The following is a 129,139-nucleotide window of genomic DNA, read 5'->3' on the forward strand; positions in this document are numbered from 1 at the left end:
TTTTGCCCCTTCCTCCCTTTTTCCCCCCTTCCCTCCCCCTTTTCCCCTGGGGCGTGGACGGGGGAGAGGGGGTAAGGAGAGGACAATCTGCCAAAGGGAGAAATGCATTTGTTCGGGGGCTGCATGTGTACTTTTGGGGTATGGGACGGGGGGTGGTGGATCCCATTCTGTGATGCCTTTTCTGTTGTGACGGGCTCCCTCGTGCATGCCTACATTTAGGGCGAGCCGAGGAGACCCCTCAGTGCTGATAGTTATATGCTCTACCTCGGTTTTGATTATACTATTATTTTTTGGTTCTATGATGTTACTGATTGTCTTTTATTTGCACACCGGTATCAGACGTGACATTTACCACTGCCGGGACTGGGGGGACTGGGATCCGGGGGCTCCCTCTCCGACCTGTCTACCCACCAACCCAAGTAGGACGGCGCTTTAAACCCAGTGTACATCTGGTAAGCGCTATAGCATAATTGTGCTGTTTTAGTATACCTTTCCTGTACTGTTGAGTGCAGACAACCCTTAATTTCTCTCTCCCCCTGGGGTTGAGGTGCCCGGCCTCTTTTTCCCCTTACCTTTCCTTTCATTTGCCCTTCCTTTCTCCCCCTTAGTTCCCGCCATCCATTACCTACCCAATACCTCCCCGAGGAGCGATGGCAGACTCAGTCAAGGTCACCTCTCTAAACGTTAAGGGACTGAACTCCCCTGAAAAACGGTGGATCCTCCTGTGAGAACTGAAGACTTCCTGTACTGATGTGGCCTTTATACAAGAAACACATTTTAAAAATACTAGCCTCCCCTTCCCTGAGGTCTACCACTCTACTAACTACTCCTCTAAGACCAAGGTATTCTCCATTCTGATCTCTAGCAGGCTCCCCTGGGTTCTCCAGGATTCTCTGGTGGACCCTGGGGGTCGATATCTTTTTCTTAGGGGCCCCATTGGAGAGCTCCTTTTTACATTTGCCACTGTGTACGCTCCCAATGATCACCAAGACACGTTCCTCAGAACTACCCTGCAAAGATTATGTGACTTTCGGGAGGGCCAGTTGATATTAGGTGGGGACTTTAATGTCCCCTTTCGCCATCGGTTGACACTTCTGCCTCTTGCTCCTCGCTCCTCATTTCCTCTAGAAAGCGGATTACTAAGTGTTTACTGAATGTCCAATTAGTTGATGTCTGGCGTCTGCAACACTCCGGGGAAAGGGACTACTCTTTTTGCTCTTCCCCTTACAAATCATACTTAAGGATAGACTTCTTCTTGATTCCACATGACCAACTGCACTTGGTGAGCTCTTTCTCCATCGGCCATATTACTTGGTCCGACCACGCTCCTGTAGCCCTTACCTACACCCTCTCTAGGAACCCCTCACCTGGGTCTCTATTCTGGCACCTTAATGAGAGCCTCCTCCAGATACCGGAAGTTTTAGCAGATGTGACCAGGGAATTGGACTTTTATTTCCAAGAAAACTAAACGCAGGACTGCGACCCGGGGATAATTTGGGAGGCTCACAAGTCAGTATTCCGCAGGGTACTTATCAGGCACGGGGCGCGCATCAAACGAACACGGAAGGAACAGCTTGCTAATCTGTTTCGTGAACTTGCCTCTGTGGAAGCGAAACATAAACATGCCTCCTCACGGACCTTAGAGATTGAATTGGGGACATTCCGTACCCAGATTACTGACCTACTCCACTATAAAGCGAAAGCGGCACTCCAGTTTTGTCGTAAACTGACGTAGGAGTCAGGGATCAAATGCGGAAAAATCTTAGCCAGGTCGGTAAAGGAGTTGAAATCTGCCTCTTACATACCACAGTTGATAGATGAGAATGGCCAGAGGGCCTCTACCCCAACCCAAATAGCCGAAGTCTTTGAAAAATTTTACTCTGATCTCTACAACCTGCCCGATTCAGGGTCCGGACAGGACAATATAGACAGATATGTAACCGTTTCTGGTCTACCAACCCTCTCATCGGAATCACGGGAGTACTTGGAGGACCCGATTACACTGGAAGAAGTCCAGACGGCCGTGGGACCTCCAAAGGTGGGTAAGCCTCCGGGCCTTGACGGATATATCGCACAATACTATAAGACCTTCCTCCCTATTCTCGGCCCGCGCTTGGTGAATTTATTTAATACTCTGAGCTCGAATGGGGATTTACCCTTAGAGCCCAGATCTCGTTGATACCTAAGGAGGGCAAAGACCCGGGCCTATGTGGGAGCTACAGACCCATTTCCCTCCTAAATTCGGTCCTAAAACTATTCTCTAAAATCCTCGCCACGTGATTGGCACAGCACTTGCAGTCCCTTATACAGATTGACCAGTTAGGTTTTATTCCCACCAGGGAAGATTGGGACAACACCATTAAGGTGCTTACCCTGGTCCATAAAGTAAAGTCATCTGGGACCCCTTGTCTTTTCGTGAGTACTGATGCCGAGAAGGCTTTTGATCCAAATGGATGTTCTCGGTCCTTCGTCATAAAGGTCTGAGTGAACGGATGCTGGCATGGATAAGTAAGATATACTCACGCCCTTCAGCTCAAGTCAAAGCGAATGGGGTGCTCTCATCTCCCCTTGACATCGGGAATGGGACCAGACAGGGTTGCCCCCTGTCGCCCCTATTATTCGCACTGTCATTGGAACCCTTTTTCTCCACAATTTGACAAAACTCAGACATAACGGGACTCCTAATGGGTACTATTGAGTGCAAGATATATCTGCCTACGTGGATGACATGCTGTTCTCGCTGACGAATCCCAGAGTTTCCTTGCCAAATCTCCTTCGGGAATTCCAGATATACGGGATACTTCTTGAAATTAGAGGCCAAGGGGTTTGCAGTCCCCCCGCAAACATTACTAGACTTGCAGTCCAATTTTCATTTTAAATGGACCCATACAGCCCTTAAGTACTTAGGTACTTACATTCCACTGGACATCACGCGTTCGTTTATGTTGAACTTCCCCCCACCCCTTGTCAGTAAGATCCGCAGTTTGCTTCCCGGGTGGCATTCTGGCCTCCATTCCTGGTTCAGGAGATGCAATCTCATTAAAATGAACATACTCCCTAAATTTACCTATTTTTTTCAAGCTCTCCCGATCCAGATTCCAGTCCCATTTTTTAAGCAAGCTCAATCCCTGCTCACTCAATTTAACTGGGCCCACAAAAATCCCAGACTTAAGCGGTCACAGCTGACATTGTCTAAACAACAGGGAGGGTTGGTTCTCCCTGACTTGCGACGCTACTACCTGGCCTCCCATCTGGGGCGTGTATTGGACTGGCATTGAAACAAACTTTCTAAGCTCTGGGTGCAACTAGAACAATCTCACTCCCGAATTCTGCTAAGAAGCGCCATGTGGTGCTATATGGATTTACCCACAGAATTGACGTCACATCCCACTATAGGGGCTTCGTTGAAAGTCAGTCACCTGATCGCTACCCAAAGCACACTCACGTCTTTGACTTTCCCCCTATTCCCTATACGTGGCCATCCGAACTTTGAACTGGGGACCCACTTAGAAATTCCAACCTAGACCATGCGTCTAAATTCGTCATTGATGGGAAATGGCCTTCTTTCTCAACCCTAAGAGATCCGACAGGGCTTTTCCAACTGCCTTTTTGGAGAGCGGCGCAACGACATCATTTTCTCCATTCCATCCCCAATCCTCAAACTTTCGCCCGCCCTCAGACGGAGTTTGAGACTCTATGCAGGAGCGAAGACCCTTTGGCCCACATTCTCTCTCAAACAGATCACCCACACTTAACCTGTCTGTCCAACTGGGAAAAGGACCTTAATTGCTCGTTTTCCCCAGCACAGAGACAACGCATTATCACTTTGGCTCTCAAAACCTCACTGTGCATGAAGATACAGGAGACAAATTTTAAACTTCTCACCGGGTGGTATTTGACACCATCAAAGCTGCATAAATGTTTCCCCTCTTCCTCGAACATATGCTGGAGGTTTGGAGAAGAAGAGGGCACGTTGCTCCACATTTTTGGTCCTGCCCCAGCTTGGTGGACTTCTGGACAGAGATCCGATGCATAACAAAAAAATTCACAGACTTCTCCATCCCGGAAGAGGCTGCATTCTTTCTCTTGCACCATTCACAGATTCCCATTAAGAAGTACAATTTTACGGCATGTGATAAATGCGGCGAAATCCTGAATCCCTCTCTATTGGAAAAAATGTTCCCCCCCTTTCATTACTCACTGGCTTAGGAAAATAGAGGACATTAAAAAAAATGGATGGGGGCGTGGCCAGCGGCAGACATGTAGACAGCGTGTCTTGAGAGCTCCTCCGGCACCAAAGAATCCTGCACAGCATCCGACCGCACCGACACTGTCCCTGTCTCGCAGACACCACCGGAACACCCACCGCCTTCGCCAGGACCCGTTAGAATGGGTCGGAATGGCCCGGCGAGTCATAAATCCGCCGCGGAGCGAGCGGCCTCACAGGCGGGGAACAAGGCCAAAGATGACGCCGGCGCATCCTCCTCTAATGGTAAGCCGCCGAAATGCAAGCCGCAGACGAATCCGGCCCCTCGGCCGGTACACAAACATCCTCTAGCAATGGCATTAAACCTAAGCCCCCGACGACCATTAAGGAACATTTTGCGGACTCCCCGCACAGTCAGCATACCCCTCCGCCGGTGATGCCACAGGCGGAGGAGGACATGGAGCCATGGGAGGAGGATGGGGCCTGGGAGAAGGATAGTGACCCTGGCGATCCCACACCATGGGCGGACCGGGGGATGGAGGCTGAGGGGACGGTGGAGGGAGAGGAAGAGCTTACTTTAAAACATGTGATGGAGGCTATACATCAATGCCAGACTACACTAACCACACAGATCGAAACAGTCAGACTGGATTTATCCATTGTTAAACATGACATGCAGAAGATTTGCTCTAGGATATCTACTGCAGAGCAAAGAATCAGTGATATGGAGGACAGTATACAACCTATGTCTGCTACTATCCGCATGCACCAACAGGAGCTTAAAGAGCATGCCACTAATTTGGGAGACCTTGAAGACCGAATGCGCAGGAACAATCTGCGATTCGTGGGGTTCCCGGAAGGCGCGGAAGGCAGGGACACAGAGCAATTCCTGGAGCAATGGCTGGGTACTTTGCTGGGGCGGGAGGCCCTGTCACCCTTGTTTGCGATTGAACGGGCTCATAGGGTACCTATGCGCCCTATGCCCCCTGGAGCGCCCCCACGTCCCATCCTGGCAAAGTTGCTCCACTTTCGGGACAAAGAATGCATTATGCTTACTGCCTGGAACTTACAAGATATACAATATAACGGAAAGAAGATCTCCATTTTCCCTGATTTTTCTGCAAACACCCAAAAACAAAGAGCAGCTTTCCTCCACGTTAAGAAGCGTCTACGAGAGAAACACCTTCCTTAAAGCATGATGTATCCTGCTAAGCTGAGAGTCGTTAATGAAGGCAGAGTACAATTTTTTCTTTCACCCACAAAAGCTTCAGAATGGTTAGATGGACTGCAATAAACCTATCTTTCTAAGGCATTGCACAGACATCGCGGAGATTGCCCTTACCTATTATTACGGATGGATTTGTTGTTTACGGGCTGGGGCGAACATCGTGTGAGGTATCTCTGTGTTTTCCTACCCAGGAGTTATGTTTAATGCTGAGTTACCCTCACGTTTACCTGGCGGACCTAGATTTGGTGCCCATAACCCAACATAGGATGCGCACTTTTTCATTTTGTTACAACATCAGGTGCCTTTTATTTGCTATGATTTGCCGGGGGATGCCCAAGATTCCCCTTAACTGACCTGACAAGGTTTTACTACTAACTGAACCTGGGAGCTACGTCTGGTCACTCCCTAGACTGAACTGTTTTTCCTTTTTGGTTTTTGGGATGAAGCTCGTTACAGTTGGGGACAATGAGCAGGGAGGGGGGAGGGGGGAACCTGGATGGTTAAGGTTGGGTTGTTTGTTCTGTTTTTCTTGCATAGACAATGCACGCACAAACTGGCAACGAAAATACTGGTGGAATAGACATGATCGATTTTTGAATTCCTTACACAATGTTCATGATATGTTGGTAGAGGGGGGGAGATGGGGGCTAGTTTTTTTCTGGCCTGTCCTCTCTCCCCTTTTCTGTTATATGGGCTCTACATCCCACCGATGAGTTTTAATTGTATTACTTGGAATGTCAGAGGACTAAATTCAAAGATTAAGAGATCACTCGTCTTTGATTACTTAAAGCGTACTAAGGCGCAAATACTTATGCTCCAAGAAACTCACCTGGTGGGATCACGGGTCATGGCCCTAAAAAAGAGATACATTGCACATGCTTTTCATGCAACTTATTCAAATTACTCTAGAGGTGTGTCTATACTTATACTGAGATCTCTACCAGTCCAGATACTGGAAGTCAAGACTGACCCGCAGGGCTGCTATGTTGTGGTAGTTTTACAATACCTAGGAGTGTTGTATACTTTAGTAAATATGTATATGCCGCCGCCGTTTGACTTGCAAAGGCTGAGGGCCTGTATGAAGGTGGTGCTTCCCATGTTACAAAGTCACCTCCTTATAGGAGGAGATTTTAACCAGGTTATGAGCGCAGATCGAGATAGGCTCCGATGCACTAGACCGTCGTCCACAGTGTTGAGTGATTGGGCCGCTTCCTATGACCTTAAGGAGGTATGGCGTTGGAAGCACCCGGAGTTGTGGGAGTTCTCTTGTGCATCGGCATCCTATAGATCTCTTTCTAGACTGGATATGTTTTTCCTCTCTGGGGCTGCGTTTCCCGGAGTAGAGGAGATTTCCTACTTGAGCAGGGTGAATAAGGGTTCCACATTTAAAAGGGTGTAGTCAGTCAGCAATCGTGAACATTGCACTCCCAAATATTTCACCTGACTTGCCCTGACCAAGGGCATTGCCGCCTGATCAGCGGACGGGGCACCCAAGTCTAAAGGGAGGATCTGGGACTTGGACCAGTTAATACGTAGTCCAGAGTATTCCCCAAACTGCTCTATCAATCGCAGGGCTGCTTGCAAAGAGGGACCCGAGTCTTCGAGGTATAATAACATATCGTCAGCGTATAAACTGAGGGTTTCTGTCAAAAGGCCCGAACGCAGGCCCTTAATTTGCGGGTGAGCACGAATGGCAATGGCCAGCGGCTCAACCGCGAGGGCATACAGGAGGGGGGACAACGGGCAACCCTGGCGAGTACCCCTAGACAGAGGGAAAGGATCCGAGATCCTGCCATTAACCTGGATCCGGGCAGTGGGAGCGCTATATAAAAGCTGAATCCACTTAATGAAGTTAGGGCCAAAGCCAAAGTTAGTCAGGCATTCCCATAGGTAACTCCATTCAACGGAGTCAAACGCCTTCGCGGCATCCAGACTCACGACTACCCGGGAGCCGATGTTATCGTGAGTGGCCTGCAGATTCATAAAGAGTCTGCGGAGATTGAAGGCAGTATTTTTGTTAGGCATGAACCCCGTTTGATCTGGATGTATAAGGCTGAGGACAACTTTATTGAGTCGCAGGGCCAGAATTTTAGCCAGGATTTTTACATCCAGCTGTAAGAGGGAAATCGGGCGGTACGACTCTGGGTAGTAGGGGTCCTTACCGGGCTTGGGTATGAGGATAACAAGGGCCTCTCCCATGGAGGCGGGAAGGGACATTGTATCAAACATATGGGTGTATAACGTGTGCAGTTCTGGGATTAGCGTGTCTTGAAAATGAGAATAAAATTCCAGGGGCAGCCCGTCCGAGCCAGGCGCCTTGGAGGATGGGAGGGAGGCAAGTGCCTCGGCAATACAGTCAGGGGAGATGGGGGCTTCCAGGAGGGTTCTCTGCTCTGGGCTGATAGAGGGGAAATCTATGGAGTGAAGGAATTGGGTGAGGTCAGCGTGCGTGTGTCTGGTTGTGGAGGTATATAGAGTGGAGTAGAACATTCTGAACTCACGTAGAATCAGGTCAGGGTCGGAGATCAAGTCGTCGGCGGCACCACGGAGCTGAACCACCACCGGAGGGCTATGGTCAAGCCGGGCCATATAAGCTAGCAGTTTGCCCGCCCGCTCGCCGTGTTCAAACACACGCTGTCTACTAAAGAAAAGGCCCTGCTTCGCTTTCTCATAATGAAGGTGATCAGTCAGTCGGGACTGGAGGCGGAGCTGGGTGGCATGTTCCAGGGAAGGATCCGTCACAAACAGTTGCTCAAGGGATTGTAGGCGCTCCTCAGCCTGTGTCAGTGCCTGTCTAGAATTAGCCTTGTACCTGTTAATACGGGTGATCAGGAGCAGCCTAGCATGAAGCTTAAATGATTCCCATATTGACCCAGGGGACGCAGATCCCGCGTTTGAACGGAGAAAAAAAACTAGTTCCCTCTGTAGGTCCTCCAGATCTGGGATAACCGTAAGCCAGAAGGGGTTCAGTCTCCACACACGGGGGGGGACAGTCGCAGGCAGTCTCAGCGTCAACCAGTATGGGGAGTGGTCCGACAGCACCCTGGCGTCAAAGCCGACCTCCAATAATTCGGGAAGCAGGGAGGGAGAGAGCAGGGCCATGTCTATACGAGACATAGCTCGGCGGGCGGGAGTGAAGCAAGAAAAGGCCTGTGTTGTTGGATGCTTATGTCTCCAGGAGTCTGTCATGGCCAGTTCAGCTGCAAATCTACCGAACCTAGTGGTATGAGGGGGGGAAGACGTGCGGTCAGGTGCGCCAAGTCGGTCGAGACCGGGGTTGATGGTCATGTTGAAATCACCTATCCAGATTACCGGGACTGTAGGGAATTTGGTCATAAAATTAAGACCTTCGTGCAGGGCCTGAAACTGGAAGGGTGGTGGTATGTAAAACGCCATAATAAGCATCGTCAGGCCGCTCACAGTGGCATGTAAAAATAGAAATCTACCGTGAGGGTCTGAGCATAGGTCATGTAACTGGAACTGCACAGTTTTAGCAATTAAAATGGCTACACCTCGGGAATGGGAAGTGTGAGGGGCGCTGTACATCCAGCCGACCCAAGGTTTTCTAAGCGCCCTTTGGGACTGGCCTGTAAGGTGAGTCTCGACGAGGATCGAGATGTCCACTTTCAGGCGTTTGAGGTGAGTAAGGACGGCTAATCTCTTGGGTTTAGCGCCAAGGCCCCTGACATTCCAGGTTACAAATTTAAGCGCAGCCATGGAACATGTCGGCACAGATTAGACTAGTGTAGGCCCCCGGCCCAGGAAGTTCGGGCATGCAGGGCGCCTGGGCAACCTCTAGATCCTCCATGGCTGGCAGCAACAAATACAAGAACACATTTGCAATAAAATTACAGCTGTAAATAACACAATATAAAACACATACAACCAGTAAAACAGTCATAACAATGCCTACTCTGGACCAGCGGGGCAAAACAAAAAAACTGTCACTCGCCGCAGCCGCGGTAGTGACTGCTGGCCAGGGAAACAACACAAACATGGGCGCAATTATAACAAACTGCAGAGCAGACAGTGCAGCGGGTTGCAGTGGGTGTACTTTCCAGAGCAAGAGTCAGCAGGTCGTCTGAGAGACCAAGTAAAAGCATAGCGCGTGGGGCAGACAGGGGGGAAAAAAAAAAAAAAAAAGGGGGGGGGAACCCAGGCATGTGGAAAAATGGGCCAAATAGGGGAGACAAGGAGTTCAAGCAGTACATGGTTACCTCCGTGTGCATCAGTAAAAATAGGGAGGGAAGGGAGAGAGGGGAGAGTGAAAAAATGGAGCGAGACAGGGGCAAGGGTAGCACGTCCCAGAACATGACCCCCCTCACGATCTGCGCCATCACACCGGTGTTCATCTCAGAGAAAACAATGAAGGGTGCACGGGAGTCTGACAAAGGAGGGGAGGCAGAAACTGTAAATCCAGGGCACAGAGAGAGTCCAGCGGCGGTCACCGCAGAGGGCAATCAGCACAGCGTTCTCCCATGCAGGGGGTGATAGCAGCAAAAATGGAGGCAGTCCATAGGGTCAAAGGAGAAAAAAGAGGGGGGGTATAGTAGAGGGAACAGGAGAGGGCAGGGATCACTCACGGTAGCCAAGGTGGATAGGTAGGCACTACTCAGGGGCTGTAGTGGTCAGCTTTCAAGCAGGGCCTTGCACCGCATCCCGTTCCAACCATGACGAGGCCGCAGCAGGATCTTCAAAGAAATAGGTCTTGCCCTCACGGGTCACCCGGAGTCGAGCTGGAAACAACATTGCATATGGCAAATGGCGAACTCGCAGCTGGCGCTTGACCTCCGTAAATTGTGCTAGTTTTCGTTGGACCTCCGCCGAGAAATCTGGGAACACTGCCACCGTAACATTGTCAACCGGGATATTTCCACGTTCGCGGGTGAGGCGAAGCACCGTATCCCGGTCTCTGTAGTTAAGTAGCTTGGCAATGAAAGCCCGCGGGGGTGCGCCGGCTGGAGGCGGGCGGGCCGCCAGACGATGCGCTCGTTCGATCACGAACGTGGAGGAGAAAGATTCCCTGCCGAAGGTTTTAACGAGGAGGTTTTCCAGGTAGGTGGGAGGGTCGGAGCCCTCCGATCGTTCCGGGAGACCCACGAAACGAAGATTGCAGCGTCGAAGTCTATTTTCCATGTCGTCCTGCTTGTGAAGGACGACACTAAGTTGGTGCTGCAAACGTTCGACCGAGTGTTGTAAAGGAGGGATGTCCGTCTCCACGTGTTCCACTCTTCGTTCGGCCTCGGACACCCTGTCCCTCAGCTTCTGCAGGTCATGCCGAATATGGGAGATGTCCATCTTAACCTCCTCTATCTTGGTAGTGAGGGCGGTTTGGCAGGAGGAGACGGCCTCAAGGATCTTAGCGGTGTCGTTTGCAGGAGACTCCTCCGCGGTAGGTGCGGGGCCGGCGCCATCTTGCTCCGTCGCGCCCTGGCCCTCGTGGCGGAACTTAGCCAGCTTGGCGGCCGCCTCGGAGGGTCTTTTAGTCGGCGACATGAGGCACAAAGTGAGCACAAGGTTCCCGGGCGTCTGTACAGTAAATAGCTAAGAAAAATCCCCAAAGGATAAGGTAAAAGGATAAGGTCTCAGACGGAGCTCTCACTCAGCACGTCCTACACCATGAAGCTCCAGGCCACGCCCCAGGAGATTTCCTACTTACCGAGGGCAATATCGGATCACTCACCCCTGCAATTGACTATGAGAACATGCACTGCCTTGGGCGACCGGGTGTGGCGGATGAGCTCATATTGGCTGCAGGAGCCCATGGTGACATATACCTGCAAAGACGCAGTGACACACTTTTGGCAGGAAAACAGGGATGAGGTCCCCGAACTAATAACTTGGGATGCTTTTAAGGCGATTTCTAGAGGGGCCTACATGAAGGGGGTACTGGATCTGAGGAGGGCAAATGGGGAGCGCCTACGAAAGTTGGCCTCTCAGCTAAAGTTGGCGGAGGATTCCTATGTCAGGGATCCCTCTCCCCTCTGTTATCAGAACTTACAGAGCATTAGTAGAGAATATGAACTTGCACTTCTTTCAAAGACCCAAAAAAAAGCCCTATACCAACGTCAGCGGATTTTTGAAATGGGCGATAGGAGCGGGAAACTGCTGGCGTTTTTGGCCGCACCGCTCCCTGACCCCATTTTCATCCCTTGTGTCTATGATACTTTGAATACACTCAAAGATACACAGGATGAGATTATGGAGATTTTCCAAAGCTTCTACACAAACTTATATCGTTCCCAGGCCCACTATACCATTCCTGAACTATATGAATATGTTGATACGATTGACTTCCCAGTGTTGCCCCTAGAACAGAAGATGTCCCTGGAATCGCCCATTTCTGCTGAGGAGATAACGCTCACCATTAAAAACTTTGCTAAACACAAGACCCCGGGTCCAGATGGATTCCCCATTGAATGGTATCTAGAATATCAGGATATCCTAGTGCCCAGACTGTGTAAACTTTTTTCAACCATTTTTGCACAGCGCTGCCTACCCCCATCCATGAAAGAAGCACTTATTGTATTAATTCCCAAACCCAACAAAGACCCGCATTACTGTGAATCATACAGACCAATCTCGTTAATTAATACGGACCTGAAAATTTTATCTAAAATTCTAGCCACTCGATTAAATTCTATAATTAGCACCCTAATTAACCCGGATCAGACCGGCTTTATCTCCGGAAGATCTACCTATAGTAACGTTCGCAGATTATATACCAATCTACAGACCCCCAATCCACTAAAGCCCCGTACACACGAGAGGACTTATGTCCGACAGACTTCCGAAGGAGTTCTGCCGGAGTTCCGACAGAGTTCTGACGGACTTTTCGAATGAGCGGACTTGGCCACACACAATCACACTAAACTCCGACGGATTCGAACGTGATGACGTACGACTGGACTCGAATAAGGAAGTTCATAGCCAGTAGCCAATAGCTGCCCTAGTGTCGGTTTTAGTCCGTCGGAATAGCATACACACGAGCAAATTTTTTGAAGGGACCGGGTCCGGCGGAGTTCCGTCGGAAAAATTTGAAGCATGTTCCATATTCTAAAGTCCGTCAGACTTTGGCGAATCAAAAGTCCGTTGCAGCCCACACACGATCGAATAGTCTGACGGAATCAGTCCGCCGGACTTTGGATGTTGAAAAGTCCGCTCGTGTGTACGCAGCATAACAGTCCCTAGAGCAATTGTGTCTCTGGATGCCCATAAGGCGTTTGATTCAGTGGAATGGCCTTATCTCCTATATGTTACGGAAAAATTTGGCTTCGGACACAATGTTATTACCTGGATTAGAATATTGTATGACCAACCCATAGCACGCCTTCGGCTTAATGGTGTAATTTCTAAACCCTTTAGAATTCATAGAGGCACCCGGCAGGGTTGTCCTCTGTCACCCCTTCTATATGCGTTGGCAGTGCAGCCTCTGGCAAGGTTGTTAAGGGGTTCCGCGGAGCTACAGGGCATGTGGATAGGGCTGTTGGAAGAGCGTATATCACTATATGCCGTGCTGCTTTATTTGTCGAATCCTAAATGTACGATTCCCAGGTTGCTGCAGTTGATCACTGCTTTTGGCGCATATTCAGGGCTGAAGATTAATTGGATCAAATCCATTATATTCCCAATAGACTCAGATTCCCCTGATCAATTACCACAAAACTGTCCTCTGCAGATTGCCACAAAGTTTAAATACTTAGGGGTGGTGGTTCGGCTACCAATCTCAAAGTACATCCCAGATAATCTTCTCCCTTGTATAGCTTCCCTTAAGGTTAAACTTAATAACTGGGTTAACTTACCCCTTACGTTGATGGGGAGGGCCAATTTATTTAAAATGGTGTTTTTTCCCAAACTATTATACATCTTAGCAAACTGCCCGGTATATGTGCCCAAGGCGATTTTTCAAGAGATTGACTCTTTAGTATCCACATTTCTGTGGTCTCCTAAAAACCCACGGATAGCAATGACTACTCTGCAATTACCCATAAATAAGGGGGGGCTGGCACTACCAAACCTGAGACTGTACTACTATGCCTCACAATTGGTATATGTACATTGGTGGCTGTTCCCACAATTGAATAATGCTGCGACTGCGGCAGAGGCAGCATTGCTTTCCTCCTATGAGGCACTATCGAACGTTGTATTTAGGGGGGTAGTTGCTGGGAGGAGTGGTACAGACATGATCAAGGTCTCTCTCAAAATCTTTAAAGTATGTCAGACACTGGTGCCTGAAGCCCACCCTACGATATCACCCAATCAGCCCATATGGAACAACCCTTCATTCCCACACTTTCGAGATTTACCTGCTGCAGGCAGATGGGCTGAAAGAGGCTTAAAATACGTTCACCAACTGTACGAGGAGGGGGGCTTTAAAACATTCCCAACGTTGCGACAGGAGCTGGATATACCTGAGTCCTGGAGATTTAGATATTTACAACTGAAACACGCATCTGATTCTCAGTTTGGACTCAGGGATGTTTTCTTTCAGAATTCTACATTAGAGGGAGCGCTAGCACGACCAGAGTATGTTAAACTTGTTTCCACTTATTACAAGGTACTGAATGAACCTAGAGCTACTAGATTACAAATCCTGAAACAACAATGGACGAGGGATATACCTGAGCTTTCAGAGGGTAACTGGGAGGAACTCCTGGATACGTATTTTAGCACTGCTATCTCCGCCAGAGATAGAATGATACAGATACGTATTTTTCACAGGATATACTACACTCCTCTACGTCTTTTTCGTATGCGGAAAATACCTACCCCAGTGTGTCATAAGTGTGGTAGAGGGGAGGGAAACTTGTTACATATGCTATGGGACTGTGAGAAGATAAGACCATTTTGGTCTCAGATGACCCACTTTGCTGCGGTCACTTTTGACCTGCCCAATATATGTAGTCCTAAATGGTGTCTCCTCTCGGTATTTGAGGAGGTAGATCTTAGTAGTTACCGTAAGCAATTTTTGCGCTTTCTGCTATATTATGCTAGGAAGACTGTACTCTTACAATGGACACAAACCGCAATGATCTCCTTAAACAGATGGAAAGCCTTGATTAATCAGGACATACCGATATACAAAATAACATATGAGGCAAGGGGAAGGGCAGGAAAGTTTCTTAAAATATGGGGAGATTGGGTGGAAAAGGTAGAAACATGTGGAACTGCTGAATTGTGAACCTAACATTATATGAGAATACTACCATGAGACTCTCTTGACCTCAGAGGAATGGGTTTGTGCTTCGAACTTTTTGCCACCTGACTATCTTACATATGCGTGCAACAGTTTGTTTGTATGTTTGTTTATTGTTGTTGGGGTTTAGGGGGGGGGAGAAAAAGTACACACTTACTGAATAAATGAAGCACAGGGAAGCTAAAAACGTAAGACTTGATACTATACATGATGTCCTGTTTGTATTACACCCTGATGTACAATGTCTGTTATATCATACCTGTCTGTACCAATTACTAATAATAAAAAAAAAGAAGTTTAAAAAAAAAATAAATAGGGGGCGTGTCCGGCAGCCGACCTGGAAGGACGCACAGTGTGAGTGCTCTCCTCCAGCCCGCCGCTACAAGGCCTTGAATCGGGGACCCCACCTGCACCTCATGGGGAGATCACGGGCCACTCGTTCCTCCTCACTCCGGGGAACGCCTCAGCCTCCGCCGGGACCCGCCGCGGCCTTCAAAAGCTACTTCCAGCCGCCCGAGGCCTTGCCGGGCGGAGGAAGCAAGATGGCGCCGGACGGCGCGGAGCCTCACAGACGGCCTCCTTCGGCGCCCTCTGACCTCCGGACGGATGTCGCATATCAGCCCCTGCTCCCCCCGGAGATTGCGGGGGAGCGGGATGCCTTCTACCACCCCCCGGACCCTGCTTTGGACTGCCAGGAGGCCCCGGATGGGCCGGCCAGGGATCCTCTCCTTGCGCTAGGCCGCAACGGCAAGATGGCGCGGATCGGGCGCCCAGCGTCCTCTCAGGTATGCCAGCCCTCCCCCCTGCCTGCAACTGCACAGCCCCTGTCCCTGTCTGCCTTCTCCCAGGACCTTTTGCAGGGCAGGCAACCTTCTGGAGAGGCCACCCAGGGTTCCCCATCTCCCTCCCCCCCTCTGTGCTCTGGGGGGAGCAGGCCATGGATCCACCACCTTCCCTGCTGCATACCCAGTGCTCAGAGGCCTTCCCCCGCCTTCTCCGCTCAGCTCCTCTCCCGAGCAAGGCCCTCAGCTCTTCCTTGTCCCCCACATCCTTGGGCGTTATGGAGGACTCTCGGGAGCGCTCGGACTGTCTCCCTAGTGGGGATGCTGGAACGCCCCTGGCGGCTGTGGGGGGGCTCCGGTGGCATGGCCGCAGCCTGCCTCCCCTAAGGCGCAGAGGCCCCCCCGTTCTCGGGACTCTAGTGAAGTCAGGGACCGCTCAGATGCCATCCCCTCCTATGCCCAGGTGGCCCGGGCCCCTGGCCGCCTCCGAGGAACTGCCCAACTGGACCCCTCACCCTGCCCCCCCCCATGCTACCTCCTGGGCTGACCCCAGGGGACCTTTGCCATCGTGGCCCCCCTCCCCTACCCGATGCCATGAGGCCGTTCGCCCTTACTGGCAGATGTACCTGCAATCTATGCAGACGAAAGAGGACTTTAAACAGCTTATCACGGAGGTACAGGCCACTTGCCGCGCTGAGATCCAGTCCCTGCACACTGGCCTCAAACATCTATCTGACCGTGTGGAGATGGTGGAAGAGGAGGTCCAGGAGACCAAGCTGGCGGTCCATCGTGCTCAGGTGGAGACCTCTGACCACCGCCTCTTGCTACGGGATATGCAACGCCACGTGGAAGACCTCGACAATAGAGGTCGCAGAAACAACATCCGCATTCGCGGTCTGCCTGAGTCGGAGGGCGCCGAGGACCTTCAGTCTTCACTGCAAACGCTATTCAACGAGATGTTGGGGGAAGATCCGGACAAGCACATTGAAATGGATAGAGCCCATCGGGCCCTGAGACCCAAAGGCCCGGCCTCCAAACCCAGGGACGTTATTTGCAGAATTCACTCCTTCCCGCTTAAGGAAGACATTATGCGCAAGTCCCGCGCCATCCGAAATCTGGCCTTCGATAACTCACCGATTCAGCTTTACCCGGACCTTTCCTGGATCACGCTTCAGAAACGGAGGCTGTTGCAGCCTCTTCTCCGAGCCCTGCAAGATAAGCACGTTCTCTACAGATGGGGCTTCCCCTTCAGCCTGACCGCGAGACATCAAGGAAAGTCGGCAACTCTCCGCTACCCGGAAGATCTTGTCCCCTTTTGTGACACTCTTGACATTCCTGTCCCTCAGCTGCCTGATTGGGATCTGGTCGCCTCTCCCCCTCCGATGCCGGTGCCCTGGCAGAAAGTCCCTTCAGCCAAATGGCGCAGAGGCCCGGATCCCCACCGCGGGTCACCCAAGCGTGACTGAAGCACTGGCCCTGTCCAACGGACGTCTCCCCTCTACAGTTTTTTCTTTTCCCCTATTTTTGGGGTTTTGTTACTTTTTTTCCCCCCGATTGCCGGAGCTACATATTTTACCAGTTTTTCTTCCTCGGGCTGGCCTAGGTTGAGTCTCGAACCGGATCGACTCCCGGGTTACTGCCCCCCCTGTGGTTTTGCACTTGTTGGTTCCTTTGGTGGAGTGGACTGTTGGTGCCTCCCTAACCCGATTTTTTTTTTTTTCTTTTTGGGTTGGGGAGTCGATAAGGAACCGTACAGATCCGGTGTCCCTATAGGACCTCCGGACCTGTTACTTGATAATGTTTTCTTTTATCTTGTACTGTGTTTTTGTTTCTCTTTTTTCCTCTCTTTCTAGGCTTTTTCCTCTTCTTGCCTCCTCAGAAGTGCCATGCCAGTGGTTCTCCCGGTTGCCGTATCTCCTCCAGTGGTCGCTGCTCCTCCCGAGGCACCTGGGCCTCCAATGGACCGAGCTAAGTATGCCCTATGCTCCACCCCTACTTGACCATGGCTAGGATCCTGTCCCTTAACGTTCATGGCCTAAACTCCAACAAAAAGCGGCACCTGGCACTTAGGGAGTTCCGACAGGCGGGGGCGGATATAGTAATGGTTCAGGAGACACATTTCAACCGGGGAGACTCCTTTGCGTTTGCCTCCAGGCATTTCCCTCAGGTTTATCAGGCCTTCAATCCACGGAAGAGAGCGGGAGTGGCCATTCTTTTCCGGCGGGGAGTCCCCTTTACTTGTACCTCCGTGCACCTAGATCCACGGGGCCACTACATTATACTCCGTGGTCTGTGGCGTACGCAGGCACTGACCTTATGCGTCCTCTATGCCCCCAATGTCCATCAACATAAATTCTTGTCTAAGGTGTTTTCCCGTTTGTTTAAGACGCCCCCCGGGCTCCTGGTGATAGGGGGAGATTTTAACCTTACTCAGTCCACACTCCGAGATCGCCTAGCAGTGGGCCTCCGGATGCCTCAGGCTAGGACCTTGAGAGACTCCAGGCTCTTCCGCCAAATTACCAGAAGGCGGGGTCTTTTTGACGCCTGGCGAGCTCTGCACCCGCAAGACCGCCAGTACACCTTCTTCTCCGCTCCCCACGGCACACACTCGCGCATCGATCACTTTTTTGTTAACAACGCGACACTGCGGGCGGTCCAATCTGCAAATATACTCCCCATCTCCTGGTCAGATCACGCCCCCATAACTCTAACTCTAGCACTGGACTCCCCCCTTTATAAGCCCTGCACCTGGAGGCTGAATAACTATCTCCTGCAGCATGCTCCGGCAAAGGCGGAGCTGGAGTCTTCGCTCCGGCACTATTTTGTTGAGAACGACACTCCAGACGTCTCCCTCACTACCCTCTGGGCCGCCCACAAGGCTGTCATCCGGGGGCGCTGTATAGCTCTGTCTTCAGCCTTAAAGCGGGACGCACGGACCGCCAGGTTACTGGCTGAAAAACGACTTAAGACCCTTGAGGCCCGTCTCTTGGTCTCCCCCTCCGCCCCCACCCTTAAGCAAATCGTCCAGACTAGGCAGACACTTCGGGACCTGGCGTTGGGATCGGTTGAGAAAGCTCTAGTCCGCTTACGACAACTGTACTATGACAAAGGGAACAAAGCACAGTCACTATTGGCCCGGAAACTGGCGGACCGTACGGCGACCTCTGCCCCCGCCCAAATTAAAAATAAGGGGGGGACCTTTTGACCCACCCCCAAGCGATGGTGGATGCGTTCGCGGACTATTATACTGACTTGTACAACAGACCGGACATCCCCCACAATCCCCCAACCTCGGACCAGTCCGCCCGCATTACCCAGTACTTGGACAATATAGTTCTACCCCGACTGCAAGACGCGGACCTCCGAGAACTGAACGCCTCTGTCACTGAAGAGGAGCTCTTGGAGACTGTGAGGACCCTCCCTGCCCACAAGTCCTCGGGACCAGACGGGCTCCCCTACGAATACTACAAGGCGTTTATACCCCTCTTAAGCCCGCACATGACCAAGCTTTTTAACTCCTTTCTCCAACAGACCCCGGTCCCGACCGACATGCTAGGCTCGTTTATTTCCCTTATTCCCAAGCCAGACAAAGACCCGACTGTTTGCGCTAGTTACCGACCTATAACCTAAAAAATTTTACGAAGCTGCTAGCGAATCGCCTTAACACAATCCTCCCTTCCCTAATACACAAGGATCAAGTGGGATTTGTCCCCTTGAGACAGGCAGGGGATAACACTAGAAAGATCATTGATCTTATTGACGTGGCGAATAGGGATAACCTAGGATCTTTGGTTCTCAGTTTAGACGCCGAGAAGGCGTTTGACCGCCTCAGCTGGCCCTTTATGGAGGCCACGTTACACCGCATGGGCTTCCGGGGCCCATATCTGCGAGCGGTGCGGCACCTCTACACCACCCCCTCCTCGCAGGTTAAAACCCCCTTCGCCACGTCCTCAACTTTCTCTATCACTAATGGCACCCGCCAGGGCTGTCCGCTCTCTCCTCTCCTTTTTGCTCTATGTGTGGAGCCTCTGGCGGCTGCCGTTAGAAGCAACCCCGATATTCGGGCGATCCCGGTCAGGGGCAAGGAATTCAAGATTTCGCTCTTCGCAGATGACGTTATCCTCACCTTGGCTCAGCCCGGGATCTCACTCCCCAACCTCCACTCCAAGCTAGACCGATATGGGGAACTTTCCGGCTACAAAATTAACCCGTCCAAATCGGTGGCCCTCCCACTAAACATGGGGGCGACTGAGACGACCCGCCTACGCGCCGCTTTCCCATACAAATGGGAAAGCTCTTCCCTTAAATATTTGGGGGTCCTCCTTACGCCATCATTCCACTCCCTATATCAGGCTAATTTCCCCCCCCTCTTTCGGGCGATTAGGGAATTACTACGTAAATGGAAGGCCCACCACATATCACTCATAGGACGGATCACGTCTATTAAAATGGTGATCCTCCCCAAGCTCCTGTATCTGTTCCAGGCACTGCCAATCCCGGTCCCGTATGCACAGTTACGCGGGCTCCAGAAGGATCTGTTGAAATTCATATGGAACTACAGAAAACACCGGGTCCCGAGCTCTGTCCTGACGGCCTTGCGCTCTGACGGCGGTTTGGCGTTCCCCGACTTAGTCCGCTACTACCAGGCCGGTCAGCTGCGGGCCATAGCCTCCTGGTTTCCGCAGAAGTCTTATAATAGATGGTCAGAGATTGAAAAGATCTGGCTGGCTCCTGTACACCCGAACAGTTTCTTATGGGGAGCGAAGTTCGATATAGATTCGGGTCGACTACTGGGGCTGATGGCCCAGCTTCGTCTCCTCTGGCGGAAGCTCTCCCGCGACCACAGTCTCCACTCTGAGTTCTCCCTACTGACCTCCTTCCTCTACAACCCGACTCTACCGACCAGCTTGACCCACCAGATGTCCTGGCCTTGGGCCTCGCGTGACCTGTTCCACTTGGGGCACCTGGTGGACCCCAGAACACGACGGCTGTTGTCCTTCTCGGAGCTCCAGGCTAAGCATGACCTCCCCCATCAGACGTTCTACAGCTACCTACAAATTAGGCACTTTGCACAATCTAGGGCCCCTCACCTACGGTTCTCCCCGCCCTCTCCCTTTGAACTGATAATCCTGGCAGGATGGAATCGCAGAGGGTTGATTTCAGACATTTATCGCGTCCTCAACGCATACCACTTTCAAACGAAGGGGAAGCACTCCTACATGAAACGCTGGGAGGGGGAATTGGGTGAGGAGCTCCCCCTTGAGACCTGGCAGGGGGTGTGGCGCCAGGCAGCCAAATCTTCTCTGTGTACATTGTACAAAGAGAATTTCTACAAAATTCTTTTCTTCTGGTACCAGACCCCGGATATTCTCCACAGGATATACCCCTCTACCTCGGATCGCTGCTGGCGATGTCTGAGGGAGCGGGGCTCCCTGTTCCATATCTACTGGGCCTGTCCCCTGATTGCCCCATACTGGCTTACGACTCGTAGGCTGCTCCAGCGTCTATTCGACGTTCCTGTGCCCCACTCCCCCAAATTTTTCTTGATGGGCCGGTCCCAACCCGCTCTGACTAGGCCGGGCCGGAAGCTCCTTAGGCACATCCTGACAGCGGCCCGCTGCCTGATAGCCCTTAACTGGAAAAATCCATTGCCCCCGTCTAGGGAGGCCCTTTACTCCAGGATCAAGGATGTTGAGCTCATGGAGAAAATGACTGCCAGGGTGAGGGACAGGCTTGAGGAGCATGACCTGGTCTGGGGGAGATGGCGGCTGCTGGAGGACTGATGGTGAACCGGTGTGGACATGGTGATGTGGACCGTTGGCACTCTATTCCCTTTTCTATGTCTTTCCCTCTTTCTTTCCTTCTCTCTCCTCTTCTCTTTTCCACTCTTCTCGCTCATACTACTGATGGTCCTTGTTTTGTTTTAAGTTTGGCATATAAGCTAGGCAGCAGGCCCTGGGTGGCCTTTTGGTTTCCAGCACGGATAACTGACTTTTGGTGTCTTCCGTCCTGCTGTGCACCCTGGGTCGGTTGGTCTGATCCCGCTGCATTTCCCGGTACTGTATTCTTCTGCACTGTCTATTTACAATGGGCCTCCTGTGTTTTGGAAGCCATGTTACCACTGCTGTATGCCTGTGCTATTACTTTTGTTATGCGACCACGAAAACCAAATAAATTGTTATTTGAAAAAAAATAAAAAAAATAAAAATGGAGGACTCACATCACAAGGTAAACAAGAATTTTTTAAACAAACCTGGGACATCTGGAATACCTTTATATTCTCGCTGGAAGGATGTAGCCTGCTATCGCCTTAGTGCTCTGAGCTTTCTTTGACTGGCCCCTTGGGCAGTGGCTGCCATCGTGTCTCGTCCCCTCTTCTCCTTTCCTGATCTTTCACCCCTTCTCTTTTCTGCCTTCCTCCCCTATCTCTCACCCCCTCCACCCCCTCTCTCTTTTGGAAAAAGTGGAAAATTGGGAATGACGGCCCCACACCCCCCTCTGGATGGATTATGCCGGAGGGACCTGGGGTTTGTGTGACCCTGGATCTTGGTACAGTACTTCATCCGTGCCTCGAATCATTATGATTGATGGAAGGCAGACTCACAGTTGCAAATATACCAGTATCAAGTATTGTTCAGCTGCTTTTTGCTCTGTATTTCTCTGTTGCATTATGTACTCGGGGGACCATCTTCCCCTGTTTGGAGAAAAAATTATATTTGAAAAAAAAAAGAAGCCTACGACACCTGGTATTCCCAGGCGGTCTCCCATCCAGGCATTAACCAGGCCCGAACCTGCTTAGCCTCCAAGATCAGACGAGATGGAACAGATTCAGGGTGATGTGGCCGTAGACAATATCTTCAAGCACTCTCAACTCTCTTGACAAACGCCAAGATGGTCACCTTGGGAACAAGCGAAAAAAAATAGGTCAACGACAACAACATAAAAAGAAGACTGGGGGCGTGGCTTGGCCAGCAGCGAGGATGGCGGCGCACTAGCTGAGCTCCGGGGAGAGAGTCGGCAAAAAGCACAGTCTGTCCCACACCAGCAGCTCGAGATGGGCAAGAAAACACAGCTCACCCCTCACTCGAGTGCCCGGCGGAACCCAAGTGGCGGAGCAGCCAGGAATATCACCGAAATCTTCAAATCTCAATCCATGCTGAGGACCGGCGGCCCAGACAAGATGGCGCGGGCGCATGGCGAGGAGGAAGATTTTAGCGAGGACTCTCAGTCCGCTCCGGAGGACACAGGTAGGAGTCGTTTTCACTCCTCCAAACCCCTCACATACGACCACATGTCGGGCTTTGCTGCAGACATTAAGTCCACATTTTCAGCGGCCATTACGGACTTAAAAACCAACCTGCTGGTTCTCACAGAGAATATCACAGCAGCAGAGGCGGCAGGGAAACGGAGAGACAAAGACATCCGTGCACTGGAATCAGTGGCGGTGGCCCACTCTTCACATTTCATAGAAATGAACCGTCATTTAGAGGACCTGGACAATAGGGGGAGGAGGAATAACATTAGGGTACGGGGGATCCCAGAGTCGGTGGAACCGGATCAAATAGTCCCTGCTCTACGAAGACTTTTTAATAGCCTCTTGGATAGACAGGAAGACACCGCCATAGATTTTGTACGGGCCCACAGAGCACTCAGAGCGAAGGGACCGGACTCTGCCCCCCCCAGGGACATAATCTGCTGTCTTCAGAGCTTCCCCCTTAAGGAGGATATAATGAGAAGAGCCAGGAGGAATGACTGCATTGTCTTTAACGGAGCAGCCATCATGCTTTTCCAAGACCTATCACAAATCACACTGCGCAATAGGAGAGCCCTGCGCCCTCTATTAGATGTCCTCAGGATGAGGGAGATTCGCTATACCTGGCGCTTCCCATTCGCTTTGGTAGTCACACACGGAGGTAAGCAGCTTTCCCTGCGTACCCCGCAAGACCTTCCGGAATTCTGCGAGGCCCTGCACATAGAACCACTGTCACTACCGGACTGGTACCAGGAGTTCTTGCCATCGGTAGGGCCCCAGGAGCCCCCTGGTTCAGCTTGTTCAACGCCGGAAAAACACCTCCCGAAGCGCATGAGGAACAACCCAGGGAATCACTCAGCCATGGGAACCCCTGACTCCCGCCGTGCCCCTTCTAGAGCTAGAGAGGGGGACCAGGGTTAGATTGATTTGTTCTATCCCACAGTGTGCTCTACGTGGGAATTCTTTGGGTCACCCCTGCAAAACGTATGGCTTCGAGGGGTATGTCTTGGGCGGGCTAGAGATTGATGTTATGGAAGACACACATTAGCCCACCCCTGGTAATGAACACCTCGCCTTTCATACTGTGAAATACTAACTCTCTTGTTTTGTGGTTGGGGTGCAACTAGTGGGTAGGTAATGACTCGATAAGACGATATTAGAAATTTCCACTACCCAAGCAGTGTTATTGTGTCCATGTACCTAGAGCGCAACCTTGCAGAGCCAGTTATTTGAAGGATTTGGCATGGCACAGGAGTCTGGGGGAGGATTGCTGCACTTTCTGTCTTAGGCGGGTAAAGCTTGGACACGCTTCACACTCATCAGCCCCCTCGAGGATTGCATGAACTTTGTTTCCCGGCTAACTCTGTGCATCTGGCTTTTTTAGTGTGCATCTCCTTCACTGTTTGCCCCCAGCATACCCACAGACTGGTCTATCCTCGTGCTCAGTGAGCAATTACTTTGTACAGCTTCTATCAGGGCAGTGATGGTCCAACAAGAGGTGGCCGTGACCCTACCCGGTATTGTAATGTAAGTTCATACCCCAGAGGAGACAATGTCAGACGAAGGATGACCCACGGACTCTTGCCTAGATGGCCTTAATGTATTCTCCTTTTATAGGTTAAGAAGAACGAAGATGACAGACTTTTTTTTTTTGCTTTTTCTTTTACAAATAATTGGTTTATTATTGCTGACTCTCTATCCCATTTCAGCGTGCTGTTTAATTGATTGTTCTTAGACACTGTGTTCTTTATTTTCTTCTGTTTTGATTTTTCTGTTTTTTTTTACAGTGTCCTGGTTAGTCGCTTATTCAGGTCAGCACTCCAGAAAAAGCGATACGCTTTCTGGACTGACCCACGACCCTACCAAGCCCTCCAGGATCGGGCGCTTTGCCGGATTCAGCGAGAGGCTAATTTGTAATCCTGTGGGCTGAGTACAGCTCACAGAGGTTAAATATCTGTTCACTTACACTCGGGGACAGCTATCTTCTGTCTGCTGTTCCCTACCTCTTTTTCATTCCTTTCAGCTCTTCATTCATTCCTCCCTCTCCTTCTTTCTCCACTGTTCTTTCCTATCTGTTACTAGATTCTAATACCTCCCACGCGTTGACTTGCTTTATTAAAGGGTACAACAGTTTCGTACTTTGTCCATAACCCGAGGGTTTTTTTTTTCTTTTCTTTTTCTTTTAGTTCTACCTTTATTTTATTGATTTCCTAGATCTCCAGACCACAGAGGGCGAGACCAGTCTGAACACAAGCCTGGGGTTATAGGCCTAAGGAATTTCTTGAATGGCATACTCAACGTTGGGCTCCACGCCCCTGGTGGTCTCCCACAATATACAGGGATTGAACATTCCGGAAAAAAGAACCACGGTCCTCAGAGAACTGCAAAAAGGTAGGCCACAATGCGTTTTCCTTCAGGAGACGCATTTTCTCTCGCGCCAGACGCACAGACTGACTAATAGATTCTTTAAAAGAGCTTTCCATGCTACTAATCCCTTATCCAAGACAAAGGGGGTTTCAATTCTTCTGGGTAAAGATACTCCATTTGAAGTATCCGAGACGGTCTCCGACCCGGGGGGACGTTATATTTTCCTAAAAGGCTCCTACAAGGGCAGGCCTCTTACCCTGGCCAACACTTACTTTCCCAATAGGAACCACTTACAATTTTGCAAAAAACTAATGCAGGAATTACAGGGTTTCGTGTCAGGTTGCATCATTTTGGGCGGGGATTTTAATATCCCCTTAGACCCACTAGCGGATACCTCGACGGGGAAGTCATGTGTCCAGTTTCAGGTACTGAGACAGATCAAGAAGCTTCTGCAATCCTTACAACTCGTAGATTCGTGGCGTTTATTGAATCCAGAGGGTAGAGACTACACACACTTCTCTGCACCTCATAAAAAATATTCCCGCATAGATTACCTGTTTGTGTCCCAACGCGATTTATCAGTCATCAGTGCCGCCAAAATAGGCACACAAGTTATCTCAGACCATGCTCCAATAGCGGTGACCCTGGACCTTAATTTGCATAGACAGAAATCCGACACCTGGAGATTAAATTCATCCCTCCTGACAGACCCCCACACTCTACCTCAAATTGAGGAAGCGATTAAATAATATTTCTTGACCAACGACTTACCCGACACGGACCCACTGGTACTCTGGGAAGCACATAAATGCACTGTTAGGGGGGTACTAATCAAATTAGGTTTGAGACGCAAGCGAGCTCAGGAAGAGGAGACGAGGGGCCTATTGGAAAAAATAAATAGACTTGAAACTTTGCACAAACGCACACTATGCGAACGAACGGCCACAGACTTGTTGGAAACCAGGAAACACCTACATGACTTGCTTCTCATTAAATCCAAACGTATGTTATTTTTAAAAAAAAATATTTATTATGAAGGGGGCAACAAATCTGGCCGACTGCTTGCCACAGCCCTTCGGGAACACCACTCAGGACAGACCATCAATGGGATTCGGAATGCGGACGGTTCCTTAGCGGTCAACAACGAAACTATAGCTGCACACTTTCACGACTACTATATGGGGTTATATAACCTACCCCACAACATAGACCACCCGACCTGGACGGCAACAGATCCCAAATTATCACGGACTTCTTACTAAAAAGTGGACTCCCATCTCTTGGGGACCAAGACCTAGCTCTCCTTGACGAACAGATTTCTGATGAAGAGATTAAAAGGGCTGTTAACGAACTGAAGACTGGGAAGAGCCCTGGGCCAGATGGCTACATGGCCATTTATTATAAAACATTCCTGAATATCCTTTCGGTTCCCCTTAAGAAAGCCTTGAACTCCCTGTCCATACCCAGACAGGTCACCCCCGACTTCCTATCAGCACATATAGCGGTGCTGCCCAAACCCAATAAAGACCCTTCCCTATGCTCGAGCTACAGGCCGATATCGCTACTAAATTTAGATCTAAAAATACTGACAAAAATCCTAGCTTGCAGACTGTGCCCCCTACTATCGGACCTGATTGGTCCGGAGCAGGTAGGCTTCATGCAGGGGAGGGAGGAAAAAGACAACATTATTAAAACGCTTCTGCTGACTCAGGCCGCTCGTGCAGGGCAGCTCGGAGGCCTTCTCCTGTCCACGGATGCGGAGAAGGCCTTCGACCGAGTTGCGTGGGATTACATGCTGGCCTCATGCAGATGGGTAGGAATGGGAGAGCGGATGATGTCGTGGCTCTCGGCGATATACCAAAATCCCTTGGCTAGAGTCAGGGTTAATGGTTCCTTGTCGGATCCGGTGACTATCGCAAATGGGACCAGACAGGGATGCCCCCTGTCCCCACTTTTATTCATACTCTCCCTTGAGCCGTTTATTAGAACGATCAAAGGGGAGGACTCGATCAGAGGGTTCAGGGTTCGAGATAGGGAGTTTAAAGTAGCGGCTTACGCCGATGACCTGATGTTTTACCTAGTGGACCCACACACGCCGATCCCCAATTTACTTAAGGCCTTTACGAACTTTGGTTACATATCAAATTTAAAAATCAACTTCTCCAAATCTGAAGCTTTAAATATAAACTTAAACCCTGAAGACCTAACTAGATTTGAAGGGAACTGCCCGTTCCGCTGGGAGAAGGTAGCGCTTAAATACCTAGGGGTGTGGGTGGCGCCAGACATTGGTAAAGTTTTTGATCTTAACTTTCCCCCGTTGCTAAAAACAATTGAAGAAGACTTGCGTTCATGGGGTGCGCGGTGGTTCTCCTGGTTTGGACGGGCCGCTATTCTGAAGATGTCAATATTACCTAGACTGATTTACCTATTCAGGACGCTACCGGTCCGGATTCCGAGAAGCTTCTTCCATAAATTAAATTCACTGGTGTTGAATTTCTTATGGAACAAAAAGAGGGCGAGGATTAGATTCGCCCTTCTGACGAAACCCAAGGTCAAGGGAGGGCTGGGGCTTCCGGACTTCAAGAAATACCAGTTAGCGGCCCACCTGACCAGGATAGTCGATTGGCAATGCCATAAGAGCGATAAGGACTGGGTGGGATTGGAAGACATGCTGTCTGAGAATAGATTAAGATTCTCTCCATTGATTCCCCTGAACAGACTAAAAGAAGAGATTAGCCTGAACCCCCTGACTGAGACAACACTGGCACTGCTACACGCGACGACAAAATATTTTGCTGTAACAACCCCATATGGCCCCCTGACTCCACTACGAGACAACCCGGACTTTATTCCGGGGACGGGAAACACTTTCTTCTATAACGCGACTTCCGAAGCCCCGAGGCTGGTGAAGGACTGTTTCACCCATGGCAGAATGAAAGACCTGAACACACTTAGGAGAGACTGGGAAGCCCCCAAAATCCCCCTTTGGACGTACTTCGTACTCAGGAGCTTTGTTAATTCCCCGAGACATAAGGAAGCATTTCATAGACCCTTGACGGATTTTGAGTCGGTCTGTGCGTCTGGTGAGTGGCAGATTAAGACTACCTCTGTAGCGTATTCCTGGCTGCAGAATCTAACTAAGCACTCTGAGGACAACTGTAAGATTAAGTGGTCTCTGGAACTCCAAAGAAATATTACGGACTCGCAGTGGGGGGACGCTTGTGCATTGGCCCATAAATGTTCAATTAGCGCTTCCACCCAAGAGTTATGCTACAAACTACTGATAAAATGGTACCACACTCCAGACAAACTTCACAGATGGTTCCCACAGGTGTCGGAGATGTGTTGGAGATGCCAAAGCGATGTGGGGACACTTACACATATCTGGTGGAGCTGCCCCAAGTTAACTCCCTACTGGGATGAGGTGAGATCATTAATCACTCAAATGACACGTACCTCCATTACATTGGACGTGGCTTGTTGTCTCCTGCACATCACCGACATACCTCGGAAGAGGTATAAAAATTCGTTGCTCAAACATCTGCTGAATGCTGCTAAAGCACTGGTGCCGCTGCACTGGCGTTCCCCCAGAGTCCCCACGGTGAAAGAATGGTTGATTAAGGTAGCTGATACCTATGCAATGGAAGAAACGGTGGCTCAGGCCCATGAGGTGGTGGACCAATTTCATGACACCTGGACACCTTGGGTAGTGTTCAGATATTCTAAGAGACATGCCGATATCCTCCAGACCATCTGAGGCATGGTATACTTGCATAGACTACTCACCTCTGTTCTCTGGGTTTTTTTTTTCTTTTTTCTTCTCTTTCTTTTTTCCTCTTTTCCTCTTTTATCTTTCCTCTCTGCTCCCTTCAACTCTGAATGATCTTTCTTTCAGTTATTAATCACAGATTTTATCTGGAGGATTAGTTCATTTTGCTGTATGGTACAGGCGGTTTAGGCACCTGCGAGCTTACTCACATTCTTTCCTCACTGGTTAAGAATACTAGACGAAGGGGGTTTGCCTTAGACGATCGAGTAGCTTTTATTGTACAAGCTATAGCCTCTGGCAAATAGGTGTACCAAGAGGACAAGATTTCGCTGATTCTTAAAGTATTTTTTATGTACCACCAAACGCAATTGTAATGTTATAACTCCTGTTATTGTTTCACCTTTATTTTCAATAAATGCTATTGATGTGAAAAAAAAAAAAAAGAAGACTACGGCATCTGGAAATCCCAGGCGGTCTCCCATCCAAGTACTAAACTGGTCCCAACCCTGCTTAACCTCTCAGATCACATGAGATTGGGCTCTTTCAGGGTGATGTGGCCGTAGGAGATTTCTTCAGGCACTCTCAACCCTCTTGACTAACGCCAAGATGGTCACCTTGGGAAACAAACAAAAAAAACAAGTCAACGCCAACAATATAAAAAGAAGCCTACAGCACCTAGTATTCCCAGGTGGTCTCCCATCCAGGTATTAACAAGGCGCGACCCTTTCTAGCCTCTGAGATCAGAGGAGATTGGGTGCTTTCAGGGTGATGTGCCCAGCGAAAAAAAATAAACGAATCAATGTCAACAACATAAAAAGAAGCCTACAATAACTGGTATTCCCAGGTGGTTTCCCATCCAGGTACTAACCAGGCCTGACTCTTCTTAGCCTCCAAGATCAGACGAGATTGGGTGCTTTCAGAGTGATGTGGCCATAGGCAATCTCTTCAGGCACTCTCAACCCTCTTGACAAACACCAAGATGGTCACCTTGGTAAACAAACAAAATGCTTTCGGACCATCGTGCAACAATTTTGGCCTTTATTACAGGCCGACCCTATTGTAAATCAATACATAACTGACTCACCTGCAATTACTTTTAAGAGATCACAATCTCTAAAAGATTGTTTAGTTAAAAGTCATTTTATTGACAATCCATTATCCACTTCTTTGAAACAATTCGGCACATATTCCTGTGGTCAATGCGACACGTGTCCGTATATTAATAACTCTTGTAAAGTGAAACTACCCAATGGTAGTTGTTTTTTTCCTAAGTTTCATGTTACGTGTTCCACCCCCGGCATCGTATTTCTAGCGCAATGCCGATGCGGAGGCTTCTATGTTGGTAAGACTAAACGACTGTTTTCAATCCGCATTAAGGATTATATTAAACCTATACTAAATAAGTCACAGCCATAAGTAGGCATATTGGGACTTACCATTCCTTTGACCCTGATTGGATTCGTTTTACAGCTTTGGCACATATACCCTTGAATTCACGAGGTGGTTCTGTTGACAAGTTTCTTTTACAAACCGAGGCCAAATGGATTTTCACTTTAAAAGATACCCAGTACCCGGGGTTCAATGAAAATATCAGTTTTAGATCATTTTTATAACAGTGTTCTTTTCCACTTTTTCCCCTAACCCCCATTCTGGGTTTTCCCTGACAACAGGACTTAGATGAAGAAATGTCCTTCTTTTTTTCTCCCCCTCCTCCCCTCCCCCCATTCCCCCTTTTTTTTTTTTTTTTATTATTTCATTATTGGATTTGTTATAACACCATATGAATTGACTTGATCATTGCTGTAATTATAATTGATATTTTTTTCTCCTTTTGTGTCTAATAATAAACTAGTTATCATGGTACCCTGGTTTGTTTGTATCTGTGTTCGCGGATCATGCTGCACAAACATTGGGATCTCTGTTGTTCACTATGACTCTCGTTCACAGGGCGGCGCTCCACAGATCGCTAGCGCCGTGTCCGGGATTAATCGATACCTTTTTTTTTGCATCGCTGGGACAAATCAGTGGGTCCATTAGCCTTTTCCTTTTGGTTGGGGGGCATACGGACACCCAGGGTGCCTCTTGAGTCATTGACTTTGGGGACACCCGTTATGGTGGATCACTGGCTGTTACCCCTATTATGGGGATAGGGCTAGTTTGCATACAGGCTTGTCTACTTCCGTCTCTATAACACCAGAGACCCATTATGGCCATCTCTCTATTGTTAACCCTGTTGGCAACTGCCCAGCTGGAAGCTCCACCTCCAGCTTAGTGGCATGATGGGAAATGTAGTCTGGCAGTCGGCGTAACTGGCTCTGCACATGCGCGGTGTTCTCTCCAGAATGTCCGCATCGAGCCGGTGACGTCAGACGCCGGTGACGCCGGTGACACCGGTGACCCCGGTTGCACATATCTTCATCTAGTGTTGATTCCTGGTTTGCGGTTGCTGGTCGATAGGTGGTAAGCGCCATTTTGTTTAGATCACATATGCCTGGGTTGCTATATATATCTATATTTATCTATGTATCTTTGTAATTACATTGTAGATTTATGTTACTTTGTATATTAATTCTATATTATATTTATCGTTAGTTGCACATTCCCCTGAAGAAGCTTGTTGCGAAACATGTTGGGAACGAGTGCTATCAGTCTTTCAACTTGCATTTCCGGGATCCCTCTAGTCCAGTAAAAATGCGTACATTGTTCTTTGTATTTCTACGTACTATATTTGACACTATAGTGCTTTTTAATGTATATGAATAAATTAATTTTTATTATATTTCGTTCTATTAGTGTTTATAATTGCACCGCTTAAAAATCTCCCTTGTTTCCCCTTCCCATCCCCCTTCCCCGTTTTGTAATTTTCATATTTATTAGGAGATGATGTGCCTATCTCTGCACGGTGTCACTGGATAGGTTGGACCATATTGTTTCTATAACATAAGAAGAAGTCTACAGCACCTAGTATTCCCAGGTGGCCTCCCATCCGGGTATTAACAAGGCCTGACCCTGTTTAGTCTCTGAGATCAGACGAGATCTGGTGCTTTCAGGGTTATGTGGCCATAGGCGAACTCTTCAGGCACTCTCAACCCTCTTGACAAACAACAAGATGGTCACCTTGGTAAACAAACAAAACAAAAACAAGTCAACGCCAACAACATAAAAATAAGCATGCGGCACCTGGTATTCCCAGTCGGTCTTCCATCCAGTTACTAATCAGGCCCGACAATGCTTAGCCTCAGAGATCAGACACGATCGGGCACTTTCAAGGTGATGGGGCTGTAGGCGATCTCTTCAGGCACTCTCAACCCTCTTGACAAACACCAAGATGGTCACCTTGGGAAACAAGCGAAACAAAAACAAGTCAATGCCAACAACATAAAAAGAAGCCTACGGCACCTAGTATTCCCAGGTGGTCTCCAATCCAGGTACTAGCAAGGCCCAACCCTGTTTAGCCTCTGAGATCAGAAGAGATTGTGCGCTTTCAGGGTTATGTGCCCATAGGCAATCTCTTTGGGCACTCTGAACCCTCTTGACAAATCACCTTGAGATACAAGCGAAAAAAAAACAGGTCAATGTCAACAACATAAAAAGAAGAATACGGCACCTGGTATTCCAACGCCATCTCCTATCCAGGTACTATCTAGGCCCAACCCTTCTTAGCCTCAGAGATGAGAAGAGATAGGGCTCTTTCAGGGTGTTGCTGCTGTAAGCGATCTCTTTGGGCACTCTCAACTCTCTTGACAAATGCCAAGATGGTCACCTTGGGAAACAAGTGAAAAAAACAAACGAATCAACGCCAACAACATAAAAAGAAGCCTACAATAACTGGTATTCCCAGGTGGTCTCCCATCCAGGTACTAACCAGGCCTGACTCTTCTTAGCCTCCAAGATCAGATGAGATTGGGTGCTTTCAGAGTGATGTGGCCATAGGCAATCTCTTCAGGCACTCTCAACCCTCTTGACAAACACCAAGATGGTCACCTTGGGAAACAAGCGAAAAAAAAACAGGTCAACGCCAACAACATAAAAAGAAGCCTACGACACCTGGTATTCCCAGGCGGTCTCCCATCCAGGTACTATCTAGGCCCAACCCTTCTTAGCCTCAGAGATGAGAAGAGATAGGGCTCTTTCAGGGTGTTGCTGCTGTAAGCGATCTCTTTGGGCACTCTCAACCCTCTTGACAAATGCCAAGATGGTCACCTTGGGAAACAAGTGAAAAAAAACAAACAAATCAACGCCAACAACATAAAAAGAAGCCTACAATAACTGGTATTCCCAGGTGGTCTCCCATCCAGGTACTAACCAGGCCTGACTCTTCTTAGCCTCCAACATCAAACGAGATCGGGTGCTTTCAGGGTGATGTGCCCGTAGGCAATCTCTTCAGGCACTTTTTCACCCTCTTGACAAACGCCCAGATGGTCACCTTGGGAAACAAAAAAAACAAGTCAACGCCAACAACATAAGAAGAAGTCTACCACACCTAGTATTCCCAGGTGGTCCCCCATCCGGGTATTAACAAGGCCCGACCCTGTTTAGCCTCTGAGATCAGATGAGAACTGGGATCCCAGTTGAAGTCATTGGATGACGTAACGCGTAGGAAACCGGAAGTGACGTTTACATCCGAGCAAGGCGCTCGCCGGTCCATTGTTATAACTGTGTACTGTTCCGTTTTTCTTGTGAGTAGACAAGTTTTATCTTAAATAAAAGTGTTGGTTTGAAATACTACACCATGGTGGACCTTTCTGACTTATCCCTTTGAGCTTGCCTGTCATTTATAACCCACGAGGAAATCGGAGGAGTTTGTGGTATCTCCAGAAGTCCGCTCTGCAGCCATCCCTTTGATCATTCTCTGTAATTTAGTTGCTTTGTTTCTCGCTGCATACCTTGCAGCTGCGAGGTAATTTATATAGCATAAGCATCACTGGCACGGAATATCACCAGAAGAGAGTTGGTTTGGCACATTGCACTTTAATTTTTGGATTGTGATTATTGCATTCAAATTGCACGATTGGACTATGTATGGGACACTTTAGTGTGATTCACTGATGTTATCGTAACTCACTAATTTGCTGCTATTGATTCCCGTTGGAATTAGTCTATTTTTTGCGTGTTTTAATAAATTTTATATACACTGCAATTTTACACTGTTTTTTTTTTTTTTTTTTTTATTTGGTGATATGTGTTTTATTGCATTTAGCAATGTACCCTGAATTTTTGACACCTGAATGATGCACAGAGACACCTTTAAATAGTTAATTTATGTATAAATGCATGTATGCACTTTTCATATAACTTTTAAGCACTTGGCACTGTTTTAGTTTACAAACTCAGTTGCACCGATACTCGTTTTTGCTAGTATTAATGATTTATTTTTATTTTTTCATATTATTTGGTTTTCAAGGTAGCGCAACACAACCCCCCCTGTTTTAAGTATATATAGCATTGAGAGCCAACTCATACAGTGATTGCTGCTCCTGTTGTTATTTTGCCTTCTGACCTTATTTGCCATAGAGCGCGGAAGCCTCTTGATATACAAGGGCACTGGTAAGTCACTTCCTAGGTCTAGGGGGTTATAAAAATGCCTGTAGGTTACCACCCCCCCCCCCTGCAAGACTGGAGCCAGCCTCACAGGATGAGTCAGTGCCCCTGTCAGGTTTTGCAGCCTCTCCTAATATTTCAGCCCCGATATACGTCACTGAGGACTCCCTTAGGGCTACATTGGAGGGTTTTGAAGGGAGAAACATATTGTTTCAGCTTCCCTGAAAGACAGCAGGAAAAGGGGTAGACCCCCTCCCTCTGCTGAGATTCCTCTTTCAGATGACACTTCTGACAATGAGGAGAGATCCCTAGCTTGGGACAGGGATCTTGAGCAGTTGGATGAACCAGAGGAAGAGGAGAGAGTCCCCTCCTCCAAGGCGCTCAGAAAACAGGTGCAGTATTATACTGAATTGGTGCGTACCACATTCAGAATGTCTGCTGCTGAGATCGCTACGTCCTCTGTTTCTTCCCTGGGAGTCAGGAAAATCCCACAGACTGCCTTTTCCTTTCCAATTCATCCCTTAATGGATAAATTGTTGCATGAGGATTGGGAACATCCCGATAAACTGTTTGCTCCTCCTAAAAGGTTTTCTATGCTTTATTCTCTGGAGGAAAGTTTCACCAAGAAATGGGAGGTCCCATCTGTCGATACGGCTGTTTCTTGCGTGAATAGAAACCTGACCTGTCCTTTGGATAATGCTCAGGTATTTAAAGATCCAACTGATAAAAAGCTGGAAACATTATTAAAAGCCTCCTTTTCCATGACTGGCGCTGTAGTGCAACCTACAGTCGCAGCTGTGGGGTTGTGTCAGTTCCTCAAGGAACAGGTTAAGCAGATGCTTGGCCTCCTTCCCAGTGAGGAAGTGGAGAATTATGCAGAAATACCTCAAATTCTGTGTTTCATGATTGATGCGATTTTGGATTCTGTCCAACAAGCATCTCGTTTGTCTCTCCTGTTGGTACACATGTGAAGGGCCCTATGGCTAAAGAATTGGACAGCTGAGCTATCATGCAAGAAGCATTTGATTGGGTTCCCGTTTAAAGGGGAAAGTTTGTTTGGAGAAGAATTAGACAAATTCGTCCAAAAAATTTCATGGGGTAAATCTACTCTCCTTGCAGTCAAAACGTCCATCATTTAGGCGTTCTCTCTCTCCCGGAGCATCAAGCTCTAAGCAGTGGCGACGGTCTTCTCAACCCCCCTCTACAGGAAAGGCTCAAGGCCGGGCCCAGGCGCAGAAGAAATCCGGGGGGGAAAAGCCTGCCAAGCAGAGCCCAAAAGCTTCCTTGAGAAGGGGCGCCCCCGCTCGGCCGAGTGGGAGGAAGGCTCCTGCAGTTTGCGGAAGCCTGGCGGGAAGAGATCCGGGACAAGTGGGTGGTCTCTTCGGTATCTCTGGGCTACAAGCTGGAGTTTCAGGAGATTCCACCTTCTCGCTTTCTAAGGTCAAGGATCCCCAGGGACCCAGTAAAGCAAAGACCGCTATTTCTGGCCTTAGATCACTTACTATCCCAGGGGGTGATAGTAGAAGTGGACCCAAAAGAACAGGGTTCAGGGTTTTACTCGCATCTCTTCACTGTTCCAAAGCCAAATGGAAGTGTCAGACCTATCCAGGATCTGAAGGATCTGAACAGTTTTTTACGCATCCAGTCCTTCCGAATGCAGTCAATTCGCACTGTGGTCTCCTCCCTGCAAGGGGGAGAGTTTATGGCATCAATAGACATCAAGGATGCATATCTCCATGTGCCAATTTTTGTGTGTCATGTGGCTTATCTAGATGATTTGCTTCTCATAGAGAAAACAGTAGCGCTCCTGAACCACGGTGTTACCAGAACGCTAGAACACCTGGAACGTCTAGGTTGGATTATAAAAAGTCATCCCTACAGCCTGCTACCAGGTTGGAATACCTGGGTATGGTTATCGACACCGCTCAGGGCAAGGTGTTTCTACCAAGGCCAAAAGCCTTGGCCATTGGGGATCTGGTGCGCCTAATTCTGGGCAGATGATCTTCCCCCATTCGGTTGTGCATGAGACTGTTAGGGAAAATGGTCGCCTCCTTCGAGGCCGTTCCATTCGCCCAGTTCCACTGAAGGCCTCTGCAAAGATGCATCCTTGCGGCTTGGAACAGGAAGCCCCAGTCGTTGGATCTTCCTATGCGTCTATCCCCAGGGACACGCAAGAGTGTCGTCTGGTGGTTACAAACGAGAATTCGCTGAAAAGCAAAACTTTTCTTCCTCTTCCATGGAAGATTATTACGACAGATGCCAGCCTGACAGGCTGGGGAGCAGTGTTGGAGGAGACGTGCTCGCAGGGGAAATGGTCTGCGATCGAGAATCTATTGCCCATAAATGTCTTGGAGATCCGGGCAGTTTATATGGCTCTCATAAACTGGTCTTTCAGACTACGGGGTCTCCCTGTTCGGGTTCAGTCTGACAATGCCACTGCAGTGGCCTATATCAATCACCAGGGCGGTACCAGGAGTCTGGTTGCTCAAAAAGAGGTGAATCGCATACTTGTCTGGGCAGAAAGGCATGTACCATGCCTTTCTGCAGTCTTCATTCCAGGAGTGGAAAATTGGCAGGCGGATTTTCTGAGCCACCAGCAGTTGTGCCCAGAAGAATGGGATCTGCACCGCGCCGTATTTTGGAACATATGTCGCAGGTGGGGTACTCCAGACGTAGATCTGTTTGCGTCCAGGTTCAACAGAAAACTGGACAAGGTCGTGTCAAGGACAAGAGATACACTCGCTCAGGGGTCGGATGCTCTGACAGTTCCCTGGGGTAAGTACAATTTGATTTATGCCTTCCCCCCGTGTCCGCTTCTGTCGCGGTTCCTGGGAAGAGTCAAGAGGGAGACAAAGTTGGTTCTTTTGGTAGCCCCGGCTTGGCCCAGGCGACCGTGGTACGCAGAGATCATGAAGTTGGCAGTAGGCAGGCCGTGGATCCTCCCTCTCCGGCCAGATCTGCTCTCACATGGTCCAATTTACCATCCTGCTTTACACAGTCTGAATTTGACGGTTTGGCTGCTGAGACCCACATTCTGAGAGACCGTGGGCTTTGGGGGCCAGTCCTTTCTACTCTGGTCAATGCCAGAAAGCCGGCCTCCAGGCTTATTTACTACAAAATCTGGAGGGCATATGTTTCCTGGTGTGAACTCAGGGAATGGCATCCTAGAAAGTATGTCATTAGCAGGATCTTGGCCTTCCTCCAGTCAGGCCTAGAAATGAATTTGGCCGTAAGCACTATCAAGGTGCAGATTTCGGCCTTGTCAGTGTTTTTTCAGAAGCCACTTGCATCGCATTCCCTGGTGCAGGCTTTCATCCAGGGGGCTATGCGGATAAGGCCGCCAGTCAAACCTCCGGTGTGCTCATGGGTTCTGAATTTGGTTTTCTCAGCTTTGCAGGGGCAACCTTTTGAACCTTTGCATCAGGCTTCGTTAGTTCTTTTGACTAAAAAATTGGTTTTCTTGGTAGCCATATCCACGACTAGAAGAGTGTCAGAACTAGCAGCTCTCTCCAGCAAAGAGCCGTATCTAATTATTCATAAGGACCGGGTGGTAATGCGTCCCAACAGGTCCTTTCTGCCTAAGGTGGTTTCAGGATTCCATTTGAATCAAGATGTAATCCTACCATCCTTTTTTCCGGACCCACAGTCCGCAGAATAAGAATCTTTGCACACTTTGCATGTGGTAAGGGCAATCAGTATCTATCATCAGGCAACTGCTCAGATAAGGAAAACTGATTGCTTATTTATTTTGCCGGAAGGCCCTAGGAAGGGCCAGGAGGCATCAAAATCCACTCTCTCAAGGTGGATTAGACAGATTATTTCTCAGGCCTATAGTGTTAAAGGGAAGATCCCTCCTTTTCAAGTGAAAGCGCACTCAACTAGGGCTGTAAGTGCTTCTTGGGCAGTGCATCACCAGGCCTCCCTGGCTCAGATCTGTAAGGCTGCAACTTGGTCATCAGTCCACACATTCACCAGATTCTATCAGGTGGATGTCAGAGGGCAAGAGGATATCACCTTTGGGTGCAGTGTACTGCAGGCTGCAGTTTAGGTCCACCGGTCCTTGGCGGTCTACAGGGGCGGGCTGGGCCGGGGGGCAGGGTGGCAATTTCCCCCTAGGCTGCCCTAACAATATATGCATAATGGCTGGCGGCCACTGCTCACGATTTTTTTTCCTTTTCGGGTCAGGGCAGGGGCTGCAAGCTGAGGCAGAGGGAGGGGCACGGAAACTCAAGAGACACTCACACTCACTTATGTAGTGGAGGCCGCTCTGTTCCTGCACCTCCCGTCGGTCGCACTCACACTAATCCACTGACAGTGGAGTGAGAGACAACCTGACCTGTCAGTTCGTGTGGGGGATTCCCCCCCCTCCTCTCCTCCGAACACTGCAGCCTGTGTGAGCGTCCGCCCACTCTGTTCCCTCCCCTGCTTCCTCATTGGTAGAGGGAGGGAGCCCATCAGAGCCTCCAGCAGCTGCAAAGCATTGTGGGACATGTAGTCCCGGTGGCCTAATAGCAATTCCTGGGCGCAAAAAATTCCCTAGCCTGACCACAGGAAGAGAACAAACGAGAGGCTGCGGGGGAGCAGACTGTCACCCCATGAGGCTGATCCTGAGGACAGAGCAGAGATAATGTAAGTTTTTTGGTGAATGTGTTTTTTTTATTTTTTCTTAAAAAGAAAAGTCTTACACTATGAAGATTTCTCACTTCTTTCCCATTGTTTCAAGCTGGGAGCTGATATTATTAACCCCTTCATGCCTAAACCTTTTTTGACACTATATATATACATTTTTTTTTTTTTTTTTAGCAGAGACCCTAGAGAATAAAATGCCAATTGTTGCAATATTTTACGTCACACTGTATTTATGTAGCTGTTTTTCAAATACAATTTTTTTTGGAAGAAATACACTACCGGCATTTTCATCCCTTCCTGCCCAGGTCAGTTTTCATTGTGCGGTCATGCAACATTGTACCCAAATAAATTTTTTCCCACAAATAGAGCTTTCTTTTGGTGGTATTTGATCACCTCTGCGGTTTTTATTATTTGCACTTTAAACAAAAAAAGAGTGCCAACTTTAACCACTTCAGCCCCGGACCATTTTACTGGCCAAAGACCAGACCACTTTTTGCGATTCGGCACTGCATCGCTTTAAATGACAATTGCGCGGTCGTGCGACGTGGCTCCCAAACTAAATTGACGTTCTCTTTTTCCTACAAATAGAGCTTTCTTTTGGTGGTATTTGATCACCCCTGCGGTTTTTATTTTTTGCGCTATAAACAAAAATAGAGCGACAATTTTGAAAAAAACGCATTATTTTTTACTTTTTGTTATAATAAATATCCCCCAAAAATATATAAAAAAAAATTTTTTTCCCTCAGTTTAGGCCGATACGTAATCTTCTACATATTTTTGGTTAAAAAAATCGCAATAAGCGATTATTGATTGGTTTGCGCAAAAGTTATAGCGTTTACAAAATAGGGGATAGTTTTATGGCATTTTTAGTAATATTTTTTTTTTACTAGTAATGGCAGCGATTAGTGATTTTTATTGTGACTGCGACATTACGGCGGACACATCGGACATTTTTGACACATTTTTGGGACCATTGTCATTTATACAGCAATCACTGCTATATAAATGCAGTGATTCCTGTGTAAATGACACTGGCAGTGGAGGGGTTAACCAGGGGGTGGCAGTGTAGGGGTTAAGTGTTCCTAGGGGTGTGTTACTAACTGTGGGGGGGGGGGGCTGGGCTTTCATTTAGTGAACACTGATCTCTGCTCCAATCACACGGAGCAGAGATCAGCGTAATTTGTTGCTAGGCAGAACGGGGAGATGCTGTTTACAACGGCATCTCTCCGTTCAGCCGCCCCGTGAGACGATCGCAGATATGCCCGTGGCGATTGAGTCCGCGGGACCCATGACCGGACTCACAGGGGTCCCAACCAGATTGGACGTACCTGTACGCCAATATGCCTGCCTGTGCCATTGTGCCGATGTACATCGGCGTGCGCTGGTCGGGAACTGGTTAAAAAAAACACAATATTTTTTACTTTTTGCTATAATATGCCAACTTAAGCCTTAACAGTTTAGGCTGATGTGTAATTTTCTACATATTTTTGGTAAAAAAAATTGCGATAAGCAGTAATAAGTTATTGATTTATGGAATTTTTATTATTTTTTTCTTTTTACTAGTAATGCTGCAATTTTTATTGTGACTGTGACATTGCGGTGGACAGATCGGACACTTTTGACACTATTTTGGGACGAGTGACTTTTATACAGCGATCAGTGCTATAAAAATGCACTGATTACTGTATAAATATCACTGGCAGGGAAGGGGTTAATCAAGGGGTTAAATGTGTTACCTAGGGAGTGATTCTAACTGTGGGGGAGATGGGACTGACTAGGGAGGAGACCAATCCTATATACTAGGAACATACGATCTGTCTCCTCTCCCCTGACAGGATGTGGATCTGTGTATTTACACACACAGATCCACATTCCTGCTCTGTCATGAGCGATTGCGGGTGCCCGGCAGACATCACAGCAACTGGGTACGTGCATCGGCTCCTCGTGACGTGTACCTCAGTGTACCGCCAGGAAGCCAAGGATGTCCTATGATAAAGAGCACACTGGTGACATCTATCATAGAACCTGGTCCAGGAGGCACGACTTCGTATGACAGAAGCCGCACTGGGTAAGCGGGAGATCTCCGCTCTGTGTTATCCAGCAGCTTTTCTCTCTCTAATCCCCATGCACTGAACAGACTGCATTGATGGGCTATGGTGAGGCTGCATTGATGGGCACTGACAAGGCTGAGCTGATGGGCACTGGTGAGGCTGCATTGATGAGCAATGATGAGGCTGCATTGATAGACACTAGTAAGGCTGCATTGATGGGCATTGGTGAGGCTGCATTGATGGGCATTGGTGAGGCTGCATTGATGGGCACTGTTGATGGTGAGCTGATTCGTGGATTAATGGGCCACTTGACTAGACTTGCCCCCCAGGCCTAAGGCTGCCAGCCCTCCCCTGGCGGTCTATATATCTATATAACCCACTATGTAATGAAGCTCCTGTGTCCCGTGATGTACTCTCAAGTAAAGGATTTAACAGGTAAGCTGTATATAAAAATCCTATTTTTAATGTTGTTGGCGTTGACCTGTTTTTTTTTTTTGCTTTTTTCCCAAGATGACCATCTTGGCGTTTGTCAAGAGGGTTGAGAGTGCCCAAAGAAAGTGCCTACGGCCAAATCACCCTGAAAGCGCCCGATCTTGTCTGATCTCGGAGGCTAAGCATTGTCGGGCCTGATTAGTAACTGGATGCGAGAACGACTGGGAATACCAGGTGCCGTAGGCTTCTTTTTATGTTGTTGGCGTTGACATGGTTTTTTTTTCCGCTTGTTTCCCAAGGTGACCATCTTGGCATTTGTCAAGAGGGCTGAGAGAGCCCAAAGAAATCTCCTACGGCCACATCACCCTGAAAGCGCCCGATCTCATCTGATCTCAGAGGCTAAGCAGGGTCCGGCCTGGATAGTACCTAATTACAGGTGCTATAGGAATCTTTTTATATTGTTGGCTTTGACCTGTTTTTTTTTCGCTTGTTTCCCAAGGTGACCATTTTAGCATCTGTCAAGAGTTTTGAGTATGTCCGAAGCGGTCGCCTAAGGCCACATCACCCTGAAAGCGCCCGATCTCAGAGGCTAAGCAGGGTTAGGGCCAGATGGGAGACCGCCAGGGTCTATGTTGTTGGCTTTGACCTGTTTTTTTTTCACTTGTTTCCCAAGATGACCATCATTTGTCAAGAGGGTTGAGAGTGTCTGAATAGAACACCTTTGGCCACATCACCCTGAAAGCGTACAATCTCATCTGATCTCAGAGGCCTAGCAGCGTACGGCCTGGTTAATACCTGTATGGGAGACCATCTGTGTATGTTGTTGGCGTTGACCTGTTTATTTTCGCTTGTTTCCCAAGGTGACCATCTTGGTGTTTAACAAGAGGGTTGAGAGTGCCCAAAGAGATCACCTATGGCCCTATAGAGGGTGTAGGTAAGGGCTACAAGAGCGTGGTCAGACCAAGTAATATGGCCGATGGAGGAAGAGCTCACCAAGTGCAGTTGGTCATGTGGAATCAAGAAGAAGTCTATCCTAAAGTATGATTTGTGAGGGGAAGAGCAAAAAGAGTAGTCCCTTTCCCCGGAGTGTTGCAGACGCCAGACATCAACTAATTGGTCATTCAATAAACACTTAGTAATCTGCTTTCTAGAGGAAATGGGGAGCGAGGAGCAAGAGGCAGAAGTGTCAACCCACCTAATATCAACTGGCCCTCCCGAAAGTCACATAATCTGTGCAGGGTAGTTCTGAGGAACGTGTCTTGGTGATCATTGGGAGCGTACACAGTGGCAAATGTAAAAAGGAGCTCTCCAATGTGGCCCCTAAGAAAAAGATATCGACCCCCAGGGTCCACCAGAGAATCCTGGAGAACCCAGGGGAGCCTGCTAGAGATCAGAATGGAGACTCCCTTGGTCTTAGAGGAGGGGTTAGTAGAATGGTAGACCTTAGGCCGCGTACACACGCGGGGACTGTTCGCTCAACTTTGTCCGTCAAACAGCGGACAGTCCGCTCAAAATTAGCATGGACGGACTTGGCCACACACGACGAACGAACAGTCCGCTGAAACCGTGCGCGATGACGTGAACGGCACGTACGACGGGACTAGAAAACGACGTCCTATACACTGCAATGCAAACTTCTGCGTGTAAATCCTTTCTGAGCATGCGCGGAACTTAGTTTGACGAACAAGCCTACACACGAGGGGACTGGACAGTTTTTCGGAATTTCCGAAAAACTTTGTTCAGCAGACTGTCCGCTGAAACTGTCCACTGAAAGCCCACACACGAGCGGACTGTGCGCCGAAACACTGTTCAGCGGACAAAGTTGAGCGAACAGTCCCCGCGTGTGTACGCGGCCTGAGGGAAGGATCTCGACCATAGAAAGGGGAGGCTAGTATTTTTAAAATGTGTTTCTTGTATAAAGGCCACATCAGTACGGAAAGTCTTCAGTTCTCACAGGAGGATCCGCCGTTTTTCAGGGGAGTTCAGTCCCTTAACGTTTAGAGAGGTGACCTTGACTGAGTCTGCCATCGCTCCTCGGGGAGGGGGAGGTGGACGTCAGAGAAAAGCAAAGAAAGTTGAACCAAGGTAGGTATTGGGTAGGTAATGGATGGTGGGAACTAAGGGGGAGAAAGGAAGGGCAAATGGAAGGAAAGGTAAGGGGAAAAAGAGGCCGGGCACCTCAACCCCAGGGGGAGAGGGAAATTAAGGGTTGTCTGCACTCAACAGTACAGGAAGGGTATACTAAAACAGCACAATTATGCTATAGCGCTTACCAGATGTACACTGGGTTTAAAGCGCCGTCCTACTTGGGTTGGTGGGTAGACAGGTCGGAGAGGGAGCCCCCGGATCCCAGTCCCCCCAGTCCTGGCAGTGGTAAATGTCACGTCTGATACCGGTATGCAAATAAAAGACAATCAGTAACATCATAGAACCAAAAAACAATAGTATAATCAAAACCGAGGTTGAGCAGATAACTATCAGCACTGAGGGGTCTCCTTGGCTCGCCCTAAACGTAGGCATGCACGAGGGAGCCCGTCACAACAGAAAAGGCATCACAGAATGGGATACACCACCCCCGTCCCATACCCCAAAAGTACATGCAGCCCCCGAACAAATGCATTTCTCCCTTTGGCAGATTGTCCTCTCCTTACCCCCTCTCCCCCGTCCATGCCCCGGGGGGAAAAGGGGGAGGCAAGGGGGGAAAACGGGGGGAAGGGGTGAAAGGGGGTGGGAAAGGGGGGAGGGAAGGGGGAAAGGAGGGAGGGGAGGGAATGGAAGGAGGGAAGGGGGGGAAGAGGGGGAGGGGGGGAAGGGGGGAGGGAAGGCGGGGAAGCTAGGGAGAGGGGACAAACATGCGGAAATGTCAAGTCCTTTAGCGCACTCACACCAGCAGCCACCCGGACCCCATAAATTTTAACTCCTCCCCTCCATGGTCACCACATCAAGATGAAAGAGGAGCAGCCCTGGTTAGTGCATGGAAAATCCGGCAGGCAAGGGGCTGGGGCCACCGTCCCTCCATCCAATGGGAGACTTCACCCGAGCAGCAGTCCTGGGGCCGCCAATTAGTGTCTCTCCTGCATCGCCATCGGGGGCTGTGTAGAGCATCCAGAGGGAGGCTGGGACCGCCCAAACAGTAAGGGGTAAATCCTCCAGGGGGGTCCAGAGTCAAACTGGAGGGAAGCAGTGTCTCGTACCAATAGGCTCAATAAATAAGTCATCCAGGGTGTTCCCGAAAGCTGCAGAAGGCAATGTCGGCAAAGAGTAGGTGGGGGCCAGAGGGGGGGAGGGGCGCAAACCGGGGTTGGGGACACATATGCGGGAATGTCAAGCCCTTCCAGTACAGCGCACTAAGTATCACTCAGACCCCCCAAAGTGCAACCCCCCCTCTAAGGTCAAGATTCCAGAAGGGAAGATGAGCCGCCCTGGTCTGTACATGAAAGAACCTGCAGCTAAGGGGTTGGGGCCATCATCCCTTCTTACAATGGGAGATGCCACTGGCATGACAGCCCCATGTCCTGTCAAGTGGTGCCCCTCCGACAATGTCGTCGGGGTATATGTGGAGCATCCAGGGGGAGGAAGGGACCACCCAAACAGTGAGGGGTAAAGCCTCCTCCAGGATGATAGCGCTGTCTTGTACAGTTGGTTAATTAGACAAGTCATCCAGTGTGTTCCTGTGAGCAGCGGAAGGAAAGGTTGGTAAGGATTATGAATGGGTGGGGGCAAGGGAGTCCATAAAACTGCCACCAGATGACCGGGGCAGAGAGGGAAAGGGGATGAAAATCAGATCTAGTAGATGTGGGGGGGGGGGTGAGTAGTGTCCCTTATATTACTCACGTTGGCCATCCCTTAAAGCTGAGCGCTCTGCATACCCAGGAAGTTCTTCTGTATAATCTAGCCTATCTGTATACATTAGCCTGTCTTTTGTACACATTAGCCTCTCTGTACCAACTAGCCGGCCCTCTGTATACTCTAGTCCGTCTGTATACACTAGAGAGGCTTGGTTACACAGACGGCTAAAAAAGGGTTTAAGAGGCTTGTGAATGCAGAAGACGGGCTAGTTTATACAGAGAGGCTAAAGTGTACAAAACACAGGCTAGTGTATACAGATAGGCTAGATTAATACAGAAGAACGTCTTGGGTATGCAGAGATGGAGGCTAAGGTATACAGAGAGAGAGGCTAGAGTACGCATACTTGCTAGTGTATGCAGACGGACTAGTGTATACAGAAGACCTTTCTAGTTTATACAGAGAGGCTAATGTGTACAAAAGACAGGCTAGTGTATACAAATAGGCTAGATGATAGATAAGAACGTGCTGGGTATGCAGAGATGGAACCTAGGGTATACAGAGAGGCTAGTGTATGCAGACTTGCTAGTGTATACAGACGGACTAGTGTATACAGTAGACCAGCTAGTTTATACAGGGAGGCTAATGTCTACAGAAGACCGGCTAGTGTATACAGATAGGATAGATAATAGAGCCTAGTGTATACAGAAGAATGGCTAGTGTATACAGAGAGGCTAATGTGTACAGATAGGCTTGTGTATACAGACGACAGTCTGGGGAATTCAGTGAGGCTATTGTATGCAGAGAGGCTGGGACAACGAAACTATTTGTAAAAAGAAGGCAGGCTAGTGTATATAGATTATGGGCACGGAGAGATTAATGTATACAGAAAAGCTAGCGTGTAAAGAAGACAGGACTTTATTTTTTGCTAATGCAACTACTTCTGAATCATGTAAAGCGCTTTTTTCATTCATGCTTTTTTCATTCTTTGGTGCTGTTAAAAGGTCAGTGGTGTGTTGTCAGTGGTGATATCAATGTGACAGTTAATGTGGAGAACTACAAATATGCAAAATAGAGCAAAAGAGTGCTAAGTTTATTTTGTTAAGTCATTGACTGATAGACGTTAAGTAATTGGCCGTTATTGGTTTGGCAGTACATTGTTTATTTTGTTCTGGTAGCACTGAGAAGACTGATATTAGATGAGTGATCTACACATTACGTTTACTTTTGCAGAGAGATACCGGCTAATATCTTAATATGTGCTGCGTGTAAGGTAGAAATAAGATGATTTTGTGTGAGTTGGTTTACCAGGATTTAGAGATAGTAATGTGTTTATTCTAATAATAAATATAGCAAAATTACTCAGATTAATATTGAGACAGTATATACAGGTCGGGTTTAAGTGGAAGTACACGAAATAACAGCAACGACGTGTTTAGGTTTTTATCAATCAGGTTCATTACGTGTCTTTAATCGTGTAGTGAATATACCCCAAATAGAGCATAAGGATGAGAAAGGATAATAACTGGCATAGGATGACATGGCAAAAAGACAAACTGCATTAGAAATGTGAATGTGAATTAGAGATGAAATGTCAATCCCCATTGGTTACTTGCAGGTAACTATTAATATAGTTAACACGGCTACGTACAGCAAAGTGTGAGCTAAGCAGCAAAATATTACTTAATATTGCAGAGATTAAGTATTGCAGTTAAAAAGAGATCAAAAAGTTATCCCGGTAGCACAGAGTGGACTGATATTAGATGAGTGATCGTTGTAGTACAAATTCAGTTTCCTATAGCAGAGAGATACCAGATAAAGGTGAGAAGAGCAATTAAACTGTTCACATCGGTAGCATTGTATTACTCCTAATATGTGCGGCGTGTAAAGAAGCAATAAGATTGTTTTGTATTATCTTAAAATTTGCAGAATACGTAATAAAGGTGAGTAGGTAACCTGGATTTAGACATAGCAAACTCTATAATCGAATTTAGAAAAATTAGAAAGGATAATATTGAGACAGTATATACAGGTCGAGTTTAAGTGGAAATATACAAAGTATCTAGCTTACCTTTACATTGTTCAATAGAGCGTTGCAAAGTGATACCAAGGTAGAATGTCGGAATAGCAATTAGATGAGATGATTGCTGTAATCATGAAATATCAGCAACGACGTGACTAGGTTTCTATCTTTTTTCAGGATCCTTACGTGTCTTTAAGGATGAGAAAGTGTAATAACTGGCAAAGTATGACATGGCAAAGAGACAAATTGCATTAGAGATGTGAGATAGACTTGAAATGTCAATCCCCATTGGTTACTTACATGTAACCATTAATACAGTTAACGCGGCTACATACAGCAAAGCGTGAGCTAAGCAGCTAAAGGGTATACATTGTTTAAGAGTCAATTGTTGTAGCTTGAAAATTTCAACGTGTAAATCGTTCCATAAATTTTGTTACGCACGAAGACGGCTTACACTGACTGTTTTCCGTTTCTAATGGTTATCGGCATATCAGTAACCCTGAACATTAATAGTGATAGACATTAGGATGTATGCTTGATGTGAATGTAAAATAGTTGCATTATGTGTTATTAAATGTAATCAAGCTTTATTGCTATCCTTTGCTACTGCAACCACTACTACATCAAGTAAACCGTCCCACTGCTTTTCTCACATTTTGCTGCTGTTACAAAAATTTATTGCCAGTGTTATATGTTACAAAAGGTTATCAGTGTGACAGTTAATGTGGAGAAGAAGTAATACACAAAATAGAGTCAGAAAGAGAATCCCATTTCATAGAGGTAACGAGAGATGGATGCATTACTCTTAATGTGCAGTGTGTAAAACGTTTTTAAAAGATGGTTTTGTGTGAATTTTGCGTTAACGTAAAATTAGCTGTAGACATTGTAACTATGGTTAGGTTTACAACGATTTAGAGATAGTAATCTCTATAATAGAATAATAAGTATAGCAAAACAAATTAGGAAAATATTGAGGCAGTATATATAGGTCGAGATAAAGTGAATACACAAAAGGGATCAAGGGATAGTTGCAAAGTAATATCATCATTAAGGCAGAATGTCGGAATAGCAATGAGATTAGATGGTTGCAACATAACACGAAATATGAGCACGGCTAAAATACAGAAAAACAGTACATAATTTAAGAGTACAGTAGAATATAGTATAAATTATTTAAGATTAAATTGATTTAGCTTGAAAAAATCTAAGTTTAAATCGTTGAGTAAATCGTTGAGAAAATCGTAAATTTATCAGATGTGTTATCTCGTCTGATTGATGAGATTATTAATCAATGAGATTATGATTAATTTGACAGTTCCATTACACGGTCCTTTTCCACTAGTATAATCGTAATCTAATAACAGTAAATGTTAAAAGTGTATGATGGTTTACATTAGTATGTGGCATTGATATGGATTTTAAAGCGGTACATTAATTTTCTGAAGCATATGGCAGAAAGACGGCTTACACTGCTTTTCTCAGATTTTGCTGCGGTAAAAAGGAATGTTTTGTCACTGTGTTTTAACTGTGACAGTTAGGGTGGAGAAAAAGAAGTAATACAGAAAAGAGAGTCAAACAGTGAAATAAAAACGTTTATTTGCTTGTGTCATGACAGCTGATACTGGTTGAGCAATAAAACTGTTTTATTAAGATGTAAGACTAGTTTTATTCGCTATATATATGCTTTTCAGAGAGTTGTATAATATAGGCGACCAATAGGACATTTAAATGGCTTAATGTTGCAGGGAGGAAGTATCGCTGTTTCAACGGTAGGAGATTGAAAGCTTAGCTTGAGCATGGCCGAAAATTGTTTCGTTAGTCTAAATTTAAAGGATAAGTCGGTACCATTGAGAAAGCTTATATTAGACTAGTTGATCTTTGCATTACACAATTCTATTATTATTATTACTATTACAATCCTAGTGCAGAGAGATACTCAGTTAAAGTCAGAGATACTTAGTTAATGTCAGAAAAGCCATAAAACTGTTTAGCGAGCGATATTTACATTGTTCTTCGTATGTACAGCTTGTCTGGTAGCAAATGGATGGTTTTGTGAACATTTTGCATTACCGTACAATTAGCGGTAGACCTCATCAAAGTGAATAGATTTAACCGGATTTTGAGATAGTATTTCTAATAATAAATAAAGCAAAATAAGTCAGAATGGTGTGTGGTCAGTGGTTATATCAATGTGACAGTTGATGTGGAGAATTACAAATATGCAAAATAGAGCATTAGAACAATAGTCTCTCTGTATAAACTAACACCTCTGTATACACCAGCCTGTCTTCTGTACCCACTAGACTCTCTGTATACTACCCAGTCTTCTGTATACACTGTCAGCTTTGATTTATACCCAAGCCTGTTTTATGTACACACTAGTTTCTCTATATGCACTGTCCTATCTGTATACACTAACATCTTGGTATATACTAGCCTCTCATGTATACTCAAGCCTATCTGCATACATGAGTCTGTATTCTGTATTCACTAGCCTTTCTTCTGTATGCTGTAGTCTTCTATATATACCAGCTTCTCTGTACACCCTTGCATTTCTGTAATAAAGCATCAAGCATACATCCTAATGTCTATCACTATTAATGTTCAGGGTTACTGTTACATTATGCCGATAACCAGTAGAAACGGAAAACAGTCTCTGCTATAGGAAACTGAATTTGTACTACAATGATCACTCATCTAATATCAGTCCAATCAGTGCTACCGGGATAACTTTTACATTTTAGAGTAATGAAATGATTTCTCAGTCATTTTGAGGCTACTAACGCTTCAAATCTCTTTTCAACTTCAATACTTAATCTCTGCAATATTAAGTAATATTTAGCTGCTTAGCTCACACTTTTCTGTACGTAGCCGTGTTAACTGTATTAATGGTTACCTGTAAGTAACCAATGGGGATTGACATTTCATCTCTAATTCACTTTCACATTTCTAATGCAGTTTGTCTTTTTGCCATGTCATCCTCTGCCAGTTATTATCCTTTCTCATTCTCATGCTATATGTGGGGGATATTCACTACATGATTAAAGACACGTAATGAACCTGATTGATAAAAACCTACACACGTCGTTGCTGTTATTTCGTGTATTTCCACTTAAACCCGACCTGTATATCTGTCTCAATATTAATCTGAGTAATTTTGCTATATTTATTATCAGAATAAACACATTACTATCTCTAAATCCTGGTAAACCAACTCACACAAAACCATCTTATTTCTACCTTACACGCAGCACATATTAAGATATTAGCCGGTATCTCTGCAATAGTATCACTCATCTAATATCTTCTCAGTGCTACCAGAACAACAAAAAACAATGTACTGCCAAACCAATAATGGTCAATTACTTAACGTCTATCAGTCAATGACTTAACAAAATAAACTTAGCACTTTTTTGCTCTATTTTGTATATTTGTAGTTCTCCACATTAACTGTCACATTGATATCACCACTGACAACACACCACTGAACTTTTAACAGCACCAAAGAATGAAAAAAGCACTGTAACGCTTTACATGATTCAGAAGTAGTTGCATTAGCAAAAAATAAAGTCATGTCTTCTTTACACGCTAGCCTTTCTGTATACAATAATCTCTCCGTGCCCATAATCTATATACACTAGCCTGCCTTCTTTTTACAATAGTCTCGGTGTCCCAGCCTCTCTGCATACGCTAGCCTCACTGAATTCCCCAGACTGTCTTCTGTATACACAAGCCTATCTGTACACACTAGCCTCTCTGTATACACTAGGCTCAGGGGAATAACATTAGCCTATCTGTATTACCTTGTTTGACTTTTCTGTTTTCTGTTTCTTTTCTAGGCTGTACTTCGCCGTATACCCGAACCATTCTTATTACCCCAGCCTCATTCCAATTATAATAGCCTCACTGTATACCCCAGGCGGTCTTATGTATACCCTAGCTTGTCTTTTATACACCTAGTCTCTCGGTATACCCAGGTCTCGTGTATACGTCTTTATACACTAGCCTCTCTGTGTACCCTATCCTCTCTGTATAATCTTGCCTCTCATTATACCCCAGCCTGTATTCTGTTTACCCAATTTTGTCGTTTATATAAACTAGCCTGTCTACTGTATAACCTAGCTTCTCTTTATACCCCAGCCTCACTGTCAGCTTGTCTCTGTACACTAGCCTCTCTGTTTTCCCTAGTCTCTCTGTATAAAATAGCCTCTCTGTATACACTAGTCTGTCTGTATACTCTAGCAAGTCTGCATACACTAGCCTCTCTGTGTAAAAAAGCCTCTACCTCTGTTTAACCTTCCTGTCTTGTGTACACATTAGCCTCTCTGTATAAACTAGCCGGTCTTCTGTATACACTATTCCGTCTGTATACACTAGCAAGTCTGTGTAACTCAGCCTCTCTCTCTGTATACCCTAGCCTCCATATCTGCATACCCAGGAAGTTTTTCTGTATAATCTAGCCTATCTGTATAAACTAGCCTGTCTTTTGTACAAATTAGCCTCTCTGTAGCCGTTCCTCTGTATGCACGAGCCTCACTGTCTACTCTTGGTTGTCTTTTGTATACACTAGCATCTCTTTATACATTATCTAGTCTTAACTAGTCCGTCTGTATACACTAGCAAGTCTGCATACACTAGCCTTTGTGTAACCCAGCCTCTCTCTCTGTATACCCTAGCCTCCATCTCTGCATACCCAGGACTTTCTTATCTATAATCTAGCCTATTTGTATAAACTAGCCTGTCTTTTGTACACATTAGCCTCTCTGTATAAACTAGAAAGGTCTTCTGTATACACTAGTCCGTCTGTATACACTAGCAAGTATGCATACTCTAGCCTCTCTCTCTGTATACCTTAGCCTCCATCTCTGCATACCTAGGACGTTGTTCTGTATAATCTAGCCTATCTATATACACTAGCCTGTGTTTTGTACACTTTAGCCTCTCTGTATAAACAAGCCCGTCTTCTGCATTCACGAGCCTCTCTGTATACCCTTTTTTTTGCAAATCTTTTTATTAAGATTTAGGCAGTAAACAACAGCAAGCAAACTAACAAACAAAAAAGAACACATACATTGGTCACGACTACAGTTACAGGCGTGGTGTATACAGAGTTGTAATACAAGACAGTTTGGTACATACAGAATATGACGGAGAGTCTAAGGCACCTCATTGGCCACAGATAGCTGACTCCATGTGCAGCAGGACAACTTGGAGTTAAAACATGCTACTCAGACAAACAACATTTCCACTGGTGCAGTTTCCAGTTTACTAGCAAAAGGTAACTTGTTAAGTAGGCTGCGGGTCAGAGGCTGTGGAGGCGTCGGCCAGCCAGCTGGACCAGACCTTGTCATATTTTTGCGGGCAACCCCTATTAACATAGCAGTCTTTGTAAAGAGGCATGCTGCCGTTGACCAATTTTTTCCACAGGGAGAGAGGAGGAGGAGTTGGCTTACACCAGCTGAGGGCTATGACCTTGCGGGCATAGAACAGGAGAAGCCCAACCAGGGTGCGTCGCGCCACAGTGGGAATAATATGATCTATCAGGCCCAGTATGCAAATTTCTATGGAGGGCTGGAGCGATATGGAGGTGGCCTGTGCAATGACCCTCAGTATCTCCTTCCAATAGTCGACAATAGCCGGGCAGGTCCAAAAAATATCAGTGAAGTCCCCCGGTATTGTCCCACAACGCCAACACCCCGGGGGGGAAGCGGGGTTCATTTTGTGCAATCTATATGGGGTGAAATATGCTCGGTGGACCATCTTAAACTGTATTAGCCGGTCTCTCAGGGAGACCAGGGATCTGAAAGGGAAGTCCCACATGTCATCCCAATCATCATTATCAAAGGTGGGAATGTCGCGCACCCATTTGTCTCTGAGTTTTCCCAAGGTAGGGAGGGAGGTCGTTATCAAATGGGAGTAAAGTTTCGAGGTGGGCTTATTTTCACATCTGGACGTGAGGAGGTCCGGACTGGACAACCTGGGGGGGAGACCCGGAGAACTGGCATCTGAAGGCATGGGAGAGTTGTAGATATCTAAAAAAATAGCTCTGCGGGACGTTGAAGTCAGAAATCAACTTGGGGAATGGGGCCAGCGATTGGTCGGAAATTATTTGGTCCGCTGTTTTAACGTTAAACTTAGTCCAAGCATGGGGTTCAGGTAGTTTGTAAAACTGCTCTAGGGTGGGGTTCAACCACAAGGGGGCAGCTGGAGAAAGTGCATTGGCAGGGTATTTTTCAAGTTTAAGTCCTGCCCCCCATGCACGCAACGTGGTGCGCATGGAGGGGGTCAGCGGGTATGTTGCTTTTGGGCCACGATACAGTAAAAATTTCAGCGCTTCCAGTGACTTCACCACCGCCGCCTCAACCAAGGTGGCAGGGTTCGTCCTATCAGGAGTGAGCCACCAAGCCGCAGTAACCAGCTGGGTGGCTAAAAAATATTTGTACAGGTCAGGGCACGCCAGTCCTCCCTGGGAGGACTGACGCGTAAGCGTTTACCATCCATACCTGGGGGACTGGCCCCCCCAGATAAAGGAGGTAAAAAGGCTATGCAGTCGGGAGAAAAATGATTTAGGGATCCATTGTGGGGATTGGCGAAGTAGGTAGAGAAATTTGGGCAGGATTTTCATTTTTATCAGGTTTATCCGCCCTAGCAATGATAGGGGTAGAGATTCCCATGCCTTCAGTCGCAGCCGTGTCTCCTGAACCACTGGGGATAGATTCAGAGGTAAGAAGTCCGAAGCCTGCCTCGAGACCACCACCCCAAGGTACTTGAAGCTCTCCAAACACTGTAGAGGTATATCGGGGGGGGGGGCGGTGTCACTGGCTGCTGGGTCTATAGGGAACAGAAGTGATTTTGACCAGTTAACCTTAAGGCCCGTGATCGTGGAGAATGAGTTCAGAATTTGTAATGCCCCTCTGAGAGAGGAGTCTGCGTCGTTAAGGAAGAGAAGGAGGTCGCCCGCATACAGGGTGACCCTCTCCTCCAGCCAGCCAACACGCAGGCCCCTAATGTGCAGGGAGGTACGTAAGGCCTCCGCCAGGGGTTCCATTGCGATGGCGAACAGGGCCGGAGAAAGAGGGCAGCCCTGTCTCGTGCCCCTGGACAGAGGGAAGGACCGTGAGAGACCCCCCCCAGCTTAATGGCTGATGTGGGGTGCTGGTAGAGCGTCTGTAACCACGCAATAAATACCAAGGGGAACCCCATTCTACGGAGGACTTCCCACAGAAAAGGCCACTCCACAGTGTCGAAGGCCTTCTCTATGTCCAGGGAGGCCACCACCCGGGAACCCTCATTGAAGTGTTGTGCATGGATGTTGGTAAACAGGCGTCTTAAGTTGATGTCAGTGGCTCTATTAGGTATAAAACCGGTCTGGTCCGTCTCTATCACAGATGGCAGTAGGGGCTGTAGTCTCGTAGTGAGCAATTTGGTAAGGATTTTGAAGTCTGCATTTAGGAGGGCGATAGGCCTATATGAGGCGCAGGATGTGGGGTCCTTCGGGGCTTTATGGATTAGTATTATGTGTGCATGGCTCATGGAGGTGGGAAGGGTGCCCTCTGCCAGACAGTGAGTATAGAGCTGGGCCAGCTGGGGGGCAAGAAGGGCCCCGTGGGTTTTGTAGAACTCCATAGGGAGACCATCTGGACCCGGGGATTTTCCTGCAGGAAAGGAGCAAATTGCCCTCTGTACCTCCTCCGGGGTAATGGGCTTCACCAAATTTTCTCTCTCGGCGTCCGAGAGCCAGCCGAGTGCCAGGGGGTCCAGCCAAGGCGCAAGGTCCTGTGGCATGAGATCCGAGGGAAGCACAGAGGTATAAAGGGAACCATAGTATTGCCGAAATGCGTCCAATATGTCTGGGAGAGAGGAGACCGATTCACCCGAAGGGGACACCACACCCTAGTATCACCATCATGGGCAGGTCGTGTTGAGCTAACATTGCCAGGAGGCGACCGTTCCGGTCCCCCTGCTCGAAAAATCTTTGCTTATTGCGGTAAAGATCCAGTCTGGTAAGCTCTGTGAGGTGGAGGTGTAATTCTCGTTTCGCCGCATTAAGGGCTTCAAAACTAGAGTCGGTGGGGTCAGCTGTGTAGGCCTCAGTCTGGGTATCTACCTTGCTCTGTAGCTCAGTCGTGGTGGCAGCTTGCTCTCTACGGATCCCAGCTATGGAGGAAATATAATGACCTCTACTGAAGGCCTTGAATGCGTCCCAAGTAACCCCTGGGGAGGAGGACCCTGCATTAATTTGCCAGTATTCGGCAAGGCGGGCGGGATAGTGTTGGTCAAATCGGCGTGGGAGAGCCAGTGGGTTCCCAGGCGCCAAAGGGCTGAGGTTCGGGAAGTGGGGGAGCGGACATTAAGGAGGAGGGGGCAGTGGTCCGACAGCCCGCTGGGCAAATACGTGGCGTCTAGCACGTATGATAGCATGGCTGGATTGGCAAAAGCTAAGTCGATGCGTGAGGACGTTTTATAGGTGGTGGAAAAGCAGGAGTAGGCCCTAGTCGAGGGGTGTTTCCACCTCCAGACCTCCGTCACTCCCATGGCCTGTGCCCAATTGGGTAGGTCTGAGGATCATTGTTTGGGGGGGACCGGCCTGTATAAGTCTGGGGCTAGAATAGCGTTAAAATCGCCCATAAGTAGCAGCCTAGCGGGGCAGTATGGAGTAACCTTTTCCAGGATAGTGTATAAGGTGGATGCTGAAAAGGGAGGAGGCAGGTATACATTTACCACAATATATCTCGTACCCCAAACTGTGAAAACTACTATCACGTATTTGCCCTGAGAGTCGGTGTGAATCTGCTCCACTGCACAGGGAAAGGATTTGCTGATCAGCACCGAGACCCCCCTGGCATAGGTAGAATAGGAGGCATGAAAGGCTCTCTGGATCCACGGCTTCTTTAGTGCCAACAGTTTGCTGCCCATGAGGTGTGTCTCCTGGAGCAGTATCATATGGGGGGAGTGCAATTTAAGATATTTAAACAGAACTGCTCTTTTAAATTTAAAATTGAGCTCCCGGACATTCCAGGATAGGATATTAAAAGAGGACATGTCACGTGTGGCCATCAGATGGTTCCGTTAATATTGCAAGGAGACGCCCATGGGTGTTAATATCATGTACCAAGAGCCGCCTAGACCCAGAGAGCCCATTGTAGAAAGAGTCATGACCAAACATTAACCATACAAACAAAAAAGTAAATACATAGACAAAAAACAAAAGTACCCTTGGTGACCGCCAGGGGTCAACCCTGCCCATATCTGGTGGCATCCCTGGAAACTGGGGAGCGATCAGATCGGGCCTATACCCAAAAAATAACAATTTAACCCCTTAAACTGTGCACGGCAACAGTGCAATGCCGCGTGTAAGAACGTGTAAAAGTCCTCCAGGGGGAAGTCCGCTGCAGGTTAGCAGCAACACTCCGTGCTAACCCGAGTACCTCGAGTGCGACTTAGAGAACAAAAAAAAAGGGAGAAGAAGGGGAACAGAAAACAAAATACAAAACCCCCCCAAAACAAGGGGGAAATATAGCTTCCACGGTGTATTCCAGCCGGGATGGAGAGGTATATCCCAGGCACAGCTACAATCGTCACCGAGACAAGCCAGAAGGGGGGGGAGCAACAACTTATCTTGTAAAGTTCCGTGTGGATAGCTCACTCAACATAGGAGTTCGCAGACATGTAAGGATGATGGGCCGATACTTGGGCCTGAAATAACATAAGAGTTCAGTGTGTCCATTCATGTTCATTGCCTTCCCCCAGTGAGCCCCAGACAACCCCCGGGCCCCCACGATGGAGTAATACACGCCACCTCAGCACAGCCCAGTAAGCCAGGCATCCGCCTCGGCCGGCGTGTCGAAAAATTTGACAGTGCCCTCGTGCTGGACCCGCAGGCGACTAGGATAGAGCATTCCATATTTAATGTTGCGGTCTCGTAGTCTGCGCCGAACATCAGTGAAGGTCTGTCGTCTTCTCTGTAGATCCGGGGAGAAATCGGGGAACAGCATGATGCGTGCATTACCATATTGCAGATTCGGGTGCTTCCTGGCCTCAGCGAGTATGCGATCTCGATCACGGTAGTTGAGGAAACGCACCAGGAAGGCACGTGGGGGTGCACCCGAGATAGGTCGACCCATCGGAACCCGATGAGCACGTTCTGCCACATACGTAGGGGGGATATCGGTCAGACCAAGTAGATCTTTGAAGAAGGTTTCTGCAAAGTCTGCCGGGTGGTCTCCCTCCGATCCTTCAGGAAGGCCCAGGACCCGAACATTGTTACGACGCATTCGGTTTTCGGCATCATCTGACTTCGCCACTAAAGCTTTAATCGTGTTGTGTAGGTCGGTGAGTTGGTCGGCATGTTGTCCCGTTCGATCCTCCACCTCCGAGATCCGGTGTTCAGATTCCGAGAGACGCCCCCGTATTTTATCCAGATCGTTGCGGATAAGGTTGCACTCCTCTGCCAGGTGATCGATCCGTACCAATAGAGATGTCCTGCTGCTTTCGATTGCTGCTAAGATCATGTTGGTGTCACCTGTGGGAGGCTGGGGTGAGGAGGGCGTGGGAATGTCAGCCGGGGGACCGTCCTCCATGTCAACCAACAAGGCCTGCAGTTTCTGGAGTAAGGCGGGGTCCCCGCGGGGGGATGGGGCTGCAGCCGGTGTCCTGGGCTGTTGCACAGTCTTTGGAGGCTTCTTTGAAGGCATCATAGGGCTCTCGACCGGCAGCAGATCTCTGTAGCCGGAGCAAAGCAAGAGACGGGGACTGTGGAGACAGGAGGGCCAGCAGTTGGTATTATGGCGTAGTAATATGGCTGCTACGTGCAAGGCTGGCAGTGCGGACAATGTCCTGGTGAATCCAAAAAAAAGGGGGGCGGAGCCTCAGTTGTAGATGTTGCGGGCGGCAGTCCAGCCGGGGGGGCAGCTCTGGTGGCAGTGAGCTACAAGGGGAGGAGTCAGGGGGATCAGGATTGTGCACAGTACGGCTGGGTGGAGCAAGATGGACACTGCACGTGGCACCGGAGTCAGGGAGGAAGGCCACAAAAGGTCTGGAAGTGGAGGCTGATGCCCAGCACTGCGGGCAGGCCAGGGTGTCCTTAGAAGGAGTCCGGAGCAAGTGCAGAGGAGGCAGGAGATCCCCCGGGTGTAGCAAGATGGCCGCCAAGTGTCCGGCTGGAGCCACAGAGCGCTGTGCAGGAGGGCCAAAGCACGGGCTGCAGAGGGGTTATGGCACTGAGGGAGGCTAAGAAGCTGAGAACAGGCCCAGGGTGTCCAGGAGGCTAGGGGTGGATTCCAGGCCGCAGCCGGTTGTACCAAGATGGCCGCCGGACCGGGTGCAGGGCCCAAGACTAGGCCCAGCAAAACAGCGGTTGGAGCAGGAGGATGGAGGGTTGGCAGGGTGGCAGCGATCGTGTCCCAGCAACCGACGCCGGCCGCTGTCCGGCGGCCGGTGGTGTAGGAAAATCCGGTAGGCTGGAGGCTCTACTAGGCCGCACTAGGCCACACCAGGCCGCGGCCTTGACGGGCGGCACTGGGGGTCCCGCAGGCCACGAGGCCCCACCGGAGGTGCAGGGAAGCTGGCTGGAGGACAAGGGGGGGTCCCTTACCGCACCGCTGGTCCAGGAAAGGAGCTGCTTGCAGAGCACAGGCCTGGAAGATGGCGGCTGCCACTAGCACGCAGGCTCCCAGCCGATTGCGGGTCAGAATCCGCCCAATGGAGCCACGGACTGCAACAGGCCACGGAGCAGAGCAAGGAGGTAGGGCCTCCGGCCGTTTTAGGGCTTTGAAAAAGAAGGATTGAGAAGGATTGAGTTCAGGATGTCAGGAGTTCTCCACTTAGACGTCCGTCGCCTTTCACATCCGGACACGCCCCCCTCTGTATACCCTTGGATGTCTTTTGTATACACTAGCTTCTCTTTATACATTAGCTCTCTGTATACCCAAGCCTCTCTATATACACTAGTCCGTCTGTATACACTAGCAAGTCTGCATAAACCACCCTCTCTGTGTAACCCAGCCTCGCTCTCTGTATACCCTAGCCTCCATCTCTGCATACCCAGGGCGTTCTTCTCTATAATCTAGCCTATTTGTATACACTAGCCTTTCTTTTGCACACATTAGCCTCTCTATATAAACTAGCCAGTCTTCTGTATACACTAGTTCGTCTGTATACACTAGCATACTCTAGCCTCTCTCTCTCTGTATACCCTAGCCTCCATCTCTGCATACCCAGGACGTTCTTCTGTATAATCTAGTCTATCTGTATACACTAGCTTGTCTATATATACTAGCCGGTCCTCTGTATACACTAGTACGTCTGTATACACTAGCAAGTCTGTGTAACCAAGCCTGTCTAGTGTATACATACGGACTAGTGTATACAGAGGACCTGCTAGTTGATACAGAGAGGCTAATGTGTACAAAAGACAGGCTAATGTATACAGATAGGCTAGATTATACAGAAGAACGTCCTGGGTATGCAGAGCGCTCAGATTCAAGGAATGGCCGACGTGAGTAATATGAGGGACACTCCTCACCCCCCCACCTACCACCTTTCATCCCCTTTCCCTCTCTGCCCCGGTCATCTGGTGGCAGTTTTATGCACTCCCTGGCCCCCACCCATTCATAATCCTTACCGACCTTTCCTTCCGCTGCTCACAGGAACATACTGGATGACTTGTCTAATTAACTAACTGTACAAGACAGCGCTATCCTCCTGGAGGAGGCTTTACCCCTCACTGTTTGGGTGGTCCCTGCCTCCCCCTGGATGCTCCACATATACCCCGACGACATTGTCGGAGGGGCACCACTTGACAGGACATGGGGCTGTCATGCCAGTGGCATCTCCCATTGGAGGAAGGGATGATGGCCCCAACCCCTTGGCAGCAGGTTCTTTCATGTACAGACCAGTTCCGCTCATCTTCCCTTCTGGAATCTTGACCTTAGAGGGGGGAGTTGCACTTTGGGGGGTCTGAGTGATACCTAGTGCGCTGTACTGGAAGGGCTTGACATTCCCGCATATGTGTCCCCTCCCCCTGGTTGCGCCCCTCTCCCCCCCCCTCTGGCCCCCACCTACTCTTTGCCGACATTGCCTTCTGCAGCTTTTGGGGACACCCTGGATGACTTATTTATTGAGCCTATTGGTACGAGACACTGCTTCCCTCCAGTTTGACTCTGGACCCCCCTGGAGGATTTACCCCTTACTGTTTGGGCGGTCCCAGCCTCCCTCTGGATGCTCTACACAGCCCCCAATGGGGATGCAGGAGAGACACTAATTGGCGGGCCCCAGGACTGCTGCTCGGGTGAAGTCTCCCATTGGATGGAGGGATGGTGGCCCCAGCCCCTTGCCTGACGGATTTTCCATGCACCGACCAGGGCTGCTCCTCTTTCATCTTGATGTGGTGACCATGGAGGGGAGGAATTGAAATTTATGGGGTCCGGGTGGCTGCTGGTGTGAGTGCGCTAAAGGACTTGACATTTCCGTATGTTTGTCCCCTCTCCCTAGATGCCCCTCCTTCCCTCCCCCCTTCCCCCCCTTCCCTCCTTCCCTTCCCTCCCTCCTTTCCCCCTTCCCTCCCCCATTTCCCTCCCCCTTTTGCCCCTTCCTCCCTTTTTCCCCCCTTCCCTCCCCCTTATCCCCTGGGGTGTGGACGGGGGAGAGGGGGTAAGGAGAGGACAATCTGCCAAAGGGAGAAATGCATTTGTTCGGGGGCTGCATGTGTACTTTTGGGGTATCAGACGGGGGGTGGTGGATCCCATTCTGTGATGCCTTTTCTGTTGTGACGGGCTCCCTCATGCATGCCTACGTTTAGGGCGAGCCGAGGAGACCCCTCAGTGCTGATAGTTATATGCTCTACCTCGGTTTTGATTATACTATTGTTTTTTGGTTCTATGATGTTACTGATTGTCTTTTATTTGCATACCGGTATCAGACGTGACATTTACCACTGCCAGGACTGGGGGGACTGGGATCCGGGGGCTCCCTCTCTGACCTGTCTACCCACCAACCCAAGTAGGACGGCGCTTTAAACCCAGTGTACATCTGGTAAGCGCTATAGCATAATTGTGCTGTTTTAGTATACCCTTCCTGTACTGTTGAGTGCAGACAACCCTTAATTTCTCTCTCCCCCTGGGGTTGAGGTGCCCGGCCTCTTTTTCCCCTTACCTTTCCTTTCATTTGGCCTTCCTTTCTCCTCCTTAGTTCCCGCCATCCATTTCCTATCCAATACCTACCTTGGTTCAACTTTCTTTGCTTTTCTCTGACGTCCACCTCCCCCTCCCTGAGGAGCGATGGCAGACTCAGTCAAGGTCACCTCTCTAAACGTTAAGGGACTGAATTCCCCTGAAAAACGGCTGATCCTCCTGTGAGAACTGAAGACTTCCCGTACTGATGTGGCCTTTATGCAAGAAACACATTTTAATAATACTAGCCTCCCCTTTCTATGGTCGAGATCCTTCCCTAAGGTCTACCATTCTACTAACCCCTCCTCTAAGACCATGGGAGTCTCCATTCTGATCTCTAGCAGGCTCCCCTGGGTTCTCCAGGATTCTCTGGGGGACCCTGGGGGTCGATATCTTTTTCTTAGGGGCCACATTGGAGAGCTCCTTTTTACATTTGCCACTGTGTACGCTCCCAATGATCACCGAGACACGTTCCTCAGAACTACCCTGCACAGATTATGTGACTTTCGGGAGGGCCAGTTTATATTAGGTGGGTTGACACTTCTGCCTCTTGCTCCTCGCTCCTCATTTCCTCTAGAAAGCGGATTACTAAGTGTTTACTGAATGACCAATTAGTTGATGTCTGGCGTCTGCAACACTCTGGGGAAAGGGACTACTCTTTTTGCTCTTCCCCTCACAAATCATACTTTAGGATAGACTTCTTCTTGATTCCACATGACCAACTGCACTTGGTGAGCTCTTTCTCCATCGGCCATATTACTTGGTCTGACCACGCTCCTGTAGCCCTTACCTACACCCTCTCTAGGAACCCCTCACCTTGGTCTCTCTTCTGGCACCTTAATGAAAGCCTCCTCCAGATACCGGAAGTTTTAGCAGATGTGACCAGGGAATTGGACTTTTATTTCCAAGAAAACTAAACGCAGGACTGCGACTCGGGGATAATTTGGGAGGCTCATAAGTCAGTATTCTGCAGGGTACTTATCAGGCATGGGGCGCGCATCAAACGAACACGGAAGGAACAGCTTGCTAATCTGTTTCGTGAACTTGCCTCTGTGGAAGCGAAACATAAACATGCCCCCTCATGGACCTTAGAGATTGAATTGGGGACACTCCATACCTAGATTACTGACCTACTCCATTATAAAGCGAAAGCGGCACTCCAGTTTTGTCGTAAACTGACGTAGGAGTCAGGGGACAAATGCGGAAAAATCTTAGCCAGGTCGGTAAAGGAGTTGAAATCTGCCTCTTACATACCACAGTTGAGAGATGAGAATGGCCAGAGGGCCTCTACCCCAACCCAAATAGCCGAAGTCTTTGAAAAATTTTACTCTGATCTCTACAACCTGCCCGATTCAGGGTCTGGACAGGACAATATAGACAGATATGTAACCGTTTCTGGTCTACCAACCCTCTCATCGGAATCACGGGAGTACTTGGAGGACCCGATTACACTGGAAGAACTCCAGACGGCCGTGGGACCTCCGAAGGTGGGTAAGCCTCCGGGCCCTGACGGATATACCGCACAATACTATAAGACCTTCCTCCCTATTCTCGGCCCGCGCTTGGTGAATTTATTTAATACTCTGAGCTCGAATGGGGATTTTCCTGAGGATACCCTTAGAGCCCACATCTCGTTGATACCTAAGGTGGGCAAAGACCCGGGCCTATGTGGGAGCTACAGACCCATTTCCCTCCTAAATTCGGTCCTAAAACTATTCTCTAAAATCCTCGCCACGTGATTGGCACAGCACTTGCAGTCCCTTATACAGATTGACCAGTTAGGTTTTATTCCCACCAGGGAAGATAGGGACAACACCATTAGGGTGCTTACCCTGGTCCATAAAGTAAAGTCATCTGGGACCCCTTGTCTTTTCGTGAGTACTGATGCCGAGAAGGCTTTTGATCGGGTCAAATGGACATTCATGTTCTCGGTCCTTCGCCATATAGGTCTGAGTGAACGGATGCTGGCATGGATAAGTAAGATATACTCACGCCCTTCAGCTCAAGTCAAAGCGAATGGGGTGCTCTCATCTCCCCTTGACATCGGGAATGGGACCAGACAGGTTTGCCCCCTGTCACCCCTATTATTCGCATTGTCATTGGAACCCTTTCTCTCCACAATTCGACAAAACTCAGACATAACGGGTACTTTTGAGTGCAAGGTATCTGCCTACGCGTATGACATGCTGTTCTCGCTGACGAATCCCAGAGTTTCCTTGCCAAATCTCCTTCGGGAATTCCAGATATACGGGATACTTCTTGAAATCAGAGGCCATGGGGGTTGCAGTCCCCCCGCAAACGTTACTAGACTTGCAGTCCAATTTTCATTTTAAATGGACCCATATTAGGTACTTACATTCCACCGGACATCGCGCGTACGTTTATGTTGAACTTCCTCCCACCCCTTGTCAGTAAGATCTGCAGTTTGCTTCACGGGTGGCATTCTGGCCTCCATTCCTGGTTCAGGAGATGCAATCTCATTAAAATGAACATACGCCCTAAATTTACCTATCTTTTCCAAGCTCTCCCGATCCAGATTCCAGTCCCATTTTTTAAGCAAGCTCAATCCCTGCTCACTCAATTTAACTGGGCCCAGAAAAATCCCAGACTTAAGCGGTCACAGCTGACATTGTCTAAACAACAGGGAGGGTTGGTTCTCCCTGACTTGCGACGCTACTACCTGGCCTCCCATCTGGGGCGTGTATTGGACTGGCATCGAAACAAACTTTCTAAGCTCTGGGTGCAACTAGAACAATCTCACTCCCGAATTCCGCTAAGAAGCGCCATGTGGTGCTATAAGGATTTACCCACAGAATTGACGTCACATCCCACTATAGGGGCTTCGTTGAAAGTCAGTCACCTGATCGCTACCCAAAACACACTCACGTCTTTGACTTCCCCCTTATTCCCTATATGTGGCCATCCGAACTTTGAACCGGGGACCCACTTAGAAATTCCAACCTAGACCATGCGTCTAAATTCGCCATTGATGGAAAATGGCCTTCTTTTTCAACCCTAAGAGATCCGACAGGGCTTTTCCAACAGCCTTTTTGGAGAGCGCGCAATGACATAATTTTCTCCATTCCATTCCCAATCCTCAAACTTTCGCCCGCCCTCAGATGGAGTTTGAGACTCTATGCAGGAGCGAAGGCCCTTTGGCCCACATTCTCTCTCAAACAGATCACCCACACTTAACCTGTCTGTCCAACTGGGAAAAAGACCTTAATTGCTCGTTTTCCCCAGCACAGAGACAACGCATTATCACTTTGGCTCTCAAAACCTCGCTGTGCACGAAGATACAGGAGACGAATTTTAAACTTCTCACCAGGTGGTATTTGACACCATCAAAGCTGCATAAATGTTTCCCCTCTTCCTCGAACATATGCTGGAGGTGTGGAGAAGAAGAGGGCACGTCGCTCCACATTTTTTGGTCCTGCCCCAGCTTGGTGGACTTCTGGACAGAGATCCGATGCATAACACAAAAATTCACAGACTTCTCCATCCCGGAAGAGGCTGCATTCTTTCTCTTGCACCATTCACAGATTCCCATTAAGAAGTACAAAAAATCAATTTTACAGCATGTGATAAATGTGGCAAAATCCTGCATCCCTCTCTATTGGAAAAAATGTTCCCCCCCCTTTCATTACATTTCAAACAAACCTGGGACATCTGGAATACCTTTATATTCTCGCTGGAAGGATGTCGCCTGCTATCGCCTTAGTGCTCTGAGCTTTCCTTGACTGGCCCCTTGGGCAGTGGCTGCCATCGTGTCTCGTCCCATTTTCTTCTTTCCTGATCTTTCACCCCTTCTCTTTTATGCCTTCCTCCCCTATCTCTCACCCCCTCTTTTGGAAAAAGTGGAAAATTGGCAATGACGGCCCCACACCCCCCTCTGGATGGATTATGCCGGAGGGACCTGGGGTTTGTGTGACCCTGGATCTTGGTACAGTACTTTATCCGTGCCTCGAATCATTATGATTGATGGAAGGCAGACTCACAGTTGCAAATATACCAGTATCAAGTATTGTTCAGCTGCTTTTTGCTTTGTATTTTTCTGTTGCATTATGTACTCGGGGGACCGCCTTCCCCTGTTTGGAGAAAAAATTATATTTGAAAAAATAAAAAGAAGCCTACGACACCTGGTATTCCCAGGTGGTCTCCCATCCAGGCATTAACCAGGCCCGACCCTGCTTAGCCTCCAAGATCAGATGAGAGGGAACAGATTCAGGGTGATGTGGCCGTAGCCAATATCTTCAGGCACTCTCAACTCTCTTGACAAACGCCAAGATGGTCACCTTGGGAACAAGCGGGAAAAAATAGGTCAACGGCAACAACATAAAAAGAAGACTACGGCATCTGGAAATCCCAGGCGGTCTCCCATCCAGGTACTAAACTGGTCCCAACCCTGCTTAGCCTCTGAGATCAGATGATATTGGGCTCTTTCAGGGTGATGTGGCCATAGGAGATTTCTTCAGGCACTCTCAACCCTCTTGACTAACGCCAAGATGGTCACCTTGGGAAACAAACAAAAAAAAACAAGTCAACGCCAACAACATAAGAAGAAGTCTACAGCACCTAGTATTCCCAGGTGGCCTCCCATCCGGGTATTAACAAGGCCCGACCCTGTTTAGTCTCTGAGATCAGACGAGATCTGGTGCTTTCAGGGTTATGTGGCCATAGGCGAGCTCTTCAGGCACTCTCAACCCTCTTGCCAAACACCAAGATGGTCGCCTTGGTAAACAAACAAAACAAAAACAAGTCAACGCCAACAACATAAAAAGAAGCCTACTGCACCTAGTATTCCCAGGTGGTCTCCAATCCAGGTACTAGCAAGGCCCGACCCTGTTTAGCCTCTGAGATCAGAGGAGATCGGGCGCTTTCAGGGTTTTGTGCCCATAGGCAATCTCTTTGGGCACTCTCAACCCTCTTGACAAATACCAAGATAGTCACCTTGAGATACAAGCGAAAAAAAACAGGTAAATGTCAACAACATAAAGAGAAGAATACGGCACCTGGTATTCCAACGCCATCTCCTATCCAGGTACTAACTAGGCCCAACCCTTCTTAGCCTCCGAGATGAGAAGAGATAGGGCTCTTTCAGAGTGTTGCTGCTGTAAGCGATCTCTTTGGGCACTCTCAAGCCTCTTGACAAATGCCAAGATGGTCACCTTGGGAAACAAGCGAAAAAAACTAATCAACGCCAACAACATAAAAAGAAGCCTACAATAACTGGTATTCCCAGGTGGTCTCCCATCCAGGTACTAACCAGGCCTGACTCTTCTTAGCCTCCAAGATCAGACGAGATTGGGTGCTTTCAGAGTGATGTGGCCATAGGCAATCTCTTCAGGCACTCACAACCCTCTTGACAAACACCAAGATGGTCACCTTGGGAAACAAGCGAAATAAAAACAGGTCAACGCCAACAGCATAAAAAGAAGCCTACGACACCTGGAATTCCCAGGCGGTCTCCCATCCAGGTACTAACAAGGCCTGACTTTTCTTAGCCTCCAACATCAAACGAGATCGGGTGCTTTCAGGGTGATGTGCCCGTAGGCAATCTCTTCTGGCACTTTTAACCCTCTTGACAAACGCCAAGATGGTCACCTTGGGAAACTAACAAAAAAAACAAGTCAACGCCAACAACATAAGAAGAAGTCTACAGCACCTAGTCTTCCCAGGTGGTCTGCCATCCGGGTATTAACAAGGCCCAGACCCTGTTTAGCCTCTGAGATCAGACGAGATCTGGTGCTTTCAGGGTTATGTGGCCATAGGCGAGCTCTTCAGGCACTCTCAACCCTCTTGACAAACACCAAGATGGTCAACTTGGTAAACAAACAAAACAAAAACAAGTCAACGCCAACAACATAGAAAGAAGCCTACGGCACCTAGTATTCCCAGGTGGTCTCCAATCCAGGTACTAGCAAGGCCCAACCCTGTTTAGCCTCTGAGATCAGAGGAGATCGGGCGCTTTCAGGGTTATGTGCCCATAGGCAATCTCTTTGTGCACTCTCAACCCTCTTGACAAATGCCATGATAGTCACCTTGAGATACAAGCGGAAAAAAACAGGTCAATGTCAACAACATAAAAAGAAGAATACGGCACCTGGTATTCCAACGCCATCTACTATCCAAGTACTAACTAGGCCCAACCCTTCTTAACCTCCGAGATGAGAAGAGATAGGGCTCTTTCAGGGTGTTGCTGCTGTAAGCGATCTCTTTGGGCACTCTCAACCCTCTTGACAAATGCCAAGATGGTCTCCTTAGGAAACAAGCGAAAACAAACAAACGAATCAACGTCAACAACATAAAAAGAAGCCTACAATAACTGGTATTCCCAGGTGGTCTCCCATCCAGGTACTAACCAGGCCTGACTCTTCTTAGCCTCCAAGATCAGACGAGATTGGGTGCTTTCAGAGTGATGTGGCCATAGGCAATCTTTTCAGGCACTCTCAACCCTCTTGACAAACACCAAGATGGTCACCTTGGGAAACAAGCGAAATAAAAACAGGTCAACGCCAACAACATTAAAAGAAGCTTACGACACCTGGTATTCCCAGGCGGTCTCCCATCCAGGTACTAACAAGGCCCGACTCTTCTTAGCCTCCAACATCAAACGAGATCGGGTGCTTTTAGGGTGATGTGCCCGTAGGCAATGTCTTCAGGCACTTTCAACCCTCTTGACAAACGCCAAGATGGTCACCTTGGGAAACAAGCAAAAAAAAAATAAGTCAATGCCAACAACTTAAAAAAAAAGCCTATGGCATTGAGAAATCCCAGGCGGTCTCCCACCCAGGTACTAACCAGGTCCCAACCCTGCTTAGCCTCTGAGATCAAATGAGATTGGGCTCTTTCAGGGTGATGCGGCCATAGTAGATTTTTTTCAGGCACGCTCAACCCTCTTGACAAACGCCAAGATGGTCACCTTGGGAAACAAACAAAAAAAACAAGTCAACGCCAACAACATAAAAAGAAGCCTACAACACCTAATATTCCCAGGCAGTCTCCCATCCAGGTATTAACAAGGCGCGAACCTTTCTAGCCTCTGAGATCAGAGGAGATTGGGCACTTTCAGGGTGATGTGCTCATAGGCAATCTCTTTGGGCACTCTCATCCCTCTTGAAAAATGCCAAGATAGTCACCCTGGAAAACAAGCGAAAAAAAACAGGTCAACGCCAACAACATAAAAAGAAGAATACGGCACCTGGTATTCCAAGCCCGTCTCCCATTCAAGTACTAACTAGGCCCAACCCTTCTTAGCCTCCGAGATCAGAAGAGATAGGATGCTTGCAGGGTGATGTGGCTGTAAGCGATCTCTTTAGGCACTCTCAACCCTCTTGACAAATGCCAAGATGATCACTTTGGGAAACAAGCGAAAAAAAACAGGTCAACACCAGCAACATAAAAAGAAGCCTGCGGCATCTGGAAAACCCATGCGGTCTCCCATCCAGGTACAAACCAGGCCCAACCCTGCTTAGCCTCTGAGACCAGACGAGATTGGGCGCTTTCAGGGTGTTGTGCCCATAAGCAATTTCTTTGTGCGCTCTCAACCCTCTTGACAAATGCCAAGATGGTCACCTTGGGAAACAAGGGAAAAAAAATAGGTCAACGCCGACAACATAATGAGAAGCCTACGGCACCTGGTATTCCCAGGCTATCTCCCATCCAGGTACTAACCAGGCCCATCGCTGCTTAGCCTCTGAGATCAGATGAGATTGGGCTCTTTCAGGGTGATTTGGCCGTAGGCACTCTCTTTGGGCACTCTGAAGCCTCTTGACAAAGGCCAAGATGGTCACCTTGGGAAACAAGCTAAAAAAAGCAGGTCAAAGCCAACAATATAAAAAAAAGCCTACGGCATCCGGTATTCCCAGGCGATCTCCCAATCAAGACACTAACCAGGCCAGATCCTTCTATGGCACCTGGTCTTCCCAGGCAGTCTCCCATCCAGGTGCTAACCAGGCCTGACGCTGTTTAGCCTCTGAAATCAGACGAGATCGGGTGCTTTCAGGGTTATGTGGCCGTAAGTGTTCTCTTCAAGAAATGCCCAACCCTCTTGACAAACGCCAATATGGTCGCCTTGAGAAACAAGCGAAAAAAAACAGGTCAAAGCCAACAACATAAAAAGAAGCTAGGTACTAACCAGGCCCGACACTGTTTAGCCTCCCAGATCAGATGAGATTGGGCACTTTCAGGGTGATGGGGCCGTAGGTGATCTCTTCGGGCACTCTCAACCCTCTTCACAAACGCCAAGATGGTCACCTTGGGAAACAAGTGAAAAAAAAAAACAGGTCAAGGCCAACAACATAAAAAGAAGCCTACGGCACCTGTTATTCCCAGACGTTCTCCCATCCTGGTACTAACCAGGCCCGACACTGCTTAGCCTCTGAGATCAGATGAGATCGGGTGCTTTCAGGGTGATGAGGCCATAGGTGATCTCTTTGGGATCTCTCAACCCTCTTGTTAAACACCAAGATGGTCACCTTGGGAAACAAGCGAAAATAAACAGGTCAATGCCAACAACATAAAAAGAAGCCTACGGGACCTGGTATTCACAGATGGTCTCCCATACAGGTATTAACCAGGCAGTACACTGCTAGGCCTCCGAGATCAGATGAGAGCTTTCAGGGTGATGTGGCCATAGGTGTTCTATTCAGACACTCTCAACCCTCTTGACAAATGCCAAGATGGTCATCTTGGGAAACAAGTGAAAAAAAAACAGGTCAACGCCAACAACATAGACCCTGGCGGTCTCACATCTGACCCTGACCCTGCTTAGCCTCTGAGATCGGGCGCTTTCAGGGTGATGTGGCCTTAGGCTAACGCTTCGGGACATACTCAAAACTCTTGACAGATGCTAAAATGGTCCCCTTGGGAAACAAGCGGAAAAAAAACATGTCAAAGCCAACAATATAAAAAGATTCCTATGGCACCTGTAATTATATACTATTTAGGCCGGACCCTGCTTAGCCTCTGAGATCAGTGATGTGGCCGTAGGAGATTTCTTTGGGCTCTCTCAGCCCTCTTGACAAATGCCAAGATGGTCACCTTGGGAAACAAGTGGGAAAAAAAAAAACATGTCAACGCCAACAACATAAAAAGAAGCCTACGGCACCTGGTATTCCCAGTCGATCTCCCATCCAGTTACTAATCAGGCCCGACAATGCTTAGCCTCCGAGATCAGACAAGATCAGGCACTTTACTTGTGATTTGGCCGTAGGCACTTTCTTTGGGCACTCTCAACCCTCTTGACAAACGCCAAGATGGTCATCTTGGGAAACAAGCGAAAAAAAACAGGTCAACGCCAACAACATAAAAAATAAGATTTTTATGTACAGCTTACCTGGAAAATCCTTTTCTTGAGAGTACATCACGGGACACAGGAGCTTTATTATATAGTGGGTTATATAGGCACCTCTGGTGATTGGACACTGGTTAACCCCCAATTAAGGAGAATTCCTCCCCTATATAACCCCTCCCATATGGGAGGCACCTCAGTTTTGTAGCAAAGCAATAGGAAACCACGTAAAACCCAAGAGGGGCGGGAGCTCTGTGTCCCGTGATGTACTCTCAAGAAAAGGATTTTACAGGTAAGCTGTATATAAAAATCCTATTTTCTTGATCATACATCACGGGACACAGGAGCTTCATTACATAGTGGGATGTCCCAAAGCAATGCTCAGATTGAGGGGAGGGAGACACAGATCATAATATATAGACCGCCAAGGACCGGAGGACCTAAACTGCAGCCTGCAGTACACTGCACCCAAAGGCGATATCCTCTTGCCCTCTGACATCCACCTGATAGAATCTGGTGAATGTGTGGACTGATGACCAAGTTGCAGCCTTTCAGATCTGAGCCAGGGAGGCCTGGTGATGCACTGCCCAATAAGCACATACAGCCCTAGTTGAGTGCGCTTTCACTTGAAAAGGAGGGATCTTCCTTTTAACACTATAGGCCTGAGAAATAATCTGTCTAATCCACCTTGAGATAGTGGAATTTGATGCTGCCTGGCCCTTCCTAGAGCCTTCCGGCAAAATAAATAAGCAATCAGTTTTCCTTATCTGAGCAGTTGCCTGATGATAGATACTGATTGCCCTTACCACATGCAAAGTGTGCAAAGATTCTTCTTCTGCGGACTGTTGGTCCTGAAAAAGTAATGGTAGGATTACATCTTGATTCAAATGGAATCCTGAAACCACCTTAGGCAGAAAGGACCTGTTGGGAGGCATTACCACCCGGTCCTTATGAATAATTAGATACGGCTCTTTGCTGGAGAGAGCTGCTAGTTCTGACACTCTTCTAGCCGTGGATATGGCTACCAAGAAAACCAATTTTTTAGTCAAAAGAACTAACGAAGGCTGATGCAAAGGTTCAAAAGGTTGCCCCTGCAAAGCTGAGAGAACCAAATTCAGATCCCATGGGCATACCGGAGGTTTGGCCGGCGGCCTTATCCGCATAGCCCCCTGGATGAAAGCCCGCACCAGGGAATGCGATGCCAGTGGCTTCTGAAAAAACACTGAGAACGCCGAAATCTGCACCTTGATAGTGCTTACGGCCAAATTAATTTCTAGGCCTGACTGGAGGAAGGCCAAGATCCTGCTAATGACATACTTTCTAGGATGCCATTCCCTGAGTTCACACCAGAAAACATATGCCCTCCAGATTTTGTAGTAAATAAGCCTGGAGGCCGGCTTTCTGGCATTGACCAGAGTAGAAAGGACTGGCCCCGAAAGCCCACGGTCTCTCAGAATGTGGGTCTCAGCAGCTAAACCATCAAATTCAGACTGTGTAAAGCAGGATGGTAAATTGGACCCTGTGAGAGCAGATCTGGCCGGAGAGGGAGGATCCACGGCCTGCCTACTGCCAACTTCATGATCTCTGCATACCACGGTCACCTGGGCCAAGCCGGGCTACCAAAAGAACCGACTTTGTCTCCCTCTTGACTCTTCCCAGGAACCGCGACAGAAGTGGGCACAGGGGAAAGGCATAAAACAAATTGTACTGATCCTAGGGAACTGTTAGAGCATCCGACTCCTGAGCGAGTGTATCTCTTGTCCTTGACACGAATTTGTCTAGTTTTCTGTTGAACCTGGACGCAAACAGATCTATGTCTGGAGTACCCCACCTGTGACATATGTTCCAAAACACGTCGGGGTGCAGAGCCCATTCTCCTGGGCACAACTGCTGGTGGCTCAGAAAATCCGCCTGCCAATTTTCCACTCCTGGAATGAAGACTTCAGAAAGGCATGGAACATGCCTTTCTGCCCAGACAAGTATGCGATTCACCTCTTTTTGCGCAACCAGACTCATGGTACCGCCCTGGTGATTGATATAGGCACCTGCTGTGGCATTGTCAGACTGAACCTGAACAGGGAGACCCCGTAGTCTGAAAGACCAGTTTATGAGAGCCATATAAACTGCCCGGATCTCCAAGAAATTTATGGGCAATAGCTTCTCGATCGCAGACCATTTCCCCTGCGAGCACGTCTCCTCCAACACTGCTCCCCAGCCTGTCAGGCTGGCATCTGTTGTAATAATCTTCCATGGAAGAGGAAGAAAAGTTTTGCCTTTCAGCAAATTCTCGGTTTGTAACCACCAGATGAGACTCTTGCATGTCCCTGGGGATAGACGCATAGGAAGATCCAAGGACTGGGGCTTCCTGTTCCAAGCCGCAAGGATGCATCTTTGCAGAGGCCTTGAGTGCAACTGGGCGAATGGAACGGCCTTGAAGGAGGCGACCATTTTCCCTAACAGTCTCATGCACAACCGAATGGGGGAAGATCTTCTGCCCAGAATTAGGCGCACCAGATCCCCAATGGCCAATGGCCTTGGTAGAAACACCTTGCCCTGAGCGGTATCGATAACCATACCCAGGTATTCCAACCTGGTAGCAGGCTGTAGGGACGACTTTTCTAGGTTTATAATCCAACCTAGTTGTTCCAGGTGTTCTAGCGTTCTGGTAACACTGTGGTTCAGGAGCGCTACTGTTTTCTCTATGAGAAGCAAATCGTCTAGATAAGCCATGACGGCTATACCCTGAGCTCTTAGGTTTGCCATGAGAGGGTCCAGAATCTTTGTGAAGACTCGAGGGGCTGTAGCGAGCCCGAACGGCAAGGCCAGAAATTTAAAATGGCGCCGCTCTACCGCGAACCTTAGATAATTTTGGTGTGCGGGAAAAATTGGCACATGGAGATATGCATCCTTGATGTCTATTGATGCCATAAACTCTCCCCCTTGCAGGCAGGAGACCACAGTGCGAATTGACTGCATTCGGAAGGACCGGATGCGTAAAAACCGGTTCAGATCCTTCAGATCCAGGATAGGGCTGACACTTCCATTTGGCTTTGGAACGGTGAAGAGATTCGAGTAAAACCCTCAACCCTGTTCTTTTGGGTCCACTTCTACTATCACCCCCTGGGATAGTAAGTGATCTAAGGCCAGAAATAGCGGTCTTTGCTTTACTGGGTCCCTGGGGATCCTTGACCTTAGAAAGCGAGAAGGTGGAATCTCCTGAAATTCCAGCTTGTAGCCCAGAGATACTGAAGAGACCACCCACTTGTCCCGGATCTCTTCCCGCCAGGCTTCCGCAAACTGCAGGAGCTTTCCTCCCACTCGGCCGAGTGGGGGCGCCCCTTCACAAGGAAGCTTTTGGGCTCTGCTTGGCAGGCTTTCGCCCCCAGGATTTCTTCTGCCCCTGAGCCCGGCATAGAGCCTTTCCTGTGGAGGGGGGTTGAGAAGGCCGTAGAAGAAACAGCCGCATCGACAAATGGGACCCCCCATTTCTTGGTGAAACTTTCCTCCAGAGGATAAAGCATAGAAAACCTTTTAGGAGGAGCAAACAGTTTATCAGGATGTTCCCAATCCTCATACAACAATTTATCCATTAAGGGATGAGTTGGAAAGGAAAAGGCAGTCTGTGGGATTTTCCTGACTCCCAGGGAAGAAACAGAGGATGTAGCGATCTCAGCAGCAGGCATTCTGAATGTGGTACGCACCAATTCAGTATAATACTGCACCTGTTTTCTGAGCGCCTGGGAGGAGGGGACTCTCTCCTCTTCCTCTGATTCATCCGACTGCTCAAGATCCCTGTCCCAAGATAGGGATCTCTCCTCATTGTCAGAAGTGTCATCTGAAAGAGGAATCTCAGCAGAGGGAGGGGATCTACCCCTTTTCCTGCTATCTTTCAGGGAAGCTGAAATAAAATTCATGATTCTCCCTTCAAAACCCTCCAATGTAGCCCTAAGGGAGTCCCCAGTGACGTATATCGGGGCTGAAAAATTAGGAGAGGCTGCAAAACCTGACAGGGGCACTGACTCATCCTGTGAGGCTGGCTCCAGTCTTGCAGGGGGGGATGGTAACCTACAGGCATTTTTAGAACCCCTAGACCTAGGCGGTGACTTACCAGTGCCCTTGTTACCTCCCACTGAGACCCTCTTATGAGGAGACATAGTCATAAGCTACAAAGCAGAGGTACTAGTACAAAGTGCAATCACTGTTGTGCTTAAAGTCTTACAATAAATATATATGCTTAAACTGCACAACCTGATGCTGAGTAGGTGTCTTAGATTTGCCTGGATCCAATCCCTTGGGATGCTTACTGCCCACAGCTCCTGTGTCTCCACTTACAGCCCCCTGACGCTCTGGGCTTTTTAAAACTGCCGCCTGGTGCCTGGTGCCACACCGACGTGCACGGCTCGCAACCACACTCCCCCTCCTCCATTAGCACGGGAGCGCGCTCAGCGCGCATGCACGATGACCGCCGCTATCCAGGGGGGAAGGGAATTGCCATCGGAGCTGCGTGGGACCCCTAGACTACGTGGGACCCCTGTATTACCTTCATTGTGGCAGAGATTGCAGTGGAGACGTGAATCATCTGGGAGAACCAGGCTTCACTGAGCGTGTGTATCTGAAAGGCATGTAAGTATGCATCAGGCTGCTCTTACTCCCTCTAGTGGTGGAAACCAGGTAAGACATACAACTACTCAATGAAGAAATCCATAATATAATTTATAGAGGATTAACTTCCCTTACCTGTCCTCACCGCAGGAATTGCTGAAAACAGACAGATTCCAGCCTTCACCCATCACAGCGGGCAGAGTTGTGGAAAGCTTCAGGGTTTTTTTGGGGTTCCTTCTCAGAAGAACCTCCTACCTGGACCTTGTAAAAGACTCTGCCAGAAATTTTCGTGCCACTATGTAAATAGTACACCAAGTCTGGTTTTCCCAGAGCCCAGTCTTCCAATAGGAGAGGACTTACAGGCAAAACCTTGTTTCTTCGGATGATGAAGCCCGGGTACCATATCATCTTGGGAGTCAAAATATCGGCCCGAGATATGGATCCGGTTTGTTGTAGCCCTTAGGCCCCCGCAGGGACCTGCACAGAGCTTTCTTCATAGCACATGTTTTACGTGACCAACCACCATAGACACTGGCGAGAAAACTGAGGTGCCTCCCATATGGGAGGGGTTATATAGGGGAGGAATTCTCCTTAATTGGGGGTTAACCAATGTCCAATCACCAGAGGTGCCTATATAACCCACTATGTAATGAAGCTCCTGTGTCCCGTGATGTATGATCAAGAAATAAGCAAACGGCACCTGGTATTGCCAGTCGGTCTTCCATCCACTTACTAATCAGGCCCGACAATGCTTAGCCTCCGAGATCAGACAAGATCTGGCACTTTCAAGGTGATGGGGCCATAGACGATCTCTTCGGGCATTCTCAACCATCTTGACAAACGCCAATATGGTCATCTTGGGAAACAAACGAAAAAAAACAAGTCAGTGCCAACATTGGAGGCTAAGCAGGGTTGGGCAATCAGTTTCCTTGCCTGAAATAGGCATCTCAGAACTGCCATCTGGCTGCTTCCCGGGTTTCCAACTCCTTCAACTAATCCCAGGAGACAATACTTTGCCTCCATGCTGGTGGAGGTTCCAAACACTCGATCAATGGTTCCTGTGACCTCCGTCCAGTAGCGGATCAACTTCGTGCATCTCCAAAACATGTGCATCATGTCTCCCCCCATGTTCCCGCACCGGGGGCAACTTGCGTCCGGCCGTTCGGCCAAATTGAAAAAGTGTACGAGGAGCATAATAAGTTCTATATAATAAGAACAGATGTGACATCCTCTGAGAGGAGAGCCACAATTGACCACAGGGAGGATTCCTGTGGCCAATTATATCTCAGGCGGCCTTGTATAGTGTATTGCGGCGGTCAGGGAAAGAGGACGATAGTCAGGGACAGTGTCTTTACTTCTTGGGAACCTGTTACAGTGGGTGTTATGTGCCTCCTGCACAGTACACACCTGAAGCTACCCTTTATTACTGGTGTTCAATTTCTGCAATACAGGCATCTGCGGTGCAGAAGTTAGAGTGGGTGTTGTGTGCCTCCTGCACAGTATAAACCTGAAGATACCCCTTATTGCTGGTGTTCTGGTTCTGTAATACAGGAACCTAGCACTGTTACAGTGGGTGTTGTGTGCCTCCCACTCTTGTCCTTATTTTCGGCAGCTGGACGTGTTGAGCCACATCATGCCGAACACTTGGTCGGATGTGGAAGACCAAGCCCTCCTAATGCTCCTCATCCTCTCTCACCCAGGCTCAGGGTACTAGCCTGTGTTCTGTATACACTAGGCTTTCTTCTGTATACCCTATCCTCTCTTTATACTCTAGCCATTCATTTATGTACACTACACTTCTTGTTTACCTCATAAATGGCAGTGTATATAGAAGGAAGGCTAGTTTATACAGAGAGGCTAAAGGTATACAGAAGGTAGGCTAGATTATATAGAAAACAGGTTGGGAATACAAAGTATGTATTTTATTTAGATGGCAGGCTATTGTATACAGAGAGGCTAGAGAATAAAGAAGACAGGCTAGTGTAAACAGGACACATTCTAATGTATACAGAAAACAGGCTTGGTTATAGAGAGAGACTGAGACTTTTATATTCAGAAGAAAAGCTAGTGTATATAGAGAGGCAGGCTGGGGTATACAGAGAGGCTAGTGAATACAGATAGAGGGATGCATACAGAAATGCTAGTGTATACAGAGATGCTAGAGTAAACAGTGAGGCTGGGGTACACAGAGAGGCTAGTTTAAAGAGAGGCTAGTATTTACAAAGATGTTAGTGTATATAGAGAGGTTAGTGTATAGAGAGAGTCAAGTGTATACAGAAAGGACAGTGCATATAGAGAAACTAGTGTATCCAGAAGACAGGCTTGGGTATACACCAAAGCTGTCAGTGTATACAGAAGACTGGGTAGTGTATACAGAGAGTCTAGTGGGTACAGAAGACAGGCTGGTGTATTCTAGCTAGTTTTTACAGTCTAGTGTATACAGAAGACAGGCTGTGGTATACAGAGGGTTTAGTGTATTCAGAGAGTCTAGTGTATACAGTCGGCGAGTGTATACATAAGACTGGCTAGTTTACACAGTGTTTACAGAGATGCAAGGGTGTACAGAGAAGCTGGTATATATAGAAGACTACAGCATACAGAAGAAAGGCTAGTGAATACAGAATACAGACTCATGTATGCAGATAGGCTTGAGTATACAGAGATGCTAGAGTAAACAGTGAGGCCGGGGTACACAGAGAGGCTAGTTTAAAGGGATGCTAGTATATACAAAGATGTTAGTAAATATAGAGAGGTTAGTGTATAGAGAGAGTCGAGTGTATACAGAAAGGACAGTGCATATAGAGAAACTAGTGTATACAGAAGACAGGCTTGGGTATACATCAAAGCTGACAGTGTATACAGAAGACTGGGTAGTGTATACAGAGAGTCTAGTGGGTACAGAAGACAGGCTGGTGTATTCTAGCTAGTTTTTACAGTCTAGTGTATACAGAAGACAGGCTGTGGTATACAGAGGGTTTAGTGTATTCAGAGAGTCTAGTGTATACAGTCGGCGAGTGTATACATAAGACTGGCTAGTTTACACAGTGATTACAGAGATGCAAGGGTGTACAGAGAAGCTGGTATATATAGAAGACCACAGCATACAGAAGAAAGGCTAGTGAATACAGAATACAGACTCATGTATGCAGATAGGCTTGAGTATACAGAGATGCTAGATTAAACAGTGAGGCTGGGGTACACAGAGAGGCTAGTTTAAAGAGAGGCTAGTATATACAAAGATGTTAGTGTATATAGAGAGGTTAGTGTATAGAGAGAGTCAAGTGTATACAGAAAGGACAGTGCATATAGAGAAACTATTGTATACAGAAGACAGGCTTGGGTATACATCAAAGCTGACAGTGTATACAGAAGACTGGGTAGTGTATACAGAGAGTCTAGTGTGTACAGAAGACAGGCTGGTGTATTCTAGCTAGTTTTTACAGTCTAGTGTATACAGAAGACAGGCTGTGGTATACAGAGGGTTTAGTGTATTCAGAGAGTCTAGTGTATACAGTCGGTGAGTGTATACATAAGACTGGCTAGTTTACACAGTGTTTACAGAGATGCAAGGGTGTACAGAGAAGCCGGTATACATAGAAGACTACAGCATACAGAAGAAAGGCTAGTGAATACAGAATACAGACTCATGTATGCAGATAGGCTTGAGTATACAGAGATGCTAGAGTAAACAGTATAGGCTGCGGTACACAGAGAGGCTAGTTTAAAGAGAGGCTAGTATATACAAAGATGTTAGTGTATACAGTCGGCGAGTGTATACATAAGACTGGCTAGTTTACACAGTGTTTACAGAGATGCAAGGGTGTACAGAGAAGCTAGTATATATAGAAGAGTAAAGCATACAGAAGAAAGGCTAGTGAATACAGAGTACAGACTCACGTATGCAGATAGGCTTGAGTATACAGAGATGCTAGAGTAAACAGTGAGGCTGGGGTACACAGAGAGGCTAGTTTAAAGAGAGGCTAGTATATACAAAGATGTTAGTGTATATAGAGAGGTTAGTGTATAGAGTGGGTCGAGTGTATACAGAAAGGACAGTGCATATAGAGAAACTAGTGTATAAAGAAGACAGGCTTGGGTATACATCAAAGCTGACAGTGTATACAGAAGACTGGGTAGTGTATACAGAGAGTATAGTGGGTACAGAAGACAAGCTGGTGTATTCTAGCTAGTTTTTACAGGCTAGTGTATACAGAAGACAGGCTGTGGTATACAGAGGGTCTAGTGTATTCAGAGAGTCTAGTGTATACAGTCGGCGAGTGTATACATAAGACTGGCTAATTTACACAGTGTTTACAGAGATGCAAGGGTATACAGAGAAGCTAGTATATATAGAAGACTACAGTATACAGAAGAAAGGCTAGTGAATACAGAATACAGACTCATGTATGCAGATAGGCTTGAGTAAACAGAGATGCTAGAGTAAAAAGTGAGGCTGGGGTATACAGATAGGACAGTGCATATAGAGAAACTAGTGTATACAGAAGACAGGCTTGGGTATACATCAAAGCTGACAGTGTATACAGAGAGTCTAGTGGGTACAGAAGACAGGCTGGTGTATACAGAGATGCTAGTTTATACAGAGAGACTAATGTTCTAATGCTCTATTTTGCATATTTTTAATTCTCCACATCAACTGTCACATTAATATAACCACTGACGACACACCATCCTGACTTATTTTGCTTTATTTATTATTAGAAATACTATCTCAAAATCCGGTTAAATCTATTCACTTCGATGAGGTCTACCGCTAATTGTACGTTAATGTAAAATGTTCACAAAACCATCCAATTGCTACCAGACATGCTGCTAACGATGTAAACATTTTTTTTTGCTTTTCTGACATTAACCGAGTATCTCTGACATTAACTGAGTATCTCTCTGCACTAGGATTGTAATAATAATAATAATAATAATAATAATAGGATTGTGTAATGCAAAGATCAAACTAGTCTAATATAAGCTTTCTCAATGGTACCGGCATATCCTTTAAATTTAGACTAACGCAACTATTTTCTGCCATTCTCAAGCTAAGCTTTCAATCTCTTACCGTTGAAACAGCGATACTTTCTCCCTGCAACATTAAGCCATTTAAATGTCCTATTGGTCGCCTATATTATACAACTCTCTGAAAAGTATATATGTAGAGAAAACTAGTCTTACATCTTAATAAAACAGTTTTATTGCTCAACCAGTATCAGCTGTCATTACACAAGCAAATAAACGTTTCCACTGTTTGACTCTATTTTCTGTATTACAATTTTTCTCCACCTTAACTCTCACAGTTAAAACACAGTGACAAAACATTTCTTTTTACCGCAGCAAAATGTGAGAAAAGCAGTTTAAGCCGTCTTTCTGACATATGCTTCAGAAAAGTAATTAGCTTTTAAATCCATATCAATTCCACATCCTAATGTAAACCGTCTTACAATTTTAACATTTACTGATAGCAATAACTGATATTACATAATGATTATACCAGTGGAAAAGGACCGCGTAATTGAACTGTCAAATTAATCATAATCTCAGAGCTAACTTATCTGATAAATTTACGATTTACTCAAAGATTTAAACATAGATTTTTTCAAGCTAAATCAATTTAATCTTAAATAATTTATACTATATTCTACTGTACTCTTAAATTATGTACTGTTTTTCTGTATTTTAGCCGTGCTCATATTTCGTGTTATGTTGCAACCATTTAATCTCATTGCTATTCCGACATTCTGCCTTAATGAGGATATTACTTTGCAACTATCCCTTGATCCCTTTTGTGTATTCACTTTATCTCGACCTATATATACTGCCTCAATATTTTCCTAATTTGTTTTGCTATACTTATTATTATATTATAGAGATTGCTATTCCTAAATCATTGTAAAACTAACCATAGTTATAATGTCTACAGCTAATTTTACGTTAAAGCAAAATTCACACAAAACCATCTTTTTAAAACCTTTTACACACTGCACATTAAGAGTAATGCAACCATCTCTCGCTACCTCTATGCAATAGGATTGTCTTTCTGACTCTATTTTGTGTATTACTTCTTCTCCACATTAACTGTCACACTGATAACCTTTTGTAACACATAACACTGGCAACACATTTTTTAACAGCAGCAAAATGTGAGAAAAGCAGTGGGACGGTTTACTTGTTGTAGTAGTGGTTGCAGTAGCAAAGGATAGCAATAAAGTTTGATTACATTTAATAACACATAATGCAACTATTTTACATTCACATCAAGCATACATCATAATGTCTATCACTATTAATATTCAGGGTTACTGATACATTATGCCGATAACCAGTCAGTGTAAGCCGTCTTCGTGCGTAACAAAATTATATAGGATAATACAAAACCATCTTATTGCTGCTTTACACGCTGCACATATTAAGAGTAATACAATGCTACCGATGTGAACAGTTTAATTGCTCTTCTCACATTTAGCTCGTATCTCTCTGCTATAGGAAACTGAATTTGTACTACAACGATCACTGATCTAATATCAGTCCACTCAGTGCTACCGGGATTTTACATTTAGAGTAATGAAATGATTTCTCAGTCATTTTGAAGCAACTAACGCTTCCGATCTCTTTTCAACTGCAATACTTAATCTCTGAATATTAAGTAATATTTAGCTGCTTAGCTCACGCTTTGCTGTACGTAGCCGTGTTAACTGTAGTAATGGTTACCTGTAAGTAACCAATGGGGATTGACATTTCATCTCTAATTCACATTCACATTTCTAATGCAGTTTGTCTTTTTGCCATGTCATCCTCTGCCAGTTATTATCCTTTCTCATCCTTATCCTATATTTTGGGTATATTCACTACATGATTAAAGACACGTAATGAACCTGATTGATAAAAACCTACACACGTCGTTGCTGTTATTTCGTGTATTTCCACTTAAACCCGACCTGTATATACTGGTTCAATATTAATCTTTGTAATTTTGCTATATTTATTATTAGAATAAACACATTACTATCTCTAAATCCTGGTAAACCAACTCACACAAAACCATCTTATTTCTACCTTACACGCAGCAAATATTAAGATATTAGCCGGTATCTCTCTGCAATAGTAAACGAAATGTGTAGATCACTCATCTAATATCAGTCTTCTCAGTGCTACCAGAACAAAATAAACAATGTACTGCCAAACCAATAACGGCCAATTACTTAACGTCTATCAGTCAATGACTTAACATAATAAACTTAGCACGCTTTTGCTCTATTTTGTATATTTGTAGTTCTCCACATTAACTGTCACATTGATATCACCACTGACAACACACCACTGACCTTTTAACAGCACCAAAGAATGAAAAAAGCACTGTAACGCTTTACATGATTCAGAAGTAGTTGCATTATCAAAAAATAAAGTCCTGTCTTCTTTTTTTTTTTTTATTCTTTATTTATGGATTGCAGGTAATACAGAAGCAAACTGTAAAAGAAACAATAGACGCCCAGTCGTCTCATTACATAAAATAATACATTCAGTACATGGTGGGGAGCATTTGATAGTTTACCACAGTACATCTGTAGCAGACCTAGAGTAGCCAAGGCCCCAACCCTTACTGGGTTCTTTGAGTCTCCCGCTCGGTACTTCCTTTTATAGTAATGCGGCACATGGGGTGGTCCCTTCTAGGCCGACCCCGAGGGGTCTTCGTTAATAGCTTGGGGTCACTCGCAGAATGGGAAGCCCAGTCGGGGCCACTCCCACGGCCAGCAGCCATTTAGAAAGAAAACTGGGTAAATAGCGTGGTAAAGCCCTCGCAATCACTAGTTATTTTTATCGAGATTGTGGGGAGTGGAAGAGGGAATGGAAGTGGGGTGGGGGGCGGGGAGGCTAAGGAACAGGAAGAAAAGAGGGGGTGTTAAATTGGGTTAAAAGGTATAAGGGGAATAAGGGGGGGTGGTGTGGACCCTAACGGTCCTCAGGTGGAGGTACAGACTGTGGTGATCCCGGTGGTGAGCCCATACCGGAACTGTCTTTCTATTCCCATGCCAAGTATCACAAGTAAGTTCTGTATGCATCAGAATACCTAAACAGGCTCCAGGGCATCCATCGAGCGGTGTGTTCCTCCTCTCTATCATGCAGGGACGCTGTAAGCTGTTCCATTCGATAGATGTCGCAAACTCTCGCAAACCATTGAGACACCGTCGGGGCGGCCTGCTGCTTCCACATACTGGGTATGCATGCCCTGGCTGCGTTCAAAAGGTGTTTTAAAAGTGACTTACGAAACCTCTTACCAGAAAGTGGAGTCAGGTTAAGAAAGATTGCCGCTGGGTCATTCCTAAGATCGACAGCTGTGAGATCAAGTATAATCTTGAGAACTTGCCCACAGAAATGGGACAATTGCGGGCATTCCCAAAATATATGGAGCAGAGTACCTGCATGTGCACTGCATCTCCAACACCCAGGGCTATGTCCCGGGAACATGACTGCTAGGACTGTGGGAGTCCTGTACCAGCGGGTCAAGATCTTATATGTGATTTCCTGATACTTGCTGCACTTGTGTGCAAACAGAAGCACTCGAGCCTTTTGTTCCGTTGAGAACCTGACATCAAGGTCCCTCTTCCACTTTCCTATAAACGTCGGGTCTCCCCGAGATAGAAGGTCCATTAAGATCTCATACGATTGGGAAAGAGACCCACGGATCGGCCCCTCACCCAAGCACAGGTCTTTGAACGGAGTTAACGGTCTGAGAAAGCTCTCACTGTTGGGCAAGGACTTCAAAAAGTGAGAGAGTTGGGCCAGTTTCCACCTGCCCAGGGCAGTGTGCCCCAACTGCTCATCAACAGTCAGGACACTCTTCCATGCCCTCGGGCCCAAGAAGTGGGAAACTCTGATCAGATCCTGGTCTGGAATGAGGCGAAAGGACTGGTCTACCATGCCTGGAGCAAATTGCGGGTGTCCAATAATTGGAGTCATTGGAGTCCGGTCTTCTTTACACGCTAGCCTTTCTGTATACATTAATCTCTCTGTGTACACCAGCCTCTCTATATAGACTAGCCTCTCTGTCTTCTGTATACACGTGCCCATAATCTATATACACTAGCCTGCCTTCTTTTTACAATAGTCTCGGTGTCCCAGCCTCTTTGCATACACTAGCCTCACTGAATTCCCCAGACTGTCTTCTGTATACACAAGCCTATCTGTACACACTAGCCTCTCTGTATACACTAGCCATTCTTCTGTATACACTAGGCTCAGGGGAATAACATTAGCCTATCTGTATTACCTTGTTTGACTTTTCTGTTTCTTTTCTAGGGTGTACCTCGCCGTATCACCCGAGCCAATCTTATTAATCCAGCCTCATTCCAATTATAATAGCCTCACCGTATACCCCAAGCGGTCTTATGTATACCCTAGCTTGTCTTTTATACACCTAGTCTCTCGGTATACCCAGGCCTTTATGTATACATCTTTATACACTAGCCTCTCTGTGTACCCTAGCCTCTCTGTATAATCTTACCTCTCATTATACCCCAGCCTGTATTCTGTTTACCCAATTTTGTCTTTTATATAAACTAGCCTGTCTACTGTATAACCTTTATACCCCAGCCTCACTGTCAGCTTGTCTCTGTACACTAGCCTCTCTGTTTTCCCTAGTCTCTCTGTATAAAATAGCCTCTCTGTATACACTAGTCTGTCTGTATACTCTAGCAAGTCTGCACACACTAGCCTCTCTGTGTAAAACAGCCTCTCCCTCTGTATAACCTAGCCTCCATCTCTGCATACCCAGGACGTTCTTCTATATAATCTAGCCTGTCTTTTGTACACATTAGCCTCACTGTATAAACTAGCCGGTCTTCTGTGTACACTATTCCGTCTGTATACACTAGCAAGTCCCCTAGCCTCCATATCTGCATACCCAGGAAGTTTTTCTGTATAATCTAGCCTATCTGTATAAACTAGCCTGTCTTTTGTACAAATTAGCCTCTCTGTAGCCGTTCCTCTGTATGCACGAGTCTCACTGTCTACTCTTGGTTGTCTTTTGTATACACTAGCATCTCTTTATACATTATCTCTCTGTATACCCAAGCCTCTCTGTATATACTAGTCCGCCTGCATACACTAGCAAGTCTGCATACACTAGCCTCTCTTTGTAACCCAGCCTCTCTCTCTGTATACCCTAGCCTCCATCTCTGCATACCCAGGACGTTCTTCTCTATTATCTATCCTATCTGTATACACTAGCCGGTCTTCTTTAGCCTCCCTGTATAAACTAGCTGGTCTACTGTATACACTAGTCCGTCAGTATACACTAGCAAGTCTGCATACACTAGCCTCTCTTTGTAACCCAGCCACTCTCTCTGTATACCCTAGCCTCCATCTCTGTATACCCAGGACGTTCTTATCTATAATCTAGCCTATTTGTATACACTAGGCTGTCTTTTGTACACATTACCTTCTCTGTATAAACTAGAAAGGTCTTCTGTATACACTAGTCCGTCTGTATACACTAGCAAGTATGCGTACTCTAGCCTCTCTCTCTGTATACCTTAGCCTCCATCTCTGCATACCCAGGACATTCTTCTGTATAATCTAGCCTATCTATATACACTAGCCTGTGTTTTGTACACTTTAGCCTCTCTGTATAAACTAGCCCGTCTTCTGCATACACGAGCCTCTCTGTATACCCTTGAATGTCTTTTGTATACACTAGCTTCTCTTTATACATTAGCTCTCTGTATACCCAAGCCTCTCTGTATACACTAGTCCATCTGTATACACTAGCAAGTCTGCATAAACCAGCCTCTCTGTGTAAGGGGAGTTGCACTTTGGGGGGTCTGAGTGATACCTATCGCGCTGTACTGGAAGGGCTTGACATTCCCGCATATGTGTCCCCTCCCCCTGGTTGCGCCCCTCGTCCCCCCCCTCTGGCCTCCACCTACTCTTTGCCGACATTGCCTTCTGCAGCATTCGGGGACACCCTGGATGACTTATTTATTGAGCCTATTGGTACGAGACACTGCTTCCCTCCAGTTTGACTCTGGACCCCCCTGGAGGATTTACCCCTTACTGTTTGGGCGGTCCAAGCCTCTCTCTGGATGCTCTACACAGCCCCCGATGGGGATGCAGGAGAGACACTAATTGGTGGGCCCCAGGACTGCTGCTCGGGTGAAGTCTCCCATTGGATGGAGGGATGGTGGCCCCAGCCCCTTGCCTGCCTGATTTTCCATGCATCGACCAGGGCTGCTCCTCTTTCATCTTGATGTGGTGACCATGGAGGGGAGGAGTTGAAATTTATGGGGCCTGGGTGGCTGCTGGTGTGAGTGCGCTAAAGGACTTGACATTTCCGTATGTTTGTCCCCTCTCCCTAGATGCCCCTCCCCCCTTCCCCCTTCCCTCCTTCCCTTCCCTCCCCATTTCCCTCCCCCTTTTGCCCCTTCCTCCCTTTTTCCCCCCTTCCCTCCCCCTTTTCCCCTGGGGCGTGGACGGGGGAGAGGGGGTAAGGAGAGGACAATCTGCCAAAGGGAGAAATGCATTTGTTCGGGGGCTGCATGTGTACTTTTGGGGTATGGGACGGGGGGTGGTGGATCCCATTCTGTGATGCCTTTTCTGTTGTGACGGGCTCCCTCATGCATGCCTACATTTAGGGCGAGCCGAGGAGACCCCTCAGTGCTGATAGTTATATGCTCTACCTCGGTTTTGATTATACTATTATTTTTTGGTTCTATGATGTTACTGATTGTCTTTTATTTGCACACCGGTATCAGACGTGACATTTACCACTGCCGGGACTGGGGGGACTGGGATCCGGGGGCTCCCTCTCCGACCTGTCTACCCACCAACCCAAGTAGGACGGCGCTTTAAACCCAGTGTACATCTGGTAAGCGCTATAGCATAATTGTGCTGTTTTAGTATACCTTTCCTGTACTGTTGAGTGCAGACAACCCTTAATTTCTCTCTCCCCCTGGGGTTGAGGTGCCCGGCCTCTTTTTCCCCTTACCTTTCCTTTCATTTGCCCTTCCTTTCTCCCCCTTAGTTCCCGCCATCCATTACCTACCCAATACCTCCCCGAGGAGCGATGGCAGACTCAGTCAAGGTCACCTCTCTAAACGTTAAGGGACTGAACTCCCCTGAAAAACGGTGGATCCTCCTGTGAGAACTGAAGACTTCCTGTACTGATGTGGCCTTTATACAAGAAACACATTTTAAAAATACTAGCCTCCCCTTTCTACAGTCGAGATCCTTCCCTGAGGTCTACCACTCTACTAACCACTCCTCTAAGACCAAGGTATTCTCCATTCTGATCTCTAGCAGGCTCCCCTGGGTTCTCCAGGATTCTCTGGTGGACCCTGGGGGTCGATATCTTTTTCTTAGGGGCCACATTGGAGAGCTCCTTTTTACATTTGCCACTGTGTACGCTCCCAATGATCACCAAGACACGTTCCTCAGAACTACCCTGCAAAGATTATGTGACTTTCGGGAGGGCCAGTTGATATTAGGTGGGGACTTTAATGTCCCCTTTCGCCATCGGTTGACACTTCTGCCTCTTGCTCCTCGCTCCTCATTTCCTCTAGAAAGCGGATTACTAAGTGTTTACTGAATGTCCAATTAGTTGATGTCTGGCGTCTGCAACACTCCGGGGAAAGGGACTACTCTTTTTGCTCTTCCCCTTACAAATCATACTTAAGGATAGACTTCTTCTTGATTCCACATGACCAACTGCACTTGGTGAGCTCTTTCTCCATCGGCCATATTACTTGGTCCGACCACGCTCCTGTAGCCCTTACCTACACCCTCTCTAGGAACCCCTCACCTGGGTCTCTATTCTGGCACCTTAATGAGAGCCTCCTCCAGATACCGGAAGTTTTAGCAGATGTGACCAGGGAATTGGACTTTTATTTCCAAGAAAACTAAACGCAGGACTGCGACCCGGGGATAATTTGGGAGGCTCACAAGTCAGTATTCCGCAGGGTACTTATCAGGCACGGGGCGCGCATCAAACGAACACGGAAGGAACAGCTTGCTAATCTGTTTCGTGAACTTGCCTCTGTGGAAGCGAAACATAAACATGCCCCCTCACGGACCTTAGAGATTGAATTGGGGACATTCCGTACCCAGATTACTGACCTACTCCACTATAAAGCGAAAGCGGCACTCCAGTTTTGTCGTAAACTGACGTAGGAGTCAGGGATCAAATGCGGAAAAATCTTAGCCAGGTCGGTAAAGGAGTTGAAATCTGCCTCTTACATACCACAGTTGATAGATGAGAATGGCCAGAGGGCCTCTACCCCAACCCAAATAGCCGAAGTCTTTGAAAAATTTTACTCTGATCTCTACAACCTGCCCGATTCAGGGTCCGGACAGGACAATATAGACAGATATGTAACCGTTTCTGGTCTACCAACCCTCTCATCGGAATCACGGGAGTACTTGGAGGACCCGATTACACTGGAAGAAGTCCAGACGGCCGTGGGACCTCCAAAGGTGGGTAAGCCTCCGGGCCTTGACGGATATATCGCACAATACTATAAGACCTTCCTCCCTATTCTCGGCCCGCGCTTGGTGAATTTATTTAATACTCTGAGCTCGAATGGGGATTTACCCTTAGAGCCCAGATCTCGTTGATACCTAAGGAGGGCAAAGACCCGGGCCTATGTGGGAGCTACAGACCCATTTCCCTCCTAAATTCGGTCCTAAAACTATTCTCTAAAATCCTCGCCACGTGATTGGCACAGCACTTGCAGTCCCTTATACAGATTGACCAGTTAGGTTTTATTCCCACCAGGGAAGATTGGGACAACACCATTAAGGTGCTTACCCTGGTCCATAAAGTAAAGTCATCTGGGACCCCTTGTCTTTTCGTGAGTACTGATGCCGAGAAGGCTTTTGATCCAAATGGATGTTCTCGGTCCTTCGTCATAAAGGTCTGAGTGAACGGATGCTGGCATGGATAAGTAAGATATACTCACGCCCTTCAGCTCAAGTCAAAGCGAATGGGGTGCTCTCATCTCCCCTTGACATCGGGAATGGGACCAGACAGGGTTGCCCCCTGTCGCCCCTATTATTCGCACTGTCATTGGAACCCTTTTTCTCCACAATTTGACAAAACTCAGACATAACGGGACTCCTAATGGGTACTATTGAGTGCAAGATATATCTGCCTACGTGGATGACATGCTGTTCTCGCTGACGAATCCCAGAGTTTCCTTGCCAAATCTCCTTCGGGAATTCCAGATATACGGGATACTTCTTGAAATTAGAGGCCAAGGGGTTTGCAGTCCCCCCGCAAACATTACTAGACTTGCAGTCCAATTTTCATTTTAAATGGACCCATACAGCCCTTAAGTACTTAGGTACTTACATTCCACTGGACATCACGCGTTCGTTTATGTTGAACTTCCCCCCACCCCTTGTCAGTAAGATCCGCAGTTTGCTTCCCGGGTGGCATTCTGGCCTCCATTCCTGGTTCAGGAGATGCAATCTCATTAATATGAACATACTCCCTAAATTTACCTATTTTTTCCAAGCTCTCCCGATCCAGATTCCAGTCCCATTTTTTAAGCAAGTTCAATCCCTGCTCACTCAATTTAACTGGGCCCACAAAAATCCCAGACTTAAGCGGTCACAGCTGACATTGTCTAAACAACAGGGAGGGTTGGTTCTCCCTGACTTGCGACGCTTCTACCTGGCCTCCCATCTGGGGCGTGTATTGGACTGGCATTGAAACAAACTTTCTAAGCTCTGGGTGCAACTAGAACAATCTCACTCCCGAATTCTGCTAAGAAGCGCCATGTGGTGCTATATGGATTTACCCACAGAATTGACGTCACATCCCACTATATGGGCTTCGTTGAAAGTCAGTCACCTGATCGCTACCCAAAACACACTCACGTCTTTGACTTTCCCCCTATTCCCTATACGTGGCCATCCGAACTTTGAACTGGGGACCCACTTAGAAATTCCAACCTAGACCATGCGTCTAAATTCGTCATTGATGGGAAATGGCCTTCTTTCTCAACCCTAAGAGATCCGACAGGGCTTTTCCAACTGCCTTTTTGGAGAGCGGCGCAACGACATCATTTTCTCCATTCCATCCCCAATCCTCAAACTTTCGCCCGCCCTCAGACGGAGTTTGAGACTCTATGCAGGAGCGAAGACCCTTTGGCCCACATTCTCTCTCAAACAGATCACCCACACTTAACCTGTCTGTCCAACTGGGAAAAGGACCTTAATTGCTCGTTTTCCCCAGCACAGAGACAACGCATTATCACTTTGGCTCTCAAAACCTCACTGTGCATGAAGATACAGGAGACAATTTTTAAACTTCTCACCGGGTGGTATTTGACACCATCAAAGCTGCATAAATGTTTCCCCTCTTCCTCGAACATATGCTGGAGGTTTGGAGAAGAAGAGGGCACGTTGCTCCACATTTTTGGTCCTGCCCCAGCTTGGTGGACTTCTGGACAGAGATCCGATGCATAACAAAAAAATTCACAGACTTCTCCATCCCGGAAGAGGCTGCATTCTTTCTCTTGCACCATTCACAGATTCCCATTAAGAAGTACAATTTTACGGCATGTGATAAATGCGGCGAAATCCTGAATCCCTCTCTATTGGAAAAAATGTTCCCCCCCTTTCATTACTCACTGGCTTAGGAAAATAGAGGACATTAAAAAAAATGGATGGGGGCGTGGCCAGCGGCGGACATGTAGACAGCGTGTCTTGAGAGCTCCTCCGGCACCAAAGAATCCTGCACAGCATCCGACCGCACCGACACTGTCCCTGTCTCGCAGACACCACCGGAACACCCACCGCCTTCGCCAGGACCCGTTAGAATGGGTCGGAATGGCCCGGCGAGTCATAAATCCGCCGCGGAGCGAGCGGCCTCACAGGCGGGGAACAAGGCCAAAGATGACGCCGGCGCATCCTCCTCTAATGGTAAGCCGCCGAAATGCAAGCCGCAGACGAATCCGACCCCTCGGCCGGTACACAAACATCCTCTAGCAATGGCATTAAACCTAAGCCCCCGACGACCATTAAGGAACATTTTGCGGACTCCCCGCACAGTCAGCATACCCCTCCGCCGGTGATGCCACAGGCGGAGGAGGACATGGAGCCATGGGAGGAGGATGGGGCCTGGGAGAAGGATAGTGACCCTGGCGATCCCACACCATGGGCGGACCGGGGGATGGAGGCTGAGGGGACGGTGGAGGGAGAGGAAGAGCTTACTTTAAAACATGTGATGGAGGCTATACATCAATGCCAGACTACACTAACCACACAGATCGAAACAGTCAGACTGGATTTATCCATTGTTAAACATGACATGCAGAAGATTTGCTCTAGGATATCTACTGCAGAGCAAAGAATCAGTGATATGGAGGACAGTATACAACCTATGTCTGCTACTATCTGCATGCACCAACAGGAGCTTAAAGAGCATGCCACTAATTTGGGAGACCTTGAAGACCGAATGCGCAGGAACAATCTGCGATTCGTGGGGTTCCCGGAAGGCAGGGACACAGAGCAATTCCTGGAGCAATGGCTGGGTACTTTGCTGGGGCGGGAGGCCCTGTCACCCTTGTTTGCGATTGAACGGGCTCATAGGGTACCTATGCGCCCTATGCCCCCTGGAGCGCCCCCACGTCCCATCCTGGCAAAGTTGCTCCACTTTCGGGACAAAGAATGCATTATGCTTACTGCCTGGAACTTACAAGATATACAATATAACGGAAAGAAGATCTCCATTTTCCCTGATTTTTCTGCAAACACCCAAAAACAAAGAGCAGCTTTCCTCCACGTTAAGAAGCGTCTACGAGAGAAACACCTTCCTTAAAGCATGATGTATCCTGCTAAGCTGAGAGTGGTTAATGAAGGCAGAGTACAATTTTTTCTTTCACCCACAGAAGCTTCGGAATGGTTAGATGGACTGCAATAAACCTATCTTTCTAAGGCATTGCACAGACATCGCGGAGATTGCCCTTACCTATTATTACGGATGGATTTGTTGTTTACGGGCTGGGGCGAACATCGTGTGAGGTATCTCTGTGTTTTCCTACCCAGGAGTTATGTTTAATGCTGAGTTACCCTCACGTTTACCTGGCGGACCTAGATTTGGTGCCCATAACCCAACATAGGATGCACACTTTTTCATTTTGTTACAACATCAGGTGCCTTTTATTTGCTATGATTTGCCGGGGGATGCCCAAGATTCCCCTTAACTGACCTGACAAGGTTTTACTACTAACTGAACCTGGGAGCTACGTCTGGTCACTCCCTAGACTGAACTGTTTTTCCTTTTTGGTTTTTGGGATGAAGCTCGTTACAGTTGGGGACAATGAGCAGGGAGGGGGGAGGGGGGAACCTGGATGGTTAAGGTTGGGTTGTTTGTTCTGTTTTTCTTGCATAGACAATGCACGCACAAACTGGCAACGAAAATACTGGTGGAATAGACATGATCGATTTTTGAATTCCTTACACAATGTTCATGATATGTTGGTAGAGGGGGGGAGATGGGGGCTAGTTTTTTTCTGGCCTGTCCTCTCTCCCCTTTTCTGTTATATGGGCTCTACATCCCACCGATGAGTTTTAATTGTATTACTTGGAATGTCAGAGGACTAAATTCAAAGATTAAGAGATCACTCGTCTTTGATTACTTAAAGCGTACTAAGGCGCAAATACTTATGCTCCAAGAAACTCACCTGGTGGGATCACGGGTCATGGCCCTAAAAAAGAGATACATTGCACATGCTTTTCATGCAACTTATTCAAATTACTCTAGAGGTGTGTCTATACTTATACTGAGATCTCTACCAGTCCAGATACTGGAAGTCAAGACTGACCCGCAGGGCTGCTATGTTGTGGTAGTTTTACAATACCTAGGAGTGTTGTATACTTTAGTAAATATGTATATGCCGCCGCCGTTTGACTTGCAAAGGCTGAGGGCCTGTATGAAGGTGGTGCTTCCCATGTTACAAGGTCACCTCCTTATAGGAGGAGATTTTAACCAGGTTATGAGCGCAGATCGAGATAGGCTCCGATGCACTAGACCGTCGTCCACAGTGTTGAGTGATTGGGCCGCTTCCTATGACCTTAAGGAGGTATGGCGTTGGAAGCACCCGGAGTTGTGGGAGTTCTCTTGTGCATTGGCATCCTATAGATCTCTTTCTAGACTGGATATGTTTTTCCTCTCTGGGGCTGCGTTTCCCGGAGTAGAGGAGATTTCCTACTTACCGAGGGCAATATCGGATCACTCACCCCTGCAATTGACTATGAGAACATGCACTGCCTTGGGCGACCGGGTGTGGCGGATGAGCTCATATTGGCTGCAGGAGCCCATGGTGACATATACCTGCAAAGACGCAGTGACACACTTTTGGCAGGAAAACAGGGATGAGGTCCCCGAACTAATAACTTGGGATGCTTTTAAGGTGGTTTCTAGAGGGGCCTACATGAAGGGGGTACTGGATCTGAGGAGGGCAAATGGGGAGCGCCTACGAAAGTTGGCCTCTCAGCTAAAGTTGGCGGAGGATTCCTATGTCAGGGATCCCTCTCCCCTCTGTTATCAGAACTTACAGAGCATTAGTAGAGAATATGAACTTGCACTTCTTTCAAAGACCCAAAAAAAAGCCCTATACCAACGTCAGCGTATTTTTGAAATGGGCGATAGGAGCGGGAAACTGCTGGCGTTTTTGGCTGCACCGCTCCCTGACCCCATTTTCATCCCTTGTGTCTATGATACTTTGAATACACTCAAAGATACACAGGATGAGATTATGGAGATTTTCCAAAGCTTCTACACAAACTTATATCGTTCCCAGGCCCACTATACCATTCCTGAACTATATGAATATGTTGATACGATTGACTTCCCAGTGTTGCCCCTAGAACAGAAGATGTCCCTGGAATCGCCCATTTCTGCTGAGGAGATAACGCTCACCATTAAAAACTTTGCTAAACACAAGACCCCGGGTCCAGATGGATTCCCCATTGAATGGTATCTAGAATATCAGGATATCCTAGTGCCCAGACTGTGTAAACTTTTTTCAACCATTTTTGCACAGCGCTGCCTACCCCCATCCATGAAAGAAGCACTTATTGTATTAATTCCCAAACCCAACAAAGACCCGCATTACTGTGAATCATACAGACCAATCTCGTTAATTAATACGGACCTGAAAATTTTATCTAAAATTCTAGCCACTCGATTAAATTCTATAATTAGCACCCTAATTAACCCGGATCAGACCGGCTTTATCTCCGGAAGATCTACCTATAGTAACGTTCGCAGATTATATACCAATCTACAGACCCCCAATCCACTAAAGCCCCGTACACACGAGAGGACTTATGTCCGACAGACTTCCGAAGGAGTTCTGCCGGAGTTCCGACAGAGTTCTGACGGACTTTTCGAATGAGCGGACTTGGCCACACACAATCACACTAAACTCCGACGGATTCGAACGTGATGACGTACGACTGGACTCGAATAAGGAAGTTCATAGCCAGTAGCCAATAGCTGCCCTAGTGTCGGTTTTAGTCCGTCGGAATAGCATACACACGAGCAAATTTTTTGAAGGGACCGGGTCCGGCGGAGTTCCGTCTGAAAAATTTGAAGCATGTTCCATATTCTAAAGTCCGTCAGACTTTGGCGAATCAAAAGTCCGTTGCAGCCCACACACGATCGAATAGTCTGACGGAATCAGTCCGCCGGACTTTGGATGTTGAAAAGTCCGCTCGTGTGTACGCAGCATAACAGTCCCTAGAGCAATTGTGTCTCTGGATGCCCATAAGGCGTTTGATTCAGTGGAATGGCCTTATCTCCTATATGTTACGGAAAAATTTGGCTTCGGACACAATGTTATTACCTGGATTAGAATATTGTATGACCAACCCATAGCACGCCTTCGGCTTAATGGTGTAATTTCTAAACCTTTTAGAATTCATAGAGGCACCCGGCAGGGTTGTCCTCTGTCACCCCTTCTATATGCGTTGGCAGTGCAGCCTCTGGCAAGGTTGTTAAGGGGTTCCGCGGAGCTACAGGGCATGTGGATAGGGCTGTTGGAAGAGCGTATATCACTATATGCCGTGCTGCTTTATTTGTCGAATCCTAAATGTACGATTCCCAGGTTGCTGCAGTTGATCACTGCTTTTGGCGCATATTCAGGGCTGAAGATTAATTGGATCAAATCCATTATATTCCCAATAGACTCAGATTCCCCTGATCAATTACCACAAAACTGTCCTCTGCAGATTGCCACAAAGTTTAAATACTTAGGGGTGGTGGTTCGGCTACCAATCTCAAAGTACATCCCAGATAATCTTCTCCCTTGTATAGCTTCCCTTAAGGTTAAACTTAATAACTGGGTTAACTTACCCCTTACGTTGATGGGGAGGGCTAATTTATTTAAAATGGTGTTTTTTCCCAAACTATTATACATCTTAGCAAACTGCCCGGTATATGTGCCCAAGGCGATTTTTCAAGAGATTGACTCTTTAGTATCCACATTTCTGTGGTCTCCTAAAAACCCACGGATAGCAATGACTACTCTGCAATTACCCATAAATAAGGGGGGGCTGGCACTACCAAACCTGAGACTGTACTACTATGCCTCACAATTGGTATATGTACATTGGTGGCTGTTCCCACAATTGAATAATGCTGCGACTGCGGCAGAGGCAGCATTGCTTTCCTCCTATGAGGCACTATCGAACGTTGTATTTAGGGGGGGAGTTGCTGGGAGGAGTGGTACAGACATGATCAAGGTCTCTCTCAAAATCTTTAAAGTATGTCAGACACTGGTGCCTGAAGCCCACCCTACGATATCACCCAATCAGCCCATATGGAACAACCCTTCATTCCCACACTTTCGAGATTTACCTGCTGCAGGCAGATGGGCTGAAAGAGGCTTAAAATACGTTCACCAACTGTACGAGGAGGGGGGCTTTAAAACATTCCCAACGTTGCGACAGGAGCTGGATATACCTGAGTCCTGGAGATTTAGATATTTACAACTGAAACACGCATCTGATTCTCAGTTTGGACTCAGGGATGTTTTCTTTCAGAATTCTACATTAGAGGGAGCGCTAGCACGACCAGAGCATGTTAAACTTGTTTCCACTTATTACAAGGTACTGAATGAACCTAGAGCTACTAGATTACAAATCCTGAAACAACAATGGACGAGGGATATACCTGAGCTTTCAGAGGGTAACTGGGAGGAACTCCTGGATACGTATTTTAGCACTGCTATCTCCGCCAGAGATAGAATGATACAGATACGTATTTTTCACAGGATATACTACACTCCTCTACGTCTTTTTCGTATGCGGAAAATACCTACCCCAGTGTGTCATAAGTGTGGTAGAGGGGAGGGAAACTTGTTACATATGCTATGGGACTGTGAGAAGATAAGACCATTTTGGTCTCAGATGACCCACTTTGCTGCGGTCACTTTTGACCTGCCCAATATATGTAGTCCTAAATGGTGTCTCCTCTCGGTATTTGAGGAGGTAGATCTTAGTAGTTACCGTAAGCAATTTTTGCGCTTTCTGCTATATTATGCTAGGAAGACTGTACTCTTACAATGGACACAAACCGCAATGATCTCCTTAAACAGATGGAAAGCCTTGATTAATCAGGACATACCGATATACAAAATAACATATGAGGCAAGGGGAAGGGCAGGAAAGTTTCTTAAAATATGGGGAGATTGGGTGGAAAAGGTAGAAACATGTGGAACTGCTGAATTGTGAACCTAACATTATATGAGAATACTACCATGAGACTCTCTTGACCTCAGAGGAATGGGTTTGTGCTTCGAACTTTTTGCCACCTGACTATCTTACATATGCGTGCAACAGTTTGTTTGTATGTTTGTTTATTGTTGTTGGGGTTTAGGGGGGGGGAGAAAAAGTACACACTTACTGAATAAATGAAGCACAGGGAAGCTAAAAACGTAAGACTTGATACTATACATGATGTCCTGTTTGTATTACACCCTGATGTACAATGTCTGTTATATCATACCTGTCTGTACCAATTACTAATAATAAAAAAAAAGAAGTTTAAAAAAAAAAAAATAGGGGGCGTGTCCGGCAGCCGACCTGGAAGGACGCACAGTGTGAGTGCTCTCCTCCAGCCCGCCGCTACAAGGCCTTGAATCGGGGACCCCACCTGCACCTCATGGGGAGATCACGGGCCACTCGTTCCTCCTCACTCCGGGGAACGCCTCAGCCTCCGCCGGGACCCGCCGCGGCCTTCAAAAGCTACTTCCAGCCGCCCGAGGCCTTGCCGGGCGGAGGAAGCAAGATGGCACCGGACGGCGCGGAGCCTCACAGACGGCCTCCTTCGGCGCCCTCTGACCTCCGGACGGATGTCGCATATCAGCCCCTGCTCCCCCCGGAGATTGCGGGGGAGCGGGATGCCTTCTACCACCCCCCGGACCCTGCTTTGGACTGCCAGGAGGCCCCGGATGGGCCGGCCAGGGATCCTCTCCTTGCGCTAGGCCGCAACGGCAAGATGGCGCGGATCGGGCGCCCAGCGTCCTCTCAGGTATGCCAGCCCTCCCCCCTGCCTGCAACTGCACAGCCCCTGTCCCTGTCTGCCTTCTCCCAGGACCTTTTGCAGGGCAGGCAACCTTCTGGAGAGGCCACCCAGGGTTCCCCATCTCCCTCCCCCCCTCTGTGCTCTGGGGGGAGCAGGCCATGGATCCACCACCTTCCCTGCTGCATACCCAGTGCTCAGAGGCCTTCCCCCGCCTTCTCCGCTCAGCTCCTCTCCCGAGCAAGGCCCTCAGCTCTTCCTTGTCCCCCACATCCTTGGGCGTTATGGAGGACTCTCGGGAGCGCTCGGACTGTCTCCCTAGTGGGGATGCTGGAACGCCCCTGGCGGCTGTGGGGGGGCTCCGGTGGCATGGCCGCAGCCTGCCTCCCCTAAGGCGCAGAGGCCCCCCCGTTCTCGGGACTCTAGTGAAGTCAGGGACCGCTCAGATGCCATCCCCTCCTATGCCCAGGTGGCCCGGGCCCCTGGCCGCCTCCGAGGAACTGCCCAACTGGACCCCTCACCCTGCCCCCCCCATGCTACCTCCTGGGCTGACCCCAGGGGACCTTTGCCATCGTGGCCCCCCTCCCCTACCCGATGCCATGAGGCCGTTCGCCCTGACTGGCAGATGTACCTGCAATCTATGCAGACGAAAGAGGACTTTAAACAGCTTATCACGGAGGTACAGGCCACTTGCCGCGCTGAGATCCAGTCCCTGCACACTGGCCTCAAACATCTATCTGACCGTGTGGAGATGGTGGAAGAGGAGGTCCAGGAGACCAAGCTGGCGGTCCATCGTGCTCAGGTGGAGACCTCTGACCACCGCCTCTTGCTACGGGATATGCAACGCCACGTGGAAGACCTCGACAATAGAGGTCGCAGAAACAACATCCGCATTCGCGGTCTGCCTGAGTCGGAGGGCGCCGAGGACCTTCAGTCTTCACTGCAAACGCTATTCAACGAGATGTTGGGGGAAGATCCGGACAAGCACATTGAAATGGATAGAGCCCATCGGGCCCTGAGACCCAAAGGCCCGGCCTCCAAACCCAGGGACGTTATTTGCAGAATTCACTCCTTCCCGCTTAAGGAAGACATTATGCGCAAGTCCCGCGCCATCCGAAATCTGGCCTTCGATAACTCACCGATTCAGCTTTACCCGGACCTTTCCTGGATCACGCTTCAGAAACGGAGGCTGTTGCAGCCTCTTCTCCGAGCCCTGCAAGATAAGCACGTTCTCTACAGATGGGGCTTCCCCTTCAGCCTGACCGCGAGACATCAAGGAAAGTCGGCAACTCTCCGCTACCCGGAAGATCTTGTCCCCTTTTGTGACACTCTTGACATTCCTGTCCCTCAGCTGCCTGATTGGGATCTGGTCGCCTCTCCCCCTCCGATGCCGGTGCTCTGGCAGAAAGTCCCTTCAGCCAAATGGCGCAGAGGCCCGGATCCCCACCGCGGGTCATCCAAGCGTGACTGAAGCACTGGCCCTGTCCAACGGACGTCTCCCCTCTACAGTTTTTTCTTTTCCCCTATTTTTGGGGTTTTGTTACTTTTTTTCCCCCCGATTGCCGGAGCTACATATTTTACCAGTTTTTCTTCCTCGGGCTGGCCTAGGTTGAGTCTCGAACCGGATCGACTCCCGGGTTACTGCCCCCCCTGTGGTTTTGCACTTGTTGGTTCCTTTGGTGGAGTGGACTGTTGGTGCCTCCCTAACCCGATTTTTTTTTTTTTCTTTTTGGGTTGGGGAGTCGATAAGGAACCGTACAGATCCGGTGTCCCTATAGGACCTCCGGACCTGTTACTTGATAATGTTTTCTTTTATCTTGTACTGTGTTTTTGTTTCTCTTTTTTCCTCTCTTTCTAGGCTTTTTCCTCTTCTTGCCTCCTCAGAAGTGCTATGCCAGTGGTTCTCCCGGTTGCCGTATCTCCTCCAGTGGTCGCTGCTCCTCCCGAGGCACCTGGGCCTCCAATGGACCGAGCTAAGTATGCCCTATGCTCCACCCCTACTTGACCATGGCTAGGATCCTGTCCCTTAACGTTCATGGCCTAAACTCCAACAAAAAGCGGCACCTGGCACTTAGGGAGTTCCGACAGGCGGGGGCGGATATAGTAATGGTTCAGGAGACACATTTCAACCGGGGAGACTCCTTTGCGTTTGCCTCCAGGCATTTCCCTCAGGTTTATCAGGCCTTCAACCCACGGAAGAGAGCGGGAGTGGCCATTCTTTTCCGGCGGGGAGTCCCCTTTACTTGTACCTCCGTGCACCTAGATCCACGGGGCCACTACATTATACTCCGTGGTCTGTGGCGTACGCAGGCACTGACCTTATGCGTCCTCTATGCCCCCAATGTCCATCAACATAAATTCTTGTCTAAGGTGTTTTCCCGTTTGTTTAAGACGCCCCCCGGGCTCCTGGTGATAGGGGGAGATTTTAACCTTACTCAGTCCACACTCCGAGATCGCCTAGCAGTGGGCCTCCGGATGCCTCAGGCTAGGACCTTGAGAGACTCCAGGCTCTTCCGCCAAATTACCAGAAGGCGGGGTCTTTTTGACGCCTGGCGAGCTCTGCACCCGCAAGACCGCCAGTACACCTTCTTCTCCGCTCCCCACGGCACACACTCGCGCATCGATCACTTTTTGTTAACAACGCGACACTGCGGGCGGTCCAATCTGCAAATATACTCCCCATCTCCTGGTCAGATCACGCCCCCATAACTCTAACTCTAGCACTGGACTCCCCCCTTTATAAGCCCTGCACCTGGAGGCTGAATAACTATCTCCTGCAGCATGCTCCGGCAAAGGCGGAGCTGGAGTCTTCGCTCCGGCACTATTTTGTTGAGAACGACACTCCAGACGTCTCCCTCACTACCCTCTGGGCCGCCCACAAGGCTGTCATCCGGGGGCGCTGTATAGCTCTGTCTTCAGCCTTAAAGCGGGACGCACGGACCGCCAGGTTACTGGCTGAAAAACGACTTAAGACCCTTGAGGCCCGTCTCTTGGTCTCCCCCTCCGTCCCCACCCTTAAGCGAATCGTCCAGACTAGGCAGACACTTCGGGACCTGGCGTTGGGATCGGTTGAGAAAGCTCTAGTCCGCTTACGACAACTGTACTATGACAAAGGGAACAAAGCACAGTCACTATTGGCCCGGAAACTGGCGGACCGTACGGCGACCTCTGCCCCCGCCCAAATTAAAAATAAGGGGGGGACCTTTTGACCCACCCCCAAGCGATGGTGGATGCGTTCGCGGACTATTATACTGACTTGTACAACAGACCGGACATCCCCCACAATCCCCCAACCTCGGACCAGTCCGCCCGCATTACCCAGTACTTGGACAATATAGTTCTACCCCGACTGCAAGACGCGGACCTCCGAGAACTGAACGCCTCTGTCACTGAAGAGGAGCTCTTGGAGACTGTGAGGACCCTCCTTGCCCACAAGTCCTCGGGACCAGACGGGCTCCCCTACGAATACTACAAGGCGTTTATACCCCTCTTAAGCCCGCACATGACCAAGCTTTTTAACTCCTTTCTCCAACAGACCCCGGTCCCGACCGACATGCTAGGCTCGTTTATTTCCCTTATTCCCAAGCCAGACAAAGACCCGACTGTTTGCGCTAGTTACCGACCTATAACCTAAAATTTTTGACGAAGCTGCTAGCGAATCGCCTTAACACAATCCTCCCTTCCCTAATACACAAGGATCAAGTGGGATTTGTCCCCTTGAGACAGGCAGGGGATAACACTAGAAAGATCATTGATCTTATTGACGTGGCGAATAGGGATAACCTAGGATCTTTGGTTCTCAGTTTAGACGCCGAGAAGGCGTTTGACCGCCTCAGCTGGCCCTTTATGGAGGCCACGTTACACCGCATGGGCTTCCGGGGCCCATATCTGCGAGCGGTGCGGCACCTCTACACCACCCCCTCCTCGCAGGTTAAAACCCCCTTCGCCACGTCCTCAACTTTCTCTATCACTAATGGCACCCGCCAGGGCTGTCCGCTCTCTCCTCTCCTTTTTGCTCTATGTGTGGAGCCTCTGGCGGCTGCCGTTAGAAGCAACCCCGATATTCGGGCGATCCCGGTCAGGGGCAAGGAATTCAAGATTTCGCTCTTCGCAGATGACGTTATCCTCACCTTGGCTCAGCCCTGGATCTCACTCCCCAACCTCCACTCCAAGCTAGACCGATATGGGGAACTTTCCGGCTACAAAATTAACCCGTCCAAATCGGTGGTCCTCCCACTAAACATGGGGGCGACTGAGACGACCCGCCTACGCGCCGCTTTCCCATACAAATGGGAAAGCTCTTCCCTTAAATATTTGGGGGTCCTCCTTACGCCATCATTCCACTCCCTATATCAGGCTAATTTCCCCCCTCTCTTTCGGGCGATTAGGGAATTACTACGTAAATGGAAGGCCCACCACATATCACTCATAGGACGGATCACGTCTATTAAAATGGTGATCCTCCCCAAGCTCCTGTATCTGTTCCAGGCACTGCCAATCCCGGTCCCGTATGCACAGTTACGCGGGCTCCAGAAGGATCTGTTGAAATTCGTATGGAACTACAGAAAACACCGGGTCCCGAGCTCTGTCCTGACGGCCTTGCGCTCTGACGGCGGTTTGGCGTTCCCCGACTTAGTCCGCTACTACCAGGCTGGTCAGCTGCGGGCCATAGCCTCCTGGTTTCCGCAGAAGTCTTATAATAGATGGTCAGAGATTGAAAAGATCTGGCTGGCTCCTGTACACCCGAACAGTTTCTTATGGGGAGCGAAGTTCGATATAGATTCGGGTCGACTACTGGGGCTGATGGCCCAGCTTCGTCTCCTCTGGCGGAAGCTCTCCCGCGACCACAGTCTCCACTCTGAGTTCTCCCTACTGACCTCCTTCCTCTACAACCCGACTCTACCGACCAGCTTGACCCACCAGATGTCCTGGCCTTGGGCCTCGCGTGACCTGTTCCACTTGGGGCACCTGGTGGACCCCAGAACACGACGGCTGTTGTCCTTCTCGGAGCTCCAGGCTAAGCATGACCTCCCCCATCAGACGTTCTACAGCTACCTACAAATTAGGCACTTTGCACAATCTAGGGCCCCTCACCTACGGTTCTCCCCGCCCTCTCCCTTTGAACTGATAATCCTGGCAGGATGGAATCGCAGAGGGTTGATTTCAGACATTTATCGCGTCCTCAACGCATACCACTTTCAAACGAAGGGGAAGCACTCCTACATGAAACGCTGGGAGGGGGAATTGGGTGAGGAGCTCCCCCTTGAGACCTGGCAGGGGGTGTGGCGCCAGGCAGCCAAATCTTCTCTGTGTACATTGTACAAAGAGAATTTCTACAAAATTCTTTTCTTCTGGTACCAGACCCCGGATATTCTCCACAGGATATACCCCTCTACCTCGGATCGCTGCTGGCGATGTCTGAGGGAGCGGGGCTCCCTGTTCCATATCTACTGGGCCTGTCCCCTGATTGCCCCATACTGGCTTACGACTCGTAGGCTGCTCCAGCGTCTATTCGACGTTCCTGTGCCCCACTCCCCCAAATTTTTCTTGATGGGCCGGTCCCAACCCGCTCTGACTAGGCCGGGCCGGAAGCTCCTTAGGCACATCCTGACAGCGGCCCGCTGCCTGATAGCCCTTAACTGGAAAAATCCATTGCCCCCGTCTAGGGAGGCCCTTTACTCCAGGATCAAGGATGTTGAGCTCATGGAGAAAATGACTGCCAGGGTGAGGGACAGGCTTGAGGAGCATGACCTGGTCTGGGGGAGATGGCGGCTGCTGGAGGACTGATGGTGAACCGGTGTGGACATGGTGATGTGGACCGTTGGCACTCTATTCCCTTTTCTATGTCTTTCCCTCTTTCTTTCCTTCTCTCTCCTCTTCTCTTTTCCACTCTTCTTGCTCATACTACTGATGGTCCTTGTTTTGTTTTAAGTTTGGCATATAAGCTAGGCAGCAGGCCCTGGGTGGCCTTTTGGTTTCCAGCACGGATAACTGACTTTTGGTGTCTTCCGTCCTGCTGTGCACCCTGGGTCGGTTGGTCTGATCCCGCTGCATTTCCCGGTACTGTATTCTTCTGCACTGTCTATTTACAATGGGCCTCCTGTGTTTTGGAAGCCATGTTACCACTGCTGTATGCCTGTGCTATTACTTTTGTTATGCGACCACGAAAACCAAATAAATTGTTATTTGAAAAAAAATAAAAAAAATAAAAATGGAGGACTCACATCACAAGGTAAACAAGAATTTTTTAAACAAACCTGGGACATCTGGAATACCTTTATATTCTCGCTGGAAGGATGTAGCCTGCTATCGCCTTAGTGCTCTGAGCTTTCTTTGACTGGCCCCTTGGGCAGTGGCTGCCATCGTGTCTCGTCCCCTCTTCTCCTTTCCTGATCTTTCACCCCTTCTCTTTTCTGCCTTCCTCCCCTATCTCTCACCCCCTCCACCCCCTCTCTCTTTTGGAAAAAGTGGAAAATTGGGAATGACGGCCCCACACCCCCCTCTGGATGGATTATGCCGGAGGGACCTGGGGTTTGTGTGACCCTGGATCTTGGTACAGTACTTCATCCGTGCCTCGAATCATTATGATTGATGGAAGGCAGACTCACAGTTGCAAATATACCAGTATCAAGTATTGTTCAGCTGCTTTTTGCTCTGTATTTCTCTGTTGCATTATGTACTCGGGGGACCATCTTCCCGTTTGGAGAAAAAATTATATTTGAAAAAAAAAAGAAGCCTACGACACCTGGTATTCCCAGGCGGTCTCCCATCCAGGCATTAACCAGGCCCGAACCTGCTTAGCCTCCAAGATCAGACGAGATGGAACAGATTCAGGGTGATGTGGCCGTAGACAATATCTTCAAGCACTCTCAACTCTCTTGACAAACGCCAAGATGGTCACCTTGGGAACAAGCGGAAAAAAATAGGTCAACGACAACAACATAAAAAGAAGACTGGGGGCGTGGCTTGGCCAGCAGCGAGGATGGCGGCGCACTAGCTGAGCTCCGGGGAGAGAGTCGGCAAAAAGCACAGTCTGTCCCACACCAGCAGCTCGAGATGGGCAAGAAAACACAGCTCACCCCTCACTCGAGTGCCCGGCGGAACCCAAGTGGCGGAGCAGCCAGGAATATCACCGAAATCTTCAAATCTCAATCCATGCTGAGGACCGGCGGCCCAGACAAGATGGCGCGGGCGCATGGCGAGGAGGAAGATTTTAGCGAGGACTCTCAGTCCGCTCCGGAGGACACAGGTAGGAGTCGTTTTCACTCCTCCAAACCCCTCACATACGACCACATGTCGGGCTTTGCTGCAGACATTAAGTCCACATTTTCAGCGGCCATTACGGACTTAAAAACCAACCTGCTGGTTCTCACAGAGAATATCACAGCAGCAGAGGCGGCAGGGAAACGGAGAGACAAAGACATCCGTGCACTGGAATCAGTGGCGGTGGCCCACTCTTCACATTTCATAGAAATGAACCGTCATTTAGAGGACCTGGACAATAGGGGGAGGAGGAATAACATTAGGGTACGGGGGATCCCAGAGTCGGTGGAACCGGATCAAATAGTCCCTGCTCTACGAAGACTTTTTAATAGCCTCTTGGATAGACAGGAAGACACCGCCATAGATTTTGTACGGGCCCACAGAGCACTCAGAGCGAAGGGACCGGACTCTGCCCCCCCCAGGGACATAATCTGCTGTCTTCAGAGCTTCCCCCTTAAGGAGGATATAATGAGAAGAGCCAGGAGGAATGACTGCATTGTCTTTAACGGAGCAGCCATCATGCTTTTCCAAGACCTATCACAAATCACACTGCGCAATAGGAGAGCCCTGCGCCCTCTATTAGATGTCCTCAGGATGAGGGAGATTCGCTATACCTGGCGCTTCCCATTCGCTTTGGTAGTCACACACGGAGGTAAGCAGCTTTCCCTGCGTACCCCGCAAGACCTTCCGGAATTCTGCGAGGCCCTGCACATAGAACCACTGTCACTACCGGACTGGTACCAGGAGTTCTTGCCATCGGTAGGGCCCCAGGAGCCCCCTGGTTCAGCTTGTTCAACGCCGGAAAAACACCTCCCGAAGCGCATGAGGAACAACCCAGGGAATCACTCAGCCATGGGAACCCCTGACTCCCGCCGTGCCCCTTCTAGAGCTAGAGAGGGGGACCAGGGTTAGATTGATTTGTTCTATCCCACAGTGTGCTCTACGTGGGAATTCTTTGGGTCACCCCTGCAAAACGTATGGCTTCGAGGGGTATGTCTTGGGCGGGCTAGAGATTGATGTTATGGAAGACACACATTAGCCCACCCCTGGTAATGAACACCTCGCCTTTCATACTGTGAAATACTAACTCTCTTGTTTTGTGGTTGGGGTGCAACTAGTGGGTAGGTAATGACTCGATAAGACGATATTAGAAATTTCCACTACCCAAGCAGTGTTATTGTGTCCATGTACCTAGAGCGCAACCTTGCAGAGCCAGTTATTTGAAGGATTTGGCATGGCACAGGAGTCTGGGGGAGGATTGCTGCACTTTCTGTCTTAGGCGGGTAAAGCTTGGACACGCTTCACACTCATCAGCCCCCTCGAGGATTGCATGAACTTTGTTTCCCGGCTAACTCTGTGCATCTGGCTTTTTTAGTGTGCATCTCCTTCACTGTTTGCCCCCAGCATACCCACAGACTGGTCTATCCTCGTGCTCAGTGAGCAATTACTTTGTACAGCTTCTATCAGGGCAGTGATGGTCCAACAAGAGGTGGCCGTGACCCTACCCGGTATTGTAATGTAAGTTCATACCCCAGAGGAGACAATGTCAGACGAAGGATGACCCACGGACTCTTGCCTAGATGGCCTTAATGTATTCTCCTTTTATAGGTTAAGAAGAACGAAGATGACAGACTTTTTTTTTTTGCTTTTTCTTTTACAAATAATTGGTTTATTATTGCTGACTCTCTATCCCATTTCAGCGTGCTGTTTAATTGATTGTTCTTAGACACTGTGTTCTTTATTTTCTTCTGTTTTGATTTTTCTGTTTTTTTTTACAGTGTCCTGGTTAGTCGCTTATTCAGGTCAGCACTCCAGAAAAAGCGATACGCTTTCTGGACTGACCCACGACCCTACCAAGCCCTCCAGGATCGGGCGCTTTGCCGGATTCAGCGAGAGGCTAATTTGTAATCCTGTGGGCTGAGTACAGCTCACAGAGGTTAAATATCTGTTCACTTACACTCGGGGACAGCTATCTTCTGTCTGCTGTTCCCTACCTCTTTTTCATTCCTTTCAGCTCTTCATTCATTCCTCCCTCTCCTTCTTTCTCCACTGTTCTTTCCTATCTGTTACTAGATTCTAATACCTCCCACGCGTTGACTTGCTTTATTAAAGGGTACAACAGTTTCGTACTTTGTCCATAACCCGAGGGTTTTTTTTTTCTTTTCTTTTTCTTTTAGTTCTACCTTTATTTTATTGATTTCCTAGATCTCCAGACCACAGAGGGCGAGACCAGTCTGAACACAAGCCTGGGGTTATAGGCCTAAGGAATTTCTTGAATGGCATACTCAACGTTGGGCTCCACGCCCCTGGTGGTCTCCCACAATATACAGGGATTGAACATTCCGGAAAAAAGAACCACGGTCCTCAGAGAACTGCAAAAAGGTAGGCCACAATGCGTTTTCCTTCAGGAGACGCATTTTCTCTCGCGCCAGATGCACAGACTGACTAATAGATTCTTTAAAAGAGCTTTCCATGCTACTAATCCCTTATCCAAGACAAAGGGGGTTTCAATTCTTCTGGGTAAAGATACTCCATTTGAAGTATCCGAGACGGTCTCCGACCCGGGGGGACGTTATATTTTCCTAAAAGGCTCCTACAAGGGCAGGCCTCTTACCCTGGCCAACACTTACTTTCCCAATAGGAACCACTTACAATTTTGCAAAAAACTAATGCAGGAATTACAGGGTTTCGTGTCAGGTTGCATCATTTTGGGCGGGGATTTTAATATCCCCTTAGACCCACTAGTGGATACCTCGACGGGGAAGTCATGTGTCCAGTTTCAGGTACTGAGACAGATCAAGAAGCTTCTGCAATCCTTACAACTCGTAGATTCGTGGCGTTTATTGAATCCAGAGGGTAGAGACTACACACACTTCTCTGCACCTCATAAAAAATATTCCCGCATAGATTACCTGTTTGTGTCCCAACGCGATTTATCAGTCATCAGTGCCGCCAAAATAGGCACACAAGTTATCTCAGACCATGCTCCAATAGCGGTGACCCTGGACCTTAATTTGCATAGACAGAAATCCGACACCTGGAGATTAAATTCATCCCTCCTGACAGACCCCCACACTCTACCTCAAATTGAGGAAGCGATTAAATAATATTTCTTGACCAACGACTTACCCGACACGGACCCACTGGTACTCTGGGAAGCACATAAATGCACTGTTAGGGGGGTACTAATCAAATTAGGTTTGAGACGCAAGCGAGCTCAGGAAGAGGAGACGAGGGGCCTATTGGAAAAAATAAATAGACTTGAAACTTTGCACAAACGCACACTATGCGAACGAACGGCCACAGACTTGTTGGAAACCAGGAAACACCTACATGACTTGCTTCTCATTAAATCCAAACGTATGTTATTTTTCAAAAAAAATATTTATTATGAAGGGGGCAACAAATCTGGCCGACTGCTTGCCACAGCCCTTCGGGAACACCACTCAGGACAGACCATCAATGGGATTCGGAATGCGGACGGTTCCTTAGCGGTCAACAACGAAACTATAGCTGCACACTTTCACGACTACTATATGGGGTTATATAACCTACCCCACAACATAGACCACCCGACCTGGACGGCAACAGATCCCAAATTATCACGGACTTCTTACTAAAAAGTGGACTCCCATCTCTTGGGGACCAAGACCTAGCTCTCCTTGACGAACAGATTTCTGATGAAGAGATTAAAAGGGCTGTTAACGAACTGAAGACTGGGAAGAGCCCTGGGCCAGATGGCTACATGGCCATTTATTATAAAACATTCCTGAATATCCTTTCGGTTCCCCTTAAGAAAGCCTTGAACTCCCTGTCCATACCCAGACAGGTCACCCCCGACTTCCTATCAGCACATATAGCGGTGCTGCCCAAACCCAATAAAGACCCTTCCCTATGCTCGAGCTACAGGCCGATATCGCTACTAAATTTAGATCTAAAAATACTGACAAAAATCCTAGCTTGCAGACTGTGCCCCCTACTATCGGACCTGATTGGTCCGGAGCAGGTAGGCTTCATGCAGGGGAGGGAGGAAAAAGACAACATTATTAAAACGCTTCTGCTGACTCAGGCCGCTCGTGCAGGGCAGCTCGGAGGCCTTCTCCTGTCCACGGATGCGGAGAAGGCCTTCGACCGAGTTGCGTGGGATTACATGCTGGCCTCATGCAGATGGGTAGGAATGGGAGAGCGGATGATGTCGTGGCTCTCGGCGATATACCAAAATCCCTTGGCTAGAGTCAGGGTTAATGGTTCCTTGTCGGATCCGGTGACTATCGCAAATGGGACCAGACAGGGATGCCCCCTGTCCCCACTTTTATTCATACTCTCCCTTGAGCCGTTTATTAGAACGATCAAAGGGGAGGACTCGATCAGAGGGTTCAGGGTTCGAGATAGGGAGCTTAAAGTAGCGGCTTACGCCGATGACCTGATGTTTTACCTAGTGGACCCACACACGCCGATCCCCAATTTACTTAAGGCCTTTACGAACTTTGGTTACATATCAAATTTAAAAATCAACTTCTCCAAATCTGAAGCTTTAAATATAAACTTAAACCCTGAAGACCTAACTAGATTTGAAGGGAACTGCCCGTTCCGCTGGGAGAAGGTAGCGCTTAAATACCTAGGGGTGTGGGTGGCGCCAGACATTGGTAACGTTTTTGATCTTAACTTTCCCCCGTTGCTAAAAACAATTGAAGAAGACTTGCGTTCATGGGGTGCGCGGTGGTTCTCCTGGTTTGGACGGGCCGCTATTCTGAAGATGTCAATATTACCTAGACTGATTTACCTATTCAGGACGCTACCGGTCCGGATTCCGAGAAGCTTCTTCCATAAATTAAATTCACTGGTGTTGAATTTCTTATGGAACAAAAAGAGGGCGAGGATTAGATTCGCCCTTCTGACGAAACCCAAGGTCAAGGGAGGGCTGGGGCTTCCGGACTTCAAGAAATACCAGTTAGCGGCCCACCTGACCAGGATAGTCGATTGGCAATGCCATAAGAGCGATAAGGACTGGGTGGGATTGGAAGACATGCTGTCTGAGAATAGATTAAGATTCTCTCCATTGATTCCCCTGAACAGACTAAAAGAAGAGATTAGCCTGAACCCCCTGACTGAGACAACACTGGCACTGCTACACGCGACGACAAAATATTTTGCTGTAACAACCCCATATGGCCCCCTGACTCCACTACGAGACAACCCGGACTTTATTCCGGGGACGGGAAACACTTTCTTCTATAACGCGACTTCCGAAGCCCCGAGGCTGGTGAAGGACTGTTTCACCCATGGCAGAATGAAAGACCTGAACACACTTAGGAGAGACTGGGAAGCCCCCAAAATCCCCCTTTGGACGTACTTCGTACTCAGGAGCTTTGTTAATTCCCCGAGACATAAGGAAGCATTTCATAGACCCTTGACGGATTTTGAGTCGGTCTGTGCGTCTGGTGAGTGACAGATTAAGACTACCTCTGTAGCGTATTCCTGGCTGCAGAATCTAACTAAGCACTCTGAGGACAACTGTAAGATTAAGTGGTCTCTGGAACTCCAAAGAAATATTACGGACTCGCAGTGGGGGGACGCTTGTGCATTGGCCCATAAATGTTCAATTAGCGCTTCCACCCAAGAGTTATGCTACAAACTACTGATAAAATGGTACCACACTCCAGACAAACTTCACAGATGGTTCCCACAGGTGTCGGAGATGTGTTGGAGATGCCAAAGCGATGTGGGGACACTTACACATATCTGGTGGAGCTGCCCCAAGTTAACTCCCTACTGGGATGAGGTGAGATCATTAATCACTCAAATGACACGTACCTCCATTACATTGGACGTGGCTTGTTGTCTCCTGCACATCACCGACATACCTCGGAAGAGGTATAAAAATTCGTTGCTCAAACATCTGCTGAATGCTGCTAAAGCACTGGTGCCGCTGCACTGGCGTTCCCCCAGAGTCCCCACGGTGAAAGAATGGTTGATTAAGGTAGCTGATACCTATGCAATGGAAGAAACGGTGGCTCAGGCCCATGAGGTGGTGGACCAATTTCATGACACCTGGACACCTTGGGTAGTGTTCAGATATTCTAAGAGACATGCCGATATCCTCCAGACCATCTGAGGCATGGTATACTTGCATAGACTACTCACCTCTGTTCTCTGGTTTTTTTTTTTCTTTTTTCTTCTCTTTCTTTTTTCCTCTTTTCCTCTTTTATCTTTCCTCTCTGCTCCCTTCAACTCTGAATGATCTTTCTTTCAGTTATTAATCACAGATTTTATCTGGAGGATTAGTTCATTTTGCTGTATGGTACAGGCGGTTTAGGCACCTGCGAGCTTACTCACATTCTTTCCTCACTGGTTAAGAATACTAGACGAAGGGGGTTTGCCTTAGACGATCGAGTAGCTTTTATTGTACAAGCTATAGCCTCTGGCAAATAGGTGTACCAAGAGGACAAGATTTCGCTGATTCTTAAAGTATTTTTTATGTACCACCAAACGCAATTGTAATGTTATAACTCCTGTTATTGTTTCACCTTTATTTTCAATAAATGCTATTGATGTGAAAAAAAAAAAAAGAAGACTACGGCATCTGGAAATCCCAGGCGGTCTCCCATCCAAGTACTAAACTGGTCCCAACCCTGCTTAACCTCTCAGATCACATGAGATTGGGCTCTTTCAGGGTGATGTGGCCGTAGGAGATTTCTTCAGGCACTCTCAACCCTCTTGACTAACGCCAAGATGGTCACCTTGGGAAACAAACAAAAAAAACAAGTCAACGCCAACAATATAAAAAGAAGCCTACAGCACCTAGTATTCCCAGGTGGTCTCCCATCCAGGTATTAACAAGGCGCGACCCTTTCTAGCCTCTGAGATCAGAGGAGATTGGGTGCTTTCAGGGTGATGTGCCCAGCGAAAAAAAATAAACGAATCAATGTCAACAACATAAAAAGAAGCCTACAATAACTGGTATTCCCAGGTGGTCTCCCATCCAGGTACTAACCAGACCTGACTCTTCTTAGCCTCCAAGATCAGACGAGATTGGGTGCTTTCAGAGTGATGTGGCCATAGGCAATCTCTTCAGGCACTCTCAACCCTCTTGACAAACACCAAGATGGTCACCTTGGTAAACAAACAAAATGCTTTCGGACCATCGTGCAACAATTTTGGCCTTTATTACAGGCCGACCCTATTGTAAATCAATACATAACTGACTCACCTGCAATTACTTTTAAGAGATCACAATCTCTAAAAGATTGTTTAGTTAAAAGTCATTTTATTGACAATCCATTATCCACTTCTTTGAAACAATTCGGCACATATTCCTGTGGTCAATGCGACACGTGTCCGTATATTAATAACTCCTGTAAAGTGAAACTACCCAATGGTAGTTGTTTTTTTCCTAAGTTTCATGTTACGTGTTCCACCCCCGGCATCGTATTTCTAGCGCAATGCCGATGCGGAGGCTTCTATGTTGGTAAGACTAAACGACTGTTTTCAATCCGCATTAAGGATTATATTAAACCTATACTAAATAAGTCACAGCCATAAGTAGGCATATTGGGACTTACCATTCCTTTGACCCTGATTGGATTCGTTTTACAGCTTTGGCACATATACCCTTGAATTCACGAGGTGGTTCTGTTGACAAGTTTCTTTTACAAACCGAGGCCAAATGGATTTTCACTTTAAAAGATATCCAGTACCCGGGGTTCAATGAAAATATCAGTTTTAGATCATTTTTATAACAGTGTTCTTTTCCACTTTTTCCCCTAACCCCCATTCTGGGTTTTCCCTGACAACAGGACTTAGATGAAGAAATTTCCTTCTTTTTTTCTCCCCCTCCTCCCCTCCCCCCATTCCCCCTTTTTTTTTTTTTTTTATTATTTCATTATTGGATTTGTTATAACACCATATGAATTGACTTGATCATTGCTGTAATTATAATTGATATTTTTTTCTCCTTTTGTGTCTAATAATAAACTAGTTATCATGGTACCCTGGTTTGTTTGTATCTGTGTTCGCGGATCATGCTGCACAAACATTGGGATCTCTGTTGTTCACTATGACTCTCGTTCACAGGGCGGCGCTCCACAGATCGCTAGCGCCGTGTCCGGGATTAATCGATACCTTTTTTTTTGCATCGCTGGGACAAATCAGTGGGTCCATTAGCCTTTTCCTTTTGGTTGGGGGGCATACGGACACCCAGGGTGCCTCTTGAGTCATTGACTTTGGGGACACCCGTTATGGTGGATCACTGGCTGTTACCCCTATTATGGGGATAGGGCTAGTTTGCATACAGGCTTGTCTACTTCCGTCTCTATAACACCAGAGACCCATTATGGCCATCTCTCTATTGTTAACCCTGTTGGCAACTGCCCAGCTGGAAGCTCCACCTCCAGCTTAGTGGCATGATGGGAAATGTAGTCTGGCAGTCGGCGTAACTGGCTCTGCACATGCGCGGTGTTCTCTCCAGAATGTCCGCATCGAGCCGGTGACGTCAGACGCCGGTGACACCGGTGACGCCGGTTGCACATATCTTCATCTAGTGTTGATTCCTGGTTTGCGGTTGCTGGTCGATAGGTGGTAAGCGCCATTTTGTTTAGATCACATATGCCTGGGTTGCTATATATATCTATATTTATCTATGTATCTTTGTAATTACATTGTAGATTTATGTTACTTTGTATATTAATTCTATATTATATTTATCGTTAGTTGCACATTCCCCTGAAGAAGCTTGTTGCGAAACATGTTGGGAACGAGTGCTATCAGTCTTTCAACTTGCATTTCCGGGATCCCTCTAGTCCAGTAAAAATGCGTACATTGTTCTTTGTATTTCTACGTACTATATTTGACACTATAGTGCTTTTTAATGTATATGAATAAATTAATTTTTATTATATTTCGTTCTATTAGTATTTATAATTGCACCGCTTAAAAATCTCCCTTGTTTCCCCTTCCCATCCCCCTTCCCCGTTTTGTAATTTTCATATTTATTAGGAGATGATGTGCCTATCTCTGCACGGTGTCACTGGATAGGTTGGACCATATTGTTTCTATAACATAAGAAGAAGTCTACAGCACCTAGTATTCCCAGGTGGCCTCCCATCCGGGTATTAACAAGGCCTGACCCTGTTTAGTCTCTGAGATCAGACGAGATCTGGTGCTTTCAGGGTTATGTGGCCATAGGCGAACTCTTCAGGCACTCTCAACCCTCTTGACAAACAACAAGATGGTCACCTTGGTAAACAAACAAAACAAAAACAAGTCAACGCCAACAACATAAAAATAAGCATGCGGCACCTGGTATTCCCAGTCGGTCTTCCATCCAGTTACTAATCAGGCCCGACAATGCTTAGCCTCAGAGATCAGACACGATCGGGCACTTTCAAGGTGATGGGGCTGTAGGCGATCTCTTCAGGCACTCTCAACCCTCTTGACAAACACCAAGATGGTCACCTTGGGAAACAAGCGAAACAAAAACAAGTCAATGCCAACAACATAAAAAGAAGCCTACGGCACCTAGTATTCCCAGGTGGTCTCCAATCCAGGTACTAGCAAGGCCCAACCCTGTTTAGCCTCTGAGATCAGAAGAGATTGTGCGCTTTCAGGGTTATGTGCCCATAGGCAATCTCTTTGGGCACTCTGAACCCTCTTGACAAATCACCTTGAGATACAAGCGAAAAAAAAACAGGTCAATGTCAACAACATAAAAAGAAGAATACGGCACCTGGTATTCCAACGCCATCTCCTATCCAGGTACTATCTAGGCCCAACCCTTCTTAGCCTCAGAGATGAGAAGAGATAGGGCTCTTTCAGGGTGTTGCTGCTGTAAGCGATCTCTTTGGGCACTCTCAACCCTCTTGACAAATGCCAAGATGGTCACCTTGGGAAACAAGTGAAAAAAAACAAACAAATCAACGCCAACAACATAAAAAGAAGCCTACAATAACTGGTATTCCCAGGTGGTCTCCCATCCAGGTACTAACCAGGCCTGACTCTTCTTAGCCTCCAACATCAAACGAGATCGGGTGCTTTCAGGGTGATGTGCCCGTAGGCAATCTCTTCAGGCACTTTTTCACCCTCTTGACAAACGCCCAGATGGTCACCTTGGGAAACAAAAAAAACAAGTCAACGCCAACAACATAAGAAGAAGTCTACCACACCTAGTATTCCCAGGTGGTCCCCCATCCGGGTATTAACAAGGCCCGACCCTGTTTAGCCTCTGAGATCAGATGAGAACTGGGATCCCAGTTGAAGTCATTGGATGACGTAACGCGTAGGAAACCGGAAGTGACGTTTACATCCGAGCAAGGCGCTCGCCGGTCCATTGTTATAACTGTGTACTGTTCCGTTTTTCTTGTGAGTAGACAAGTTTTATCTTAAATAAAAGTGTTGGTTTGAAATACTACACCATGGTGGACCTTTCTGACTTATCCCTTTGAGCTTGCCTGTCATTTATAACCCACGAGGAAATCGCAGGAGTTTGTGGTATCTCCAGAAGTCCGCTCTGCAGCCATCCCTTTGATCATTCTCTGTAATTTAGTTGCTTTGTTTCTCGCTGCATACCTTGCAGCTGCGAGGTAATTATATAGCATAAGCATCACTGGCACGGAATATCACCAGAAGAGAGTTGGTTTGGCACATTGCACTTTAATTTTTGGATTGTGATTATTGCATTCAAATTGCACGATTGGACTATGTATGGGACACTTTAGTGTGATTCACTGATGTTATCGTAACTCACTCATTTGCTGCTATTGATTCCCGTTGGAATTAGTCTATTTTTTGCGTGTTTTAATTAATTTTATATACACTGCAATTTTACACTGTTTTTTTTATTTTTTTTTATTTGGTGATATGTGTTTTATTGCATTTAGCAATGTACCCTGAATTTTTGACACCTGAATGATGCACAGAGACACCTTTAAATAGTTAATTTATGTATAAATGCATGTATGCACTTTTCATATAACTTTTAAGCACTTGGCACTGTTTTAGTTTACAAACTCAGTTGCACCGATACTCGTTTTTGCTAGTATTAATGATTTATTTTTATTTTTTCATATTATTTGGTTTTCAAGGTAGCGCAACACAACCCCCCCTGTTTTAAGTATATATAGCATTGAGAGCCAACTCATACAGTGATTGCTGCTCCTGTTGTTATTTTGCCTTCTGACCTTATTTGCCATAGAGCGCGGAAGCCTCTTGATATACAAGGGCACTGGTAAGTCACTTCCTAGGTCTAGGGGGTTATAAAAATGCCTGTAGGTTACCACCCCCCCCCCCCTGCAAGACTGTAGCCAGCCTCACAGGATGAGTCAGTGCCCCTGTCAGGTTTTGCAGCCTCTCCTAATATTTCAACCCCGATATACGTCACTGAGGACTCCCTTAGGGCTACATTGGAGGGTTTTGAAGGGAGAAACATATTGTTTCAGCTTCCCTGAAAGACAGCAGGAAAAGGGGTAGACCCCCTCCCTCTGCTGAGATTCCTCTTTCAGATGACACTTCTGACAATGAGGAGAGATCCCTAGCTTGGGACAGGGATCTTGAGCAGTTGGATGAACCAGAGGAAGAGGAGAGAGTCCCCTCCTCCAAGGCGCTCAGAAAACAGGTGCAGTATTATACTGAATTGGTGCGTACCACATTCAGAATGTCTGCTGCTGAGATCGCTACGTCCTCTGTTTCTTCCCTGGGAGTCAGGAAAATCCCACAGACTGTCTTTTCCTTTACAATTCATCCCTTAATGGATAAATTGTTGCATGAGGATTGGGAACATCCCGATAAACTGTTTGCTCCTCCTAAAAGGTTTTCTATGCTTTATTCTCTGGAGGAAAGTTTCACCAAGAAATGGGAGGTCCCATCTGTCGATACGGCTGTTTCTTGCGTGAATAGAAACCTGACCTGTCCTTTGGATAATGCTCAGGTATTTAAAGATCCAACTGATAAAAAGCTGGAAACATTATTAAAAGCCTCCTTTTCCATGACTGGCGCTGTAGTGCAACCTACAGTCGCAGCTGTGGGGTTGTGTCAGTTCCTCAAGGAACAGGTTAAGCAGATGCTTAGCCTCCTTCCCAGTGAGGAAGTGGAGAATTATGCAGAAATACCTCAAATTCTGTGTTTCATGATTGATGCGATTTTGGATTCTGTCCAACAAGCATCTCGTTTGTCTCTCCTGTTGGTACACATGTGAAGGGCCCTATGGCTAAAGAATTGGACAGCTGAGCTATCATGCAAGAAGCATTTGATTGGGTTCCCGTTTAAAGGGGAAAGTTTGTTTGGAGAAGAATTAGACAAATTCGTCCAAAAAATTTCATGGGGTAAATCTACTCTCCTTGCAGTCAAAACGTCCATCATTTAGGCGTTCTCTCTCTCCCGGAGCATCAAGCTCTAAGCAGTGGCGACGGTCTTCTCAATCCCCCTCTACAGGAAAGGCTCAAGGCCGGGCCCAGGCGCAGAAGAAATCCGGGGGGCAAAAGCCTGCCAAGCAGAGCCCAAAAGCTTCCTTGAGAAGGGGCGCCCCCGCTCGGCCGAGTGGGAGGAAGGCTCCTGCAGTTTGCGGAAGCCTGGCGGGAAGAGATCCGGGACAAGTGGGTGGTCTCTTCGGTATCTCTGGGCTACAAGCTGGAGTTTCAGGAGATTCCACCTTCTCGCTTTCTAAGGTCAAGGATCCCCAGGGACCCAGTAAAGCAAAGACCGCTATTTCTGGCCTTAGATCACTTACTATCCCAGGGGGTGATAGTAGAAGTGGACCCAAAAGAACAGGGTTCAGGGTTTTACTCGCATCTCTTCACTGTTCCAAAGCCAAATGGAAGTGTCAGACCTATCCAGGATCTGAAGGATCTGAACAGTTTTTTACGCATCCAGTCCTTCCGAATGCAGTCAATTCGCACTGTGGTCTCCTCCCTGCAAGGGGGAGAGTTTATGGCATCAATAGACATCAAGGATGCATATCTCCATGTGCCAATTTTTGTGTGTCATGTGGCTTATCTAGATGATTTGCTTCTCATAGAGAAAACAGTAGCGCTCCTGAACCACGGTGTTACCAGAACGCTAGAACACCTGGAACGTCTAGGTTGGATTATAAAAAGTCATCCCTACAGCCTGCTACCAGGTTGGAATACCTGGGTATGGTTATCGACACCGCTCAGGGCAAGGTGTTTCTACCAAGGCCAAAAGCCTTGGCCATTGGGGATCTGGTGCGCCTAATTCTGGGCAGATGATCTTCCCCCATTCGGTTGTGCATGAGACTGTTAGGGAAAATGGTCGCCTCCTTCGAGGCCGTTCCATTCGCCCAGTTCCACTGAAGGCCTCTGCAAAGATGCATCCTTGCGGCTTGGAACAGGAAGCCCCAGTCGTTGGATCTTCCTATGCGTCTATCCCCAGGGACACGCAAGAGTCTCGTCTGGTGGTTACAAACGAGAATTCGCTGAAAAGCAAAACTTTTCTTCCTCTTTCATGGAAGATTATTACGACAGATGCCAGCCTGACAGGCTGGGGAGCAGTGTTGGAGGAGACGTGCTCGCAGGGGAAATGGTCTGCGATCGAGAATCTATTGCCCATAAATGTCTTGGAGATCCGGGCAGTTTATATGGCTCTCATAAACTGGTCTTTCAGACTACGGGGTCTCCCTGTTCGGGTTCAGTCTGACAATGCCACTGCAGTGGCCTATATCAATCACCAGGGCGGTACCAGGAGTCTGGTTGCTCAAAAAGAGGTGAATCGCATACTTGTCTGGGCAGAAAGGCATGTACCATGCCTTTCTGCAGTCTTCATTCCAGGAGTGGAAAATTGGCAGGCGGATTTTCTGAGCCACCAGCAGTTGTGCCCAGAAGAATGGGATCTGCACCGCGCCGTATTTTGGAACATATGTCGCAGGTGGGGTACTCCAGACGTAGATCTGTTTGCGTCCAGGTTCAACAGAAAACTGGACAAGGTCGTGTCAAGGACAAGAGATACACTCGCTCAGGGGTCGGATGCTCTGACAGTTCCCTGGGGTAAGTACAATTTGATTTATGCCTTCCCCCCGTGTCCGCTTCTGTCGCGGTTCCTGGGAAGAGTCAAGAGGGAGACAAAGTTGGTTCTTTTGGTAGCCCCGGCTTGGCCCAGGCGACCGTGGTACGCAGAGATCATGAAGTTGGCAGTAGGCAGGCCGTGGATCCTCCCTCTCCGGCCAGATCTGCTCTCACATGGTCCAATTTACCATCCTGCTTTACACAGTCTGAATTTGACGGTTTGGCTGCTGAGACCCACATTCTGAGAGACCGTGGGCTTTGGGGGCCAGTCCTTTCTACTCTGGTCAATGCCAGAAAGCCGGCCTCCAGGCTTATTTACTACAAAATCTGGAGGGCATATGTTTCCTGGTGTGAACTCAGGGAATGGCATCCTAGAAAGTATGTCATTAGCAGGATCTTGGCCTTCCTCCAGTCAGGCCTAGAAATGAATTTGGCCGTAAGCACTATCAAGGTGCAGATTTCGGCCTTGTCAGTGTTTTTTCAGAAGCCACTTGCATCGCATTCCCTGGTGCAGGCTTTCATCCAGGGGGCTATGCGGATAAGGCCGCCAGTCAAACCTCCGGTGTGCTCATGGGTTCTGAATTTGGTTTTCTCAGCTTTGCAGGGGCAACCTTTTGAACCTTTGCATCAGGCTTCGTTAGTTCTTTTGACTAAAAAATTGGTTTTCTTGGTAGCCATATCCACGACTAGAAGAGTGTCAGAACTAGCAGCTCTCTCCAGCAAAGAGCCGTATCTAATTATTCATAAGGACCGGGTGGTAATGCGTCCCAACAGGTCCTTTCTGCCTAAGGTGGTTTCAGGATTCCATTTGAATCAAGATGTAATCCTACCATCCTTTTTTCCGGACCCACAGTCCGCAGAATAAGAATCTTTGCACACTTTGCATGTGGTAAGGGCAATCAGTATCTATCATCAGGCAACTGCTCAGATAAGGAAAACTGATTGCTTATTTATTTTGCCGGAAGGCCCTAGGAAGGGCCAGGAGGCATCAAAATCCACTCTCTCAAGGTGGATTAGACAGATTATTTCTCAGGCCTATAGTGTTAAAGGGAAGATCCCTCCTTTTCAAGTGAAAGCGCACTCAACTAGGGCTGTAAGTGCTTCTTGGGCAGTGCATCACCAGGCCTCCCTGGCTCAGATCTGTAAGGCTGCAACTTGGTCATCAGTCCACACATTCACCAGATTCTATCAGGTGGATGTCAGAGGGCAAGAGGATATCACCTTTGGGTGCAGTGTACTGCAGGCTGCAGTTTAGGTCCACCGGTCCTTGGCGGTCTACAGGGGCGGGCTGGGCCGGGGGGCAGGGTGGCAATTTCCCCCTAGGCTGCCCTAACAATATATGCATAATGGCTGGCGGCCACTGCTCACGATTTTTTTTCCTTTTCGGGTCAGGGCAGGGGCTGCAAGCTGAGGCAGAGGGAGGGGCACGGAAACTCAAGAGACACTCACACTCACTTATGTAGTGGAGGCCGCTCTGTTCCTGCACCTCCCGTCGGTCGCACTCACACTAATCCACTGACAGTGGAGTGAGAGCCAACCTGACCTGTCAGTTCGTGTGGGGGATTCCCCCCCCTCCTCTCCTCCGAACACTGCAGCCTGTGTGAGCGTCCGCCCACTCTGTTGCCTCCCCTGCTTCCTCATTGGTAGAGGGAGGGAGCCCATCAGAGCCTCCAGCAGCTGCAAAGCATTGTGGGACATGTAGTCCCGGTGGCCTAATAGCAATTCCTGGGCGCAAAAAATTCCCTAGCCTGACCACAGGAAGAGAACAAACGAGAGGCTGCGGGGGAGCAGACTGTCACCCCATGAGGCTGATCCTGAGGACAGAGCAGAGATAATGTAAGTTTTTTGGTGAATGTGTTTTTTTTATTTTTTCTTAAAAAGAAAAGTCTTTCACTATGAAGATTTCTCACTTCTTTCCCATTGTTTCAAGCTGGGAGCTGATATTATTAACCCCTTCATGCCTAAACCTTTTTTGACACTATATATATAATTTTTTTTTTTTTTTTTTAGCAGAGACCCTAGAGAATAAAATGCCAATTGTTGCAATATTTTACGTCACACTGTATTTATGTAGCTGTTTTTCAAATACAATTTTTTTTGGAAGAAATACACTACCGGCATTTTCATCCCTTCCTGCCCAGGTCAGTTTTCATTGTGCGGTCATGCAACATTGTACCCAAATAAATTTTTTCCCACAAATAGAGCTTTCTTTTGGTGGTATTTGATCACCTCTGCGGTTTTTATTATTTGCACTTTAAACAAAAAAAGAGTGCCAACTTTAACCACTTCAGCCCCGGACCATTTTACTGGCCAAAGACCAGACCACTTTTTGCGATTCGGCACTGCATCGCTTTAACTGACAATTGCGCGGTCGTGCGACGTGGCTCCCAAACTAAATTGACGTTCTCTTTTTCCTACAAATAGAGCTTTCTTTTGGTGGTATTTGATCACCCCTGCGGTTTTTATTTTTTGCGCTATAAACAAAAATAGAGCGACAATTTTGAAAAAAACGCATTATTTTTTACTTTTTGTTATAATAAATATCCCCCAAAAATATATAAAAAAAAAAATTTTTCCCTCAGTTTAGGCCGATACGTATTCTTCTACATATTTTTGGTTAAAAAAATCGCAATAAGCGATTATTGATTGGTTTGCGCAAAAGTTATAGCGTTTACAAAATAGGGGATAGTTTTATGGCATTTTTAGTAATATTTTTTTTTTACTAGTAATGGCAGCGATTAGTGATTTTTATTGTGACTGCGACATTACGGCGGACACATCGGACATTTTTGACACATTTTTGGGACCATTGTCATTTATACAGCAATCACTGCTATATAAATGCAGTGATTCCTGTGTAAATGACACTGGCAGTGGAGGGGTTAACCAGGGGGTGGCAGTGTAGGGGTTAAGTGTTCCTAGGGGTGTGTTACTAACTGTGGGGGGGGGGGGCTGGGCTTTCATTTAGTGAACACTGATCTCTGCTCCAATGACACGGAGCAGAGATCAGCGTAATTTGTTGCTAGGCAGAACGGGGAGATGCTGTTTACAACGGCATCTCTCCGTTCAGCCGCCCCGTGAGACGATCGCAGATATGCCCGCGGCGATTGAGTCCGCGGGACCCATGACCGGACTCACAGGGGTCCCAACCAGATTGGACGTACCTGTACGCCAATATGCCTGCCTGTGCCATTGTGCCGATGTACATCGGCGTGCGCTGGTCGGGAACTGGTTAAAAAAAACACAATATTTTTTACTTTTTGCTATAATATGCCAACTTAAGCCTTAACAGTTTAGGCTGATGTGTAATTTTCTACATATTTTTGGTAAAAAAAATTGCGATAAGCAGTAATAAGTTATTGATTTATGGAATTTTTATTATTTTTTTCTTTTTACTAGTAATGCTGCAATTTTTATTGTGACTGTGACATTGCGGTGGACAGATCGGACACTTTTGACACTATTTTGGGACGAGTGACTTTTATACAGCGATCAGTGCTATAAAAATGCACTGATTACTGTATAAATATCACTGGCAGGGAAGGGGTTAATCAAGGGGTTAAATGTGTTACCTAGGGAGTGATTCTAACTGTGGGGGAGATGGGACTGACTAGGGAGGAGACCAATCCTATATACTAGGAACATACGATCTGTCTCCTCTCCCCTGACAGGATGTGGATCTGTGTATTTACACACACAGATCCACATTCCTGCTCTGTCATGAGCGATTGCGGGTGCCCGGCAGACATCACAGCAACTGGGTACGTGCATCGGCTCCTCGTGACGTGTACCTCAGTGTACCGCCAGGAAGCCAAGGATGTCCTATGATAAAGAGCACACTGGTGACATCTATCATAGAACCTGGTCCAGGAGGCACGACTTCGTATGACAGAAGCCGCACTGGGTAAGCGGGAGATCTCCGCTCTGTGTTATCCAGCAGCTTTTCTCTCTCTAATCCCCATGCACTGAACAGACTGCATTGATGGGCTATGGTGAGGCTGCATTGATGGGCACTGACAAGGCTGAGCTGATGGGCACTGGTGAGGCTGCATTGATGAGCAATGATGAGGCTGCATTGATAGACACTAGTAAGGCTGCATTGATGGGCATTGGTGAGGCTGCATTGATGGGCATTGGTGAGGCTGCATTGATGGGCACTGTTGATGGTGAGCTGATTCGTGGATTAATGGGCCACTTGACTAGACTTGCCCCCCAGGCCTAAGGCTGCCAGCCCTCCCCTGGCGGTCTATATATTATGATCTCTGTCTCCCTCCCCTCAATCTGAGCATTGCTTTGGGACATCCCACTATGTAATGAAGCTCCTGTGTCCCGTGATGTATGATCAAGAAAATAGGATTTTTATATACAACTTACCTGTAAAATCCTTTTCTTGAGAGTACATCACGGGACACAGGGCTCCCGTCCCTCTTGGATTTTACGTGGTTTCCTATTGCTTTGCTACAAAACTGAGGTGCCTCCCATATGGGAGGGGTTATATAGGGGAGGAATTATCCTTAATTGGGGGTTAACCAGTGTCCAATCACCAGAGGTGCCTATATAACCCACTATGTAATGAAGCTCCTGTGTCCCGTGATGTACTCTCAAGTAAAGGATTTAACAGGTAAGCTGTATATAAAAATCCTATTTTTAATGTTGTTGGCGTTGACCTGTTTTTTTTTTTGCTTTTTTCCCAAGATGACCATCTTGGGGTTTGTCAAGAGGGTTGAGAGTGCCCAAAGAAAGTGCCTACGGCCAAATCACCCTGAAAGCGCCCGATCTTGTCTGATCTCGGAGGCTAAGCATTGTCGGGCCTGATTAGTAACTGGATGCGAGAACGACTGGGAATACCAGGTGCCGTAGGCTTCTTTTTATGTTGTTGGCGTTGACATGGTTTTTTTTTCCGCTTGTTTCCCAAGGTGACCATCTTGGCATTTGTCAAGAGGGCTGAGAGAGCCCAAAGAAATCTCCTACGGCCACATCACCCTGAAAGCGCCGATCTCATCTGATCTCAGAGGCTAAGCAGGGTCCGGCCTGGATAGTACCTAATTACAGGTGCTATAGGAATCTTTTTATATTGTTGGCTTTGACCTGTTTTTTTTTCGCTTGTTTCCCAAGGTGACCATTTTAGCATCTGTCAAGAGTTTTGAGTATGTCCGAAGCGGTCGCCTAAGGCCACATCACCCTGAAAGCGCCCGATCTCAGAGGCTAAGCAGGGTTAGGGCCAGATGGGAGACCGCCAGGGTCTATGTTGTTGGCTTTGACCTGTTTTTTTTTCACTTGTTTCCCAAGATGACCATCATTTGTCAAGAGGGTTGAGAGTGTCTGAATAGAACACCTTTGGCCACATCACCCTGAAAGCGTACAATCTCATCTGATCTCAGAGGCCTAGCAGCGTACGGCCTGGTTAATACCTGTATGGGAGACCATCTGTGTATGTTGTTGGCGTTGACCTGTTTATTTTCGCTTGTTTCCCAAGGTGACCATCTTGGTGTTTAACAAGAGGGTTGAGAGTGCCCAAAGAGATCACCTATGGCCCTATAGAGGGTGTAGGTAAGGGCTACAAGAGCGTGGTCAGACCAAGTAATATGGCCGATGGAGGAAGAGCTCACCAAGTGCAGTTGGTCATGTGGAATCAAGAAGAAGTCTATCCTAAAGTATGATTTGTGAGGGGAAGAGCAAAAAGAGTAGTCCCTTTCCCCGGAGTGTTGCAGACGCCAGACATCAACTAATTGGTCATTCAATAAACACTTAGTAATCTGCTTTCTAGAGGAAATGGGGAGCGAGGAGCAAGAGGCAGAAGTGTCAACCCACCTAATATCAACTGGCCCTCCCGAAAGTCACATAATCTGTGCAGGGTAGTTCTGAGGAACGTGTCTTGGTGATCATTGGGAGCGTACACAGTGGCAAATGTAAAAAGGAGCTCTCCAATGTGGCCCCTAAGAAAAAGATATCGACCCCCAGGGTGCACCAGAGAATCCTGGAGAACCCAGGGGAGCCTGCTAGAGATCAGAATGGAGACTCCCTTGGTCTTAGAGGAGGGGTTAGTAAAATGGTAGACCTTAGGCCGCGTACACACGCGGGGACTGTTCGCTCAACTTTGTCCGTCAAACAGCGGACAGTCCGCTCAAAATTAGCATGGACGGACTTGGCCACACACGACGAACGAACAGTCCGCTGAAACCGTGCGCGATGACGTGAACGGCACGTACGACGGGACTAGAAAACGACGTCCTATACACTGCAATGCAAACTTCTGCGTGTAAATCCTTTCTGAGCATGCGCGGAACTTAGTTTGACGAACAAGCCTACACACGAGGGGACTGGACAGTTTTTCGGAATTTCCGAAAAACTTTGTTCAGCAGACTGTCCGCTGAAACTGTCCACTGAAAGCCCACACACGAGCGGACTGTGCGCCGAAACACTGTTCAGCGGACAAAGTTGAGCGAACAGTCCCCGCGTGTGTACGCGGCCTGAGGGAAGGATCTCGACCATAGAAAGGGGAGGCTAGTATTTTTAAAATGTGTTTCTTGTATAAAGGCCACATCAGTACGGAAAGTCTTCAGTTCTCACAGGAGGATCCGCCGTTTTTCAGGGGAGTTCAGTCCCTTAACGTTTAGAGAGGTGACCTTGACTGAGTCTGCCATCGCTCCTCGGGGAGGGGGAGGTGGACGTCAGAGAAAAGCAAAGAAAGTTGAACCAAGGTAGGTATTGGGTAGGTAATGGATGGTGGGAACTAAGGGGGAGAAAGGAAGGGCAAATGGAAGGAAAGGTAAGGGGAAAAAGAGGCCGGGCACCTCAACCCCAGGGGGAGAGGGAAATTAAGGGTTGTCTGCACTCAACAGTACAGGAAGGGTATACTAAAACAGCACAATTATGCTATAGCGCTTACCAGATGTACACTGGGTTTAAAGCGCCGTCCTACTTGGGTTGGTGGGTAGACAGGTCGGAGAGGGAGCCCCCGGATCCCAGTCCCCCCAGTCCTGGCAGTGGTAAATGTCACGTCTGATACCGGTATGCAAATAAAAGACAATCAGTAACATCATAGAACCAAAAAACAATAGTATAATCAAAACCGAGGTTGAGCAGATAACTATCAGCACTGAGGGGTCTCCTTGGCTCGCCCTAAACGTAGGCATGCACGAGGGAGCCCGTCACAACAGAAAAGGCATCACAGAATGGGATACACCACCCCCGTCCCATACCCCAAAAGTACATGCAGCCCCCGAACAAATGCATTTCTCCCTTTGGCAGATTGTCCTCTCCTTACCCCCTCTCCCCCGTCCATGCCCCGGGGGGAAAAGGGGGAGGCAAGGGGGGAAAACGGGGGGAAGGGGTGAAAGGGGGTGGGAAAGGGGGGAGGGAAGGGGGAAAGGAGGGAGGGGAGGGAATGGAAGGAGGGAAGGGGGGGAAGAGGGGGGGAAGAGGGGGAGGGGGGAAGGGGGGAGGGAAGGCGGGGAAGCTAGGGAGAGGGGACAAACATGCGGAAATGTCAAGTCCTTTAGCGCACTCACACCAGCAGCCACCCGGACCCCATAAATTTTAACTCCTCCCCTCCATGGTCACCACATCAAGATGAAAGAGGAGCAGCCCTGGTTAGTGCATGGAAAATCCGGCAGGCAAGGGGCTGGGGCCACCGTCCCTCCATCCAATGGGAGACTTCACCCGAGCAGCAGTCCTGGGGCCCGCCAATTAGTGTCTCTCCTGCATCGCCATCGGGGGCTGTGTAGAGCATCCAGAGGGAGGCTGGGACCGCCCAAACAGTAAGGGGTAAATCCTCCAGGGGGGTCCAGAGTCAAACTGGAGGGAAGCAGTGTCTCGTACCAATAGGCTCAATAAATAAGTCATCCAGGGTGTTCCCGAAAGCTGCAGAAGGCAATGTCGGCAAAGAGTAGGTGGGGGCCAGAGGGGGGGAGGGGCGCAAACCGGGGTTGGGGACACATATGCGGGAATGTCAAGCCCTTCCAGTACAGCGCACTAAGTATCACTCAGACCCCCCAAAGTGCAACCCCCCCTCTAAGGTCAAGATTCCAGAAGGGAAGATGAGCCGCCCTGGTCTGTACATGAAAGAACCTGCAGCTAAGGGGTTGGGGCCATCATCCCTTCTTACAATGGGAGATGCCACTGGCATGACAGCCCCATGTCCTGTCAAGTGGTGCCCCTCCGACAATGTCGTCGGGGTATATGTGGAGCATCCAGGGGGAGGAAGGGACCACCCAAACAGTGAGGGGTAAAGCCTCCTCCAGGATGATAGCGCTGTCTTGTACAGTTGGTTAATTAGACAAGTCATCCAGTGTGTTCCTGTGAGCAGCGGAAGGAAAGGTTGGTAAGGATTATGAATGGGTGGGGGCAAGGGAGTCCATAAAACTGCCACCAGATGACCGGGGCAGAGAGGGAAAGGGGATGAAAATCAGATCTAGTAGATGTGGGGGGGGGGGGTGAGTAGTGTCCCTTATATTACTCACGTTGGCCATCCCTTAAAGCTGAGCGCTCTGCATACCCAGGAAGTTCTTCTGTATAATCTAGCCTATCTGTATACATTAGCCTGTCTTTTGTACACATTAGCCTCTCTGTACCAACTAGCCGGCCCTCTGTATACTCTAGTCCGTCTGTATACACTAGAGAGGCTTGGTTACACAGACTTGCTAGTGTATACAGACGTATTAGTGTATACTGCATACTCTAGCCACTCTGTGTAACACAGTCTCTCTCTGGGTACCCTAGCCTCCATCTGTGCATACCCAGGATCTTCCTCTGTATAATCTAGCCTATCTGTATACACTAGCCTGTCTTTTGTACAAATTAGCCTCTCTGTAGCCGTTCCGCGGCTTCCGCGCACGAGCCTCACTGTCTACTCTTGGTTGTCTTTTGTACACACTAGCATCTCTTTATACATTATCTGGTATCTCTCTGCTATAGGAAACTGAATTTGTACTACAACGATCACTCATCTAATATCAGTCCACTCTGTGCTACCGGGATAACTTTTTGATCTCTTTTTAACTGCAATACTTAATCTCTGCAATATTAAGTAATATTTAGCTGCTTAGCTCACACTTTTCTGTACGTAGCCGTGTTAACTGTATTAATGGTTACCTGTAAGTAACCAATGGGGATTGACATTTCATCTCTAATTCACTTTCACATTTCTAATGCAGTTTGTCTTTTTGCCATGTCATCCTCTGCCAGTTATTATCCTTTCTCATTCTCATGCTATATGTGGGGGATATTCACTACATGATTAAAGACACGTAATGAACCTGATTGATAAAAACCTACACACGTCGTTGCTGTTATTTCGTGTATTTCCACTTAAACCCGACCTGTATATCTGTCTCAATATTAATCTGAGTAATTTTGCTATATTTATTATCAGAATAAACACATTACTATCTCTAAATCCTGGTAAACCAACTCACACAAAACCATCTTATTTCTACCTTACACGCAGCACATATTAAGATATTAGCCGGTATCTCTGCAATAGTATCACTCATCTAATATCTTCTCAGTGCTACCAGAACAACAAAAAACAATGTACTGCCAAACCAATAATGGTCAATTACTTAACGTCTATCAGTCAATGACTTAACAAAATAAACTTAGCACTTTTTTGCTCTATTTTGTATATTTGTAGTTCTCCACATTAACTGTCACATTGATATCACCACTGACAACACACCACTGAACTTTTAACAGCACCAAAGAATGAAAAAAGCACTGTAACGCTTTACATGATTCAGAAGTAGTTGCATTAGCAAAAAATAAAGTCATGTCTTCTTTACACGCTAGCCTTTCTGTATACAATAATCTCTCCGTGCCCATAATCTATATACACTAGCCTGCCTTCTTTTTACAATAGTCTCGGTGTCCCAGCCTCTCTGCATACGCTAGCCTCACTGAATTCCCCAGACTGTCTTCTGTATACACAAGCCTATCTGTACACACTAGCCTCTCTGTATACACTAGGCTCAGGGGAATAACATTAGCCTATCTGTATTACCTTGTTTG

The 129,139-nt window shown here is 47.8% G+C and overlaps 21 pseudogenes; 2 read left to right on the forward strand and 19 right to left on the reverse strand.

Annotated features, from left to right (window-relative positions):
- Positions 1-22,144: 22,144 nt before the first annotated feature.
- LOC143953273 (5S ribosomal RNA) lies at positions 22,145-22,263 on the reverse strand (annotated as a pseudogene).
- Positions 22,264-29,620: 7,357 nt separating this feature from the next.
- Positions 29,621-29,739, reverse strand: LOC143956889 (5S ribosomal RNA; annotated as a pseudogene).
- A 2,011-nt stretch (positions 29,740-31,750) lies between these two features.
- Positions 31,751-31,869, reverse strand: LOC143948907 (5S ribosomal RNA; annotated as a pseudogene).
- A 748-nt stretch (positions 31,870-32,617) lies between these two features.
- LOC143954585 (5S ribosomal RNA) lies at positions 32,618-32,736 on the reverse strand (annotated as a pseudogene).
- Positions 32,737-33,058: 322 nt separating this feature from the next.
- Positions 33,059-33,177, reverse strand: LOC143951438 (5S ribosomal RNA; annotated as a pseudogene).
- An 8,404-nt stretch (positions 33,178-41,581) lies between these two features.
- On the forward strand, positions 41,582-41,700 carry LOC143943071 (5S ribosomal RNA; annotated as a pseudogene).
- Positions 41,701-65,558: 23,858 nt separating this feature from the next.
- LOC143953682 (5S ribosomal RNA) lies at positions 65,559-65,677 on the reverse strand (annotated as a pseudogene).
- Positions 65,678-65,994: 317 nt separating this feature from the next.
- On the reverse strand, positions 65,995-66,113 carry LOC143949073 (5S ribosomal RNA; annotated as a pseudogene).
- Positions 66,114-66,648: 535 nt separating this feature from the next.
- On the reverse strand, positions 66,649-66,767 carry LOC143955427 (5S ribosomal RNA; annotated as a pseudogene).
- Positions 66,768-67,084: 317 nt separating this feature from the next.
- LOC143946431 (5S ribosomal RNA) lies at positions 67,085-67,204 on the reverse strand (annotated as a pseudogene).
- Positions 67,205-67,304: 100 nt separating this feature from the next.
- LOC143946762 (5S ribosomal RNA) lies at positions 67,305-67,423 on the reverse strand (annotated as a pseudogene).
- A 321-nt stretch (positions 67,424-67,744) lies between these two features.
- LOC143955435 (5S ribosomal RNA) lies at positions 67,745-67,863 on the reverse strand (annotated as a pseudogene).
- A 100-nt stretch (positions 67,864-67,963) lies between these two features.
- LOC143948178 (5S ribosomal RNA) lies at positions 67,964-68,082 on the reverse strand (annotated as a pseudogene).
- Positions 68,083-69,056: 974 nt separating this feature from the next.
- LOC143943617 (5S ribosomal RNA) lies at positions 69,057-69,175 on the reverse strand (annotated as a pseudogene).
- Positions 69,176-69,740: 565 nt separating this feature from the next.
- On the reverse strand, positions 69,741-69,859 carry LOC143954937 (5S ribosomal RNA; annotated as a pseudogene).
- Positions 69,860-70,528: 669 nt separating this feature from the next.
- Positions 70,529-70,647, reverse strand: LOC143942904 (5S ribosomal RNA; annotated as a pseudogene).
- Positions 70,648-104,592: 33,945 nt separating this feature from the next.
- On the reverse strand, positions 104,593-104,711 carry LOC143953284 (5S ribosomal RNA; annotated as a pseudogene).
- A 7,356-nt stretch (positions 104,712-112,067) lies between these two features.
- On the reverse strand, positions 112,068-112,186 carry LOC143954728 (5S ribosomal RNA; annotated as a pseudogene).
- Positions 112,187-114,188: 2,002 nt separating this feature from the next.
- On the reverse strand, positions 114,189-114,307 carry LOC143948918 (5S ribosomal RNA; annotated as a pseudogene).
- Positions 114,308-115,056: 749 nt separating this feature from the next.
- LOC143951449 (5S ribosomal RNA) lies at positions 115,057-115,175 on the reverse strand (annotated as a pseudogene).
- An 8,700-nt stretch (positions 115,176-123,875) lies between these two features.
- On the forward strand, positions 123,876-123,994 carry LOC143943074 (5S ribosomal RNA; annotated as a pseudogene).
- The last annotated feature ends 5,145 nt before the right edge of the window (positions 123,995-129,139 follow it).

Source organism: Lithobates pipiens, unplaced genomic scaffold (genome assembly GCF_037356315.1).
Source record: "Lithobates pipiens isolate NorthernLeopardFrog02 unplaced genomic scaffold, aLitPip1_a1.2 Scaffold_10, whole genome shotgun sequence".
Lineage (NCBI taxonomy): Eukaryota > Metazoa > Chordata > Amphibia > Anura > Ranidae > Lithobates > Lithobates pipiens.